General features: G+C 43.1%; 2 protein-coding genes across 4 annotated transcripts; one reads left to right on the forward strand and one right to left on the reverse strand.

Annotated features, from left to right (window-relative positions):
* Positions 1-9,553: 9,553 nt before the first annotated feature.
* Positions 9,554-29,545, reverse strand: Rbm18 (RNA binding motif protein 18). 2 transcript variants are annotated; one of them, XM_051185322.1, is made up of 6 exons: positions 29,428-29,545; positions 26,682-26,810; positions 19,161-19,287; positions 16,346-16,432; positions 14,523-14,608; positions 9,554-11,450 (listed from the first exon to the last, which is right to left on the reverse strand). In XM_051185322.1, the coding sequence occupies exons 2-6, from the start codon at positions 26,792-26,794 to the stop codon at positions 11,291-11,293; spliced, it is 573 nt and encodes a 190-aa protein (XP_051041279.1). In that variant the 5' UTR covers positions 26,795-26,810; positions 29,428-29,545; the 3' UTR covers positions 9,554-11,290. The 2 variants fall into 2 exon arrangements, with proteins under 2 accessions (XP_051041279.1, XP_051041280.1); XM_051185323.1 differs by having other exon boundaries at positions 26,682-26,800; positions 29,428-29,535.
* Positions 29,546-29,552: 7 nt separating this feature from the next.
* Positions 29,553-87,641, forward strand: Mrrf (mitochondrial ribosome recycling factor). 2 transcript variants are annotated; one of them, XM_051185319.1, is made up of 7 exons: positions 29,556-29,648; positions 37,175-37,383; positions 44,218-44,373; positions 50,133-50,251; positions 56,053-56,144; positions 77,658-77,817; positions 87,236-87,641. In XM_051185319.1, the coding sequence occupies exons 2-7, from the start codon at positions 37,203-37,205 to the stop codon at positions 87,311-87,313; spliced, it is 786 nt and encodes a 261-aa protein (XP_051041276.1). In that variant the 5' UTR covers positions 29,556-29,648; positions 37,175-37,202; the 3' UTR covers positions 87,314-87,641. The 2 variants fall into 2 exon arrangements, with proteins under 2 accessions (XP_051041277.1, XP_051041276.1); XM_051185320.1 differs by lacking the exon at positions 44,218-44,373 and having other exon boundaries at positions 29,553-29,648.
* Positions 87,642-127,928: the final 40,287 nt, after the last annotated feature.

Here is a 127,928-nt window from a genome sequence, read left to right on the forward strand (position 1 = left end):
TGCCCTCATTTACAGACGTAAACAGCACCCCCAGAATCACTTACACTTGTACACACAGCCATATTCAGGAGAGTCCAGGCTTCCACAGAGCTCCAAACCTTGTGTAACCCCTTGCCTGTTATCTGACATCTCCTACTATGCACTGCATTCCTACAGGTGGTGAAACAAGGCACCAGGCTATGGGAAAGCAACATACACCTTTACAAAGAACAGCATTACCAGCTGTCAGTCTCCATCTGCACAAATAGGCATAGCCAGAAACACACATTGACACCATCACAGCACTAAAAACCCACCTCCAAACCCATAGAAACACACATATCTGCACCTGAAGGCAGAAATAGCCCCAGCTAATGGCATCAGCCCTTGCATTCCAGTAATTTATTGCTCTCAGGCCTACAGGCATTTAGAGAGAAGAAGGGTTCTGAACCAATCTTTTATAGTAAAGAGAACAGATTACACTTTGGAAGTAGGTAAGGGTGTGTACATGCACACATATGTACACATACACACTATTATTCTTGGATGCTTTCATCTGGGCTACACATTAAAGTGCTAAGCATCTTACAATCATGATTTCATTACCTGTGTGAGGCAGCATCCCCTATGGTACCCATTTTAAACTGAGGTTTAAAGGACTCATACCCATCGTAGTGCCTCATGTTTAATAACTACCTGAGCCAAGAACTCAAAACCAGATTCATCGATAGAGTTTATCACCTTGATTTCTAGGCTATACCCATGACTGTGATATGTGAACACACACACACACACACACACACACACACTTTCCATATTTTGTCAAAAATATGGATATGACTTCTGGCTCATTAACAAAGATAGAAAAACAATAGCACTGTCTTTGTGTCTCTCTTCTCCTCCCTTCTTGTTCCCTCCCCTCCTTTCCTGTCCTCTCCTCTCCTATCTTCTGGAGAGTCCAGAGGGCAATACACAGTACATGGTGTGCATAGGAACCCAAAAAGACAAGACCTGAAGGTTGTGCTACTCCTTCAAATCTTCTTAGAGAAGAAAACATCAGTTGAAATGAAATGGCAGTTGAGATTGTCATAGTTTGGGAGACAGAAGACAGTGGTCCAGATAGAGAGTGATGGCAAAGGTCCAGTGTCAGCAGACAGGTGGTGCCACTGCTATGAGGAGGAGTGGGAAGTCTGTACTCCCAGATGATGGCAATGACTATGACAATGGTGTAGTCACCATTTGTGTAACATTGTTCTGCTCTGTGTGCGTGTGCACCATGCTCTCCAATCTGCCTAGCAACTCTATAACAATGTACAGTGGCCTTGTTTATTAGAATCTAGACTCAGTGTTGGCACTTCCAACAAATGTATCTCCATGCAGTTCCACTCCTAGATTCTGATTAGATCCTCAGGAAAATCAAAAGTAGAATAAGAGGCATTGAACTCAGGCAATACCTAAGTCCAAAAACTGAGGGCAGCATGCCTCTGGACTCACCTAACACTTATTATTTGGGTTAGCAAGTACTTCATTCACCCCTTTAGCCTCAGTTCCCTCACCTTCCAGGTGGGGATGATAAAGAGCCCACCTCCTTAGCAACAGCCCCACCCAACTGTGAAAGGGATGCCAATGACTCAGAATGGCTGTTACACACAGAATGGCATGGACCCATCTGATTTTGTAGTGTGTTTGTTCTACTGAATACTACTTCAATTTCATTCTGGGATAGGCAGGGCATAATACAAACACTCAAAAACTCCCCTGAATAACTCACCCAAGGAAGCAATAGACCATTTCTGTATCCAACTTCAAAGACAAAAATGAAATCACATTCAGCCCAGACTACTGTAGCAGAATGAGGCCAGTTTGTGAAACTGAGAGCAACTCGTTTAGTCTGTTCATCAGTCAGGACACTAATTTTCCTCCTGTAGGAGACTGTGGGTAGGTCACTTTACCTCTCAGGGCTCTAGTCCCAACTTGCAAGTGGGGATAACAATCCTCACCCCTCAGGGTTGGAGTGACAACTAACCGCACATTAAGCACCTAATACTTTCACAAATCTTGAATCCATTCTAGAGTTGTGTTTAGTACCAGGCATCTATAATGTCATCATTTCTGCTCCCACTGGTCACTAACAGGATATGGTCATCTGGTCCTCTGAAGTGGATTTTGCCATCCTCCCCCAACCTGAGACTCTGTTGTCCTAGAAGGTTTGGGCTTGAAAAGGGGTTTCATTAGTAACCGGATAATTCTGTGGGAGGCCCCCAGCAATGGTTCCACCCCGCCGGGAGTAATTCTAGGAAGGTAATGTGAGCTGGAAAGACTGGAGACCCAGCTTCACATTTATTTACTCTGACAGCTAAATTGGTGAGCAAGGGGGAAATCAGATGAAAGCCATTTCAGAGTAAATACTAAATACAAAATTTAAACATTCAGGTTATGACACACAAGGAGAGAGTAAATGGAAAGATACGGCGGCAGCACACTCCTGTCCTGTCCAGGGCCCTCTTCTCACCTTGCTGGACATTTACTGTTGAGCAAAGGAGCATAGACTGGGGAACAAACAGAATGACCCTCAGCCAGCAACTTCTCTCTCCTATTTACGATGTCTTGGTAAAATGTGCAAGTTGAATCAAATCTGGGAGAAAACTTTGGACTCAGAGAGACATGAGGTTGAGTCCTAGCCTGGCCATTTCCTGACTAGGTGAACTTGAGAAAACCAAGCATTAGTTTCCTTAGCTGTGGGAACATTATCAGCATCAGAAGACTACACGAAATCATCAGTGTAAGTTCTTTAGAATTCAAAGTATATTGCAAATGTCTATAGGTATAGCCACTCAAAATCTCCCAGTTTGAACATCCACTCAGTACATCCAAGTTTACAGATATTTATGAAGATTTTACTCCATCCCAGGTTCCAGCTAGGACCAGAAAACACAGAGGAAGCTGCCCTATCTTTGCCACAAAGAGCCCACAATCTTATTGAGAGAGCAAGGTTAGAATGGAGTGTGATCTGATAAGTGTAACAAGGGTTGCCTTGAGAGCAAAGAGCAGAGATGCTTAGCATGGCCCCCAGTGGAGCACTGTGAGAGATGGCCTTTCGGGGGGGGGTGCTGAGGATAACTTGGTGAATCAGACAAGGGCTGGGGTAAGGTTGGATCAGGATGAAGACTGGGGACCCAGACGATGTGTAGTGGGGTTGTGTTTAGGAGAGGTAGATGGGAGCTAGAGGGTGGAGTTTGGGTCTATGAATAGGCAGTCTCCACTGGCTCTTCAGATCTGTATAGGATGTAGTCAAGGGTTCTGATAGTTTGAGATGATGCCTAATTCTGTTACACACTAGTTGTGGGACTCTACAGCAGTGACAAATTCCAGGAACCTGAGTTTCCCATCATAAAACATGACAAACAGAAAACCCACTTAGAAGTATCAGAGTATTCCAGGAATCCAAGACACATCTCTGTGATTTTAAGGCCAGCTTGGTCTATAGAGCAAGTTCCAGGACAGACAGCTACACAGAGAAACACTGTCTTAAAAAACCAAGCAAACAAGCAAACAAACAAAAACCCAAACAAACAATAACAACCAACCAACCAACCAACCAAACAAACCAAAAACCAAAAAACAAAAACAAAAACAAAAACAAAAACAAAAAAAAAAAAAAAACAAACCAAAAAAAAAAAAAAAACTGAGTTCAGTTCTTGAGATCTACATGGTGGAAGGGAGAGAACTGAAACCCTCATGCTGTCCTCTGATAGCCACACATATGCCATATCCCACATATAAACACACACAGTGGGCAAATGTAATAATAACACTAATAATAAACTTGGACTGGTCCAGAGTCTGGTAAGTACTTCCTCACCCAAAGGCATTATCATCACTCAGGACAAAGACACTAGATTAGTAGAGTCCTCTGGGACTATCAGTCACCTAAAGAGTTCTGCTCCTACCACACTCCACCCAGTCAGCCTGCTGTACTCCATCATCCCAAACGTAAACATCACTTGACTGGGAATGAGAATTGTGTAACATGCTAAGGAATATCAGCTTCAAAATATAAACTGTGAGGAGCCACCAAAGACCTTTCAGCATGTAGATGATGTAGTCAAATTGGAGGTTTGTAGAGATGGCAGGCAGTTGATGTGAGGACAGACTTGAGGGTGGGGAGTGAGTTCTGAGCTGCAAGGGAGAGGTAATGAGGCAGCTGTAGGAACAAAGAATGGGAAGGAGTATAATGAAGAGATACCTGGTTTATTTCTGTGTCTAATTACATACTATATACTTATAACTACACATAAGACATCCATTCCTAAACTGACTTTACAAATTAAAGTTCTGTATAGTATTAGATGATAGTATCATATAAATTGTATACTTGTGTGGAATCATATGTTGCATACTTGTATATTATATATGATCTTTTGCATGCATATATTAAATATTTGTACATGTATTTTTATGTTGCATGAGTCTAGTGACATCATATACGACTTTACTATGTAGTGGAAAATGACAAAGCTAACTCTGGAGTTTCTAATTTCTAATTATTTTTTTTCTATAGGCTGGATAACTAGGGACAGGTAAGTAGGTTTAATAAGCTCAGTTATGTCTGGATATGGGGGCAGGAGGTGTGTTCAAGAGTAGGTTCAGAAGGCTAGAGTTGAGAGGGTACTTCAGAGATGTCAGTATGGAGACAGACATGGAAGTCCCGGGAGCTGCTGAGATATAGGAACAGGGGCTTTCTGGGAGGTACATCTTCCCAGGTAAACCTTCCCTTGTCTGCACACAAGGTTTGTCTTCCTTTCAGTGGTGATCATTTTTAAATGACAAAGCAGATTGTATAATGATAAATGCTGAAACAGGACTTGTGTTTCAAAAGCAGAAAGGTAGTAATTGCTTTGGTCAACCTTTAAGGATTTATAGAAAGATGTGTTGGACAGGAAGTGGGGTGGGGGAACATCACTTTCTCAGTAGACAGAGTGTCTTACAGTGATGCAGGCAGGGTGGCAGCAGAGGCAGGTGGATCTGGGAGATTCTGTAGTTTGGAATAGAGTCTATTGTGGCTAGGGGGATAGCACATTGGGGCAGCCTGCAAAAGTGGGTAAATTTGGTTTATTCTACACATGAAGTTACTTGGACAGAACTTACTTCCATAGCAATTAAGTTCCAAGTGCTCTCACTCTCACACTAGTCATTTGTCCTCTCTGTCCCACCTCCTACCACTCAATGGTGCCTCTCAAGTCCTTGGCTCAGCACAGGTGTATTCTGGGAAATCATTATTCCCTTGCCTCTGTTCCTGTGTTAGGGCTCCTCTCTGCTCTTGCCTTTGTCATATAGTACATGACCATACTTTATTATCCTTACACTCTTACAATGGCTGTGGAGTAAGATTTCTTGGCTGGGGGAAAGAGTAGGAATAGCATCTCAAATAGTGGAGGTTTTTAATGGAGAAAAAGACTACTACCACTTTAATGAAATTTCTACACTAGGAATGTCACAGGACACATTAAAAAATGTTATTCTGTATAGTCAATAGTCCTAGTTGTATGAATGTGGAGAAAAGGTAAAAACCCAGTGTCCTGTGGCCTGGGATAGATTCTCATACAGATCTATTTTTTTTTTTTAAACTCAAGATTCAAATCTCTCTTCTCTCCAGAGACCACTAGGGAGAGCTTGCCCAAGAATGGATCCAACCAAAATGAAACAATCCAGAGACAGAGACAGACTTCTGAACATTATGATTTGAACACCTGGACTTTTCAGTTATATGAGCCAATAAAACACATACCAGAAGGTGGTTGGAACATCAATTTTTGTCATATGAGCTGAAAGAGTTCTCACTGGGACTGGAAAACTAACTCAGGCATGTCTGATGCCAGTCTCACATGGCTTGGTTTCCTCACATGCAGTACAGGGATACCAGGATGGGCACAAACAATTTCCTATTCCAGAGGCAAATAAGAAACTAGCAATAGGAAGCTGGAGAGATGGCTGCTCTCATAAGGCCACTTACAACTGAACTGTCTCTAACTCGTTCCAGGGGACTTGACACCCTCTTCTGGTCTCTGAGGGCACTGCATGCACTTACTTGGTGTATATACATGCAGCCAAATCACCCACACACGTAATAAAGGCAGGTGGGGGAAGAAAACAGTGATACCCATTGCACGTTATTATGTCATCTGCTCCCTGTATTCTCTGTAGACACTATGGCTGTGGAGTGGCTATGTTTCCTTAGTAGAAAGACATTCCCAGTAACAGGACAGTTTAGAGCATATATGAATTTCAGGCTTTGAGGGCCCATAGTTTTTTGTTGTAACTACTTCAATATTGCTATAGTGGAAAATGTCCTGAGATATTACGTGGATTTATGAGGACATCTTTGTTCTAACTAAAACTTCCTTGAACCCTGAAATTTGATTTTCATGTGCCACAAGACAAGAATCTTTTAACTTTTTTCCTCAAGCACTCACATTCACGGCTGTACAAAAAGAGGTAGCATGTGTCACTCTGCAGGAGCTGTGTCTACTTGGGTAGATGTCTGTAGGCCTGGCCTGGCATTTGTAGATCCCACCTAAGGCTCTTCTATTGTGCTGTTTGTCTTACGAGGTAAGCTACTTTATAGCTAAAGAGGCTAATTTCAGCTTAGAGTTCTGAAGGACAATCAGAGGTCAAGGGATCGCCTTCTTACTAACAGGGTCCTGAGGTTTACATGTGAGATAGACAAGATGAGTCACAGGGAGTTAAGTGTTGTGAGCGGTCCTTGCAGGGCTGCAATGGGAGCCAGCTGAGCAGCCCCAAGTCTGAACCTGAGTGGGGGAGGGAAAGGCTAGCTATAGATAATAAAGAAAGTCAGAGAGACAGAATAAAGGTTGGGAGGGCAGATCAGTCAATACTGAAATGCCACGAGTTTATTTTTCACCACTCATTTACCTTAACCAAAAAGGGGAACACAGTATCATGTGTATGGAACAAACAGACTTTTCTTCCTCACTCATTCCAAGGGTTCAATAAACACGCGTTAGCTCCAAACTTCTTGTTCCCTAGCCATACCTCAGATTCAACTTCTCCTTCCTTAGCTTTGAGATCAGGAGTGCCACAACTCAGATTCAGGTCTGTTGTTATTTAGACTAAGATGGACGAAACATCCTTCTGTAGCCACACCTTTGACCTTTAGGTCCTGTGACTTGCTGACAGCTTTGAACTTTCTGCCCTTGTGACAAGATGGAGTGCAACCATCTTTATGGGTACCCACAAGTAAGCATGTGTGCATGCATCTACTTCCTCCTCTTCTTAGACAGGGTCTCACTATGTAGCTCTTGCTGGCCTGGAACTCATTATGTAGACCAGGCTAGCCTTGAAGTCATAGAGATCCACCTGTCTACCGCCTAGTACTGGGGTCAAAGGTGTGTGCCACCACACCTAGCTCTACTGTCCAGTCTCTAAATTCACAGCAGGAGTCCAGCTTCATCACATGAGCTCTCGAAGGACAAACTGAAAACATAGCATCTATTAACTGTGTGATCTTGCCTAAGCCTCATCATCTATCTCTCCGCTTTTTCCTACTTTCCACAAAGGTCTTACAAATCTCTTGAACTCTCAAACAAAACAAAACAAAACAAAACCAAAAAAACCCAAACAAACAAACAAACAAACAAAAAAACCCTAGGACCCTAATATCTCCTTTGGCAAACTGTATGTTACATGACACACACTGTCTTAAAAGTGACACAGCAGTGACAGTTCTTGCAGTCAACATTGTATTTAAACAAAGAGACAGATATCAAATTATACAGAATGTTGGGTAGTGTTAAGTTCTATTTAGAAAATAAAAAAGCAGGAACTGAAAAGTTACAGGGATATAATTTTAATGGGAGTACATGTGAGCAGAGAAACTACCAGACGGTGTGGGCCCAAGGGCATCTCAGGTAACAGCAGCCGCTAAGGGACTGCTCAGGGAGCTCCTTTCTTGCACCCATAGGAACAGGGAGGTCACATGGCTGAACAGTGATCAGGGATAAAGAGGCCTCAGGGTAGATGGTAGATAAGCACAAGTCATTGGAACCATATGGATCTTTGGATTTTATTCTAGATGTGATGGAAAGCCATTGAAAGTAACTATTTTTTAAACCTTTAAAAGTCTTGTTATGGGACACAAGTTATCAATGGCTTTCTGGTCTTAAATGGTTCTACTTCTGCCTCTCAAGTAGTCGAGAGTACAGATAGATACATGCTACTGTATATAACTTGAGACATTTCAAAAAAAATTCTTAAAAAGGCTTCTTGGGTCGGGTGACAAGATCTGCTTGAGGCTTAATACACAAGTTAAAGGCCTGCCTGGGTACAGAGTGAGACCCTTTCTCAAAATAAAAAGAAACACTAAAAAGGATGGGTATGTAGCTCAAAGACAGAGGGCTTTGTCTAGCGCATGCAATTTCCTGGGTTCAGTACGGTTAGTACACATACTCTCTATGGGGGCAACTTCAGAGGCAAGGAATGATTAGCAAGGCATTGCAATAGCTGTGACTTGAGCAAAACAGGAGTGCTGGGTGAGTATTAGTCAGATTCAAGATATTTGGGAGGTGGTCCAGATAGGAGCAAGAAGGAAAAAAAATGACAAATTTGCTGTGTTTGAATATTTAGGAACACAGTGATTACACACAGGAAATAAAATTTAACACTTAACTCATAGCACAAGAATATCTTTTTCTTTTATATACTAGCATACAAGTCAGAGGTGAATGTACGGGATTTGGAAATTAGCTGCTCATCTTCATAAACAGGAGACAGGTTGTAGAATGCCTGGCTTTACCTATTTACAAGGTGCTTTGTGAAGCCTCTCCTTATATGATCCATTCCCTAAGTACAAAAAGCCAATAAAGGCCAGTCAGTGTGGTGCTATATGCATCTGATAGGATGGGCTGAGACATGCATGCTTCACACCTGCACCTCACTATTTCTAAACTAGTCAAAAGGACAAGTGAGATGATTTTGACAAAATAGCAAACCAGAGAATAATTTCAAAGTACAGACAACCTACCCCCTGGCCTCTCCCCCGGACAGGGTTTCTCTGTGTAACAGCTCTGGCTGCCCTGAAACTCACTCTGTAGACCAGGCTGGCCTTGAACTCACAGAGATCCACCTGCCTTGGCCTCCTGTGTGCTGGAATTAAAGGCGTGTGCCACCACTGCCAGGCTCAGATAATCTCTTAGAAGCTGTCAGGGTTAGAAGGTTCTAAAAGCTTCTCATTAGACCCTTTTCAGCATATTTATAATGTACAGATTCATTCTTTTAAAACTTCAACTTAGACAGAAGGACATCCTATGATACATGCAGCAATTTCAACTTTTCATTTCCTTCCAAACAATCACCTGTGCCCTGAGACCCTCTAGCCCCCTTCAATTCTAATGGCAAAGTCAGGCAGGCGAAGAGTGAAGCGACTGGGTCTGTGGAGCCTTGAGAAGAGAAGGCCCTTGAAGGTAGTGCATCACCTGGACTTGCTGGCCAATCTGAGTGGAACCAGCCTGTCAGAGAGCTGTGACCCAGTACAAGGATGAAGGACGATACAACCACATAGATACCGTCTTGCGTTTATTCACATAGAGAGGTGAGAATTGGTACAAATCATAGACATTGCTTAAATACAAATAAATAGTTCTAGTTTCTAAAGAAACAACTCTAGATAATCCTAAGTATTTTCTAGGTTCCTATTAAAAATAGAAGGCTATTGGCTTCAAGTTCTACTCCACCACAATCCTTTGAAAACCTAAGGATGAAACAGTAAATACTATACTCTAAGACATCACCAGACAAATGGGAGCCATTGTTCCCACTTTCCTGAATGGGTGGAAGGAGAGTTTCTTGCATCATAGATGCAAACAACTAATAAATTCAGAAATTATTCGATAAAGGTAGCTAAAAAGACCAGCCTTGGGACAATTGGTAAGAATTCCTCTGAAGCAGATCTGTGGACTCTGAAACCTCAGAGGTCAAATCAAGAGTCTTAACCTCAGGGCGACTTGCATTTCTACAATCCAAGTCATCATGAGTGGCACCTGAGGTGAGTGACAGTGACTTGCCCAGTGAAGAATGGTGCTGCTAATGAAACAGTCTGTCAGGTATGGCACCAAAACGATCCACTGAGCTGAAGAAACACATACCCGAGGCTGTCTATGTCTCTATACTATCATATTCAGTATGTCCAAAGAGACAAAGATATCTGGGGGAAGCATGCTGTCAGAATAAGGCTCACTTTTAAGCCGTGCAAGTTTTCCAAAATGACAGAACACATGTGGTTGTTATGGTCTTAGTGCACAAGCACTGGCTGCTGCCTCCTAGTGCTCACTGCACTGCCCTCCTTAGCTGCATTAGGTCACTCAGCCACTTCTCATAACCCCACAGAACTGTCAGAAAGTAATGCTGGAAAGTGACCAATATAGTAAACTTTAGGTTTTCCAAGAAATTTTGCTTTTCTAGTTAGACTGCTCATGATTCGATTCTAACTGGAACAATCTCATGCTATAAAAATGGCCTCATATAGTAAGTGTATTAAAATCCAGGTTAGTAATAACGTTTGGTATTACAGAAGGCAAGGTTACTCAGATTTAAAACCATGATTGCCAAAGAGTAAAAGCTGATTTCCAAATAGAATATCTGCTATGGTGTAAAATGCTAGATTTGATTCTACACTTTGTTGACATAAACAATTTTAAAACATACACCACATTTTCCTAATTGAGATTTGGAAATAAAAAGCATAATTCTTAAACAGATTGCTACAACATTCACTCAAGGGATTAGTTGCTTTTTGCCAAGAATTCTTTTTAGTCCAAATGAAGGATTTCTACAGTTTATTCTCAAATAGTTCTAAAAATGACTGAAGATGTCTCTCACTTCCCACCCTCGCCCTTATTTTTTGTTTATGTTGAAAAGATGTGTATACATAAAAAATGTTAAAAAGTTTTTTGGTGGATGTTAATAAATTTAGTTTCCTGATTTAAAGAACAACTTTGTATGCTTTTCTCTCTGGCACACTGTGTTTCTGGTGTTACAGATCCAAACAAAGTACCCAACTAGAGCAGCTCAGTGTTCAAATCACAGTTTGGACACATTCCTATTTATTCTGGATGATTCTCAGCTTCACACACAGTTCAAGGAAGACACATCCATATAAATACCAAACGCGTTATGTTAGCAGCCCTAACATGTAACTGTACTGTTGTCAGGACCATTCACATCTACAGAGTACAAAGGAGAATGACTTCAAACATGGAGACCATTTGCTTTTGCGGCTCTGGTAATTAATTCACCATCATCTTCGAGACTTCCAAGCTGTTCTAGAGTAAGGAGTAGTCCTTTTCTTATCTGGTGGTTTAAAGTAGGAATAAACAGGTGCTGCTGGGTATTCTGCATCAGGGTTTTCTGCCATCATTTTCAGCTTCGCTTCAATGGCTTTTATCTTTGCAGTGACACTGGAAAAAGGACAGCAGAAGATCAGAATGGGCCTGGGTACATTCAGAAAACCCTTGCATCTTTCCCCTTTCTTACGCTGATGTGTATTGGGGAAGCCACATGACATTAAATTATAAACACGAACCAAGAAAAATAAAGTCTGAAAATCAGTCATGTTTTTATATTATAAGTCCAGGCACAGTTTTGCATACTTCATATGGCCTTATATAGTCAGTCTTCAGACACAGACACCAGGCGGCATCTCAATGCTTGTCAGAAAGCAAAGATAGGATTGACAATGACTTTAGAAGGTAGGTTATAGGTTTTATTTTGTAATTGTTAAATGGCTAGTTAGAGTTGAGATTTAGATACAAATTGGCTCAAAACCCCATGTTACTAACTAGTACACTAACTACCATACCTTTTCAATCACCAATTATCAGAAAAAAATTCTAGAAATCTTATCGAGTCTTTGTTTCCTCTTTTATGTGTATAGATGTTTTGCCTGCAGATATATTTGTGCCTGGTGCCCCTGGAGTCTAGAAGATCCCCTAGAACTAGCTTACAGATGGGCTGTGAACCGCCATGTTGGTGCTGTGAATCGAACCCATGTTCCCTGGAAGAACAGCCAGTGCCATTAACTGCTGAGCCATGTCTACAGCCCCAGGTTTCCTTTTATTAACAACTATCAGAGGCAGTAGGAACACAAGACAAACCTGGTACATGAGGTAGCTTGTTGGAGTCCATTCCGTAGGGTAGAATGCCATGCTCAGTCTTAATGCATGGGAGAGGGGCCAGACCCTGCCCCAACCTAGTATACCAGACTACGTTTTATTCCTCATGGGAGCCTTTAACCATGAGGAGTGGACTGGGGGTAGGCTGGGAAGGAAGGGGATGAAGGAAGTTGGGAGGAGTTGGGGGGGTGGGGGTGGGAAGAGAGGTGGGAAGGAGAACTGTGGTTGGAATGTAAAATGAAATAAAAAAATAAAAAATTGGAAAAAACAACAAACAAATAAACAAACAAAAAACCCAAATGTTACAGTAAGCCAGATACCCACCATCCTCAGGACTTTACTGCTTCTACTTCTTCTAATAACCCAAGAGAGTTAACCCTCAGGATTTTATGTGATAAATGTAGCCTCTTGGGCATAAACATGCCCAAAGTGCACAAGGCTAACAAACCACAGGGCTAGGGTTCTGTTTCTTTGCTGTTTTCTCTCCATCAGAGAGGGAGCTGCATAGCTTTGCAGACACAGAAGGGAGGAACTGAGGAGGTGCTGCATGAGCCATGAGGTGGTTAATTCTGACTGTGGTCACTGCAAATGCTGGACTAAACTACAAAGCACTCAGGCAGTAACGTGTTGTCTCACATAGTCCCCATCTTTCATTCTTGATGCTGCCAATGATCTATAGCTAGTGAGAGAAATTTGTAGGGAGTGTCCATATGGTCTTCTAGAGGTCCTCAAAGGGCATACAAGGGTTGAACATTAATACATTTTCATGGGAAACAATCTAAAAACCTAAGTCAACAAGTGAACAATTGTGAGGAGACAGACACTTTCCCCACATGCAGTTGTTCAAACATCACACAGATCCCACAAATATATGCAGTTTTTTTTTGCATCAGCAGTAGAAGAAGCCCTACATTGTAATAAAATCCTGATGTATCACTAAAATGTATTTTATTTGGCACTTCTTCTCCCAATGAGACAGCCAGAGCTTGATCTGTATGAGTTACAGGGAAACAACCTCCTCTACTTAGGCACAGTGGTAAATAGAAAGATGATAGCTGAGATTCTTTGGATTGAATAGGGGATGGAAAACATCAGGCTATCTAATAAACAAGCTGTAAGTACAGAGGCTAAGAAGTTAAAGCTTCTTCACTGTAACATGGACACCATCAAGCATAAATTCAGAAATCATTACAGCAGAGCTATAAAAATCTCCATGGAGATCTTATTTTATGGTGACGATGGCATATGGATATGAGTTCTCAATGACAATAAGGAAATCATGTTTATTTTTTATGTAGATAATTTCAAGACCATCTCCTCCTCTTGCAATTTAGTGAGATGCTTTTAAGTCTGTGTGGCTCAGGGCACATCAATATATAAGGAGGACATGTTTCCTTCCTGTCTGGTGTTTCATCCAAACAGGTATCACAGACTTTATAATCTTACAATAGACTGAGTATAACTGTTGATTTCTGAACCATGGGTGTTGCTTCGAATACTTTCTTCCTTTAATACACATCTTTACAGTTTTAACCTGGTGACATTTTGAAGTAGTGGGTAAAAAGATGGTCCGTTAGGCCTGTTATTTACTACCAGCATGGTTCTAGCCATGATACTTCACTTTTCTAAGCTTCAGTTTTCCCATATGTAAAGTGCTTTTTATGGTATTAAAGGGTATATGCTAATAAAAGATAAAATAAAGTACTTATGAGTTCTTGATTATATAAAGTTCAACAGATCTTGGGTACTATTACTGTTATTGTTAAAAATTTCCCCTAAGCGACAGTGCAAAAAAAAGAAAAAACAAAAACAACAAAACCCCAAAACACCACACACATACACACACACACACACTGCTTCTGCTCAACCACCCACTTAACTTCCCTTTTTCTACTCAAGTCTTATGTCCCTGTTTTGAATTAACTCCAAAGAAGCAACTGACAATTCATACAAACTGGAACAAAACTATTATAGTTGCTGCAAGGGTACATAGAATTAAATTTCTGCAAACATAAGAGAAGATATAGTCAGGGAGGAATCAGTATATGATGGAAACACCAGAGACTGAGGTCTTAAGAATGCGTGTTTTCAGGGTAAGCCCTGTGACTGATGTTGCTTCTCCCCAGCATGGTATGTGACAATTAAACCTGTTCTTTTCTGAATGAATGAATTCTATAAATGGTGGTACATGATCATGGTGGCAGGGTTAGTGGGGGGGAGGACATATATACTGAACACTTTTCCTAATACAACAAACCAGCTGTTGGTTGTATTCTACAGTCACTAAGCTACATATGAAGACATGGAGAAAGAAAATGACTGGCCTGTTGAATGACACTCCTACAGATGGCACCTTACCTGAGGTTAGACTGAGTAGGTTCTGTGCTTGAGGATGGCTCAAGGCTTATGGGGAGGATCTTATCATTCTTGTTATGATCATATCTCTGAAAGTCAAAAGAAGGGTAAATCATTTCACCTGGGCAGAAAGCATCCCCGACTGTAGTGCATGGTTAAAACATGCTGACCCCACCCAGTTTATTACAGGGTATTTCTAGACAATGTTTTATACTGAATATTAACGCAAAAATCCTCATAGTTTTGGCCCGAAAGTAGTCAGTTTAGAAAAAGAAGTCTGGAAAAAAGCTTGTCTAGTCAATTAGTCCTTTTTACTGGGAGAGGAAGAATTTCACAGATGGTATAAATGCATAGCAGGGCTACCCTCTTACATTCTTAAACTGCTATATATTGCCTCTACAATATTTGAATATAGTGTTATTCAAAACACTTTAAAATTCTGGTAGATTTTGCAAAGTATCAAGCATAATATTCAACTATTAATAGATGTGAGTGGAGAAGAGTAGTAGTAACACGTTCAGTGGTGGATACAAGGAACATCACATAGTAAAGGAGCTTAGTTTTATGTCAGATAATGATGTACTTGTTGTGAAAAGTAAGTGTGGTATTAAGGAACAATCAGGAGCCTCTGGTCAAAAAGGAACCATGAGGTAGAGATTTCATATGGGAGACAGGATCAAGGATGATTTCTGCTATTTGCCTTTTCAATGAGATGCAGGATGAGCAAACACCAGCCAGTGTAGCAAATGACACTTGATTTTATTCTGAGTAAAAACATTTGGTAATTCTGTTTTAGATACCAAGTATGCTCACCCCATCACAACCTAAGACGCTCACAGGCCTCACAGTTTTATGATCTGCTTTTCAGCAGAGAATCTCCATTTGAATGTTGGTTTACTCTGAGTCCTTATGGGAAGAGTGCTGGGAAGTGATCTGTTTCTTGGGACTGTTCCAGTCTACATATTTCACCATCACCTCTATGCCAGCTGGACCAGCAAGAACAGAATACCATTTTTTAAAAAAATATTTTTAAAATGTATTTACTTATTTTTATTACATATAGTGTTCTGTCTGCCTATTTGCCTGCACACCAGAAGAGGGCACCAGATCTCATGTTAGATGGTTGTGAGTCACCATGTGGTTGCTGGGAATTGAACTCAGGAAGATCAGGCAGTGCTCTTAACCTTAGCTATCTCTCCAGCCCCCAGAATAACTTTCTTACTTTAAAAAAAAAAAAAAAAATGGCCACAGCTTTTCTAGTACTTTCCCCCAAGAGATGAACTGTAAGATGGGCAGGGCATTGTGCCATTTCTCAGGGCCTGGAGACATATAAACCCACAAACCTACACTACAGTAACTCTCCAGACCTCTGGAGGAAGGAGACTGCCATGCTTTAAGTACAGAGAAACTACTCATTTTTCAAACATTTAGAACAATAAATACATCCAAACTTTCCTTAGAGATATGAGGCTGGGAAGAGTCTATTAATGTCCACAGCAACTAATTTAAAAAAGTAAGTAACTATTTTCCTTCCAAAGAACAACTACCATTAAAAAAAAGAAAAAGACAAAGGTTTGAGTGTACATATCAGCCACATGCAACAATCAAACAAAAAACAGGATCTGTGTGGCCATGTGCCACAATTAAGGATCTTGCTCTCTTCCTGAGATGCTTTTCAAAAGAAAAAATGGACAAGATACAGCAGCAGGTGAGAAAAGCATGCTGTTCCAGATGAAGAGGCTGGGATACAAATGGAGGGGTGGGAGCTCTTCTTCAGAGACTTGGTTAGGATGAGGCAGGATGCTGTCTGTCTCTCCTAGACTTACCTTGACTTGAGCATGGGCCCATCGTACCACCAACTTCTTAGACAGTGCCAGCTTGCCATTGAGACACTGAATGGCTTGTTCTGCTTCCTGTTTAAGAGAGGGACAATAGTTATTCAGAAATTCAAATTCAAATTGTTATCTGTATTCTCAGAGGGCCTTAGTAAGTTGCAGTGGATACATTTCTAAACAAATTGCTTTTGGTAACTTGGCTAATGGCTTATAATTTAGAATGGCAAAACAACAGCATCTGAATTTTTTAAAATTGAAATGACATTTCAAATCCTGTCATTTTTTGGCATTTGTCAGCTGTAATATGGTCACTACTTGTCCCTAGGGCTGGTGTGAGTACTTAGAAGGTATGGCATACAGAGCAGGTGGCTTCTGAGTGTTAGCTGCCAGCACTGCCCTATCAGGTCTCTTTCTACACACATGCTTTAGCTGGCATAGCACAGACTACATCAAGGAACTGTGCTCCCTTCAGGAACTCTGAAGCCGTATCCTGGACTATAGCCTCACACACAGATAAGGCTCTGGGAGAAATCAGTCTTGAAAGAGCAGGAGCCAGTCCCTGTGTGAGACAATCTATACACCCAGTTCCAGAGCACAAACTCCCCTTACCCTTCCCTGATCAGACATAGTACAAAGTTACTCTAAGCAAACCTGACCATGCTTCTCCATCCTGATAAACCCTCTTTGCCCCTTGGGTATCTATGAGGCATTCAACCAAGGCATTCAACCCACCTCTAGCAGGGGAGAAGAGGCCCTTAAGGAAGACCTTAATGGCAGGGTGCATCTGAGGCTGTGGAGTAACACACACAAGCATGCCAAGCTGACAACACCAGTGAGTCTTCAGCACTCAGCAGCATAATATTCATATAATCCACTATCCATGTGTATGAGGCATTGGCTGGCTATTTACAGGCAATGCTCCACTACAACACACATAGTGCTAGACAAGAGACACGTTCTTGTTTCACTTGGTGGCTTAGAATATCCACAGTGCTCTATTAGTTCTGCAGTATCAGCAGCAGTAGAGGCCAATGGGATAAGTATTGTAAAAGAACAATTTCCACAATTTCCATCTCTGTACTTGGTTTCAAAGTTCACAAATTTAATACTGAATGCCAACTGTACTATATCATACATATACTTATATATATATCTTCATAGCCTCCCAGCTTTGTAAAAAGACAACCTCTTTATTTATCCCATATATATATATATATATACATATATATATGTATATGTATATGTGCATGCATGCATGCATACATACATAATGAAAACTGAGGCCAAAAGAGACTTGCTCAAAGGTAATAATAAAAGATACAGGAATATAAAGTATGCATTGTAACCACTAGAACAGGGCTTTAAAATGAACATGTGTTCCTAATGTGATCTCTGATTTTAGTTGTTTGTAAGAATCTTCACCACGAAAAACATTTAAAAATGGTTATCAAATGAACATTCTTTAATTGCTTCCAAAAAAGGAGTGGATAATTAAAATAACATGTCATTTGTTGCCTGTTATATCTTTAAAATTAGAGGAAATAAAAAATACTCGCACTAGTAAAGGTAGATTATGTCCTTGTATAGTCTTAGCATTCCCACACATCACTCTGGTAGGCATTCTGGTAACTGTATTTTTTTTCTTACTATGTAACCCAGGCTACCCTCCAACTCTTAATCTTCTCTCTTTAGTGTCCTAAGAGCTAGATTACAGGCATGTACAACCATTCCTAGCTGTGCCAACTATATTAAGAAAAATTATGCCTTTCTTTTTTTAAAGACAGAATTTTTCCATGTAGCCTTAGTTGTCCTGGAACTCATTCTGTAGACCAGGTATGCCTCAAAATTAGAGATCCATATGCCTCTGTCTGCTCCTGAGTGCTAGGATTAAAGGTGTAAACCATTACACCTGGCTAAAATTATGCCTTTTGATGACTGCATTCATTACATTTCCCTAAATGCAGTGAATGTACATTTATAAAAATACCCACTCCCTAATATCCTAATATATTAGTCAGTCACTGGTGGTGACTCATATAACTAACCATTGGGGGTCATGTAACACCAGAAATTATAGTTTTTTTGTTTTGAGACAGTTTGTTTTGAGGGTGTCTCAAAAACAAACAAACAAACAGATAGACTGGCCCTGGGTTTAATCCCAACATCACAAAAATAAAAGAAATTTGCATGCATTTAATGTTGAGACATCGAGAAAGATATATATGTATTTTGTATGTGTGTGTTCACACACACATAAAATGTATGCATATGTGTAATCCAAGTGCTATGTGCAGGCCCATGCATGTGGTGCAGGTTAATGTGGTACATTCTCCCACTGCTTATTACCTTGTTTTTGTGGCCTCACCTAACCTGTAACTCATGACTGGTTAGACTGGCTGGCCACTGAGCTCAGATTTTTTGCTTGTTCCACCCTCTGCCCCCCACCCCGAAGCATTGGGATTATAGATGTGTGTCACTATGCCTGGCCTTTATGTGGGTGATGGGGTTAGAACTCAGCATCAAACAAAACAAGATAGGAAGAGTGGCTGTCACATGCTCAACAATGGCATCCCAAATCATGCAGTCAGTAGGAACCAGTCACCTTACAGCTTGAGCTCAGGGAGAGGAACCTTGTGCAAGCTGCACTACTTGAATTCACTGGTGGAAGGAACATACCCATTAGTGCTCAGTGTGAGGCACAAAGAGAATAACCAGACACGACTCCTGCCCGTGAAGTCTGGTGGTCAAGAGATATAAAAATGAGTGACAAAGTGCAGACTAGGAGAGAGAGAGGGAGCTGAATTACCTGCTTAGTTTCAAAGTTAACAAAACAGTATCCTCGGGGCTGGCCCTCCAAAGCACCTGACTTGTGGAAGAGGAAGTCAAATTGCTTCACCTTGCCAAACTTCTGGAGGAGCTTGAGGAGGTGGTATCTGTGGAGACAGAAGAGCCCATGAGTCCACTCCAGGAATGTTGGTTGTTCAGTCTCAAATGTGAGATAAAAGAGGAAGATAATGCACCTCAGGCAAAAAAAAAAAAAAAAAAAAAAAAAAAAAAAAAAATTCTCAAACTGGTGTATTATTTTATTTGGGAAACAGGATTGTTCACTTCCACTAGGAATGGGAACTAGAAATGTCATGCCTGTGTGCCTGTCCAACACAAAATACCAAACAAAAAAAACACACCTAACAAACAGCTGTCTGCCCACAAGTACTGTTTGTTTTTCTTTTCAAGAAAAGCTCAAAAATAGTGTCGATTTATTTTTTAAATTTCTTGGCAATGAAATAAATAGCATTTGTGAATATAACTTCATAAGAAACACACACACACACACACTCCCTAAATCCACCCTATATTAAAAATAAACAAAATTGTAAAACCATCCATAGTCACACAAACAAAAACTAGCCCTAAAACTCCTCTCTATTGGACTTTGTAGTGACTCTGCTAGGACTCAAACATAGCTAGTGGCACTTCCACTGGCCTCTAGGAGCAATGGAAACTAGAACAATGTGGAAGCCAAATGTGACTGAGGCTGGGCTCACTATGTAGGGGACACTCACTAGCCAGCTCTGTGAATCAGCCAACCTCAGTTTCTGTAACACGGTACATACTGTGGGGTATGGTCAAATAAAAAAGAGTCAAGGAAGGAGTTTATTGAAGCAGAGGTTCACCAAACTATCACTTGCCATCCTGTTTACCCTTTTCTTGTACTCCCTACTCTTACAACTCATTTGGTTTCTACAAGATTTTTAAGTTATTCAAACAGATGTAGCCTTAGCAGGTTGCTGTGGCCGACCTACATTCTGACTTCCTGTCATCCAATGTAAGGGTGAGACAAACCAACAGCTCTCCCATTTCCTTTTCCTCTGGCCTTCCTCCTGGCACCCTCTAAGCTATTCAAATGGAGTCAAGGCTTTCTCTAAACAATGCTGTCCCCTTGATACTAAAAAGGTATCAGCCCACATGCTAAATCTGTTACTACTCGGAATTCTACCCCACAGGGAGTCAGTAAAGTCTTTGTGGGCACATTTATATTCATGCTGTCTGCTAGAAGAAACTCACCAAGATTTTATTCTTGAGCAAGATCTTCTTTGGGAAGCAGAGATAGGAAATACTTCAGACACTGCACTAAATCTGACACTAATGTGCATCAATAAGCAAGTCCATTACAGTTAGTCAGGAGTCTGATACCAAGATACAACACAGGGGTCTAGTATTGGGCCAGCTAGAAAGGCTACCAAGAGCCATTGAGGAGTTATCTGGTCCTTGGGCTGGTTTTGAAAAGGAAAGCAATCACAAAAAACGGTACTTAATTACCATCTCCCATTAGGAGGCCTCAATCACCCAGTGAGAAGGCAGAACTCCTGGAAGGAACTGAGAGACATCTCTAGCACTCTAGCATAAACCTCCATTTTTGATTATCTGGACAGGCTACAGCAAGGCTGAGTCTCCCCCCCACAGGCTTTAATTCATAGCCACACCTGCTCTTACTACACCCATTCAAACCTTCACATCATGTCAATGCCATAGAATGGTGGGTCAAACCCATTTAAAACAAAACAAAACTTAAGGCTACTATGGCATAGCTATCTTTTCATTAGCTCCGTTCTGCTAAATAGCAGGAAGGTAATGCAACTGGCATTTCCTAGGAAATGAATTTTAATTTACTCAGGAAAAAAATGCCAACAGATTATTCATTGTAAAACTAACAAACACATGCTGCCTGAGAAGTGTGACCTTAAGATTCCAGGAACATCTGCTTAGGTCTATGTCTTTCAACTTCTCTAGGATTTCTTTTCTTGTTTGATAATTTCTTGAAATTATCGGAACACTGAAACAAAAGGAATGAAATGTTTACTACGTTGCTTCCTGGAGATGGGAACTGCAGGCTCTGATAGTGGAAAAAAAAGCTCGAAGCCTCTTGCTTTCACATCTGCAAGTACTTTTATCTGCTGCTGGGCTATGGGAGTTCAGCCCTCATCAGTGGCTGGCTTCCCTTAATGAAACGTGCACCCTGCTGTCTTCAGGAGAATTAGTATATCCACCTGTCCCACACACATTTCTGTAACCCAATCAGTGCTTTCTTCTAGTGAGTCATTAAAACAGCCTTCCTGCCTGGTGGCACAGAAGCAATCACCTGTATACATGTTAAAACAAATACCTACTGTGTGCTGAGGACTAATTAGGCATCAGGACCTGTAGGTGAATAAAGTGTCTTCCAGGCCTTCAATGCTGGTTAGGAGGCAGCAATGTGTACATAACTGTGAGCAGTTGTACATTTCATATAGAGCACGGATGTGCATGTACACACACACACACAATAGGAAAGCTTGAGAAAGGGGGATATTTGAATGCAGCATCAGTGGGAGTGAACACCATGCAAAGAGAAAGGTGAATGAAGCTTGACTTATTGGAAGAGAGTAGATGAGAGTAGTCAGGGAATTTTGATTTGACGTTACAGGAAGCAGAAAGCCAATGAAATGACCTTTAGGATTTTCTTTTTAGTATATCCATCCATCCATCCATCCATCCATCCATCCATCCATCCATCCATCCATCCATCTGTATATACACACACAAAAATATTTTAGTATGTAAAGTTTTTAGAGAAAATTTTCTTCATAAGTCTATAGAAATTACTCTGAGAGTCCTTTTGTCCTGTGCCACACACCTTACTAAATGCTTTATTATCTCAGATTTAAGTAAGCGAACAATAAACACTGTTTCATTCAAGCCACAGTCCATGAAGGAAGAGTATGAAGCAGGCTGAGAGAGACATGGTAGAACTCTGCTGTCAACAGGCTCAGGCATCTATTCTCATTGAGTTCTGGTTTATCCAGTCAGCAGAAGTCAGCACCTGAAGGACACTTGCATTTGGCTGGCTCTCTACCTCTTGGCCTTTAAGTTTACTCAATGTGTGGCAAACTGACTTCTTCATCACAAACTACCCCATGGTCAGTGGTGACTTGAGTTGTTTACACTACTCAGTCAAGACCTCTGGGACACAGGCCATGGGTTTGAGCCCCATGCTCAAAACAAAACTAGTACACCCTTCAGAATCATCTTTACTCTCCACTTTTCTTCAATTCCTGTTTTTCACATCTCAGACTCACCCAGCAATCGCCAAGCTCACTGTCCCCATCCGCATGGCAGCAGTAACAGTATCTCCTAGAACCTGCATCCTCAGTCTTGCTCCTTCCAATTTGCCTTGCACATGTGCAGCGCCCCAAAAATCCCTGTCTTGGTATCAGGTTCTTGTTAACACTTGTTAACATCCAGTGACTTTTTTTTTTTTTTTAATAGGAAATTCAAATCGTCTAAATACAATGTAAAGAATCCATCTTTAATCCATCTTTACCCGTTAGTGTTCTACCTATCCAACTGCTTCTTCATTACCAATTAGTACTTATCCTTGCCTTAAGCCAAAGGTCCTTTTGGATCTGCTCATATCCAACTTTCTTACCCAGACTTACACACTTTTATTCATGATTTTCTCTCCGCTTAGAATGCACTATTGAAATTTCCACTGATGTTCTCTCTCACAATTTCATACAATGCAAATGTTATACTTATTTTACAGAGCACATTTAATATCTGAATAAGAAAGTCAGTACTCAGGTACAGCACAGCAAATTAACATGTGTGGATACTAACTCTTTGGCTGAAAATAGTGATGATATTTAGAGATAATGTTCTAATCTTATAGTCTGGGTCTCCAGGATGCTTTAGGTCAGGATTGTTCAGTTACTCCAACTATCAGAATATCTGATCAAAGTTGTGCTGAATTTTAGGGAGGAGGAAACTAGAGCTATCATAAACTCCTTTGTCATTGAGCCAACCCTTGTAATGTTCCTTTTCCTATAAAGGGTAAATCTTTCCCCCTCACCTAAGATGTTATGAGGTGAAACAAGAGAGCTTCACACAGTATTAGTTGAAATTTTTCTGTTATTTAGTTGAACATTCTCACTTTACAAAAACATGAGGTACAATGAAGCTGAGGAATTAGAACAGTGTTTAGGCTTGACCACTCCTTCAAGTCTCCAAGATCTACTTAGTCACATGGATGCTTCTGGCATGCAGCACAGTTCTAAAGCAGTTTCGACAAGACAACCATTCTACATTCCTAAAAGCTCTACCATAAAATACAGCAATATTTGGGAGTGATTGTATTTTAATTATTCATATAGTCTCACCATATCTACACCAAGAAGAGCAGGATCCAAGAGTTTATGATCTGAACCACATGTAAGGAATCACCATGAGCACAAAGACCCTAATGTTTGAGCATCAGACTGTCAATATTCTTGAAAGGAAACTGATGGATAGCCTAGTAAGAAGCTTCAGAAGAATTCATGTTAATAACCAAGAAACACAGAAATTACACAGGGCAACTAGAACTAATCACAAAATAAATGTGGGCAAAATTAATGACAAAATGTATTGTTTAAATGTTGTTTAAAATACTACCATTGGGGCTGGAGAGACGACCCTGTGGATAAAATATGGGATGCTTTTCCAGAGGACCTGGATTCCATTCCTAGTATCCACATGGTGGCTCACAAAAATTTGTAACTCCAGTTCCTCAAGAGGATGTCGTGTTCTCTTCTGGTCTATGCAGGCGTTAGTCATACACATGGTGCACCGGACAGAAATGCAATCAAACACTCCTATGTATAAAATACTAACAAAAAACCCACCCCCTATCACTGTAACCATTCAGACAGTAAATACATGCTTTGTTTCCTAAAAGAAGAGAACATTTCTCAAGGAAAGACATTCAAACCAACTTTTGGAAGAGGTTAGGAAAGAAGTGTTAGGGAGTGGGTTACAGGCTCAGGAAAGAGAATGAAGGGTCGGGTGAAGAAGAAATATTAGGAAGTGGCAGCAGTTTTTGGTTGGGTGAGCTTAATTAGGAAAACTGGAAGGCATTTTGTAAACTGTTCTTGTGAGTCATTAGAAGGTTAGAGATTTGGATTCAACTGACAACACAAGAACCATGTGTTCGTTCATATTCCTTTAATGCTGGGGAGCAACTGTATGTTAATTATTTAACTAGGTTCACTATTTTCTACCCTTTTTGAGAAGCAGGATCTAAAAGTTCATGCATTTGAGCAACTTGAAGAAAATAATGTTTCTGTAAGCCTCACAAAATTTAGTAAACTGACACAAAGCTTTCATGTGAACCAAAAGCTCTGATCGACAACTGACAACTGTTTTTGAAAATAAATTATGTGCCGGGTGGTGGTGGTACACACCTTTAGTTCCAGCACTCGGGAGGCAGAGGCAGGTGAATCTCTGTGAGTTCAAGACCAGCCTGGTATGCAAGAGCTAGTTCCAGGACAGCCTCCAAAACCACAGAGAAAAACCCTGTCTCAAAAAACCAAAGGAAAATAAAAAAAGAAAAAAGAAAAGAAATTACAATCAGTTTGTTTAAGACAAATCATTTCAAGGTAAGGAAGTCATTGAAGGAAAACAGAGAAAGTGGTTTTGGCAATACTGAAGTAGAATACTACACATGGAACATAGTACTTCTAGCCAGCAAGGCCCTGACCTACACTTGGCATTTAATGTTCACTTTTGACTGAAATTATCAATGGGAAAGTCTTAATTGAATGTTCCTGTTAAAGATGTAACTTAGGAGTACATTCATATACTTAATATGCCATAAACCCACGGGCAGTTGCCCTTGTGAACCCTCTGATGGGCAGCAGGACACAATCAGCACAAGAGTCTCATTACCTGGAACTACAGTTAACACAACTAACATTGTTTCCATGCTTTAGATTTCCACTCAGACAAGGAGAGGTGGGAATGGAAACCACTCTGGTGAGCCTGAGTTGTTTGTTTGTTTTTGGAGATAGGGTTTCTCTGTATTGTTTTGGAACCTGTCTGGCACTCACTCTGTGGACCAGGCTGGCCTGCCTCTGCCTCCTGAGAGCTGGGATTAAAGGCGTGCGCCACCAACGCCCGGCTAAGCCTGGGTTTTAAATGATGGAAAAACTTAGATGAACAGATAATAATTAGGAGCTTATGTTGATTCACACATCTATCTTCAAAGTCATAAGAGAAGAAATTAAATTCAATCTACATCCCAGTGTTCCCATGACCACAGTAACATGGCATGAAGACACATATCTTTAATAGCTCTTTAACTTATATGGACACCCAATGATATCTGCACATATCTGATTTGAGCTTTTGCAGGTTTAGGAGCTAAACTTGGTGTTGTGATGTAAAATCACATCTCTTTTCCTCTTTCCTAATCTCATTCTTAAACATACCTCATCCCAGACCCAAATAAGCAGGTTACCTCTCTTATTCTCTGTTTAGCCCACTTAGGACTGCTGATTTGTCCCATACTCTCTTTAAGTACTGATTCCACGCAGGTCAGTCAGTCTCCTTACCCTTTGCTATTCTGCTACCAACCAACACCTTCCTTCCTCAAAACAAGTGTGGAAAGAAAAACTTATTAATTCTCTGCCAAGATATTCCTTTTCACTATAATGGCTCTGATGGAAAGAGTGGGAGTCAGGACTATTATATTCAATTAGTAATGTGATCTTGGGCAAGGTAATTCTGCCTCTTAGACCCTCTGTTCCTTCGTTATAAGGAAAGAGAGTTGGATGGTATCAGAGGTCCCCAAGTGATCTCAATCCATGGAGCTTACTTAAGGATTGCCAGAAGAATGGCAGCTGACAAAAGGCTTCAGCACCTCTTTTCCCTCATTGGCCCAGAAGTCTGGTTTTACAAGTGGCTTCTTTCAGATTTACTTTATCACAAGGCTTCTCTTGCTTAAGCTGCTCAGCATGGTGCTAGGGACACAGCAGGCACTCTGAATTTAATGAATGAGTGAATGCCAAAGGGACTAGGGTGATCTCTAAGATTCCTTCCCACTCTCACTTTCTATGGTTATGTGGCTGCTTAGAGCAGTTGGTCAAATGGGGCCCAAATGTCAATTTGCAAAGAACCCAAGACTGTTTCTTGTTCCTCCATTCTGAGAGCGACAAAATGTGCCTCAAGTGGCTCTGGAAAAATTCCTCGTAACCACTGGGTATAGAGTCAAACAGCTGGCAAAGAGTTCTACTCTTTGCTGAATAAGAAGGATGAAGCTTTGCTTGAAGGAAATCCAACGTTGTGTCCTTATAGTTGTGGAGTGCAAATGTTTGAAAAATAGGAATAGGCTAAAAACAGCATCATGTCTCCATCAAAGGAAAATTCAAACCAAATGAAGGGATCAGGGTGCTCAGTGCTGCTCTCAAGTCCCCGAGCATCTGCAGCAGACACCACACCTCTGCACATAATTAACTAAGTAATCAGGACTTACTCTGTGATTTTGGGGTCCAGGTTGCCAATCCATAATCGGTGTCCTTCCTGTAGAGAGCCCTCTGAAAGGATGGATGCGTTCTCCAGGGGAAGAGTTTTGGTTTCTGTTTCCATCAATCTCTAAGGAATACTAAAGGCAGTGTGAGCATTCAGGCAGGGGCGTGGAACAATTGTGTGAACATGAGATTTCACATGCAGTTTATCCAAGGAAGGCATGCTCTCTGGGTAGTCCTTCAGAGGCCTGTTGTTTCCAACCGGGACCTCACACCTGTTTCCTTGAGACAACCCTTCTAGCAGCCAGAACTGCCATTTAGGATAAGAGGTAAGAGTCTTGAGTCTTCCTGAGGCAGGAGGCCAAAGCCACTATCACCACATGATACTCTGGGGTGGGGGGCAAACAGGAAAGCACCGAGAAGACAGTCTTGACAGTGTTGAAGGGAATGGGGAGGGAATAACAGCTTTTTATACTTCTTGGAGCAATTCAGCACAGGAAGGAGGTGGCACAAGAAATGTGAGGACAGATGCCACACTTACAGCTGGATTTGAAAGCAGGTTGTGTGACTTAGTTAATTGTCTGAATTTTAAAGGCCTCAATTTCCTCAAATGTAAAATTAGAGGCAGTAGTTCTTATTTTATAGGGTTGTTGTGAATATTACATATATTTAAAAAACTCACCAGACACTGTATTTAACAACAGTAAGTAGTCAATATACATTGGCTATTGATCATGAAGTTTATTGTTTTGGTAAAAACAAAAGACAGATGTCCTTAGTTATTAACAGTTCACTATCTGCTTTCACAGTGTAACTTTCAGCATGTCACTTAACTACTTTTCACCTTAGTCCCTTGTGAGGACAGTATCTTATAAAGGTCCAGGTTATACTCCTAAGGCTTTTAGAATCACAATTTCTACAAGTATTCAAGACCAATAATTATTACTAGTCTTAATTCTGAAGTACCTCATCTCACAGAGAAGGCAAATGATGGCTGTGGCAGAGGCAGTGGTGGAAAAAGCGGAGAGCCTGGAGCCTGTCTTAAAACTGTTCCATTTCCACTGCAGCTATTTTTCTAGGTGCCTCGGTTTCCTTGTTCTTATTTATTTACTTTATTTTCATGGTGGTGGGGGCTTGTGCATATCATTTAGTACAGATGAGATTAGAAGATAACTTTCAAGAGTTGGTTCTCTCCTTCCACTTTTCCTTGGGTCCTAGGGATTGAACTCAGATTGTCAGGCTTGTATGGGAAGCACATTTACCAGCTAAGCCATCTTGTCAGCCTAGTTTCTTCATGTTTTAATATAAAATTTGAGGGGCTGGAGAAATAGCTCAGCAGTTAAGTGCACATTTTGATCTTGCAGAAGACTGAGGGATTTGGTTCCCAGGACCCACCTGGTGGCTCACAGCCATCTCTAATTTTAGTTCCAGGAGATGAGATGCCCTCTTGTGACTTTTGCAGTGACTGCATACATGTGGTACACATACATAGACGCAGGCAAAAGACTTGTGCAAACAGAATAAATAAATCTAAAAAAATTCATAAAAAGAAACCCTGTTTTGCTTACTAGTTAAGGTTGCTGCGAAGAAATAAGTTGATATTTGAAAAATAAATTTTAATAAATCTATACAATGACAAAGGAAAAATAAAGGGACAGGGAAAGTAGCAGGCCATGCCAGACTTTAGACCTCCCTGCTAGATACACAAAACAAAAAACATGTGTTTCTATATATAGAAGTGCCTCAGAGCTTAGCCCTGTAGGAAATAGTCCCTATCCAAAGAATGCTTATATTTAAAAGGAGAGCAGAACTAAATTTAAAAAAAAGCAAAAGATTCAATTAATTAATGATAGATATTGTAAACAACAATGAGAAAGGTCAAGTGATGGGGTTGCACTACTTTGGACTGAGTGCTAGAACTTCTGATGTTCTCAGGTCTAAAAGCAACAGTAACACTGAAAGATGCCAAAGTAACACTTAAAAAATGCCAAAGATGCCATGTTTCAATTGGAAGAATACAAGACAGGGGACTAGAGATCTGTATTCAAAATTGACTTTTCCAATTATTGTGCCTTTAGTAACAGTATCTCCCTCAAATATCTTTCTCACATTCCCTGTCTCTGCCACTTTTCCCCCTTCCCATATAATGTGAATAATGTATTGTTTACTTTTTGCCTATGTTTCTAAAATAATAAAAGCGCCTACAGCGCAGGGCCTTACCTGCCTTGTCCATAGTTCTACGCCCAGCATGGAGTGCACTGCATGGCTCAGAGTTGGTACTATTTTCTTATAGAATGAATGAAACCAAGTCAATTGTCTTCTTTCCAAAGATGGGGACAATTATTCCTATATCTCGTGGCTATTTTAAATAAGAGTATATATGTGACAGCTCAGCACATGGATTTTTAAAAGTCTATTAAGGTAGTATGCAATTACAAAATCTTTTGCGGTTTGCAATGGAGACAACTCCTTAAGAGTTAAGTTCATAAAATGCCTGTCCAGCTATCCCTCCCAGCTGAGCTGTGTCATCTGTAGAACCCAGGAGGGGGCTGGGGTCGCTTATTCCTAAACGCTACAACAGGGTCAGGCCAGGAACCAGGATTTCCCGATTCCTGGCTGCTAAGGTCACTTATGGAATTGTTATTTCCGGGCCAGGAAAAGGACAATCCGGGGCGGGGCCTAGAAGCCTGCTGGTGAGGGCAGGGTCCGCCAAGGTCCCCACGGCCAGGTTGGCGCTGAGCTTCGGCTACTCACCTGCTAGCCTGGGAGCTGTGCCCTCAGCTCATTCCCGAAAGCAGGTTCCGACGCCGGGGTCCGAGCGAGGGACGTAAGGGTACCTCAGCTGAAACACTTCTCGCCGCCGGGCCGCCCGTGACGCGCTACGTCTGCGCCGCCGCGCCGCGCCATGACGTCATGACGCCCGCACCGCCTTCTCTGCTGTCGCTCGTGTTTCTCTTCAATCCAGGCTATCACTTGTGAGTGACATGGAGGGGGTCTCAAGGCGCGGGTGGGGCCCAGGTGCCAGTGACACTTTTTCAAGGACCTCGGAGGGACTGGTTCAACGGTTCAACCTTAAGTCCACGGTCGGGACTTCTGGTCCCTCTACCGGCTCAAGGGTGGGGGCGGGGCTCGTGTCTTTCCGAGAAACTTGGTAAATAATTCCTGATATTTAGGACGTCACCTGACAGGAATATTGCCTCTTCCGAACAGCCCTACGCGCGGAGGTGATGAAGAAACGAAAACTCAGCGTTATCTTTATTAGGTTTCGCGGCTCCCGAGTGATGGAGTTTAAATGCCACCCAAGCCTGAGTCGAACGCCTGGGCTTTTAAAATCGTCACTCGAGGTCCTGTGGGCAAACAGTTGTCATTTCAATGGTGCTTCAACATTTCCACTACTCTGGCAAATTTTACAAATGAGATTGAGATCACATACTTAGGAAGTCTAGAAGCAGGACTCTTGCCTAAGCCGTCTTTCCCGCGGGGGTTTCCCCCACCCCGTTCCTGTCTTTTTATTAATTCATACACAACTACTTGTCTTCTAGTTGGATGAGGCAGTAGGTCAGAAACTTGACACAGTAATGTTTGTCAAAGTGGGTAGCCATGAAAACCTCAGCACCACGTTCATCAGAAGGACACTCAACAAAGTTGACTAATTTTGCCTTTTTTATACCTTATAAGCACAGTCAGCTTGACTTTCTTTATGCTTATTCTTCCTGGGAGTGGTGTAAAAAGACTTCTTCCATTTCTTAGCCCCACCATGAAAACGTAAGACAAAGAGTGGGCTTTTGAATGTTGTAGTAAGACAAAGTATGTCCGTTTTCCAGCTGTTTACCAGCAAGATCAACCTCTGCTCATCAGGAGGCATTCCTTCCTTATCCTGAATTTTGGCCTTTGTATCTTCTATAGCTTGTGAGGGTTCCCTGTAAGGGAAGGAAATGAATGTTCCATTGCATTTCCCAGAAGTTTGGAGAACTCATAGTTGGAAAGGTTGGAAACCTTATCTGATTCCTTCAGTGAATGGCTGAGGAAAACCAAGCTAGGAGACGATTTGCTACAGTGTCTGTCCTTGGCAGAGCTGTGATACATGCGTTTTGAACATGAGTAGTTGTGAATCCAAAAGATATATGTGATGGGAATTGATGAGGTGGGGATATTGTTAAATTTTTATCATTCCTCTTTGGCTTGTGCCAAGGACATTTGCATGCTGTGTTGGGTTAGATATTACAAATACCTTTCTTTACATGATAATGAATTTGAAAAAGAGCACACCCTGTTCTAAACAAAGAACTGAAAAGTTGGGGCGTAACAGATGCAGTGTTGAGAAGTCAATCCTAGGACCTGCCATTGGAAGTATAGATTTTGGCATTTTGATGTTGGGCAAGGATTTAATCTTTCTGGAATTCTATTAGCGTACTTATGACATTTATATGATCTCTGTGTTCTTGTGTTATACTAAGTTCAGGGTATAGTAGTGAACAAGTAGATTAGTAGATAGATTAGTCTACTAGACTAGTCCATGGAGTGCCAACAGCCATATGGAGATACTTAGACAAGGATCAAATAATTACACAAATATTTACTTTTTTGTTAAAAACTAAGTGCTGTGATGAAGTATTGGATGTGAAAACTGGGTTTCAGGAAATATGGACTAATTGGAAGAGGGGGCCACAGACCCTTTGCTCTGACAGACTGATGGTTAAGATGAAACCAACCAACCAACCAACCAAACAATGATGGTAAAGGGATAAGGGGAGACCATTCCAAGCATATTTATTTAAAAATGTATTATTGAGCATGGTGGGGGTATGGGGGTGGAGGGTGGTAGAGGAATGGTCCACATCTTTAATTCCAGCATTTGGGAAGCAGGGGTGGTGGATTTCTGTGAGTTCAAGGCTAACCTGGTCTACAGAGCAAGTTCCAGGACAGCTAGAGCTGTTACACAAAGAAATCATGTCTTGAACCCCCTGTTACGATAAAGTTTGAGGGGATTCCATGGCAGACAAGAGTGACTGATGTGGGGGATAAACATGCCAGGCAGACAGAGCTTAGTGAGAAGTTTATTAGAAAGGGAAAACGGAGGAAGGAAAGAGAAAAGAGTTACAGAGACAGAGAAGAGGGAGACAGGAAAAGCCCTGTCTGCCCCAGGGCAACAGCAGGAAAGAGATCATAAGTGGGCAGGGTCTTTCTTTTATTTATTTCTTTATTTTGTTTTTTTTCCAGACAGGGTTTCTCTGTATTGCTTTGGAGGTTGTCCTGGAACTTGCTCTGTAGACCAGGTTGGCCTCAAACTCACAGAGATCTGCCTGCCTCTGCCTCTGCCTCCTGAGTACTGGGATTAAAGGCCTGTGCCACCAACATATGGCCCGTCTTTCTTTTAAAGAGGTCCTGTGCACTTGAGTTCAAACTAGTAATCATGGAACCCTGGGCTGACTAGGGTACTGCCTGAGTGTATTCTACCAAGTGACAGGGGCAGGCCAGCAGCATAATGCCTGAATCCTTACACACACACACACCCACACACAAAATATCTTTGGGTGTTTTGCTTGTGTGTGTGTGTGTGTGTGTGTGTGTGCACGCACACGCGCATGCCTGGTGCCTGTGAAGGCCAGAAGAGGGTGTTCCATCCCCTAGGATGGGAGTTATGTAAATGGTTATGAGCCACCATGTGCGTACTGAGTATCAAACCCAGATCCTATGTTAGAACAACCATTGTTTTAACCTCCAAGTCCTCTCTTCAGCCTCCTTAATGGCATATTTGAAAACTTAGGAACAGGAGAATCTCATTACGAAATAAAAGATTAGTTTATTTTGTAAAATGTATATGGTAATTAAATAATGGGAAAATATTTTATATATAAGGTTTTATGTATTCAAACATGTTAGGAATGCATGTTGTATATTAGTACACATCTGGTTAGAAGGGGTTGCTGGGACAGTGGATAAGCCAGGATGTAGGTTCATAAGTGTATAAAACTCTTAAAGAGTAAACAAAAATATTTTTAAAATATTAGTTACTTGGGGGCAAAAGAGATGGCTCAGTGGTTAAGAGCACTGTCTGCTCTTCCAGAAGACCTGGGTTCAATTCCCAGCACCCACGGCAGCTCACAACAGTCTGTAACTCCAGTTCCAGGGCATCTGGAATCCTTAGACATACATACATGCAGGCAAAATATCTGCATGCACATAAAATAAAAATAAAATAATAATTATTTAAAATGTTAGTTATTTAAAGTGAAAAAAGATGTGGAAGTTGTTGCTGAGAAAGACTAACCTACTCAAGGTCACATATGTAGTAAGTGGGGAACAGATTCTTTATGAGTGGGTTAATATTATTAGAACATAATTAAATTCTCATAAGGAGTTTCTTTTTCAGTTTTAGTCTTTCATATACTGATTTGAGTGTTCATATTCTTAAGGTTAGAGACCCAAAGGATTGCTTTATTAAACTTCCACTGTGTCTGGGTGGCGCATACTTTTAATTCTAGCATGCCTTTAATCAGGGAAGCAGAGGCAGGTGGGTCCCTGTGAGTTCAAGGCCAGCATGGTCTACAGGTTGAGTTCCAGGACAGCCAGGGCTCTTTCAAGACAGAAACCTGTCTGGAAAACCAAAAACCAAACCAAACCAAACCCAAAACAAAAAAACAAAACAAAAAAAAAAAAAAAAAAAAAAAAAACCAAAAAACACAACCAAACAAAAAACTTCCACTGTGAAATTTCCTGGCTTCAGTGCAATTGAAATGTATGTCTCAAGCATTCCAGCAATGTGGTTTATTTATAGAATTGTCTTCCGGTTCACATGTATTGGACCTGCTTTTTGGTGCTGAATTGTCTGTCAAAAGTTGTTTATCTCTAACCCATTTTAGTTTCCTGTTGCTTTGTGGATTGGCATTATGACCCAGGACAGGAACTCCAGGAAGTACACACTGCAGCCAGGTTGAGACCCTGTCAATTAAAAAACCCAAACTAGACATTATTATACAGCCATATTTGGATATAAATGTGAGTTGAGCATTGGCTATATTAGGTAGAAACTTAGATTTAGAAATATCACCCAGACCCAAACTTTTGTGAACAGTTTTTAAGTAGTATTAGACTGTTAGTTCCATATCTTGGGCAGTGACTTAATTTCTCTGAGCCACAGTTACAACATCAGCAAAATGGGGGATATAATGCTTTATTTGCAGTGTTATTGACAGGAGTAAATGAGTTAATATGGAAAGGCAAGCAGGCCAGTTCTGTGTTTGTTGTGACTCCACATGCTGATTGCTGATATTCAGCATAACTTGTTAAAAAAAATTCCATCAGGAGAAATTGTTTGCCTTTGCTTCCCTTCCCCTCCCTCCCCTCCCCTCCCCTCCCCTCTCTCTCTCTCTCTCTCTCTCTCTCTCTCTCTCTCTCTCTGTGTGTGTGTGTGTGTGTGTGTGTGTATGTATGTGTTTGTGTGTGTTTAAAGACAGGATCTTATCTAGCTTTAGCTAGCCTCTAGTGTGCTGTGTAACTGAGGATGACCTTGAACTCATACTCCTTTCGTTTACACCTCCTAACTGCTAGGATTGCAGACATGCCTCACCACAAGTGGCATTGTGTGTTGCTCACTTTCTTTTCATTAAAAAGAATTAGTGATGGTAACAACCGTCAGTAATTGGTGTGGGGTACCCTTCTGTATGCTGTGAATTACCATTGGTTAATAAATAAGCAAAACCCAAAAAATGGATTATGGATGTTTGTCTTTGTTTATGGGATTTGGTTACAATTTGTTATTGGTCATAGACTCTTCTAAAGAAGAAAGGGAGTATAATATAGAAGTGATTGGGAGAAGGGATGATGATGATTATGATTATTATTGTTTTGGTTTTTTGAGGCAGATTTTTTTTTTTCTGTGTAGCTTTGGAGCCTATTCCAGAACTTTCTTTATAGACCAGGCTGGCCTTGAACTCACATAGATCCACCTGTCTCTGCCTCCCAAGTACTGAGATTAAAAGTGTGTGTCACCACTGCCTGGCCAGGGTAGATTATTCTGATGGGAAAAAGGGTTGATTATGAAATCTACTTTAACCTCCCCAAAAAAACCTGCTAATTTTACATATTTTACATTGTATTGAATTTAGTTTATAGATACAAATTTAAAGTTAATTTTGTTATACTGTATTCATATTTCTACTCTTGTTTAAGGCATTGTGTTTATACACCTCAATTAAAAATGTAATGTATAATTAGAATACAGGTGAATAGTCATCTAATAGCCAGAATTATAGTCATATAGGTTTTCTAGGTATACAAAAATATATTTCAGATAGGCAATTTTCAAACACTTCAAAGACCTACAGAATATAGCATTTAAATGTTTTAAAAACAGACTTTTCTCAGCAGTCTTTTCTCATGTCTGCTCCTGGCAGACTACTTCAGAGAAGATGATGGGCATTGAAGAAACTCCATATGGAGTTTACTTTCTTTGTGGCAAAAGTGCCTTCACCTCAGCTGCCGACAGTGTATGCTGTCCAAGTGGGACAAGCAGGGCACCAAAGAAAGGACAGCTGAACTTTGCCAAGTCAGCCTTTCAGAGAATCCTTATTCACAGAAAAGTCTGTCAGATGTGTGTAGGCTGAAGATGGTGCCCCAATGTTACAGGGGAACATTGGGAAACTGCCTAGGCAATCTCATGTCCCTGTCATTAGGTAATATTTCACTCTTCTGGGGTCTTTGATATAGTTGAAAGACTAGGGAGTTATAGTTTCCTTTAGTTATGATAAAAGATAAATTAGATATAAAACTTTAGACTTACAAAGATAAGTTAGATGATGGAGTATCTAATTTTGTCAAATACAGATAGACTAAATATCTTAACTATAATTCTTGCTTGATACCTGTCTTGTTATATGTAATTTTACAGTGTTAAAGTTAAAACCTTCCTTTTTAATTAGACAGAAAAGGGGAGATGATATGGGATGCCCTTCTGTAAGATGTTTTGGCCAATGGCCAGGCAAAATAGAGCCAGGCAAGAAATCCAAACAGAGATATGGAGAGAAGAAAGGAGGGGTCGGGGAGATGCCATGTAGCCTCTGTAGAAGTAATATGCCAGAACATTACCGGTAAGCCACAGCTATGTGGTGATAGACAAATTAATAAAAATTAATTAATTTAATTGTGAGAACTAGTCATTAATATGCCTGAGCCATTGGCTGAACAATCTTAGTTAATATTAAGCCTCTGAGTATTTGGGAACTGGAGGCCAGGAGAGAAACCTCCATTTACAAATAAAAATCACAGCTCTTGAACAGTTTATGTGTATCAGGCACCATGCTGGATGTTTTATATATATATTTCATCTTTAAACGAGGCTTATCTTTCTCCTTGATAGGGAAAAGATGGATTACCCCAGGCAAAAATTCGCACCCACATCTGACTCAATCTAGGCCACTTTAAATATCAGTCTTGACTTATGTGCAAGTGTCTTTGTCAGATCTGACCCTAGCATGGAAGTCCTTGAAATGAAACTGATAGCAATCAATAAATATTATTTTTGTGTGTGTGTCCCTGTTATCTGTATAGTAGTCACCACGCCAAGTGTTTTACCTGCTTGATGAAATAAGTACCAGTTCCATTTTACAGAAGAGGATGGAGATACAGCAATTCTTATTTAGTCAGTGGTGGAGCTGGGACTGGATTTTATGCCCTCATGCTGCAGAATGCTTGCTCTTGTTGTTTTTCTGTTATGCTCCATTAACATTTTAGCAGGTTTTTAAAAAATGAGATACGATTTTCAAAGATAGTTTTCCCACACACTTGATACTAATTGTTCTTTATTTTTAGATAATTAAAAACCAATTTCTTGGCAGAAACTCTTAGTGTTATATTTTTTGGCTAGGACTGTGTTCTGTCTCAGAGGAAGCAATAGCATCCGTGTATGGTTGAACATCTCAGAAGTGTGTATAACTTGTGTTAACTCAATGGATGTTGGCATTTACTAGTTCTCGACCGTGGAAGACCTCAAACCTCAATCATGCTTCAGACTCAAATTAAAGTGCATTCTAATTGGTAATCAGTGCATAAGGAACCAAAGAAAATTTTAATTAAATGCTGCCGTGTACATTTTCTAGTCATTTTATGCCTATTAAAGTGTTTTTCTTATTTAAAGCCCCCTGTAGTACTATGCCCTTCCTCTTTAAACTTTATCAAGATTTTGTGCTTTTTTTTCATATAAGGGCTTAATTAGCACCATCACAGATTTAGACTGCTGCACATTTGCTTAATGGGCATTTAGATGCACTGAAAGAACTCCACAGACTGGGTGTTCCTTAAGTCTCTGAGCCTCAGTTTCTTTACCCTGTGAAATGAGGATAAAGTTCTTCCTGAGGCTGTTGTGAGGTGGCTTAGAGATAATGTATGTAAAGTGCCAAGTTCATGGCTCAGTTAGAGGAATTGCTTGGTAGTTGGTATGAATTAGTTTTGGAAGTTGCTGTGGTTTTTCTTTTACTGAGATCTTTTGTCTTATTCTTTTTAGTGGCCATTTCTGAGGCTTCTCATACACCATGGCCTTGGGAGTAAGGTGCTTCCGCCTGCTGCACCCCACCTTTTGCAGTTACCTTGCTACTTTGACCAGACCTGTTTCAGAAATTTCCATGAAGCCTGTTCGTAAACGACAACATGACAGGCAATACTTAGCCTACCCAGTTGTGCCAGTTCGCCAGTTTGCAACCAAGAAAGCCAAAGGTAGGTGACCTCCCTCCCCTCTCAGTCCTTTCTTACATTTGCAGATCTCAGAGATGTATGGGATCCTTCCTGACGTCTCAGATATTCACACACCAACTGTGTTGGAATCCAGGGCTTGGTTTTTTTTTTTTTTTTTTTTTTTTTTTTAATCATTATACCTCATTTGTTTTCTTGGTGGCTAAGAAAATGCCTAATTTATTTGATTTATATGCAGAACTAGAGGTAAAAGTATCAAGCCTATTGGAGTACTTGTGGCAGGAATTGTTCTTTAGGAAGATTCAGATTGGGGGTATAATTAAAGCCAGAAGGGTTTTGGGTGACAGGGCATTAAGGCCATAGGCTTAGATGGATGATCTTAATGACTTATGTCATCCAAGAATGAGATTTTGATGTACCGCAGTTCTTAGCTTAAATGCCACTTCCTCTGGGATGCCTTCTTTGGCCTGAGACTAGGTCAGGTTCCCTGTTATATGCACTCATGTACACTCTTATTTTACTTTTGACACATTTAGAACCGCAGTAATTAATTAATCAGTTGAAAATTGATTAGTGTTTGTTAGCTGCCTGCCATATTGGATTTGATGAAGCTCAGTTTCTTTCTTTGTTGTTTAGCACTCTCCAGGGATGTATGTATACTGTGTATTTTCACTGACTTTGTTGGATGAATGGATGACAGAGAGTGATCTGGCAGACCTGCTGTTTGCAGTGGGGCCAGGTGATCTGCTGTCAAGGATTGTGCTAGAATGGATCTTCCTTTTCTGCTTTTTCACAGATCTGCTTTTGTTGAAAGAAGGAATAACATGCTGCTAAAAGAAAATTAATGTTTAGAAGATTTATCTTGTGAAGTTAATGTTTGATTTGTATGATATTTTTAAAATTTCCTAATCTAATTCTCACCATTATCCATTAAAAATAATTATAATTTTCCAGTAAAGAAACACTTGCAATTATCTAATGAATACAGATTTTAACATGTTGTAAATACAGAAGCCAGAGTATATAGTGTAGAAAAAAATTGCCCATGATCTCCTGCAGGTAGAGGAAGAACAGGAAAACTGGGGCCTCTGATGATGTGGTGTCACAGTCTTCTAGATGCTTAGTATGGCCTGTAAGCAGTATCTTCATCTTTTTTGACTGCTCCTCAAAGAGTTGGCTGTTTTCATTCTCTTAGAGTCCTTGGAGTCTTCCTGAAATAGGGATACTATGCTGTATTATTTTGCTATAGAGGGGTTATGTCTTTAAATGTGGTCATTTTCAGTTTTTTTCTTTGTGCTTTGTATCTTTTCTATCCCAAGGTAATTTATTTCTGAATGTTGTGTGAATTAATAATTTTAACTGTGGTACTTGAGAGGCTGAGACAGGAGAATTACTGACAGTTGGAGGTCATCCTGGGCTACATAGTGAATTGCAAGGCACCCTGGTCTGCAAGGTGAGACTTTACCTCAAAAAACAAGCTAAAGCTCAGTTTAGGTTTCTTTTTCATATGGACTGTAAGCTGTGTTGTCATCCAGTTGGTGTTAACCCCTGGGTTGTGTGTCACACCTCCTTATCTAACCGGTGTGTTGTGTGTCACACCTCCTTGTCTAACCTGTGTGTTGTGTGTCACACCTCCTTATCTAACCAGTGTGTTGTGTGTCACACCTCCTTATCTAACTCCTCTGTTGTATGCCACACTTCCTTACATAGTTTTGTGAACTGCTGTGTTTCTGAACTAAGTTGCCCTTGCTTCCAGAATCATAAAGTCTTGTGTTCACTGCCTCAGAATTTTACCTGTCACACATATTTTTTTCTTGCCTTTTCCCTCTTCTATGTGAAATTTATAGTCACAAGCCGACGTTTTCTAGAAAATGATATCAATATTATATATTTTTATGATATATTCATAATTTTTAAAGGTATAATAGATACAGAAAAGTATATACCTACATTGTTAAGTGGTTGGCTCAGTAGAGTTTTAGAAAGTGCACACAACCATGTGTCCATCTCCCAAATTAAGAAATAAGATGTATGGGGCTGGAGAGATGGCTTAGCTGTTAAGAGCACTGGTTGCTTTTCCAGACATCTGGGGTTTGATCCCCAGCAACCACATGGTGACTCACAACTGTCTACAACTACAATTCCAGAGGACTCAAGATCCTTTTCTGGATTCCCCGGGCACTAGGCCCACATGTGGTGCACAGAGATACATGCAGGTAGACATTTATACACATAAAAATAAAATTAAAAGACATAAAATGTAGCATGCCATGGTGTCATTTGGGAGTCAGAGGCAGGAGGTTCACTGCCATGGGCAATGTAACAAATTCTATGACAACCACACTTTACATATTGATACACTGTTTCAAAATAGCAACCACACAATAACAAGCAAATAAAAACAGAAACAAAAGTTATACAAAAAGAAAATTAAAGAAGAAAACATCAAAAAAAATGGAGGAGGAAGAAGAAGAAAATGAAGACCACATGACAACGACAACATCACTTATATTCACGACGATATCACTTATATTCTAGAAGCTTCCCAGGAGATTAGCCTTAACACCATAGATTAGTTTATTCCTTTTTGAACTCTATGTCTGGCTTTGTGGAGTAACAGATTTCCTGTGAGATATTTACAGGTTATACCTGTTTTAGGAATCAGCAGCCTGCTGACCCTGCCCCCAATGATGGGCGGGACGCTCATGGCCATGTCATCACTATGTCAGGCTTTACCTGGCTACCAGAGCCCCCCTTTTTAAAGCAAGTGGGCCAAGCAGAACTCTCTCTTGCTCTTTCTCTCTGCTCTCTCTTTCTTTCTCCCCTGCTTTCTGTTGGCCACCAGCTACCCCCCTTTCTCTCCCTTCCCTCAATAAACTCCACGTGGTTGCTGAGTCTTGTGTTTGTGTTTCATAGGCAATAGTTGTATCAAAAGAACAACACCTACCTGTAACAGTTGCTGTGTGCTTTCATCTTTTAAATAGTCTCCGAAATGTGCTGCTGCAGTGTATGCATCCATCCTATGTAGCATCTGGGTCACTTGCAATTTGGAATTAAACTAACAGTAGCGTTATAATATAAACATTCTTGTACATTTATTTTGGTGTGCATGTGTGCACATATGTTCCCATGCTTCCTTTACTCCCTTCCATGACACTGCCTAGGAACCCTAGTCTAATTTGAGTAAGTCTGCTTGTTGAAAATGAGCACTCCACTTCTTATATACTTTTGTAAAGAATGTTCACTTTTTTTTTTCATAATCTCTTTTAAGTAAATATATCTAATCCTTGAGCTTTTTTTAAAAAGGTACTAACTTCTAATCAAATGATACACTGTGTTTACTTAGGTGATTCTACCTCTTCCCCTTTAATTTTTGCATTTCAGGGGATTGAACTCAGGGCATGGCATGTACTAAGCATGACCCATACTCTATGCCAAATCTTCAGTACTCCCTTGCCTTTAGTCTATTAGAAGAATAATGCAAATCAATAGCTTTTTTGGTGTTAATCAGTTTTGCATTTTTGAAAAGAGCCCTGCCTGTTTTTGTTAATTTATATGTGTCTTGCTTGATATATAATCTGTATATTCATTGCTGGATTTATGAAGCTTGTATATAGGATTAAGTATTAGGCTCTTTAGTCTGTGTTTGTCTGATGGGAGTCAGGGGAGGGAACAGGAAAGGAAACAGTGGTCAGTATGTAAAATAAATGAAAAAGTGTTAATTAAATAAAAAAATGATTAGGCTGAATGTAATTCCACATACTGAAGGGCTTAACTCTTTTGCTGCCCTTATTAGGTCTTGCTGTTGTTTACATAAACCTCATGGTGTGAGATGAGTACATATCTCTTGTAATAGTATGTAATAGTTAAAGGGCTACACAAAACAAAAGATTAAGATTTTTACTGTTTTGATAACTCTTACATGTTCTCTTTTTCTTAGCATCTTTTATATCATCATCATTTTTTGAGAAGCTTATCAGTATTACAAGCTTTAAAAGTTCTTTTTCTTTTTTGTTTGTTTGTTTCTCTGTGTAGCCATGGCTCATGCCGTAGACCAGGCTGAGTTTGAACTCACAGAGATCTGCCTGCCTCTTCCTCCTTAGTGCTGAGATTAAAGGCCTGTGCCATCTTTGCCTGCTAAAAAAAAATCTTTTAGTGTTATGAGTTTCTTATTTTGTTGATAATAATATTTATTGTATTTTCTACTTATTCTTTCTTGAGACAAGGTCTCAACATGTAACTCTGGCTAGCCTGGAACTAACTGTGTAGGTCAAGCTATCCTTGATTCACAGATGTCATAGTTTCCTGAGTGAAGGGATTAAAAGCAGAATATACTTAGGGTCACATTTTCCATTTACTTAACTTTGTATTTGCTTTGCTTATCAGTTACCAAGCAAGATGTGTTAAAAATCTCCTGGTGTGATTGTAGATTGAACAGTTTTCCTTTTTTAGTTTTGAGGTTACCTTATTGTTACGAGTACTTTCCTGCTAGCCTTGTCCCAGGTATTATTTAAGCCCTGAATTGTGTGTGTGTGTGTGTGTGTGTGTGTGTGTGTGTGTGTGTGATTTTTTTTTTTTTTAAATTTAAATTTAAATTTGAAATAAGCTTGTTTTACATGTCAATCCCAGTTCCTGCACCCAAGGCCACAATTGTTATATATTTTCTGATATTATTTTGAAGTAGCCCTGTTTTCTAATAATGCATTGTCTTAAGATGTTTTACTTGCTATTAAAATAACAAAACTGACTTTATTTTCATTAATATTTTTCAGGTTTATAAAATTTTCCCTACCCTGTGGTTTCATATATTTATAAATTTTCTTGTATAATCTATATGGTTAAGTTAAAGTCTTACTGAGAACCTTGAACTTTTAGCTAGTCATTTTGGTTAATTTCTGTTTATCGTATTTGTTGAGTATTTACATTTTAATTTTGTTCTGTACTTTTTTGTGGCTTTTTTGGTTTTTCCTCCTTTCTATTAAGTTAATCAGTTTTCTTTATTCTGTTTGCATCTCTGCTGATTTGCAAGCTATGTGTGTATACCATCTGTCTCTACTTGGATAGTTAGTTACCCTTAACATTTTTTAACATTTCATAGAAATAAACTACAACTTGCTAATTTTTACAAACTGAAATCACCAGTGTAATTAAGACTTCCCTTACCCCTCACTCAAAAACTAGTGTGTATTGGTGGGGGGACATGCCTGTAATCTTAGCCCTGAGGAGACTGAAGCAGACATACATACATAGCTGAGGATTTAGCTCAGTGGTGCAACACTCAGGTCCTGCCTGGGGTTGAATATTCTCAGCACATCAGAAGTCCCTTTTCACCCACATCTAGTGCGTGCCACCCTCTCCCTGTACCCCTGGCAGGTAATTATTATTCAGATGTCTGATGGTATGGATTAGTTTTGTCTATTATACTGTTCTAATATGTGGCTTTTTAAAAACTGTAGTATGCATTTTTGTGTTTTGCCTTTTTGTTCAACAATAATTTTGATACCTTATGAATAAATCTCTCTTTTCTTTCCAGCTTTTAAAATGTTCTGTATGTTTTTGGTTTTCTTTATTTACATTCTGCCCAGACCTGGATTTGCTTCTATTGTCCTGCTTGTATTGAGTTTTTTTCTGAATTGACATCTTTTATCAGTTTGAAAAATTCTGAGCCCTTAGCTTGTTTGCTCAAAAGCAGTGGGGGCTTCAAGCAGGATGGTGACTTGAATAAACCTTTAGGAAAAGTTACTTTGCTTCTTGTTTGTTGGTTACTTTGGGCAAAATATTTAAATGGCCTGTACCTTAAGTTCTTATTTTCCTGCCTCAGAACTATCTTGAATATCAAATGGAACAGCATATTTGAAATTGCATTGCAAATGAGGATGTGAAACCCAGATAGCATAGAGTCAACCTAACTATAGATAAAAATTGCTGAGTGGATTTTAATAATGTTCTGTTAAACGTTTAGTGAATAAGCATCATAGTCTTCATTACTCAAATACTATTTATTTTCATCTTTCTTCTCCTTTCCCACCCCATGTAGAAATACAAGAGTGTTTGTGTCATGAGCACATTTAAGGATGTATGTGAAAAACCCCTGATGGTTTAGATATGAAATCAGTTTCCATCTATCATCCAGCACTGTTGATTTTCTAAAATACAAGCTCTGGTGGATAGAATTTAATATCTCCACAGTTCATTTTGTCTAGGTCAGCCATACAATGCTGAGCATAACCTCCTCTTAGTATGCATTTGAAGCTGAATTAATATATTTCATTTCTCTCCGTTAGATTTGTGGAGATTGTCTTATGGAAAGTTCATGGGCTTAAAATTAGACAGATGTGGGACCAAATCTTGACTTGACCATTTCCTGACCTGTGACATTAGGCAAGTCACTTTACCTTTCTTGTCTTCTATTTTTCTGAAAAATAAGGTATTAATTTACTTCTGAATTCCCTGGTATATGTAGAGTACTGTTTTGGGCATGTAAGTGACTTCATTTGTATTCCTGTAGCAGCCTTATAACACAGATTTTATTAGTCCTCTTTTACAAGTAGAGGACCTAATACTCAAAGATAGAGTAACTTGCCCAAGGTCATAAAGTCAGTGTGCACTACAGCAGGTGTAACCCAGAGTGTCTAGTACAAAGCCTAGGCCTTTTCTAATGGCTAAGGCTTTAGCACAGACCTGGGAGCTAGCTGACACTCAGTAGATGTGAGCACTTGTGGAGGGCATAGATGCTTTTATAAATTTCTAGCACTTAACAGTTTTCCCTGTACACAGTAGGGATTTTTTTTAAAAGCCAATGCTTATTATTTCTGAGTATGCTTCTATTCTTCTGTTTATTGAATGTTCACTTTTTAGCTAAAGGGAAAGGACAGCCCCAGGCCAGAGTGAATATTAACACAGCCTTGGTTAAGGATATAATCAGCTTGGAAGAAGTGGGTGAAGAAATGAGATCTGTGATGGAGGCCCTCAAGGATAATTTCAATAAGACTCTCAACATAAGGACTGCACCAGGTTAGTGGCTAAACCGATGTTTCAGGAAGTGTTACAGTGGGAAAGAACATGGGCCTGTCACCATGTCAGTCCCGGCTTTGGCATAAAACTGGTGTTTATGAGCAGTTACTTTTCTGTAACTGAGGAGTTTCCTTGTCCAATTCCTCCTGTATTGCTAAGGGGCTGTAGAATGTAAATGAGTTAACTGTATAATGGTTCTGGAACAGTGCTGCATGTGTCCATTCCGTAACTGTCTCCTGTGGAGTAGTAGTATGCTAGGCCCACTAGCATAGCAGTGAGCAAGGCCTAGCATGATCAGTGCCTTTGGAATTACTCTCAAAAAGCAGTATTCTTGTGGGTACTATAAACATATGTGGGTATCCGGGCTCATAGTTTTGTGTCCTTAGTCTGCTTTTTCTAGTTTGTCTTATTTGGTAGTTCTTATCCTGCACTGAAGGCCAAATTCTGCAGACTTGCCCACCTGAGGCCTTTCTGTGCCCATGAGCTTGACCAGGAAGATTCTGTTTAGGTTAATAGCTTCCTGAAAGTGACTTTTCTAAGTGGGAAATGTCAGAACTGTCTAGGAGAACTGTTTGCAGATGTGATGGAGAAGTGGTTTGTCGACTAATGGTACAAGTGGACAGGAAAAATACAATTGCTGTTAAATTAGCCTTTTGCAAATTGTCATCTTCCTATAGTTAAGTCTGGGACCCCCTCTGAAGGTATATGCAGGAGCTTCAGCCTCTCCCACTCATGTTTTGATTGGGGAGGTTTGTAAGGAAAATAGAAGATATTTCGTGAAGCTTGTGAAAAGTACTCACTTCATTATAAAAATGATCAGAACCCTTGAGTTCAGAGATGCGATCTGGTGTGAGACTTGAAGGCAGTTCCTGGCATTTGTTAACCTTTGTGCTGGAGTGTTTCTGCCTTTGCTGACAGTAAAGCGTGCCATTCAATCGTTCCCAACTGTTTACTTTAAGCTTGCTTATTATTTTAGGTATGAAACTGATAAAGTGCTCTGTCTCCCCTGTGCTTTCTGCCTGTTAACATTCTGCAGCCGAAACCAGAGAGCAGCTTGAGAAAAGCCCAGGGAGAAATGTGATACTTCATATGAGCCAGCCAGTTCCACTCTTGTTGAACTTAAGAAGACGATGGGCTTGGAAAGAGGGTGGAAGTGTAATTTGTTAACGGTTAACCTCTGAGAAAATGAGGGGCAGGAGTGAGCTTGAGGATATTTCCACTGGGGACAGATTGAGGGGAAGGGTTTGATGCATTATGTTGATAAGGATTGAGGGATAGCAACCACAACTGTGCACTAAGATGCCAGTGTGGGGACTTCTATGGCAAAGCTTCTTCTAGCTAGTCATGGGGGCTGAATTAAGATCCATCTTCAGCAGACATCCCCTTGGAACCTCCTCTTTCCTTCTTTGGGTTAAGTTTGTGTAATGGTCTGTGTAGAATTTGAGGCTGTGAAGGAATTGGGTAAAACAAGCTAAATTAACCCTTGCTGTCTGCTAGACAGGCTCTGCCACATCATCCCTCACTGCTACCTGGTCCAGTAACACAGTCCAGCAACACATTTCCTCTTCTCTTCCTTCGTCCTGTGTCTGTCTCAGAGATAGCTGACTTCTGTCAACACTTGTCTGAGATAAAGGCTTATTCTTTACTTCCTGCTTCCCCTTCGTCCTCCATCCATTCATTTGTTCACCATAGTGGTACTGAGCACATTGTGCCACTTACTTTAATGCATATGGATATGGAGAAGGAAGATCTGGTTCCTAATATCCAGGAACTTAGACCCTTGTAATAAAGGGCAGACAAGTAAACCAATGTGTATAAAACCAGTAACAGCGGAACAGTGAAGACACAACTTTGGAAATGGTCATGCCTGTACTTGGATTTAAGACCTATTATTAAGAGCTGTTATGATGTTAGGCAAATCATTCTGTTTACCTCAGTTTCCTCATCTGTAAAAATGGTAACAGTAGTAATGATCTTATAAGATAACGAAAACAACTAATATTTAAAAGCACTAGTGCTGGAGCTTTTGGACATATTCAGTAACTTAAGGCTGCCATCATTATTGTTGAAACATACTTAGGATGCTTGAGGACTCGTAAGAAGGGTTTGTAATACAGCTGAGAAGTCAGACAAGCTTCCTGACATTAGATGCTACTACATCGAGACTTTAAAGATGGAACAAGAATTATCCCAGTAAAGAAGTATATTCTTATTATTTGGTTTCCTACATAGTGAGATTCAGGCCTGTCAAAGCTACACAGTGAGACTTTTTTTTTTTTTTTTTAATGCATTGAGAAGAAAAAGTTATATACTAGAATTTTATAGCAATTGTCCTACCTCAATACTTGGATTATGAGAGTGAGTCAATAGCCCCAGCTCCAGATATGATTTATTTAAGAAATGATGAGAAATATTATAAATGAATCTAAAACACTATGAATTGACTCAGTGTTATTAAGATATCAGTTCTCTTCAACTTGATCTATTGATATATGAAAATCTAAAACTAAAATTTTAAGTGTTTAGAGTTAATTTTTTGTTGTTGCTATTGTCTGTCTGTTTTTTGTTTTTCAAGACAGGGTTTCTCTGTGTAGCCCACACTGTCCTGGAACTCAGAGATCGCCTTCTTTTGTCTCCCTGAGTGCTGGCATTACACCACTGCCATGTGATTAGGTGATTATAGTTAATTTTAAAAGATGAGAAAACTTTAGAAAATTTATAAAGTGATTCAATCAACTAATTTATGTCAATCAGTGCTGAGTCTGTAGATGACTTGGGTGATGTGGTCATTTAAAAATCATTAGCCCATCAGTGAACATGGTAGATATTTCTAATCTTGTGTGTCTTTCAAGTCCTTTGACCATTGCTCTGTAATTCTTTTCTTTTTCTTTAGTACAGGGCTTCTCCTTGTAGCTCTGACTGTCCTAGAACTTGCGCTGTAGACCAGGCTGGCCTTGAACTCACAGAGATCCACCTGCCTCTGCCTCCCAAATGCTGGATTTAAAGGCGTGCGCCACCACAGCCCCTCTGCTTTCTAATTCTTAAAGAAGACATCTTTACTTTCTTAGTTAAATTTATTCTTGTTTTTAAGCTATGGTGAATTAAATAACTTTTATAATTTAAAAAAGAGAAGTATATTCCTAGTGGGAGGAAATTACATGCAAGGATATTGGTTTGATTAAAATACAAAAATTCTAAAAAGTAATAGCAGCACTACTGGGTTGTGGTTATAACTGTTTTTCAATATACTTTTGAGTCTAATCCTTATGAAAGCCCTTTAAGTACAGTTTTTGTCTTGTTTAAAGGTCAGGAAGTAGAAACCCAGAAGGCACTTAGAATCTGGAAGCATTGAGTTGGTATTTAAATTCAGATATTTCGATTTTAGAATCACGGTGACTTTTTTACTCATTATACTCCTATACTTTTTGTAGGTTAAAGCCAGTAGTGTCAACAGCTGTCTGTCACGATGACACTGAATCTGGTTGAGTACTTCAAATCAGATCTTTGGGCCATAGTGTGGTACTGCATTAATCCTACAGCCAGAATAGCTTCAGTTTATTTGAAAGCTACCTCCACAACCTTATTTCTCTTTGTGTCTCAGAATGAGTCATCTATGAGTGGTTCCTATTGTGAGTGGTAAGGATTTTCTGCTAGTTTTACTTGCATAGGAAATGAGGGACTTTGAAAAATTTCCTATCTAGAGCTGTGGGTTTATTTATCTTCTTTGACTTCTGAAAAAATTGCCTAGGATTTTACAGAATTCAGGTGTGGAAAAAGATCAGATCCAGAATGACAGTGATATTGTAAAACCCGTGGAGGGCGTGGACCCTCACGCCCCGACTCAGGAAAGGCGCCCCCCCCCCCCAAATCACTCACTAGAAGTGGTCTTGATGCAAAAGCATGAGGTCTTTTATATTCCAGTGCACTGGGGTCCACAGCCATACTCCACGTGGGGTAGAGGACTGGGAACCCTGGGTACAGGGTTCAGACAGCTTTTATAGGGTTACAACAAAGCCCGCGCATCACAAACCAATCATCTCATAGCATCCAGTGTGGACCAATCAATTTGAACTATCCAAGCCCGCGCTTAGCCCAGGAAGTCTGCTTTCACTAGGGCTTCTGGGTAGTGTGACAATGCTCATTTCCTGTTCATTCACTCACAGGTGCTGTTGTAAACCGCCCTGTTGTAAACAGTCAAGAATGTGACCTTTTGCCTACTCATTGCTAGGGGGTTAGGGTCTAGGGAGAATTATGCTAAATTTTTCCATTCTTGCAATATATATTAACAGTGTGTGTGCATATGCATGTGTGTGTGTGTGCGCGCGCGTGCGTGTGCGAACATGCTTATTTCTGAAGGGGGTCTCAGGACCAAAGGCAAGGATGACATAAAAAATTGTTCTAAATTGGCTGCATGCTAAAATTGTGTAGTGATTTAGAAACTTTACAACAGACTCAGGATTTCTGGGGGGGGGGGGGTGAAGGAGTACAGGCTTAAGCCCTGATGGTTCTGTGCTCAGATCTGTGTAGAGAAGGGAAGAACTTTGCCTGAAATCAGACTTGAGTTTGACTCTTGGCTCTTGATTGTTTTTCCACTTCCTAACTCTGATCTTGGTCCATTTGTCTTTCTCAAGTCTCCTTTTCTCATCTGTAAAATGATGGTAATAATAGTTACTGGGTGGGATGGTGGTAAGAACTAAGAGGGACCAGAGGAGGTAACTTTCCAATGCTGGTTCTTTGGTATATTATGTTCTTTGGTATGTTCTGTTTCGCTGTAGTTGTCACTGTAATTCTGTAAACAGCTACTTTTTTAAAGCTGAGTTGGAAACCAAGGCACACACAGAGAGGACAAGGGATCTCTATTCTTAGCGGTTTTCTCTCTCGTAAGTGCCAGTCATCGAAAGGAGGAGCAGTACTTTTCAGTGTCAGCTCTGTGTAGATAGTTTATTATGTCAACTTCACACAGTTAGTCAGTTGAGAGGAGGGAGCCTCAATTTAAAAAGTGCCTCTGTAAGATCAGGATGTACATAAGCCTGTGGGCATTTTCTTATTTAGTGATTGATGGGGGAGGACCCAGCTCACTAGGGGCAATCTATTCCTGGGCTGGTAGTTCTGGGTTCTATAAGAAAGCAAGCCAGCCAGGTGGTGGTAGCATACACCTTTATTCCCAGCACTCAGAAGGCAGAGGCAAGTGGATCTTTGTAACAAGGCCAGCCTGGTTTACAAACCTAGTTTCAGGACAGATAGGGGTACATAAAGAAACCCTATCTCAAAAAACAAAACAAAACAAAAAATAAGTAAAGGAAGGAAAGAAAGAAGTCCAGTAAGCAGCAAGAAAGGATGAAAGAGAAAAGGGAGAAAGGAAGGAAGGAAGGAAGGAAGAAAGAAAGAAAGAAAGAAAGAAAGAAAGAAAGAAAAATAAAGAAGTCCAGTGAGCAGCACCCCTCCATGGCCTATGCATCAGCTCTTGCCTCCAGGCTACTGCCCTGCTTGAGTTCTTGTTCTAGCTTCCTTCAATGGTGATCTGTTCTGTGTCACAGGAAAAGTTTTAAGTTCAGGCAAACCATATTGGTTATTTTCCATAGTTCTAGTAAGAAATTCCATCGTGGTTTATTGCATACTCTATCCACTCTGAAATTGCTCCAGTGAACAGCCTTGTCACATTAGTAAGGGACTCCTGTATGTTTGAATCTGAATTAGATAAAGAGATATGGGCTTCTGCGGTCTTTTGGAATTCTAAAACCTTATTGCTTTTTCTTTAGGATCCCTTGATCATATTACTGTGGTAACTGCTGATGGGAAGCTTGCTCTAAATCACATTGGCCAGATCTCCATGAAGTCACCACAGTTGATTTTGGTGAATATGTCCAGTTTCCCAGAGGTAAGGTACCTTATTGAAAAGGTCTGTCTTCAGAATTTCTTTTGGATAATGGAGGTTTGATCAGGTTAGAAGGAAATGTTCCCTTTAGTTTGAGAAGAAATTTATTAAAGAAAATAGGGACAAGAAAAGTCTCTTATCTTTAAATTTTTTCAAATGATTTATTTTTGTTTCATGTACATTGGTGTTTTGCCTGCATGTATGTCTGTATGATGGCATCAAATCTTCTGGAACTAGAGTTACTGACAGTGTGAGCTGCCATGTGAATGCTGGGAATTGAACCCAGGTCCCTTGGAAGAACAGCCAGTGTTCTCAACCACTGAGCCATCTCTCCAGATCCATCTCTTAATTTTTTACCTGTTAAATTCAGCTGTTATAGTGACCAGGTAAGAAATTTAAAAAATGATAATGGAGAGGTAGTGATTGGTTCTTGAGCCGGTATAAGGCTTTGGTAACCTGTTGTCTTAGTTACTTTTCTATTGCTGTGACAAAATACCATTACCAGGGCATTTATAAAAGCAAGCATTAAATTTGAGGCTCACAGATCTGGAGAGTTAGTCTTTGACCATGACGGAGGGGGAACATGGCAGCAGGTAGGCATGGAGGTGGAATAGAGGTCTCCGCTCCCATGTGATGCACCTCCTAATCCTTCCCAAACAGTTCCATCAAATGAAGACCAAGCATTGAAATATGTGAGCCTTAGGGATCATTCTCACTCAAACCACCACACCTGGAAATCATGTGGCCTGTTAGTATTCACAGATGTTCCAGTTTTTATTTTCAAAAGAAACCAGTAACCCCAAATTTTGTACAAAGTAATTTTGTTGTCCAAATGTTTAGAACTAATTCACTTTTCTCTTTTTAGAATGTGGACATTAAGGAGGGCTGTCATGAGTCTGTTACCTCAGGTCTTAGAGGTGGAGGCAGGAGAATCAAGGCTAATTTAGGCTATACAAGACTGCCTCAAAACAAACAAAAATCCTTGAGACAATTAAAACATTTTAATGGGCTAGATATGGCCTGAGGGCCACCATTTTGTGACTTCTATATTATAATTCAGAGAAGACCCTCCAGGAATTCACCTTCAGACTAGATGGAACAATACAAGCAATGCCTGGAAGATGAGTTGCATTTAACCTTGAGGCTGTATAGTTTTTACTGTAATTGAGAAACCTAGAGAACTGAAATCCAGTCCTCTCTCTGCCTCCAACTGGCATTGTCCTTTGGCAAGTTGCTTCCTCTCTGACCTGCATTTCCTCACCTTCCTGTTCTGGTCTCTGTCTCAGTCATTTTGTTAATAACTGACTGTGTGTTTGTTATATTTGACAAACAAGCTTAACAATAGCAGAAGAACTAACCATCTTCAGCCAGAAGACTACCATGGCTGGTATGCCAGGTACACTTCTAGACTTACTGATGTTCAGCTACTTCCCCTCTTCATTCTCCATCCTTTAGCTACAGTGAACTTTAGTGTTTCAAAGTATATATTGAATTGTGTCATTCTCATAAATCATCTTTAATAAGTGAAAGTCCAAAATCTTTACTGTGGACAAGAAGGCTTTGGCTGATCTGGCCTCAGGCTGCTTCTAGTCTCTGCAGTCCAGTGGCACCACCTTTCTGGTACTCTGCTCTATTCAGACTGTTTGTGAAATGTGTCATGACTTTTGCACCCTCTGGGCCTTTGTCCTCCTGTGGCTTGGAACTTTTCTTGGTGGCTATTTGCTACTCCCGTTTTGAATTACAATGTAATGTCACTTTTTCACTAAATTGTAAGCTTGCAATAGAAGAGTCATGTATGACTTATTTATTGTATCCACATCGAACAGTGCTAGGCACATGGAAATTACTCCATACATTGTCCTTAAATTGGTGGATATGTGTTATTAGGTGAATGGAAGAGAAGCACTCATTTATGATGTGAGGAATATAGAAATGATACAAAGGAACTGTCCCCCTTCCGAACCCCTGAGGCCTCTCTGCCCTCTTCATCTAATCCCCCAGGCAATTGAGAGACTGGCCTTCTAACTACACAGACCTCATTAGGCAGACTGCTTTCAGGACCATCCACTTCTGTTAGTGAACAGAATGGCATTCACAGAGGCAGCAACTGATTGGCCAACAGAGCATCTCCTACGAGACAAGAGGACATATCAGTTGCTTAATTTTTTCTTATGAAGTTGGGATATATTTTCATCTTTCAACTAAAATATCTTTGCTGTTTCTCTAATGTGAAGTTCCTTCAGTTTTGGGGAAAGCTTAGCCAGCGACTCAGTAGAGAGGCTCACGCATAGGCACAGTGAGGAAGTGTGAGTTACACTGTCTTTTGAATTTCTTTATCTCATCTGGTGTATGCATTAAACAAACAGCTCTGACTAAACATTTCCTCCCTCCAGCTTTAGAAGCTGCCCATAGAGTACTGAGGTTTGTAGCTTCAAAATGCTGAGCTAATCCTCCTGTGTTTATAGAATTCTTTTCTGTTTCACACGCAGTTGGCTTTCTTTCTAAACCTGAACATTTTTGTGTCATGCTGTTGTGACACAATGCAGATTTACATGTATAGTCTTTCAAGTGCATTGAAGGCAAAAACTGTGTTGCATTTTTTTTTAGCATATATTCTCTTTGATAAATAGTACACATAGTTGCTCTCTTCCATTAACTACATTAAATGATGGGAAAGAAGAGAAGTGAATAAAAACCATAGCATCATTTGAACAAAGCAAGTAACAATGATGACAACAACAACATCACATCAGCAGACTCTGTTATTTGTCTGTAGATGGAAGGGAACTGATGTGTACCAAATCTCTGCTGTGTTGGCAGTCACTCACTGTCTTATAGCTTCTTTCACACCATCAGTAGTATTGCAGCAGTCAAAACCAGTTGGTTAGTATTGAGAGCAAACAACCAGTCTGCTTTGTGATACCAGTGGGTGTCTCCCTCCAGTGATGGAATAAAGCTTAAGGGATGGAAATTGTATATGCATATATGCCTTTTTTGTTTGACCCATGGATAGTTTAAACATACTGTTAGGGAAATGACTATAATTTCCTGAAGTCTGAGTCCTACCATGTCAAACCAAAATATACACACCTAGATAAATTAGAAGACTTACTTTCAATAAGTTTTTTTTTTAATGAGACTCTCAGTTAACAATTTTCCCTGAATATGAAGACATATAAAAACTGAAATATAAAATAAGGTTTTGAAGTAAAGTCAGAAGATTCTAATGGGGTTACTAGTAGTATTCATTCAGCAAGCTTTTGCTGCATTCTTGCCTAGTTCTTCGCTGGTGCTGTACCTTCCACTGCGAAGGTGGAAATAGTGAGACACAGTTCCTGCCTAGCTTGGTGTCTATAGTGAATACTCTAACCCTACAGGGGAAGGTGGCATGGAACTATTCGGGCCAGATGGAAAAGGAACTTGATGGTAGTAGGGTGTGGTGGTTTGAATAGGCATGGCCTCCATAGACTAATGTGTTTGAATGCTTGGTCCATAGAGAGTGGCATTGTTAGGTGTGGCCTTGTTGGAGAAAAAGTGTCACTGTGGAGGTGGGCTTTGAGGTCTAATATGCTCAGGCTAGGCCTAGTGTGACAGTCTCCTGCAGCATGTGGATAAAGATGTAAAACTCTCAGCTCCTTCTCCAGCATCATGTTTGCCTGCACACCACCCTGCTTTTCACCATGATGATAATGGAGTGAACCTCTGAAACTGTAAGCCATCCCCATGTAATTGTTTTCCTTTACAAGAGTTGCTGTGTCGGGCAGCAGAAGCAGGCAGATCTCTGTGATTTCGAGGCCAGGCTGATCTACAGAGCAAGTTCCAGGACAGGCTCCAAAACAATACAGAGAAACCCTGTCTCCAAAAAAAAAAAAAAAAAAAAAAAAAAAAAGAGTTGCTGTGGTCATGGTGTGTCTTCACAGCAAATAAGCACATGAAACCCTAAGACAGCTGGTGTTACAGCAGTTTTTTCTTGGCTATGTGCTGAGAAGCTATAGAAGGTTGGGAGATGGGAGATAAAGCTTCCTCCACTTACTCTTAACTCTATTTACTTTATTTCTTTGCCCACTTCTTTACTTTTGTTTTATGTGTATGATGAGTGTTTTGTCTGCTTCTGTGTGCACCAGCTGTATTCAGTACTCACAGGGGCCAGAAGATGGTGTTGGGTCTCCTGGAATTGGAGTTACAGGTGGTTGTGAGCTGCTGAGAACCAAATGTGGTTGCCCTAAAAGCAGCAAGTGCTCTTAATTGCTGAGCCATATGTCCAGCTCCACTTTTATATGTATTGTTCCTAATCATTTCCTTACGTAATAATTACTGAATACATTGAGCTTGAGGATCTGTAAAAAGAATATAGACAAAGTAACAACATTAAACCAAATGCAGCTAAGCCTCTCCTTATCCCTGAGAGTAACTGAAGTTTGATAGGTTGTCTATTTATTGCATCTTCTTTGGACTGTCAAGGAGTACTGTCTATTCTAAAGGAAGTGAATTTGCCCTGTGGACCCCTTGTTCATAATAAACAGGGGGTGCTTGATTATGTCAGAGATTCCTTCTTAACACTGACAGACTATGATCTGAGGTACCATTTTAAAAATTTACTGTAAATACTTAACAATAATATTCATACACTCAGGTTCTACACATCTGTGTGCAGATGTTCTGGTTTGTCATATGTTTTGACTTCATATAGGTGTAGAATTTAGGTGATTTAAAGATGGAATAGGTAAGTTTTTAGATACCTCTAAAACAGTAGCAGTGAAATGCTTGGGAAAGTAAAGTAGGTGTGTCTTCGTGACTTAAAGCTGGAGGAACTCAAGAACAGTGTTTGGCTTTTGAGTTCAAGTGGCATGGATCAGCCCTGGAACATGTAGGAGCCTTGTACTTTTGACTTCATCATCTTCCACTCACTTCCTGTTGCCTTTAGGATTGATACAAGGTGCAGTCAGTATATTGTCCAGAGTGAGGCTGGACATTAGGAAATCTGTGTACTAGTGAGTAAACCTGCAAGAGAAGTTCCTGAAGGGTGTTAGGGACTTTACACATTTTCAATACATGGATATGATTTGTTCATTCAATAACTGCTTTTGGCTGGATGTTAACTGTGTAGCAGGCACAGAGTTAGGTGCACTGCTTACATTATCTCATTCCTTTAGTGATGTTTAAGTATCCTATCAACTCAGATTATGGATGTTAAATTTATTGCTCAGGGTATGATCCCAAAGCTGAATTTAAACTGAAGTTTTTCTGACTCCAAGACCCATGCTTTTTTCCTACCACCCTGCCTTTCCTGTGGTGCATACCAGTGGAGGTTTACTGCTCATTCCAAAGCATGAGAGAGTTTGCTGTGTGTGTAGATGTGAATGAGTTAAATTTATTTACTCATTCCAAACCGGCACTGGTATATTTTGAGTGTAAAATGTCAACTGGAATTTTTAACGTATGAAATCTTTCATCTGTCTTTACACCAATCTTTGCACAGACCAGCCCTCCTCCCTTGAGGATTTATTGTGGTTTTGATCTGTGTTGCCTCAAACCATTGAAATCTTTTCAAAGAAGCAGAGCTGTTTTCTTTTTCTTTTTTCTTTTCTTTTTTTCCTTCCGCAATACACTGGTACCAGGAGTGGACATGGCTTGCTATTCAGCTTGATCAAAGCACTCTACACCAGTGTAACTTCCTGATCTTACTGGTAACAGAACTAAATGTTTCCATGTTCTGCCAAGATGGGTTGCCAGTTATCGACAGAGGGCTTGCATCTGGTAATAATTATTTACTAATTCTGTTTACCTTTTGATCTGGTTTTCAGTGTACAGCTGCAGCTATCAAGGCTATAAGAGAAAGTGGAATGAATCTGAACCCAGAAGTGGAAGGGACACTAATTCGGGTACCTATTCCTAAGTAAGTCTGGCTGAAGTCCATGTTTTTCAGTGACATGGGGATGGAAACTAGTACCTTTAGACACTCCTGGGCCACTAGTGTGGCTTACTTACCTGCATCTTTCATCCTGGCTATGCTGTGAGATCAGTTTATTGATGCTTATTTGCTTACTGGATGTCTGTGTGTGCTAGAAACTGGTCTATAGCAGTAAGCTTGAAAAACAACTTTTCCTCACACATTCTGGCTGGGAAGTTAGGATAAGTTAGCACACAAAGTCATTACAGATTAAATCAAATAAATTCTAGGAGGAAAGAAAAGCCACCAGCACCAAGAGGGAGTAATTGATGGGTGGTCATTTAAGGAGTTAACATTTCTGCTGAGAGCAGAGATGCAGTGGGTGCAACAGCTTGGAGGGAGCACTCCAAAAAGGGTGAGTAGCAAGCACAAGACCTCATTCAGAAAACAAGGCAATACCCATCAGCTCTCACTGTGCTCCCTGTTGGAATCGATAAATTAAAGGTGGAAATCCAGAGTAGTGGGTTTTTGTTTTGTTTTTACTTTTTAATGGATTTTTAAGTTAACAAGAATAGATCTTTGTTCCTGGATTTAAAAAGAGAAGACAGCTGATGAGATGGCTCAGTGGGTAACATCCTGGCCCTAGATGCCTGACAGGAATTTGATTCTTAAACAGGCAGAGGGAGAGAACTGAATCTACAGAGTTGTCCTCTGGCCTCCACACGTGGGCTGTGGCAACAAATCCCTATAGTAAATAAATTTTTTAAAAAGAAAAGATAATACTTGGGAAGTGGGGTCAGGAGGATCACAAGTTCAGAACTAGCCTGCTCTACACAGCGAAACCCTTCCTCAAAAGAAATAACAGACAAGATGGTGGCATGTTTGAATAAAGGAAAAGCTGGCATGTCTGAAGCTCAAGGAGAGGGTAGTAAGAGCAGGGGCAGGGCTTTACAGGCCGTGGGAAGAACTGGGATTTCTTCTAATGGTAATGAGAAACCATTGGATAGGTTGAAGCAAAGGATTGATCTGACAGGGACTTTGTGAGTGTTTCTCTCATTGCTGATTAACATGGTTTAGGAGACAAAGTGGACATAAAAAGAACAGTAACGTATGGCAATCCAGGTGAGACATGAGCCATGGTTACACAGCAGAAGAATTAAGCCCCTATTCCTAGACAATGCCTCACACTGATCAGTTTGTTTGGCCAGTCGACAAATATTTATTAAATACTAACTGTAGACCAGGTCCTTTCCTAATTATTGGGTTATAGCAGTAAGCAAAACAACAAAAACTCCTTGCTCTTCTGGAGCTCACCTTAGAGTTGAGCAGATACAATAAACTCTCAGTATAATGTCTGGTGGTGGTAAGACCTATGAAGAGTCAGCAGGGCAAAGAGATGGAGGAGGGCTGGTGAGAGGGCTCAGCAGTAAGAGCATTTACTGCTCTTGCAGAGGATCAGGCTTCATTTTCTGGCATCTACATTAGGCAGCTTACAACTGTATCTCCAGTTCCAAGAGATCTGACATGCCCTTTGGCATTGTCTTAGTTACTATTGCTGTGACCATGACCAAGGCACCCTGTACTTGGAAGAGTTTATTTGGGACTGATAGTTCAAGAAAGATAGGAATCTATCATCATTGTAGCAGGGAGCGTTGTGGCAGACAAACAGGCATGATGCTAGAACAGCAGCAACACCTCACAAACAGAAAATAGAGTGTATAATGGGGATGGCAAGAGTGTTTTTGAAACCTCCAAGTTAACTCCACACCTCCTCTAACAAGGCCACACCTCTAAATCCTTCCCAGCCCCACCAACCAGGGACCAAGTACTATGTACTGAATGAGGCTCATTCTCATTCAAACCATTGCAGGCTCTGTGAGCACTTGCATATGTATGATGCATATGAACTCATACAGTCATGCACACACACACATTTTTTTTTAAGTCTTTTAAAAAGGAAATTTGGGGGCTCTGTAGAAGCAAGATTCAGGAAGGAAGGGATATCTAAATGAATGGCACCTTCCAGATAACTAGAAGGGAAACAGAATGACTAGGGTTCCTTCTGTGTTACCTGTCACCCTGTATTTCTTTGTAGAAATTGCTTCATTAGTTACATGATCCTTTTAAAGTAATTTTTCCAATTAGGACAGTTTAGGTTCTAAGTGATAAACTAGTGCTGCCCAGGCTTCCTTAGTTACAAAGTGTTATGATAGCATCAAATTTTTTTTTTTTTTCATGATGAAGTCTTGCTAGGTATTTGAGATCTTCCTGCCTCAGCTTTCAGAGTGCTGTGAGTACAGATTGTATCATCACGCTCAGCTGCGAGAACCAGCCACAGCACTGAGGAAACTAAAAACTTTCTTGACTGAAGTTTTTCCTGTCATATGGCCAGAAAATAACTGTATTCTTGATACTATATAAAACTGAATTAACATGCTGCGCTGAAATCTTGTGAACTGAGAAGTGTAACCTTGTGTTTAACAGCTTATACACACTTGGGTTCAAGTTCAGTATATTTGCTTGGGAAGTGTGTATACAGGCTCTGCTGGTGACACAGAGACCTTCATTTGTTAGGGTCCTTGTTTGTATCACCTCCAGCTTACTTGAAAAAGCTACTGTGACCCACAGTTTATAGACAAAAAGCCATGAAGCTCTGAGAAATAGATTGCCCATGATCACATGACTAGTGTTGGCAGGCAGGGTTTGAGAATCCTGAGTTTTTAATTCTGGAAAGTGCTGAATATCATTATGAATATCAGAAGCAAGATTTGTAAGTGGAGGGGCTAAAAGATGGCTCAGAAGTTAGGAGTGCTTACTGTTCTTCCAGAGGAGCCATGTTCAGTTCCTAGCACCTTTTCAGGCATCTTGCAACTGCCAGATACCCTCTTCTCCCCTCATTTGGCATATGGCCTCAGAGACAGACACACATACATGTAAATAAAAATAAAAGAAACCTTTAAAAATTATTTTTAAATATTACAAGAGGAATAGGTTGTAGGCATCATCTTCATTCTCTGATCCCTACTCAACTGTCTGTAGTCTTTCAGGCCACTTCACTTTTCTGAGCTTGGTATTCCTCATGGACCAGATGGAAGGGCCGTCCTCAGGTCTGCAGGCACCTCCACAGTCCCCAGATTCTGCTTACTTCGAACTTGTGTTGCTGATATATACTGTTGACTTGGGTTCTTTTCAGAGCAGCCCAAATGCTTGTTACATTTTTATTTGAAAGCTCAGATTGACATAACACATATTTCTGCAACCCCTCTGTAGTTAACAGTTGCCCTTGTTGTGTCGAATGTAAGTTTGAAGGATCGGTGTGTTTAATTTATATTTTTAAAGATGTGGGATTCTATCTTGACTAATGGATGTAATCCAAGAGAAAGTTGACAGACCAAAACCCTCTGCTCCTGCAAACCTCATTTTTTATATACTTTCTTTTCCTTGACAAGGTGGTAGGGTCATGAGGCCCCTTACTGAATTATGCGTTTGGTAGTTTTCCAGATAAAAAATGAATGGTCTGTTCTTTATTATGGAAGCTGTGTCGTGTGAGGAGATAAAAGTTATTTTAAAGTAAAAGGCCAAAGTTTTCATTAGGTTTTGGCAGTGACTTCCTATGTAGTTCTAGCAGCTTGCTGTGTTTAAGTTTATTATTTGTAAAGTAGGTGAAGGAGTACACAGTGATAAGCAGAGATTCCTTGAGATTAAGAGAGACAATAAATACTGTGTTCTCTTTAAAGAAACTACATACATTGTTACTTCTGTGAAGAGGGAGGAAGGAGTAACACATTGGGTACCATTCTGCCAGGAGCTTTCAAGTGCCTGATGCACAGGAGAGGCAGAAGAGCACAGCGGTTGGGTTTACACCCCACCACATATGCACTGAACTGGGACGCAGCTCTTGGAAAGTTCATCTGTGAAAATAAGTTCATGGGGATTTTTTATGTGGTTATTGGGAGATAATGTGATAATGTACTTGGAGCCCACTTGATGGTATCAAATGCTGCTGTTTCCATCATTCCCTTTCACAAACAGGTAAGGGCTTAATTCCCCTTTAGGGGTAAGGACACAGATTTAAAGAGCTAGAGCTCTGGCTCTGGGTCTCACAGCTAGTAGTTGGCAAAGCTTGTAAGGACATATACACACATATGTGCACACACACCCCAAGTCAAAGTTGGGAAGTACAAGAGACACTGCCAGGTGGTGGTAGTGCATGCCATTAGTTCCAGCACTCCAGAGGCAGAGGCAGGTAGATCTCTGTGAGTTTGAGGTTAACCTGGTCTACAGAGTGAGTTCCAGAACAGGCTCCAAAGCGATACAGAGAAACCCTGTCTCAAAGAAACTAAAGAAGAGGAGGAAGAGAAATCTCTAATTTCTGTTTATAAAATTTCAAGCTTAGCTCTAGGAATATTTGTCTTTTCTGGCTATTTGTGACTTTTGTGCCTCAGGATCATCTGTAAGTTTGCTTTCTGCCCCATCACTAGTTGCCAAACTGTAATTCTTTCAACTGCTGAGCTTCATCTCACTCTGTCACACTTCTGTGAGTCTTTGTTCTTTGAAAATAAGTTTACTGAGTTCATGGCTCTCTTACCTATGAGGTGTTAGGTGGAAGGTAAGTTAAGTCCCTTGGGTAGGAGGTCAGGCCAGGAAGCAGAGCAATACTTTGCTCTTTCTGTTGCCAATCAGGGATCAATTCTGTCAGTTCTGTGGCCAGGGTTGTTTTGTTTGTTTTGAAACAGGGTCTCAGTGTGTAGTGTTGGCTGGCCTAGAGCTAGCTCCCTATCCTATGTAGACCAGGCTGCCCTTGAACTCAGACATCTGCCTGACTCTGCCTCTTGAGTGCTGGGATTAAAAGCATGTACCACCCCACTTGGTGACTGTGGGAATGTATCATGTTGTTTTTTTCTGGTAAAGTACCCCATCCTGTTCTTCAGGAAATAGCTTTGATACTGTTTCCTATGATAATTCCTTATTCTTTTCAAGACAAGGTCTCATGTTACCTAGGCTAATCTCAAGCTTGATAGATAAAAATGCTGAATGTTTGATCCTTTGTTCACCACCCTACCTGGTTTATTCCCTAATCTTTTGTTTTGTTTTTGAGACTGGGTTTCTCTGTGTAGCCTTGGTTGTCTTAGAACTCACTTTGTAGACCAGGCTGGCCTTGAACTCAGAAATCTACCTGTCTCTGTCTCCCAAGTGTGCCACCACTGACCTGCTTCCTTATTCTTAAAGGTTGTTCAGTGTTTGTAATTTACACTTAGCATTAAGTAGTTCCCAAATTCCAGATATCTTGTTTTAAATTGTTTTTCTTTTGGTAGCTTTTAAAAACAGATTTATTTAGTTTAGTCTAATCGCAGCAAGAGGGACCAGTGCTTTTAACTGCTGGGATGTTTCTCCAGCCTCTTAACTGTGTTTTAGTTCTTATAAATTTTAAAGCTTTACTCCAGGTCTTGCTGAAAGCAGGAGAGGTAGTGAAGTTGGGAATTGGGAAAGAAATGAAGGTGGAGTATGGGGCCCTGAGTGTTGCTCTTGCTGCTTAATTCTGTGTTTGCAGCATCACTGTGCAGTGCCAAGTTGCTGAGAAAAGTGGGTATTTCAGGGTCCCACTGCCATCTGCTGCTCCACTGGATGACCCTCTATTGTTCCACAGACCCAAACCTGTTGAAATCCTCATAGAAATCTCTGTTGTATTTGATGCCTCCTCTAGCTCACTGCACAGAAGGGCTAATAGAAAACAAGGGACAATGCGTGCTTTTTGTTTGCATCATTTCATTCTGCTCTTCCCTGTTTTTTGTACATAATCATTGTAAACCTTTGAGATTTTGTTCAGGTTTATTAGCTAGTACAAGAAGAATTAAAAAGGATCCAGATTTGGGGCTATTTCACATCAGATTTATATTCTTGCTTCTGTAGACTTGTAAGAGTGCTTTCTGTTTTACCTTTGCTTGTTTTAAAGTAAAGGGTCCAGTGCTTGATATTTAAAATTTTAATTATATAATTGTCTTAGTTACTGTTTTATTGCTGTGAAGAAATAGCATGAGCAAGGCAACTTAAAAAGAAAGCATTTAATTGGGGCTTGCTTATAGTTTCAGAAGTTTGATTATCATGGTGGGGATCATGGCAGCAGGCAGGTATCGCGGTAAATAAGGATCAGGATAAACAAATAGGCCGAATAGATGTTTATTCAGGGAGAAATAACTTACAGCCTAGACAGATGAACACCAGGAAATTCAACCCGATCCTCTCCTGTCCGAGTCAGGCCAGAAAGAGAGCGCCTTTCCTGGCCCCCTCGGACCTCCTTCCACTGGTCACTCCGCCCATGGCTCCACCCCCCAATGGGCGTGGTCAGTGCCACAGAACTATCTCACTACAATTACTCTTTTAGTCTAAAGAAAAGATTTAGGCTTAATACAAAACTATATACAAAACAGTGAATAACAAGTGTGCTCTAAGAAAAGGAAAATTGAGAACAAAATGACCTACATATCTAGTCCTAGGGTGAGGGCATAATGGAGTTTACAATAGAGTTGTCCTAAGCTGGAAAACGTAAGTCTAGTACCTAATATATCTAACTAGGAAGAGAGAATAATAGTTGTGATAGTTTAATCTTCAACCTCATCCAGACCTGAGAAGGAAATTAACAATACTAGAGTAGACAGGAAATGCGGATGGACAACTTCCAAAAGGTGCAGCAAGGACAGAAACAGCAAGCCACCTGAACAGTCACCCTAGGTCTCACAGCCGCGTTGGTACACCCAGATTTGGCTAAGGCCAAGATAACTTGACAGACCACAACAACAGTAGGGAGGTAGAATAGCTGTCTTACCCTGACTTGGCAAGTCTTCTATATTTGTCTCCTGTAAGCACATAGGACTGCATGTCCAAATCAGTGGTCAAGGTGGGGGCAATTCTTTGCCCAACAGGCCATTAGCTGAGGTGAGATTGAACTCCAGCAGGAGCAACAACAGTGTCCAACATATTTTCGGGAAAGTGCACGGTGCTGTCAGGAGCAACAGTGTCTCATGTCAATGGAGTACTAATATTAAAACATTTAAATGCCATGTTCTGCATGTCTATGAAGTGATTGAAGATTAAGCATCTATATCTGACTAATCTCATAGGTACAGGAAATGTGAGTGAAGATAATCTGTAATACTCGGGAACTTGGCTAAAAAGACTGATTAAAACTTCCCTGAGTAAAGCAGGAACAAATACTTAAACAATATAACTATTTACATATACATACATGTAAATCCCTAAAATAGAGGTAGAGTATAAGTGTCAAGACAAGAGGTAGAACTATAAAGGGCAGCAAGATAAATATCCCAAATTGTATCAATATACAAAATGTCTTGAATACAAGAAAAGTATACATATATAGAATATGGTAAAAAAATAATGTGCATAAAACATTGTAAGTGGAAAGATTTAACACAATATAACAAAATATAAACTTAATTTTACATAGCTTACCACATAAGAAAACATAACAATGTAAGCTGTAAAATACTATCTCATTCTTACTCAAATTCTCAAGAAAATAGGCTAATCTACCTATATCCCATCCAAACCATACCTTTCCCAACCATTCCCTATTCCTGTCTAACAGATAAACCTGAGTGTAAGCATCACCCAATCCCAAATAACTAAAACCAACCCAAAGACGATGACTATTATCCCAAAATTCCAAGGGTAGGGAAAGGGGGCATCGTTATTTTAAGATTACTTCCTGCTGAAATGGGACGATAATTGCTCCAATGGATCCTGTAGGAAGAAAATTTTTAGCAACCAAATTTCTCAACAGAACTGGCTGTGACACATGTAGCTAGTCACTGTGTGGCAGAAAATTCTTGACTGTAGTTCTATTTGAAACTCTGGCCAGGGTGTAATAACACCCAGCTAGCTAGTCATGAGTTGTCTTGAGCAAAACAGTCTCAAACCGGTTTTAGGGTGATGTTTGTAGTTCCGATGCATCAGGTTGAGTCAAGTGGAAACGATGATGTGGGGCCCCATCTTCTTTCCGGAGAGTTCAACGACTGCTGTTAGGAATCGTTATTCTTCCTTGTGGAAAAGTTACACATCAATATTAAAGTAAAATTTTCAAGTTTTAAGGTATACATTAGGGAGAGACAACAATAAGCATTAAAAGTATGTGAGAAAATTAAGATTTCAGAGAGAAAATTGCATAAGATATGAGTCCCCAGATTTTGCTTTCTTCTGCCTTACACCAATTGGCTTCTTGATTTAAGGCAGAAACCGTGAATTTAATCTTAACAACATGCTTGAATTTAGAGAAGGAAAGCCAAATCCAACTCCAAAGCCAGCATTGGTTTACATGAATTGGGACTAGAGGAATACTAGATAGTAAAGAGAAATAGATTTCTACATATAAATAGTTTACTACAATTAAATATTTTTTTACCATATATCAGATTTTGCTTCCTTAAGTGATTGTTTCTGAAGAGCTTCTGTCTTCTCTTCTGTAGGCACCTACATGTTCAGTGTCTTTTGGCTGTTTGATGATAGGTTTTCTCTGTTTTCCTGTAAGAACAAGAACAGAACACTTCTCCTACCTTTGAGAGGCCTCCGCACACCTCATGGGATCTAATTTGTTGGATGACTTGTCATTTCTCTTCATTAAGATGTTTCTCTTGTTCAACTCGAATCTTGATTAACTTAGATGGTATCCATCTCCTGTAGATGTATCTCCTGTAGATACAAATGCAAAACCCCTACCCCAACGTAACACATATCCTGCTTTCCATTCTGAGGTCAGTACATCCTTGAAGTACACTGGCTGATTTAGTTCAGAAGTTTTTTCTATTGTCCAGTGTCTTTCTGCAGCTGTTTTTCCTTTTTCATCAGCATTAAGAAAGTTTAATGTTAATAAAGCATTATGTAATCTGTGTTTGGGTGTTTTGGTTCCTCCTGCCTGTTTATGGAGCATTTCTTTTAAAGTACGATTGGATCTCTCAACCACTGCTTGTCCTGTAGGATTGTGTGGTATACCAGTTATGTGCTTTATCTTGTAATACTCAAAAAACTGTTTCAATTTGCTGGAGACATATGCTGGAGCGTTGTCAGCTTTTATTTGTGCAGGTATGCCCATAATGGCCATTACCTCTAATAGGTGTGTTATAACAGAATCAGCCTTTTCAGAGCTCAGAGCAGTAGCCCATTGAAACCCTGAAATGTATCTATAGTGTGATGTACATATTTTAATTTTCCAAATTCTGCAAAATGAAACACATCCATTTGCCATATTTCATTCCTATTTATACCTTTAGGGTTACTGCCTGGTGGTAAAGGAGTTTGGTTATAGAATGAGCAAGTAGGACATTTCCTTACTATTTCCTTGGCTTGTTCCCAAGTGATAGAAAAATCCTTTTTTAAACCTTTGTTGTTCACGTGGTGTTTCTTATGAAACTCTGAGGCTTCTAGCACACTTCCTATCAATAAACGATCAATTTCACCATTGCCTTGTGCTAGAGGACCTGGCAGACCTCTTTCTGATAGTATCTTGTAACTGTATAAACAGTGAAGTTAATTCTGTATTGTCAGGAATAAATTCTGCAGTCTCAATGTGTAAAACTACTCTCTCTGTGTATTGAGAGTCAGTAACTATATTGAGGGGTTCTTTAAAATCCATAAGTACCATGAGAATGGCATACAATTCTGCCTTTTGTACAGAATTGTAAGGGCTTTGAACCACTTTGCTAATTTTTCCTGATTTATATCCTGCCTTGCCTGATTTGTTTGCATCAGTGTGAGATAGTTCTGTGGCACTGACCACGCCCATTGGGGAAGGTGGGGGAGGGGGGACGGCTTCTGCCGCCTGGGGGCGAAACCCAGGTAAATCCCACTTGTGACACCCACCAGATATCGCGGTAAATAAGGATCAGGATAAACAAATAGGCCGAATAGATGTTTATTCAGGGAGAAATAACTTACAGCCTAGACAGATGAACACCAGGAAATTCAACCCGATCCTCTCCTGTCCGAGTCAGGCCAGAAAGAGAGTGCCTTTCCTGGCCCCCTCGGACCTCCTTCCACTGGTCACTCCGCCCATGGCTCCACCCCCCAATGGGCGTGGTCAGTGCCACAGAACTATCTCACTACAGGCAGGCATGATTGTTGGAGCAGTGGCTGAGAGCTATATCCTGATCTGCAGCCAGAGAGAGACTGGGCTTGGTGTGGACTTTTGAAACCTCAAATCCCACCCCCAGTGACACGGCTACTCCACCATGGCAATACCTCCTAATCCTTCCTAAATAGTCCACTAACTAGAGTCAAAGCATTCAAGCATATGAGCCTGTGGGGGCCATTCTCATTCAAACCACCACAATAGTAATCCAAACTATATGTCCAGGGCTTGGAGAGATGGTCCAGTGGTTAAAAGCACTTTCCGTTCTTGCAGAAGACCCAGATTGAGCTCCCAACACCCATATGGTTGCTAACAGCTGTTAAGTCCAGTTTTAAGGGATCCAGTGTCATTTTATGGCCTCCGTGGGCACCAGTCATGGGTATACATGCAGGAAAAACACTTACACACATAAAATAAAAGTAAATCAATCTTAAAAAAAAAAATGAAGTAAACCAAGATTTTCAAAGCTCAAATCAGGAAACACAGTCTGACAGTGGGTTTGTATGTGATGTTTTAGTTGGGCAGTCTGGAGTATAGTACTTCAAAAACTATTTAACTCTAGACGTATAATATAAGTTTAGTAAGGTGAATTTTTTAACTATAGAGGCCGGGGTGGTGGCCCATACATTTAATCACAGCATTCAAGAGGCATAGACAGGTAGATCTCTGTGAATTCAAGGATAGCCTGGTCTACTGAGTGAGCTTCAGACTAACCAGAAATACTTAGTGTGACCCTGTTTCAAAAATAAGTAAATAAATAAAAATCAGGTATACACAATGGTGAGTTTATTTAAAAAATCAACTGTACATGATAGTGAGCTTGGACAAATGTAGATGCTTCTGTAACTACCATTCCATTGAAGATATAAAATAGGTTTTACTTCCCATCTTCCTTTAGGTAGGTCACCTTCCACACACCCCTGCCTCCTTCTTTCTGATACCAGACAACCACCATCTACCTTTATAAGAGTGTAGAAGGGTTTGGGCTCCCTCCCCTACCCCACCTTAAATAGAAACTGTTCTGGACATTCATTAACTTCCTCAAAAGATATTTGCTTAGTATGTTCTATATGCAAGCATAGTTGTAGACATTGAGGATGTAGTAGACAACAGGCTAAACAAAGCCATACACCGTATGTATGAAGAGACAGTTACTGATACAGGAGAGAAAAGGGGAGCTGTGAAGGAGAATGGCTTTGTTGTTTCTCTCACATAAAGTGAGGTGGTGAAAGCACAGGATGCCTTGGATGGAACTGATGAGGTTGGTGTTCAGTGTTGAGGACATTCGTGGCTGTCTTCAGAGAACTGAAGCATATGGGAGAGCCAAGTGTCCCTGTGTGTGACCCTGAAGCAGAGGAGACCAAGTGTGAAGGCCTGACGGGCTCCTGTCGTGGGTGTTCTAGAAACAGCCTGAAGAGAGCTAGGGGATGATGTTGGAGTGCAATGATGAGGGCGCTGAGGTCTGTAAGATTATACAAGCTGCCATGGGGAGTTTGGCTTCCACTTAGAATGAAAAGAAACCATTAAGGATTTTGAACAGGGGAGTAATGTGCCTTAGATTTTCTTTGGCTCGCTCTAACTGCTGTTCTGACTTAGGGATAGCCTTGGATTGGTATTGGTGATGATGGAGCTGCTGAGAGGTGCTTAGATTCTGGGTGAGTTTTAATGTTAGAGCCAGGGAGGTGTCTTAGCGGGCAAGCCTGATAACATGAGTGTCGTTATCTGGGTCCTTATAGTAGAAGGAGAAAACCAGCACCTGAAAGTTGTCTCAGCACCTGAAAGTTGTCTCTAATGTCTATACATGGGTTATGGCGTGTATATACCAGCCCCCAACACACAGATAAGTCAATAAAAATATAATAGGACATTTTAATAGTAGGACTTGGCTCATTAAGCTCAAGATGGAGCACTTGCCTAACATTCATGAGTGCTTAGGTTTGACCCTTGACCCTCAGCCAGCGCTGCTTTTTCCCAGGAATGGGGTCTGAACAGTTAGGCAAATGTTGTACCTGTGAACTCTATCCCCAGTTGCTCAGCCATGAGAATATATTAGCTCATATTCTCCAATCAGCTTGGATTCTCTGAGAAACAGACACCAAGACAGGATTAGCTGTGTAAGAGATGTGCAGGGACACCTGTGAAAGACAGGAGAGAAGAAAGCAGCCCACATCTGACAGCAGGTCTGAAAACAAAGGAGAGAATGAAGGTCCCTACATACATCTAAGAGGAAATCCCAGCCAGGCTACCATGGTGGTCCTGGGCAGAGCCCATACCTGAGGAGGCCTGTGTTAGTCAGTCCTGTGCCAGGAATGGTTCATTGTTGCCTGGGAATAGCTAGGGAGTCTTTTTGGGAATGATAGCCAAATGTCATGGAGAGCTGACAGTTTAGGGGCTGTGGTCATCTTCCTCCCTCAAAGCCAGTCCTGGGGAGGGCAGGGCAGACACAGCCATGTATGTACCTTGCACAGTAGAGACCCTCTTAAGTGCTTAACTTTTTAAATTTAGCCTCATCTGTAAAATGAGATTAAGTGTTAATCGTTTTTTTTTATTTAAAGAATTTATTTTTCATTTTACATACCAACCTCCGTTCCCCCTCCCTCCCACCTCCCACTGTCCCATTCCCCCAACATGCTACTCAGAGGTGGGGTAAGGCCTTTCTTGGGGAGTCAACAAAATTTGGCATGCCAGGTTGAGGCAGGACCAAGCCTTTCCCTGCTGTATCAAGACTGAACAAAGTGTCCCACCATAGGAGTGGGCTCCAAAAAAGCTAGTTCATGTCCCAACAAATCAAGTCACATAGCTGTCACCCACATTTAGAGGGGCTAGTTCAGTCCCATGCAGGTTCCTCAGCTGTCAATCCACAGTCCATGGGCTCCCTCTAGCTCAGGCCAGCTGTCACTGTGTTTTCCCCATTGTGGTCTTTACCCCCCCTTGTTCTTAAGATCTCCCCCCACTTTCAACCTAATGGTTAATGATTTTGAGGAGCTATTATATGTATGATTTTTTTTTCCTTGAGGTCTGTTACAGGTACTTAATACATTTTAATTCCTTGTCTTGTGGTGTTTGAATTAATTCTCCTGGTTAAGCGATTCTTTAAACATCATGGCTACTTTTCTTTTTGTTCATGAATTCTCTCCTAGTCCTTAGTTAGCACTTTCTTTCTCTTCCAGCCACATGTTCATGGCCTTTTTTTTTTTTTTTTTTTTTTTTTTTTTTTTTTTACTTTTAGGGATGGGAGGAGTTGAGTCATTATGTTGTAATTACCTTGGAATTTAAGTTGTTCAGGAGCACTGTAGTTTGATTGTTAATAAGCACTTGGTTTGTTCTTTGAATATGAATTACAGTGAACAAGACCCCTTGGAAGGTATATCCATATAAGAAAGTCTGGTGTAGATTAGCTTTATGTTTCTGGTAAAGGCAGAGATCCTGGCTATCCTGACACTCCCCAGCCAGTGGCCTGTCCCTCCCAAGGCTCATCATTGGATATTTGCCATTATCGGCTCCCTCTCTTCTCTGCACATGTTGGGCTGTAGACTTGATGTTTTGCTGGCTTCTTCCCTCAGACCAAATTTCTGAGGGTGATCGGACCAGAGAGTTCCCAAGATAACAAGAAGACTCAGCTACCATTCCCCCAGGCTAACTTCCACATTTCCCCATGTACAAATACACAATCTTTCCAGGAACATTTCCCAGGACAACAGGTTGGGTAAAGTGGATAGGGTGGCCCCCAGCTTGAGTTGGATGGGGAGGGAAATTGCAACCAGTGAAAGCCATGGCAGAGCTGGAGGACAACCCTAAGAAAACCAATAAAAATGGGCCATGCCCTTGGTCAAGATGTTCCAACTCTCTGAGCTCCACTTTCTTTGTGTGTATAATGGAATAATCATAGCATTTGCTCTTGTGAAGGAGGACTGGGACAGTCCTGTGACGGGTAAAGGATAGAGTGGGGCAGGAGTCAATCGAGCTGCTCAATTGCAGTGCAGGTCTGACAGCAGTGGGAAAGGGAAAAGAATGTAATAAATGAGAAGTGTGTGTGAGAAAGAGAGAGACAGAGAGACAGAGTGAGAGAGATTAGTAGAAGTGATAGTGGGGGAGAGAGTATATGTGTGTTTAGTGGAAGTGATGCTTTGAATCTTGAATTTTTTTCTCTGTGGACTAGTAATGCATAGTGTGGTAGCTTTACAGTGATCCTCCAGGGATAGCGAGTCATGGCTTCCATCCAGCCACATGATCACAGGGCCAGAGTCCTGTACTGCAAAGCTGCATGGCCTGGAAGGCTAGGTGTGTGAAGTAGTGCATTTTCATTTAGGTTATTTTTAGTTTATAATAAGCTCATCAGGACATATCCCCATCATAAATTGAGGAACATTTGTACTTAGTTTGTATAAATGGGATTAAATGTCTGCAGTACCACAGGTTGCTTTATTATTTTGCACATATCTTTTCATAGTTGTCTTTTTTGTTTCCAACTGCCTAAAAAATACTCTTTTGAATGACTATAGTATAAATGAGGAAACTGAGATTGGAAAGTTTAACTTGCCCAAGGTCACAGATTAGTAAGTGGAAGTGCCATTTTTCAGACTTGAACCCATCAGCTTCTGGAGCCCATTTCTAACTCTGTTATCTGTTGATCTGTTCAGTCCTGGCCCCACTTTATAGGTCTTGTTACAGGGGTAGTGTGCATGATTGACACATTACAGGAAGTGTTGGTAAACCATTTCATTACATAGCCCACATGCATATAGACTGCTGGTAATCTTGAAAGGGGCTTAGTGACTTAACACTGTACTTTAGCAATGGCTGGTACTCTTCCTGCCCTGTGCCACTGTCCTCTGTCTACCATTCCTTGCGGGACCATTCATTCTTCAGGCAAGTTCAGCAAACTGTCTCTTCCTATTACATATGTAAGTAGATCTTAGTGTACCGTGCACTTGTAAGCATAGCTGCTAGATTTGACTAGCCAGCAATGAGGCTGTAGCAAGGGTTCTGTCCACTTAGTGCAGGGATTGGGTGCTGGTCCTTCTAGCTGAGCAAGGAGAAGATGAGTGACGTAATGGAGACCATGCCACTGGCAATTGGAATTGGAACCCCAGCCTCATCCTTTTTCTTTTTGTCATGCTTACCTGGACTTCAGTCAATGTACAATCCTTTGAAAGCATCTGGCCAGTTGTGTCCCTAGGTAGAATTAAAATTAGCATAGGTAGTAGGAAGCCTTCCCAATTGTATGATTCTCTTTAGTCTGATTATACATGTTAATGTATGTAAGATGGGTTAATGGGAGGGGTGGAGGAAGATACTTAGAAGCATAGGAAATCTGGCTGGGCTGCACAAACAAAAACATTTCCTTCAGGGATCACAGCCCCAAAGCATTGGGCAGCTCCTGCCAACAAACAATGAGGCTGCTGACTGTGGGTCCATGCCTCTGCTGAGGGGAAGTCTCCTATCTGCCCAGTGAGGGGGTGGCAAGCTTTCTCCCTGGAATTGTCAGAGATGTGTTTTGATATGCTGTTCCCTGGAATTCAGCTGCCTTCATAGCTTGCTACCCCCTGCTCTTGGAGCAGAAATGATGATCTCTACGGTCCATTGCCTACTGCTGTCCTCTCTTCTTGTTCTTTTCCTTTCTTGGTTGTACTTGAGTATTGAACCCAGGACCTCCCACATGCTAGGCCAGCATCCCACCATTGAGTTATAGCCCAGTCCTCTTTCTACTTTTTGTTTTGAGACAAGGTCTCACAAAGTTGCCCAGACAAGCCTTGAACTCACTCTGTATAGTCCAGGAAGGTCTTGAATGTGGCAGCCCTCTTGGGTTAGCCTCCCAAGAAACAAAGATTAAGACTGTGCCATCAGGCTTGGCCTTCTGTCTTTCTGCTTATCCTTTGCTGCTCTCCTTGAATAAAAGCTTTAAGGAACCAAACCCCTTTTAAGTGTTTTCCCCCCTCACCACTCACATCCTATTGTCCCTAAGTCTTGGAATTCTGTGGTTAGAATAATTAGTGTAACCACCCTGCGTAGAGCTCCTGCAGTGCATATGTGCTGGCAGTGTGCCAAACCCTTGCCACCCATCATTTCATTTAATCCTGCATCCTCCTCTTAGTAATAGTCATACTTATTCTAAACACAAGGAAACTGAGTTTGGAGAGGTTGAGTATAGTATTCAAGGTTCTGAAGCCAAAGCTCATCTTTCTGTGTTTAGTGCCACCTTTTAAGTGACCAAAGACATCACAAGTGGGCTTTGCTGCAATGACTCAACTCATCAGGGATTTCCCTGCATGGTGTATAACCTTGTACATGTGTCCTGTTTGGTAGAAACAATGAGAAGTATCATTTCAGCCAGTGGGTTTCTCTGTGTGTTGGCTGCCAGCTGGGCATGCCCTCTGCTTATTGTTCATGGGAACGTGCTCAAGGAATTCTACAGGAAGGCCCCCATCCAGGATGTTACTGGCTTAGCAGAGTTTGTGCAAACAAAGTATGACCCTGCTAGCTCAGCCAAAACCCCTGCATCTTGCTGGGAAGGCTCTGTGATCCTAATGGAAAAGGCTGCTGTCTTCATCATCCAGCCAAGAAGCTGCTGCAGGGTGGGTCTCCAGCTTCCCTCGTTCTGCTTAGATACATTGTGCACATTGCTGTCTATACAAAATACAAGTCTAATCAGGTTTCTTTTACTTCCTGAGCCTCCTTTGTGGTATCTCACGTTGTTTGTAGAAGAATCTTCTACTACTCTGCCCTTAAAAACATTATGAGCCAGCCAGTGGTATTGTATGCCTTCAATCCCAGAGTAGCAGAGACAGGCGAATCTCTTGAGTTCAAGGCCAGCCTGGTCTACAGAGTGGGTTCCAGGACAGCCAGGGCTACACAGAGAAACCCTGTCTCAAGAAAGCAAAATAAAAAAATAAAAAGTTGTGATAAAATACCCATTAAAATTTTAAATTATTTGTCGGTTTAAATGTGAATAATGCTTTTCACTCTGTAAAGCTGAAATTGTCTGTGTATCAAAGAGTTGTATGCACACATAGTCCGTGGAACCATTCTGCTTTCTGCCTCTCTGACTACTCTAGGAATCTTATATAGATGGAGTCATGCAATATGTGTCCTCTCTGAATCTGACTATTCTGGAAGCCTTACATAGATGGAGTTATGCAATGTATATCCTTTTGTGTTGGGCTTGTTTCACTTGGGTTTATCCATGTGTACATGTGTCAGAATCACATTCTTCTTGAAGGCTGGAAAGCATACCATTGCATGCATGACTCAGTATGACATTGGAGTGCTTGTGTGATTTTGCACCTTTTAGCCCTGCCAACCTCCTCACTTTGGATGTCCTTACCTCCTGCTTTCTCCACTCTAGTCACACTGCCTTTTTTCAGTCTCTGAGAAAAGACCAGGCATGCGTCTTCTGTTGTGTGTGTCAGCCAGCACAGGATCTGCCACAGAGCATAAGGGGCTCATCCATTGTTTGAGCAGCAAACAGGCACAATTTAGAGTGGACACGCAGGCGCCTGGAACACAAACATGGGTACACTCCCAGATCCCCATGAATATGAGCCACAGATGACCAGATGTATTAATCACTGGGCTGGAAAGGGATTAGGACATTTCCATAATATAATGTGGTGTGTTTCTTTTTCTAAAACAGATGTGCTCTTGTTGCTTCATGAGGAAGCAATTAAATGTGTTTGATTAAGACATCCATAAACACCATCATGTATTTGAGGCTACTATATGCTGCTGTCTCTGTTGGTACTTTCTCTCTGTTGTATCTGCTTCTCTGAACCACTCCTTGATTAGGTAGCATTCTTGTGGGTGACTGTCTTGTGGGTGACGAAGTCGCACAAGGTGTCTGCTCTTCCATCAACTGTACAGTGCAAGCTCAGTATCTGCCAGTGCATCTGCCCTTCTTCCTGTTGGCCCTTCCATGCCCAGTATTGCCTGCTCTTTTCACCTCTTTCCTCATTCTTACGGCATTTCCCTCTCCTTCTCCCAATATGTTCTTTGACAATTGGCTGTCTATTTGAATCCTAAAACATGTTTTTTTTTTTTTTTTTGACAATGTTAGTAATAGTTATACACTGTTACACTTAGAAACTGATATTATTTGGTGGTAAGAACATTTATGTAAAATAATACATTGTATTAAGGCCAATTACGTGTAATGATTTCATTTTTTTATATAGCCTTTAATTCTTCAGGCTTTTTGAGACCCAGTTTGTGCTTTTTTTTTTTTTCTTTTTCCATTTGAAATGTAAACAAAGCAGTGAAGAGCTAGCTTTCTTTATTAAAGGTTTCTCAAGAGTGGGGTACCTATTGCAAATTATGTATGAAACACAAGATTGAAGTACTTCAAGAAGATCTTTTTGGAGAGGTTTAAGAGGTTTCTTCCAGCCTTAGCTTCATTTCTTTTCTGCCCCTCCTAGTATTTCAACAGGATTAGGTTTTTTGAATCAGAGGAAAAGTTTTAATTTTCCTGTTCCTTCCTTATACTGACATATGCTTTGGCAAAACAAAAAAGAGACCTAAACATGTCAGTATGATTTTTGTTCAGTGAATTAAAAACCATAAAAGTAATAAGATCAGATCCAAATCCCTAAACTCCTGACATGGTGGTTTTGTCCTTTTTAGTCCCAAGCTTCTTATTACGACTTTGAAAGCTTTCTGCCTGGAAGCAAAAGTTCATGATTTGTTTGAAATAGATTACAAGGATAAAGGCCAGAAAGATCCAGGTTTGAATCCCAGTCCTGTCACTCAAGCTCATGAGCCAGTCACTTAACATCTCTGAGACTCAGTTTCTTCTTTAGGAAAAATGGGACTCTTAATTTGAGGAAGGGTTTGGAGGGGATTAGTGAGATCACATTGACTCAACTTTCTGCTTTGTCTTCAGAGCTTTTCTTTACTTAAATTTTTTTTGTTGTTGTGGAAGAAAACAATATGGAGATGCCATGAAATATTTAACATATGCCCTTAATGATACACACTGAGCGAGCATGTACACAGAATTTGGGAGGGTTCTGCCACTGAATCACCATTGCTGTGCCTAGAACTTGGGACTGTGCTTAGTCAAGGTTATTGTTCTGAGGGGTCAGGAAGCATTGTCAGTGATAACCACTTCAGGGCAGAGGATTTTGTTATAAAAGTCATCAATGGCTTTTGAGACAGGCTATTCTGGGTTTGAGGCTGGGCCTGACAGTGCATGCTTATAATTGTAGCACTCAGGAGATTGTGGGTGACATAGTGAGATTCTGTCTCAAAACAAACAAACAAACAAACAAACAAAAACCCAAATAGCAACAAAGGCACCACATTTTGGCTGGACCTCATTTTCTTCATCTATAAAATGGGGTTTGTGGCTGACGAGTGTTATGAAGACTTGACACAAGCAGTCACCAGAGAGGAGGGAGCCTCAACTGAAAAAATATATCTCCATAAGATCAGGCTATAGGCAAGCTTGGGGCATTTTCTTAGTGATTGATAGGGGAGGGCCCCGCCCATTGTGGATGCCATCCCTGGACTTGTGGTCCTGGGTTCTGTAAGAAGGCAGGCTGCACAAGCCAGTAAAAAGCACCTCTCCATAGTGTCTTCATCAGCTCCTGCCTCCAGTTTCCTACCCTGTTTGAGTTCCTGTCCTGACTTCCTACAAGGAACAGTGATGATGAAGTATTTATTTAAACCCTTTCCTCCCAAGTTGCTTTTGGTTGTGGTGTTTCATCACAGAAATAGTAACCTGAATAGGACAGGGTTCATGATAGAATAAGACCACTCATGATATAGCTTTCAAACCATCAGCTCTTGTTACTCCATTTGTTGTTCTTACCTGCCTTTGTGGTTCCTCAAATGAAACATGGTTTCTGTGTACCTCAAAGCTTATACATGCTTTTTCTTGGAAATCCTTCTTGCCCTGCCAGCACTAGAAACTTGAACTATACCTTCAGATCTAATGAAGTATATTAGTTAGGATAGTGTGTATTATAGTGCAGTAACAAGCAGTTCCCAATCACCATTGTTTATAACACTTCACCATTGATTGTAACAACAGACATGTATTTCCAACTACATGTTAGGTGCCATTCTTTATATTCATCATGTGCTGATGAACACTCTTATCTCAACTTGTACTGTGATCCAGGTAAACAAACCTGGCCTCTGGAAGCTTCTATCCTAAACTGATAACCCACATTTTTACATACATTTCCTTAGATCTTGCAAGCTGTGTAGTCTAATTTCAGGGTAGGAACCTGTGCTCCTGCTTGTGCCTGTGAGCAAGAGACCCAGAGTAGCGGTGAGTGGACCCAGTGACCTGCCACACTTAGATGTCATTTCTCAAGGGCTTGTTGAACTGAGCTGCCCCGTTCCTATTTTCGTCACTACAGCACTTCTCCCACTCTGTCGAATGTCTTCTTGCCTCTCTAGCTAAATTCTGTAAGAGCAGGGGGAATGTCTTCATCCAAATCCATTACCTCAGCTCCTGGTACTCAGTGTTCACAAAATGGAGAAAGGAAGGCAGGGTATTTGTTTTGGCCTGCCTTTCTTAACTGTTTATGATCATTGTTATGAAGATGAAGATGCTGATAATAAGGACTGACATTTATCTGGGTGTTGCATGCCACAATCCCAGCACTCAGCGGGCAGAGTCCATCAGATCTCTTGAGTTCCAGGCCAGTCTGGTCTACCGAGTGAGTTCCAGGACAGTCAGGACACACATGCACAAATAAAACAAAAAACATACTGACAGCATTTATCAAGCCCTGATAAGATGCTGGATACTTTCAGAAGTGCTTTCTGGGTCAACTGGTGCCAGAGTTTTTATATGTTACTTGGGACTCATGTTATGTCTTGGTTATACTAATCAGGATGGTGAAGGTTGGGTGATGTAGAGCTTCAGCAATAGCAATAGCATTATTTCTGTAGCGTCCCTCATTTGCAGTGCTGTGGGATGGAAAGGAAAAACATTTTAAAGGAAGGGAAAGCTAATTGTGGCTAATTGGTTCCTGTTATTGAGCATTTAAAATGTGTCAGGGTCAGTGGTAAATGAGTTACATGCTCATCTTAGTCCCTCCTGTCATTGGATTTTCGGGAGACAGCTGGGGGTTTTGAGAAGACATATCTGCATCTTGAAATTTGACTCTGGGTCCACCTAGTCTGCCTGGTTCTGTAATGTCTCTTACTTTTTTTTTTTTTTTTTTTTTTTTTTTAACCAGATAACTCTCCAGGAACTAAGCATGTACATTGGCATCTGTCACTCATGTGAAAGTCATCAGCTAACAGGTCAAGCCTGTAGACTGTTGAGCTAGTGAATGAAGTGGTGATAAATTCTTAGTTGGAGGTCAGCATATTACTAGAAAAAATAGTTTTGTTCAACTTTTGTGTGTGTGTGTGTCTTTTTTCAGAGTAACCAGGGAACACAGAGAAATGCTGGTAAAACTAGCCAAACAGAATACCAACAAGGCCAAAGAAAATTTACGGAAGGTTCGCACTAATGCAATGAATAAGCTGAAGAAATCAAAGGACAAAACCTCAGAGGATACCATCAGGCTCATAGAGAAACAGGTACTGTTGCCAATAGATGTAGAATTTATATATCTGACCCAAGGAGTCTGTGTCATGTCAGAAGCAAGGACAGCAGAACAGAATGCTTCTGGTCATTTCATTTGCACGAGCAACACTAAGTCTCTGTTCTTAGCCTAGCCTGTACTAGGCCTCAGAGCTGCTGCATTCACAATGAAAGCATCATCTTAGGAAAGCTGGGGGCGAGGCAGATGGGGTAGGATGAGGCATGAAAGAAGAAGCAAGCAGAGCAGGAGAGCTGGAGGAGGCATGGAGTGAATTGCTGCCTTCATCTTGGTACAGCAGTTAACATTCTGATTATAGGTCAGTCAGCAATCACCTAGGGGAATTTTGGTTCCTGGGCATCGTTCCTGTGTTTTCTGATTAAGTATATTGTCTAGAGATGGTATTCTTAAAAGACTTTTACATTGTGTGTACATGTGTGTTTATATGGGAGATACACAAGTGAGTGCAAGCTCCTGCAAAGTCCAGAGGAAGCTGTCAGATCTCTTGGAGCTAGAGTTGATGTGGGTGTTGGGAACTGAACTTGGGTCCTTTGGAAGAGCAGTAAGTGCTCTTAACTGCTGAGCCATCTCTCCAGCTTTGAAACATGCATATTAAACTGTTTCTCTGGTAATTCTGCAAATGTATACAGTGAAAAAACCAGAAGCTTGCAGTGCAAAAGGAAAGCCATTCTGCAGCTGATATTCTGTGATCTTGGAAAAATTGCTTGACCCTTGGGTTCTCTTTTCCTGTAAAAAAAGGATTGGTAATTTGTCCCTTTGAAGGGTTCATGGAATGCTAGAGGTTGCCATTAGGATGCCTAACATTTAAATCTCAGATCTTCCCTCTTGCTGTCTTTCTTCCCTCCTGTGTTTGCTCAGAGGGACAGTCCTAGGTCAGGCTGTCCTCAGAGCACTGATTAGGGCTCAAAGCCTGCTCCTAGGGATTCCTAGGAATCCTAGGGATTCCATCTCTGCAGTGGACACTTGGCCCTTGTGTTGCTTCCTGATAGTAGGCTGTGGACTTGCCTAGCTGTCGGACTCCTCCCTCAGCAAGTTGGAGTCTGCCTTAGAGTGTAGAGCACATGCTCCTTAAAGAGGAAGAATGTCCAGATACTGAGTGCTCTTGTTCAAACCCACTTGACAAAGACCTTGACAGGAGTCTTCCTCATGACCACTGGATTCCCACCCTTTTCAGATTATACTTTCTTCCCAGTGCTTCCTACTCTTCATTATTCTTTCTAGGTGAAAATGCTTTGTATTTTGATACTAAACTGATACCTTGTTAGTGTGAGACAGAATGAAGACAGTCATTGATTTGATAGAGTAGAGGGGACCAACATCTATCTCAGTTAGCTCTGCAGGCAGTGCACTGTATCATGGTCTCTCTGGTGTAAAAGTTTGGATGAAGAGATGTCATTTCTGTGTTACTCTTACCTCCTTGTTAACATCACTTACAGGTGTGTATGTGGTTATATTTTGCATAGGGAGTAATGGAGCATCCCCTGTGCACCCTGCAGAGGTCCTCTATTTGGATGGCACCAAAGGAGTTTCTGCTTTGCTTTGTGTTATATAATAAAGCTGTTGGCTGATTGTTGCCTCAGCAGTTTAAATTTTTCTTTGTTCCTAATTATCAAAATATTATCTGCTCATTATGAAGAATGTAAAATGTGAAGACTGTTTCACAGTTTGGAAGAGAATCATCCCATAAACTCAGAAGTGTCACTCAGCATTTTGAAATAGTCCTTTTATTTTTTCAACACATAGTTTTAAACAATATTGAGTATGTACAATATATATATAAACTTTGAGTCCAGGTTTACCTTTTCATTTGTTAATAAAGGCATTAACTGTTTATGTTTGAAAAAAATTTTGCAAATGACCATTTCTCATGATTGCTGAATAGTTCATCTTGTGTCCATATACAAAATTATCTTTTAGAAGATCTGCTTATAGATGTTTTACTTAAAATAACTTATTTTAAAATTTAAAAAATATTAGTGAGGTTACAGTGAATATGTTCTTTATAAATCTTTATGTTTTCTTGGGGTGGAACATACAAAATATAGATCACTAAATAGAGAAAAGTATTGGTTTGCTTCTGTGTTCTCAGTGCTGGGGCTTGAACTCTGCATACACTCTGTGAGTGGTCTACCACTTAGCTCTACCTCCAGCTCAGAGATGCATTGTTTTTAATATATCTTTTTAGAACCACTTCAAGTTTAGAGTATGTGTGTGGGTTTTTTTTTTTTTTTTTTTTTTTTTTTTAAATCTCTCCTCTTAAACACACATGCATGTTTTTCTTTCTGTATCTGAGGTGGGACTCAAACTCATGACCCTCCTACCCCACCTTCTGAGTGCTGGGATTATAGGTATACACCACCACCCAACCAGTTTAGTTTGCCTTTTACTAGATTCTAACATTTAGACTTGGGTTTTTGATTTTATGAGACAGTACCCTGCTATGTAGCCCTTGTTGACCTGGTAACTCCTTATGTAGCCCAGGCTGGCCTCCAATTCATCAAAGCCCTTCTGTCTTAGTTTCCCTATTACAAGGATTACAGACATGTATCACCATAACTGGCTGAACTAAAAAAAAAAAAAAATTTAATGTGATCTTACACAATTTTGTTTGTCTTCAGATCATCCTTTATACGCTAAAATGTATTTTAAAATAAACTTTATTATAAACAAAAAAGTCAGACTGAAATTAACCAGACTAAAAGTCTATGCATCCCACTGAAGTACTATGCAGTTATAATAACCATTCTAGGGGCTGGAGAGGTGGCTCAGCACTTAAGCACACTGGCTGCTCTTCCAGAGGCTCTTACCAGCAGCCACAAGGTGACTCTCAACCATCTGTAACTCCAGCCCTAAGGGATCTGTCATCCTCTTCTGGCCTCCCTGGGTACCAAGTACCCATGTGGTACACAGACCGACAGATAAAGCACCTATGTAGTTGCTCTTTGTTTTTGTTTTTGAGACCCTCTGTCCCTGTGGCGCTTCATGTTGAATTTTTCATTTTTACTATTGAACTTATTTTTAGTGCACTTACTGATGACCACAACAGATTAAAACTAGAAAAACCATTACCTTTGTATCCTCTTTCATAATTTGTTTGTTCTTGTTGAATCTTTATACCTTTCTAGAGGATAGTATGACAAATGCTGCAGCCATTTATTCCTGACTTACAGCTTAGGAATATATCTAAGAGGAAATGTCAACCTTAATCTACAGGGCTGCATGTATCAAACTGAAAACTAGGAACCAAGTTCTTGAAAGTCATGGTGTCCACTAGAATTCCATTCATTGGAATCTGTATTGAAGTTAGAAAAAAATTCCATTGACATGAAAATTTTTTAGAATTGCTTTTTTTTTTTTTTTTTTTTTTTTTTCTTCAAAATGGGTTCTCTGTGTAGCCCTGGCTGTCCTAGAACTCACTGTGTAGACCAGGCTGGCCTCAAACTCAGATCTGCCTGTCTCTGCCTCCCATCTGCTGGGATTAAAGGTGTGTGCCACCACACTGATGAATTTATTATTTTTAAAGTAGTGGACTATAAGTAACATTACAGTTATGTTTTACAAAGAAAAGCTGTAGCTGGAGAGATGGCTCAGTGGTCAAGACACTGGTTGCTTTACAGAGGACCCAGGTTAATTTCCCAGCCCTCATATGGTGGCTGCCAACCATCTGTAACTCCAGTTCCAGGGGTTCTGACTTCTGTGGGCACCAAGCACATATGTGGTGTACATACATATGTGCACATAAAGCACACACATATAAAATAAAATGAGTAAGTCTAATAAGGAAGTTTTAAAGATACAAGCATATAAAGATTGGTAGTTTGTAATGATCAAAATTTCAGAAGTCACTTCAGTGATGGGATTATGAACAGCCTTTTATTGTATAAGAGTGACCTTTTCTTATAAAAATCATTTTCAGAATTCTTTGGCAGTCTAGTTGTTTAGAAGTATCTTTATAACAATATTTCTTTCATCTTTGGTGTGTAAGATTGAAATGATTGAGCTGTAGGTTGTGTCTCAAGTCATTGTATCTGACCCCTGACTCCCTTCAGTCCCTAGCCTAAGCCAGTGCTGCTGCAGGACCAGGAATGTCCCCACTCATGACTCCTGACATCTGCCAGCCTGCTGTGGTACCTTCGCTTTAGTTTGCCATAAATGGGCCTGGTGAACATTAAAGCATTTGGCAAAAACTGCCAGTGACTCTGGCCAAGATCCTTTCACTGCTCTGAGAAGCAGCACTCTCTGGATTGAGTGAAGCCTGGTGCTGGCAGGGCTGAAGGAAGAGGGCCCTGCATGCAGGCAGCAGGCTGGGTGCTAGATGGGGTAAGGTGGTCCTGGTGTTGTTGGTGATAATGTTATAATTTTATATGCCGAGGCATGAGAGTGTAAATGCTTCTTGCTTTGGAGTCGGGCATTCAAACCCTAGCTCTTTTACTTCCCAGCTGTGAAAGTGAGCAAATGGCTTCACTCACCTGTGAGTCTCTTTGCTCATCTCTAAAGTAAGATGGTCTGTGTCCGTCCCATAAGAACAATAAGAGGACCAGAAGACACTCGTGCTTAGATGAGACTAGTATGTTGATGGTCCTTGATAACTTTCACTAAGTTCTTTCATCCACTCTTGTTCCTGACCTTGTGATTTAAAAGGAAGTGGAACTAACCCTTTCAGTGACCCTAGAACAACATGGCTGGGATGAGGAAGGAGCAGGCCAGATGCTGTGGAGTGGGATTGTCAATCAGGAGTGAGTGAATTTGTGACCACATCACATTACAAAAGAAGTTAGTAGGTAGATCAGAGTGAGCAGAGAAATCTTGCCCAACACTGCCTTGTTTTATTCCCTATAGAATAGGGATAATAATTGTTCTTTCTGCTTTATAGGTGTTATGTGGGATGGCTGGATTTCAGTAAATGAGTTAACAGAAACAAACATTTTGTATAGAGGAAACTGTTATGCAATTGTTAAGTGAAAACATGCTAAAGGAGACAGCAGCATATCATATGTCCATGTGGATTGTTAGCCAGTGTCTGGCATGTAGTAAGTATTCAGCAGTAGGAGCTGCTGCTGCTGGCTGTGTCAAATCATCAGTGTTTAAAGGTGAAAATGGTGAACCTGCAGGTGGATTGTCCCCAAGGGCCTTTTGTACCTATCAACTGCTAATAAGCTAGTAAGTACTTTTGAAGTCAGAAAGTGGTGGTAAAAGTCACAGTAACACATCCAGCATCTGTATAAGATAACCAGTTTATGGCATTGTTGTATAATCCTGTTTTTACTTAACTGCTGGCTGAGGGAGATTAGCACCCTCATTTGATGGGTGAGGAAACAGATTCAGAGTGGAAATGTCACTTGTTATCAGATTGTTAGCCTAGGTATTCCCCTGCATTTCTCAAACTTATTGTGGCCTTCACCCTTGGCTGGCCCAGGCTGGAATTTTCTGGACACTGTTCCTGGCCTAGGAGAGGCAGCTCCAGGCACCAGAAGTGTCTCAGACATTTATGACTGACTGTGGAGGAGGGAGCAGCTGCTGCTCTGAGTCCAGCCATTCTTCTTGTGTACCCAGCAGTCCCAGGAGCTGCATTTTTCCTACTATGGGGAGAGCTTTTCTGCCTGGGACCAATTGTAGCAAGCTCTTTAGTTTTTATCCTTTCAAACCATGTATTTAGTTCCTAACTCCTGGCCAAGGCCTGTGGTCAGCAAATAGATATCAAGCAGCTGCTGTGCTGTTGAGCACACAGATCTGCACACTACACTAGCCCTTGGAGCTTCCTGCCACGCTGCCTTCATTTCAACTCCACTTAGACTCAGAAGGGAGCCTGCAACACCTGCTAAATCATGTTTTCATTCTTAGGAAGGTGTGCATACTTACTATAGGAAAGCACAGAGAACTTTGACAATTTTTCTCTTAATAAATACTTCCTGAGAACTTTATATGTTCTGTGTTTTAGGTAGGATATGAACAATACAGACCTAAATAACACGTTATTTGTCTTCGCAGCACTAAAAGATAGAATGTTCAGATTTTGGCATGTTATAAAAGAAATTTAAATGGAATCACCATATAATAGAGACAGTGTACCAACTAGACATCTTATGCCACCAAGTAAAACCTCCACTGCCAGGAATATTTTTGCATCTTGTTGAGTCATTGGCCAAAAAAATTTCATAGACCAGCCCTTTAAAAAAAAAAAAAAAAAATCCACAGGCTATTGCTAAGACTATTGATTGCTCTCTGTACCCTGATGGTAGGGTTCCATTGCTGAAGCCACACTGTAGAGGATGCCCCATGTCCAGGGGTGATTGGTCAGCACTACACACTAGTTTGTTTTTTTTGTTTGTTTGTTTTTTGTTTTTTGGTTTTTTTCTTATCTTACTGGTTTTCTTTTTTCTTCTGGTTTTTTTGTTTGTTTGTTTGTTTTTTTTTTTTTGTTATTTTTCTTTATTTTAAAACAATCTTTTCTCATTTTACATACCAAACCAATCTCAGTTCCCACTCCCTCCCCTCCTCCTGCCCACCTTACCCCATCCCCCATCCACTCCTCTTAGAGGATAAGGCTTCCCATGAGGAGTCAACAAAGTCTGCCACATCTCTTTGAGGTAGGACTTAGGCCCCTTCCAATGTATCTAGGCTGAGCAAGGTGTCCCTCCATAGGGAATGGGCTCCAAAAAGCCAGTTCAGGCAGTAGGGATAAATTCTGGTCCTACTGCCAGTGGCCCCATAGACTGCCCAAGCCACACAACTGTCACCCACATTCAGAAGGTCTAGTTTGGTTCCATGCAGGTTCCCCAGCTGTCAGTCTGGAGTCAGTGAGCTCCCACTAGCTCAGGTCACCTGTCTCTTTGGGTATCCCCAAACTGGTCTTGACTTCTTTGCTCATATTATCTCTCTTCCCTGTCTTCAACTGGACTCTGGGAGCTCAGCCCGGTGTTTATCTGTGGATCTCTACATCTGCTTCTATCAGTTGTTGGATGAAGATTCTATGATGATAATCCAGGTAGTCATCGATCTGATTACAGGGGAAGGGCAGTTCAGGCCCCTCTCCACTATTGCTTAGGGTCTTAGTTGGGGTCATCCTTATGGATTCCTGGAAATTTCCCTAGTGCCAGGTTTCTCAATAGCTCCCCCAATCAAAATATCTCTTTCCTTGCTCTCTGTCCTTCCCCATTTTGACCAGCCTGTTTCCTCATGATCTCCTCCCCCCAACTTTTCTCCCCTTCACTCCCCTCCCCCCTTCTTTCTCCCCCCCAAACTCCCAAGTTTCTCAGGAGATCTTGTCCATTTCCCCTTCTCAGGGGGGTGTGGGGGAGGTTCTCCTTTTTTCTAGCTTCTCTGGGGTTGTGGACTATAGGCTGGTTATCCTTTGCTCTGTGTCTAATATCCACTTATGCTCTAAAAATTAAAAGGTTTTGGTATGTGCCTTAGTTTCTTGTTGTTTTTTGTTTGTTTGTTTTTTGAGACAGGGTTTCTCTGTATAACTCTGGAACTAGCTCTGTAGACCAGGCTGGCCTCTTAACTCACAGAGATCCTCTTGCCTCTGCCTCCTGATTGCTGGGATCAAAGGTGTGCACCACCACCACCAGTTTAGTTTTTTAAAGTGTGTAATTTTTGTTTAGGTATTTTACAGATTAGTTTTTCAACAGATATTCAAGCAGAAGTTTCTATATTGGATTATTTTTCTAATTGAAGGAAAGCATGAACATGTCTCCAAGATGTTAAAAATATCTTGAAGCATTATTCGAACACTTTTTTTATTATTATAAATGTAACCCATACCATGGTCTTAGTTAAATATATTTTCTCTCCCTAGAATTTGACACAGCCATTTTAATGTCTGTATGTGTTCATCTGCTTCCCTATCCTATAACTTTAAATTTTCTGATTTTTTTTCACTACTCAAAATTAAGTTGGGGATAGGGGGCTGGAGTTTACTGCTCTTACAGAGGACCCAGGTTCAGTCCAATCACCCACATCAGGCAGCTCATCACCCCATAACTCTAATTCCTAACAATCTGACTGGTTCTTATAACCTGAGCATCTACACTTAATGTAGTGTACATAAACTCACACACACACACACACACACACACACACACACACACACACTAAAGAAATTAAGCCCATGTAAACATCTCTACACCTAGAACTTAAGAATTTTGAGGCTAGGTGCTTGGTAGTTGGCCATTGATGAAGAGCATCCATTGTTCTTCCCAGGTTCAGTCCTACATGGTGGTTTATGACCATGGTGGTCCATAACTCTAGTTTCAGAGAATCCAACATCCAGGTATTAGGTACACAGAAGGTGCATACACGTTTAGACAAACACTCATAAATAAAGTAAAAAAGACTTTTTAAAAACTTGGGACTGGAGAAATGGCTCAGTGGTTAAGAGTACTGTTTTTCCAGAGGATCCAGGTTTGATTCCTAGCACCCACATGATCCATGACTCCAGTTCAAGGGGTCTCACATGTTTTCTGCCCTTCTTAGGCACCAGTTACACACCATTACACACCAGTGCACAAACATATACACAGCCAAAGAACCCATACATAAATGATTATAATAAAAGAATGTGATTGCTTAATAATCTCCCAGTTGAGATATTTGGGGATTAAGTAGTATGAGTATCTGTATCAGTGTGAATTCCACCTGCAATATGGGAGCTTATCCATTCATTGTAGCTTGCAGGTAATTAGAAACTATAGCATCAAGTTTTGTTAACAATGATAGCTGAAAATTTGCATTTTTGTGTCTATTGGTTTTCTTGTTGATTTTCTAACTCTAGAGTCTATATCAGTGCATCTAAAGGTTTTTGAAATAGAGTAGCTGAAGTGTAAGCCATTCTAGAGCAGTGGTTCTTAGTCTGTGGGCTTTGATTCCTTTGGGATTTTAAGTACCCTTTCACAGGAGTCACGTAGCATATATATCCTGCACATCAGATATTTACATTAGGACTTATAACAATAGCAAAATTACAGTTATGAAGTAGCAATGAAATAACTATATGGTTGGGGTCACCACACCATGAGGAGCTGTAACACCATGAGGAGCATTGGAAGGTTGAGAACCAGTGCTCTAGAGGATTGCTAGAAGGCAGCTAGGCTGGCCTTTCTGTACTATGTTGGCTTGTAAAATCAGGCTATTGTGTATTTTTTGATATTATGACTTTTTGTGTTCCCTGAATAAATGGTCTGTTTTGTTTTTCTATCTGAAAGGGGAATAACCTCATCCACCTCACCTGACTGTTGTTAAGAATCAGTAACAGTGTCTATACAGATTTCTTAGAGCCTGGGTGGCACTCAGTTATATGAACTCTGTCACTATCATTACTTCCCAGTAACCTTTGTATATTTTGGGAACATTTGTCCCCCATCCCAGCCATCAAACTTTCACTTTTGTTCTTGCAGATCAGCCAAATGGCCGACGACACAGTTGCAGAGCTGGACAGGCATTTGACAGCAAAGACCAAAGAACTCCTTGGATGAAAGTCAGCAGTCACATTTTCTGGTCATCCCTTAGATGACAAGCTGGTGCCTTCCACCCCCATGTCCATCCATCACTGCTGCTCCACAGGAGGCTCAGGCTCACTGAATCTATTCCTGCTTCCTTGCATAGCCCTGTTTGGCTCAGAATCTTCTGGTGTGATGGCCTCAGAGGATATCAATTGTGCAGTGACTTTGACTCTGTCATCACCACAAGACTGCCTCCTTTCCGACAGTGAATCAGACCCTGCCCTTGTTTCTAACTCATTTGGACTAATGTGGGCCTTCATGTGACTGCTCATGATCAAACCTAAATAAATTGGAAAATTAACCACAAGAAAAACAGAGTGGTTTGGGTGGGAAAGCCCCCAGAACCTCTTTATAAAGCAACCAAGAGCAGTCTCTGCCTCCTGATCTAGGCCCCATTTTGGGCTCGTGGGCTCCTATATTGAAACCTCTGTTTTTCTTTTCTGTTAGTCTGTATCTTGACAAAATAACTAGAGAATGATGGTTGAAGCTATCTGTGTATTTATGTTGTGAGTAAGTTGGCAGCTGCTCACCAAATGCTTTTCTTTCTGTCATTCCACTCTCATCTCTGTCAACATATTTTTGGTAATGATCTCTGTTTGGCTAGGGCCTGTCTTCCTGATGGACAGGTGCTTTGTTGTGGCCCATCCTTTTTCTTTCTTTTTTTTTTTTTTTTTTTTTTTTTTTTTTTGGCATTTCTGTGTATATACACATGCACACATGAAGGCACATGCCGTAGCATGTAGAGATCAGACAACTCCCAGAAGTCAGAAGTCAGTTCTTCCACCATGTGGGACCTGGGGCTAGAACTCAAGACTCTAACAGTTAGCACCATGTGCCTTTATCTGCTGAGCTAACTCACCTGTTGTGGCATGACTTTGAGGGCCAGGTTAAGTTAGTTTGTCTTTTTTTTTCTCCTGCAATCTTTTTTTTTTTTTCCATTCAATTATAATAGAACCATCAGAAGCTAAGCTATTTTGTAGGCATTATTTGTAATTTTCACAGGAAACTAGACATATATGTACCACCTACACTTAAAAGCATGGGAACAAACATGCCTCTATTAAGGAAATGAATCCTCCCAGACAGTAAAGTAGGGAAGTAGTCCGCTACAGTTGACTAAGGAGCATTTTCATTGTTATCAGCCTCGTTTCACAAGATGTAAAGTTTCTCCAGCAGTGTCACACAGCTAGCAAGCAGCAAAGCAGGGCTAAAAAGTTTTTAATCTCTAATGCCAAAGTCTGTCCCTCCCACTGATGTCAGGTAAAACCTTACCTTTTTCCCACTGTCCTCTCCTGCTTGTCATGAACACTCCTGTAATAAATGTGTGCAGCTTTCCCACATACCAGGTTCTCGAGAGGACACCAGCCAGGTGTCCTGTACTGTTTTGAGATATGTCTACCTGTAGACAGTTGGGTTCTGCACTTATCCCTGAAAAAAAGAGCCCTATTCCTGTTGACAGTAGCAAGTCTGGACCACATAAACCTAGCTTCCAGGCCCTTCTGTGGTCCAGGTAATGAGCCAGCATGCTGCTCAGGACTTGGGAGGTAGGTTTACTGGCTTCCTAGAAAGCATGCTATGAAGGGTGTGAATGAGTAGGATGGCACAAGATGCTGGGGAGGCGGGGCTCCGTTCCAAAGCACACTCCCAGCACTGCCAGGTTGTCTAACCAGAAGCCATTGCCACCTGCTGTCTTACAGGATCTAGTGATCACCAGCAGTTTGTTGCGTGCTGCCGAGTTGTGACCTCTGGCACTGAGTACTACTATCTGAGATGAGTTCCCTCATAATGTCTCAAGCAGAAAGGTCTATTCTGTTCTAGGTGGTGTGGCCTGCCTAGGTAATGAGCCTCTGCTGCTGCCTCTGCCCACCTTGGTGGGACCTGCTGTGAAATAGTGAGAATTTAAGGTTAGGATTGGGCCAAGGCTGGCCTACTCAAAGCCAGAGACCAGTGGGAAGTTAGCCAGGGGAAAGGCCACACAGGTTTGCAGAGCCCCAGTTCTGTGAATGGTGGAATTCTCACTGCAAGTGTGCTGCTCAGAGACGCAGGACTTTTTAATAAACAGAGGAAATGATAAATTATGTTGTAACTCCACTCCAAAGGCATTTGGTTCTTAACAGCCAAATCCTCTGTAGTCTTTAAATAAACAAAACTTATTTGGTGAACAGACGGGGTTTGGGGGGGGATGAAAGATTTTCAGTACTTGGGTTCCACATGTCAACAATTTCTCTCCTGTGTGTATGTTGGCCAAAGCCATATATCATGATAAATGAATAAAGGAAAGCCCCAGGCCCAGGGCGGTGGGACGGCTCAGCAAATGGTTTTCAGCTGATTGCTCTATTTCAGTTGACATTTATCAAAGAAGCTTTGCTGCCCTGTGTGTTAGGGATATATTGATGGCAGGGTCCAGAAGGCAACTACTTGATTGGGTATACTGAGATACATGGTACAGGAGCTGGTAACTTACCCCTGTCTCCCGTGGCAGACAGTCTCACACTGGAAGTTCTTACATTAGCAGAAGTAAATACCTCCCATGTTCAGTTTGGTGACTCTCAAAGTCCCATGAAAAACTTGGTTTTAGCCTGCTTTAAAATCTTCCTTTTGGTGTATATATGTGTGCACAAGTGTGCAGATCTCACAAAAGAAACATAAATTTTAACAATGAAATTTCTCAGGATTGGGGAGGTGGTTTGGGTGGTCAGAGTGCTTGCTGCGTGCATAGAACCTGAATTTGACACCTCAACATCCACAGAAAAAGCCGGACACTGTATGTGCCCTGGGTGGACAGACAGGTGACTTCCAGAGCTCCATTACCCTGACTCCATGAGAGCTAAAATAGTGGGCTTCCAGTTCAGTGAGAGAGCCTGTCCCAAGAGAATAGTTGAGAGGTGGGTTGACTCCTGACACTCTGCTCTGCCTTCTGCATGTGTGCACCTGTCCACTTACATATGCCTGCCCTACCCTTAGACAAATTTTAAAATAATTTCTCACACACAAAAAAAAGAAATTTCTTAGGCATTGGTGGCACACGCCTTTAGTCCCAACACTTGGGAAGCAGAGGCAGGCAGGTCTCTGTGAGTTTGAGGCCAACCTGGTCTACAGAGCTAGTTCCAAAGCAATACAGAGAAACCCTGTCTTGAAAAACAAAACAAAATCTCACAACTCTCTGGTCATAGCCCCATTTAAAGTGATGTATAAAAAGAGGAGAACTGTTGTGCTTTTTGTTTTGTTTTTTCTGGTTTACTTTTTTTAAGCTGCCATGGCCATCTGTCCATGTGTATATGCAGACAATCCCTTCCCCTGCTGCACTGTTAACTTGTTTGACTACTAACCCCATAGTATTTTTTTAAATAGCCCAGTGCATTGGAGGATGTTTTTTCTTAGGTTTTTTTTTTCTTTTTTCTTTTTGATGATTAAAGGATCACTATTCACCAGATTTGAAGGCTTATGACTGTAACCTGATACTTGAGAGGCTGAGTTTGAGGCCAGCCTGGGCTACAGTCCCATCTTTTAGAGAGAGTGAATGCAGTGACTCAGCAAGTAAAAGCACTGAGTTCAATCCTGGGGACCTATATGGTGGAAGGAGAAAGCCGACTCCCTCAGTTGTCCCTGACCCCCATATGTATGCCTTGAAACACATACTCACACAGTAAATAAATAATTGTTAAATTTTTATTTTAAAAAAGGACCCCCTATTCTTAGATGATCTGGTAAATTTTTCTTTTAATCCTATAGCTACAGACATGATTATTGAATGTCTACTGTGAACTAAGCAACACACTAGACCTTAACATGTGTCACTCCACGTAAGCTTAGTTGGTGTAGGTGCTGCTATGTGTGTTTGTGTAACTTGCCTGTACTCATACAGTCTGGTGAGCACTGGAGTGAGGTTTCAAACTCAGTATAACTTCCAAGCAGGTTTTGCTCTGTGTATCTCACATTCCACATGTGTGTGGCACTCCCATTGGCAGGGCAGCAATGGACATTTGCTGGGTACAGCGGCCAGCCATCTCTGATGAAAGACGAAGGCGCTCGCCTTGAGTCCCATTACTTAGAAGGCAAAGGTGGGCAGGCCTATGAGTTTGAGGACAGCCGGGTTTATAGAATGGGCTACACAGAGAAACTGTATTGGAAAAAAAGGAGAGGAGAATGGAAAGAAGAAATGGTGTCTAATTTTCTAGAGTCTGAAATTTTGGCCTTTTAGTGAGTCTGTCAGCCTTGTGAATAGCATTTCTTCATCTCCATTCAACTGCTGATCTGTCTGCCACTGAAGCCAAGCTGGAGTCCAGGACAACATCACTTCGTGTTGAGTTGCCATGTACTGTGTGTGAGTGTGTGTGAGAGTGTAGTGTGAGAGTGTGTAGTTTGTGTATGTGTGTGGGGGAGAATGGTATTGTGAGTGTGTATGGTGTGAGTGTGGTGTGTGTGGTGTGAGTATGTGCATGGGACAGTGGTATGTGAATGTGCAGTGTGTGTGGTGGCTGTGTGTGTGTGGTGTGAGTGTGTATGTGTGGGAGAGTGCTGTATGTGTGAGGTGTGTGAGTGTGTGTGGTGGCTGTGTGTGAGTGTGTGTGTGTGTGGTGTGAGTGTGTATGTGTGGGAGAGTGGTGTGAGTGTGTGTGGGACAGTGGTGTGTGAGTGTGTGTGTGTGGTGTGTGTAGAGTGTGTGTGAGTGTGGTGTGTGTTGGTTTGCTTGTTTTTCTGTACTTTGTGGTGTTTTCATTCTCTATTTCTTTGCTTTTAAAAAGCCCTTCAGAGCCCCAAGTTGCAGTGTGCTCTGGGCTTTATTACTCCAAGCCATCCTAAAACTTGCATCTTCCCTTTTCTTTTGAATGTCTTAGGCATCTTAGCCATTTTTAAGTGCTCAGAGCTATTGAGCATATTTATATTATTGTCTAATCAGTCTCTGGGACTCCTCACCACAAAAAAACTGAAACCCTAGACCCATCAAACAAACACTAGCTCTGTCCCCACTTCCCATCCCCTGGGGCCACTATTGTCCCTTCTCTGAATTGGACCTCTCTAGGATGTTGCAGAGACTTACACAGAACGTATCTGTGACTGGTTTATGTCACTGGGTTAGGGTCCTCAGTATCCATGTTATATCATGTGTCAGAATTTTTTGATTTCAAGGATAAAGAATATTCTTTATTCTTTCTGTATTTACAGAACTCCTTACAATTATTTTGCATTGATTGGTAACACTGATGTGTTTAGAAAATCCATTTGCTCTATAATATTAACACTGAGCTGTAAGACATGGCTGCTTCTGCTCTGAGGAAGGTAGGTGCTGACTGAGCAAACAGTTATGGTTGTTGTCTCCCATTCCATTCTGACCCACTTCAATTCTCCTATGCTGTCAAGTAAGATCAAACTGAGGAAAAGGCCCCAATTAACCCAGAACCCTTTTAATGCCCCACCTCACAAAGCCCATCAAATTATACAAACTCCTGCCTTGTGTCTGTTGACTTCTGGCTGTGTGTCTGTTCAGGGTGTGACTCTTTCAACCACTGCTTACTTGGCTTTGCCAGCTTCCTCAGGTGGCAGGAAGCTCACCCCTCCCACCCCATCCTTCAGCAGTTTGCTTTGCCTAGTATGTGCTACCTGGACTTCATGACCCTCTTTGTCCCTATTCCTCCATTCATTCAGCTTGTTCCTTCTGCTTTCTAGACTTGGATTTGCTTCTTTAGCATCTCACACTCTCACACTCAGCAGACCCCACCCTTCTATGTGTCCTTTCCTAAATGACAGGCATCACCTCCCACCCAGGTGCCAAACCATACATTTTGAGCCATTTTTACCACCATTCTATATACAGTAAGTCACCTCCTGTCACTTCTCTCTTCAAAGTGACTCTCCATTCAAGGCACATCCTTGAGAGGTTCTTACCGGGATCAGGTGTGGCAGATGTCCCTAGCAGGTAGGCCGCCCTCCACAGGGCTCTGCACTTGGCTCCAACTGTGAGGCAATTGTGCTTAACCCTGGAGGGGCCTCATGCTAGTATCTTATAAGAAATCTCTTTCTTTTAGGATCTGCATCTCTGCCTGGTACCATGTTTGGTGCAGAGCAGACCTTGAGGAAACATCTTCTTCCAAGGGTCTGTCTGCTAGGCCTTGGAGACAATGAAGCCCCATCCCCTCCACTCACCCAGTCTCTAATAACCCTTTGAACTCAGGTCCTTTGGTCTCATGGGCTCAGCCTGCCACTAGGGTTCTGGGCTACTCTGGAAGGCACTGTGTGGTGTCCCCAATGCTCCTCCCTGTGCAGTTTGGTTGGCCACTGTAGACTGCAATGCCTGTTAGCAGGCTTCACTTTGCTCCTCATGGGAGTGCCCTCATGCCCGACAAGAGTGCTAATCCCTGGACTTGGGATGCAGCTTGCTAGAGATGTCTGTGCCTTAACCCCATGCCTACCCCTTGACCTCTGCATTCCACAGAATCCTGGGTGGGATTCCAAGCCCCTGTCTAAGTTTTCCAGTACACTATCACATCCCCAAACAGACTGATTCTCTGTTGTGGGCCTCCCTGATTGTCCACAGGCAGTGCTGGTCTCAGATGTCTTCATTCTGGTCTCAATGACAGTAGCTCCCCCATCCCCACCCATTTTCCAGTCTGCCAACCTGGAAGCTAGGTGTTATTATGTGGATGAGGATAAAAGCACAGGGATCAATTTACATGGCCAAGGACACAGGGGACCCTAGACCACAGCAGTCTGGGTGCCTGCCTCTTTGCTAGACACCCCCACAATTCAGAGGCCAGTGGGTCTGGAAGGGGTCCTATGAAGTGCTAAGTAGCCAGTGAGAACTATCTAGGGCCTGGTCCAGTTTATTGTTTCTACTATTAATAAAGATCACTGATTTTCTATGAGTGCCAGGGGAGAGGACCCAGTCAGAGAACCAGACAGCTTCATCTGATGAAGGCAAAGTAAGTAAAATAAAGGCAATATTTCAAATAATCCCATAAAATCACATTCATGGACTTTGACTAAATATAATTTAAAATTTCAATTGCCAGGTGTTGGTGATGCACACCTTTAATCCCAGCACTTGGGGGGCAGAGACAGGCGGATCTCTGTGAATTCAAGGCCAGCCTAGTCTACAGAACAAATTCCAGGATAGCCTCCAAAGTAATACAGAGAAACCTTGATTGTATATTTCTGATTCTTTCTTCTGCTTTTGGTGTTGTGCATTCTATTGTGCAAATGATAAGTTGATGATGCTTTCTTTAAAAAAAAAAAAAAAAAAAAGTGAGGTAACCCAGTCACAGAAAGACAAACATGGTTTGTACTCACTCATATATAGATATTAGACATAGAGCAAAGGACAAACAGACTGCAATCCACAACCCCAAAAAAGCTAGGAAACAAGGAGGACCCTACGAGAGGCATACACAGACCCCCACTCCCAAGAAGGGGAAATGAGCAAGATCTCCTGAGTAAATGGGAAGCTTGGGGAGAGGGGAGGGAGGAGAAGAGATGAGGAGAAGGGGAGGGGGAAGGAGAACATGAGGGATCAGGAAGGTGGAGTTGGGGGAAGGACAGAGAAGGAGAATGAGGAAAGAGATACCTTGATAGAGCCATTATGGGGTTAAGAGAAATCTGGCACTAGGGAAAGTCCTAGGAATCCACAAGGATGACCCCAACTAAGAATCTAAGCAATAGTGGAGAGGCTACCTTAAATGCCCTTCCCCAATAATGAGATTGATGACTACCTTAAATGTCATCTTAGAGCCTTCACCTAGTAGCTGATGGAGGCAGAAGCAGACACCCACAGCCAAACACTGAGCTGAACTCCTGGAATCCAGTTGCAGAGAGGGAAGAGTGATGAGCAAAGGGGTCAAGACCAGGCTACAGAAACCCACAGAGACAGCTGACCTGAGCAAGGGGGAGCTCACTGACTCCAGACTGACAGCTGGGGAACCAGCATAGGACTGAACCCTCCTGAATGTGCTGTCAGTTGGGGGGCTTGGCAGTCTATGTGGCCTCTGCCAGTGGAACCAGTATTTATCCCTAGTGCATGGACTTTGGGAGCACATTGCCTATGGAGTGATACTCTCTCAGCCTAGATACATGATACATGGGGGAGGGCCTAGGTCCTGCTCCAAATGATGTGACAGACTTTGATGACTCCCCCACAGGTGGCCTCACCTTCCCTGAGGAGTGGAGGGAGGGGTTGGATGGGGAGGTGGTAAAGAGAATGGGAGGACAAGAGGGAGAGGGAACTGGGATTGATATGTAAAATAAGATTTAAAAAGCCTTTGTTTAAAAAATGAAGACTTGCTCACTCACTGGTTTCCATTTATTTATTATTTTTTAATCACATTGTTTTGTGTGTACATGCGTTCATGAGCACATATGTAAAGGAAGGAGGGCAACTTTCTGAAGTCAGCTCTCCCCTACCATGTGGGATCTGGGGACTGAACTCATGTCATCAGGCTTGGCCATGGGTGCCTTTGCCCGCTGAGCCACCTCTCTGGCCTTTATTTATTTTTAACTTCTGCTGGTTCCCATTTGTTTGTCTGTCTATTTTTAATTCTGCAGATGCCTGAGCCTCAGAGTCTGGGAGCTATAGGGCCTCACACCCACTCCTAGTGGTGATGTCTCTGAGGCTGATGTCCAAGGGAAGCTGGAGCTATAACCAGGGAGAGAAGGCACAAATGGAGGCGGTTTGACCCGTGTGGTATATCAGGGGCCCCGTGGGTGAGTGTGCAGCAGCCGTGAGGCCAGGGTTGGAAACAGGATAATAGTCAATCAGAAGGGTTTAGAATGGGGCAAGGGAGGGAAGGGAGGAGGGAGAGTGGAGGAGGTGACTCAGAGAGGGGGATATGCAGGCGCAGGACTGCACGCATGCAAGCCCAGATATTTCCAGGTGCAGTATGACAGTGAGACAGAGGCTTTGTGCACTACCGTGGGAGGCCCTTGCATCATCATAGGTTAAGACACACAGACACACAGAGAGGTGACAGAAGTCTGAAGACAGAGTGGGAGAGTAAGTTTGAGGGTGGGTGGAGGCCTTTGGGTCTTGTGCAGCAGTCCAGGTCCAGGAGGGATGTGGGTGGAGGAAGCTGCATCAGCTGGGGTTGGCAGGCTGTGGGACTAGATAAGGCTGCTTGCCAAAGGAAGGCAGGGAAGGAAAGCCTGGGAGGCCTCCCCAGCCCAGAGAACAATGGGTACTTGACTTCAGCAGGTCATTAAAGAGACAATGAACACAAAGCAGCAGAGGCTTCCCCAGGGAGAGTACAGAAGTGGGATTATTGAGGGCCTGTCCCCACACTCCCACATGCCAGCGTACCACACACCATTCCTGGCCCAGGGTTCAACCCCCCCAGTCTTTCTATGCCCCACCCTCTACGTGGAAGGGGGGCTAGTGATTACCCTTTGTGGGGATGAGTAAATACTCTCTGTAGGTTTAAAGCTAGAATGGAATTTCTAAGCACAAGAGGCAATAGAAAAAGCAAGCCTTGCCACATATACAGTACCGCTCATATAAACCAGACTGTCACACATAGTAACTCTTCCTAAAATGATTGCACATTTTTTTTTTGGCAATAGAAAATTTAAAAGGAGAGTGGGTTGTAAAGGATATACTAAATTGTAATGGTGATTGCCACTGAGGTAGTGGTACCCCGACATCATCACATATGGTGTGCAGATAGGTACGGAACATGCTGTGAAAATAGCAATGGTTGTTACTATATATTCTGACCATCATTTTCTTGTTTTAGTTTATTAATTTTTAAGTGGGTGTTTTGACTGCATATATGCTTGTGTACCACATGTGAGTAGTGCCCATGGAGGACAGGAAAGGGCATCAGATCCCCTAGGACTGGTTTTATAGAGGGCTGTGAGCCTCCATGTAGTTATGGGGAACTGAGCCTTCTAGCTCCTCAGCTGTTGTTTTGCTTTTTGTTGTCTTAGTTTTGAGTCAGGGTCTCACTTATTTTTCAAGACAGGACTTGACTTCCCTGTGTAGCCATGGCTACTCTGAGACTCACTATGTAGATCATGTTGGCCATGAACTCATAGAGATCTGCCTACCTGTGCCACCATGCCCAGACCAAGGAATTTCCTTTGAGATAGGGTCCCCCAGGCTGGGCTGAGCTCAAATACCATCATCATTCTGCAGTTTTACTTTTCCATCTTTTTTATGTTTGTTTATTTAATCATTTGTTTATTGTGAACATGCCATGTGCATATGTGGAAGTTAGAGGACAATCTCTGGAAGTTGAGTCTTTCCTTCCATCTGTGGGTCTCAGGGATTGAACTCAGGTTGTCAGGCATGGTGGCAAGCACTAAGGGTGCTGAGCCTCACCCTTTCCATAGTCTAGACTTTCATTTATTTTTCAGAAAAATGTGTCTCCTCATTGTAAAAGGCCCCAGAACTCGGTCCCTCAGCTCAACTCAGGTCCCAGCCTGATACCTCAGTGCCCATGGACAGCTGTTTTACTGCTCCCTCCATCACAATGACTGATCTGGTTGTGTGTAGTCTTTGATCCTCCTTCTGTCCCAACTGTGAACGCTGGGAGGGCAGGAACCTTTTTAACCCTCACAGCCTGCCCTGGGCCAGGAACCAAGCCTCATACACGGTAATTCGGAAAAGGACCTGCTGGATGGACAAACGGATTTAAGTGCATCTGGCTACTGCATGGGGTGGGTTTATCCATTCACCAGCTGTGTGTGTTGGTGGTCTTGTCCATGCTTGGTGAGTGTCCTCAGGGGCGGCTTACAGGTTACAGAGGTGAAGCAGTTACTACATGATGCTGACCTCCGACTGATGGAAGAGACCAACAATTCACCAAGTAGTCAAAAGACAATGCCAAGTGCAGGAAGGCAAAGCCTGGAGCTAGAGAAGAGAGGGATTTTGTCAGGGAACACTTCTCTGAGACGTAGTCTAAGAGGGATGAGTCTGTAGAGACACTACTGTCCCCTGCGTGGGCTTGGTTAGACCAAGCAGCAGCCAGGTGTGGCAGACCCAGATTCTCCAGCCCCTCCCATTGGAGCAAAGACTCGGGAGGAGCCTTCTGTGCGGTAGGTGCAAGGCGTTGAGGCAGCCTCAAGCTGCTCTTCGCACCAGCTGTGATTGGGTTCTTTCTGCGTGGCGGGAGGCGGCGGTTGCTTTGTGCACCCAGGCCTCGGCTGATTGTGGCCAGGCGCTTGGCACCCACAGACCACGACCGCCAGGGTTTACCACGCACCCCCAGCGCCCGGGCGGGCCGTGCGCAGCGCGCCAGCCCAATCTTGCCTCCTATATTCAGAGTTGATTAGACGCTATTTCTGCCTGGATTTTTCAGAAGGCTCAAGAGCTTTTTTAATCACTACAGTGGCTCATTAGGCTTTTGCAGTGACACTCATGTCCTTCAGTTCTCTTCTCAGATTAGATTCTATAGTCAGATGAATATTGGATGATTTCATTACATACAAATGCAATCAACAGTTTTGCATAAATTTCTTCTCTTTTCTTGAGTTTCAATTGACCCCAGCACCCATGGTGGCAGGCGCGATCCACATGCAAATGAGCTGGTTTTGCAGCGAAGGGGAGGGGCTGAGAGGAGGCGGGCACTAGCTCTAGCCCGAGGCAGCAGCCTTGATTACCCAGGCTTTGGGAGAGGGGCTTTAAGGAGCAGGAGGGTGGAGCCGGGTTTATGGTTAGCCTTAAGCTGACACAGGACTCCCAGTCTGCACGAAATTCTCCAGGTGACCCGAGGAACAGGAATGCTCAGAGTGGAGGCTCTCTGCCTGGGCCCAGAAGGAACAGGGGAGTGCCTGATCTCTGCACTTGGGCTCAAGGCCGGATACTAGAGGTGACTGGGTGGAGCATCTTTAACAACACGTGTTTTACTGTCTTACAACTACTTAGAGGGTTGCGCCATGCTTTCCTGCTAGGTGATGGCTCTGACCAGATGAGAGGCCACAGTGCTGTTGTTATTACAGCATCATTATTCCTGTGGGTGGCTTATGTTGTGGTTTTGAGAGCAATCAGCAAATGGGAAAAGGCAGCCTTAGCAGCAGAATTTGGAAGCTATCTCATAGTTGTTCTCAGAGTCTCTTTCTGAATTTCTCCAGCCCTTTTGTGATGGAGGAAGAGAATAGTCTAAGAGTTGGGCTTCAGGAGACTTCTAACCTAGGCTGCTTCTCCCTATGGCTGAACAGCTCCCTCACTGCAGAATTCTGGCTCATAGGGCTCTTTGTGAGAAGGGGTTTTCTGCGCCTCCTGAAGCACTTGTCTGCACCTTACGCTGGGCTCTGATTGCTTAGCCCATGGTAGCTCTGAGGTCAGCGGGTAGCAAGCAGGCAGTAGGAGCCAGAGTCACTGCCCCTAGAGCTGAACAGGGTCTCCAAGGTTGACTTCAGCCTCTTGCCACTGGTTGCCTTCTGCTCCTAGTGTCTGTCATAGGTCCTAGTACTGGCTGAAATCAACAGTAGGGTGGAAGCTGCAGGGGAGGAGTTGAGAGAGGACCCAGATGCGCATCTTACACTGCCCCACAGACAGCATCAAAGCTTAGGGTGGTGGGACACAGGTCTGCATGTCCCACCATACGTCTTTCCACTGACTTCTTCAGAAAAACTCCTACTGTGGATGCAGACGTGGCACTGAGGACAGCGTATCTGGGGCCCAGAGATAGATGTTGCCTGACCTATTGTCTTCCTCCTGGACAATGGAACTCTGAAGTAGTCAGCCATGGAGTGTAGATGGGTCCTATCTGTGCTGCACACCCTGACTCGGGCCCTTTCTATCCCTTCTCTAGATTGGGCATGTGGATACCTAGTGTGAGGGTTCAGGCCTTATGCTGGCCTGCTGCTGTCACCTGGCAGAATGCACTCAGGCAGTACCCTGGTCAGCCCAGGCTTCCATGAGTACTAGTCTGCATGCAGGTGCAAAGGACAGAGCCCTGCCCACTTATGGTCTCTTTCCTGCTGTTACCCTGAGGCAGACAGGACTTTTCCTATCTCCCTCTTCTCTTCTGTCCTCTCTGTCTCTGTGTCTCTACCTCTTTTCTCTCCCCCCTTACCCAATAAAAATCACTAGGCTCTGTCTGCCAGTCATATTTGTTCCTTGTTCCCCACGCATTATCATAACCCCTAGGACTCTGTATTTAAAGTCAATGGAACCACTAAGGCCCAGAGAAGGCAAGAGCTGGAAAAAAGTTACATGGCATCGAAGCCAGAATCTTCTGGTATGCTCTGGAGAGTCCCTGTTTTGGCTGCCCCTGGGGACCATTCCCATCTCTGGTTCCATCTCTGACTGCCCATGCAGTCTGCCTTCAGCTTTTTCAGGGCCTCTTGGCCTCCAGCACTCACCTGTGTACATTTCTCCGGCTGACTTTCCCGAGCTCTACCTCTTTGCTCTCTTTGCTCTCAGTGGTGTCTGTGGGTCTTGCTAAAGTTAGTGTCCAAATGGAATGGGCTGATCCAGGGTTGCCCCAGACAGAGCTCTGACTCCTGGAGACAGAGCAAGGCAGGCTGTTTCCCATGTCTCCATAACCCCCTCCCTACAGTGGCCTTCCCTGGCCATCCATCTTCACCTGCCAGGCAAGGACATCAAGGAAGCGACCACCTCTCATCCAGCAGCAATATGACACAGATAGTCAAGAATCTGAGATCCAGAAAGAGACACGCTGACACTCGCGTGTGTTCATCAGAGATGTGATCAGGTCAGCCATTATCCTGGCATGAGGGAACCAGTTGGCGCACATAAAGGGGACAGAGCCATGGCTGACTGCTCTCCTGTCTGAAGGAGAAGGCTGGGAGAGCTTAAGGCCCTCACTACTCAGTGCTCGGACTAGGGTGATCATATCTGTCCACCTTCATTCAGGCCTGGGCAGTTTCACCAGCCTCCTCTCCTCATACACAGATGGCTCCCCCACTGCCCTGTGTCCCCTTTCTGACCTTGAATTGTTGTGCATATAGATACCTTCACAGCTAACCCTATGAAGGCCTAGCAAGGAAGGATGCTGTTTGCATTGTGCAGCTAATGGGCTGCCACAGGCCAACTTCTCTGAGCCAGTTTTTTCCTCTGGAGGATGCTGGCAGCAGCTCTCCCTTGCCAGGCTGTCATCGGGTTAGCTGTGAAGGTACCTGGTCCTGATCTGAGCACAGAGTAGGCATTCAACAAAACACTTGCTAGGAAGAGTCAGTAGTGATTTGCAGAATTTAAGCATGTGGACATGGGCATGGAGAAGGAGGGGTTGGTGTCAGGAGTGAGTGGAGAGAGAGAGAGAGAGAGAGAGAGAGAGAGAGAGAGAGAGAGAGAGAGAGAGAGAGAGAGAGAGCAGCTGCAGGCAGCTGCAGCCAGGGATCCCAAGGAAGTCAGATAGGAGACAGGGCTCCACTGTGCAGGCTGGAGAGCAGGCTGGAGGGCTGGGCTTGAATGTTTTAAGTTGGGCACTCTGTGTCAGGGATAGGAATGACAGAGGACCTTACTGGGGCCTGGTGCTCCAGGTAGTGCCAACAGCAGCAGCAGCAGACACCCCAGGGAGAGGCCTTGTCTGTCACTCACACAGGCACATTGCTCTGCCTTCTGAAGGGGACTGGGGCTAGAGGAATGGGTGACCTGCCATGGGCCACACAGCTAGGAAGTGTCTTATCTGGGATTCAAACCCTAGTTTAGCTGGCTTTAGAACTGGATGCTCAGTCCTCTCCTGGCACTGTGTTCCAAAGATAGGACCTTGCATCTCCAGGGAGGAGAAGCCGTATGCAGAGTGGAGGTCCCACCAGAAGCTCCGGATCTGTAACCCTGGAGCCTGGCAAAAAAGGAATCATGGAGGGCTTCTCAGAGGGGCTGGTAGGGAGAGAGGTGGAGTGGGCTGTCACTAGGGCCTGAAGATAGTGGCACTGTGACTTTTGCCCCTGCCCTGTGTTTAAAGAAGCCCATCCTTTTCTCTCCATTTGGTACAGTTAATGCCTCCATCTTGCTGGTCCCCCCAGAGAAGTCCCAGTGATATCACACTGTTCCTGCCTCAGCTCTCTTCTTGCTGTAGGACTTTGGCCATGTAGACTGTACCACCTACTGACCCCTGTGCGCTTCAGCTGTGAGGTGAGCTGCCAGTGCCCACATGCATGGGGCTGGGTGCAGAGCACGTGCTGACCAGGCCCAGACCCCATTTTAGAATCTCAAAAGCCAAAAACTGTTGTTGTCTCTGCTCCCATTTGTTCCTGGAGGAGGCATTGAATCTAGCCCATGACACTCCTCAGCTGTTGACTACGGTCAGAGAAGCCAGGTAGCTTTGAGCCCTTTAGCTTAGAGTCTAGTAGAGGACTGGGATGTGGTTTACTCAGAAGAGGGCTTGCATAGCATATATGAGGCCCTGGGTTCGATTCCCAGCACTAATAAAACTGGGCACAGTGTCGCACATCTGTAATTCCCAGCACTTGGAAGGTAGAGGGAGAAGACCAGGGGTCCAAGGTCATTCTTGGCTACACAGTGTACACAGATATTTCTGTCATACCTGGTCCTGCAGCCCTGTTTAGTCCCAAATAAATACATAGAGGCTTATATTAATTATAACCTGCTTGGTTGGCTGATGGCTCAGGCTTCTTATTGGTTAGCTCTCCCTTAATTATTAACCGATTTCTATTAAACTATGTATTGCCATGAGGCTGTGGCTTACCCGTAATGTTCTGGCATGTTGTTACTCCTTTAGTGGCTACTTGGCATCTCCCCCTGGTGACTGCTTTCCTGCCTTTCCTCTTCCCAGCCTTCTCCTAGTCTGGTAGCCCTGCCTATACTTCCTGCCTGGCTACATCCTGCCTGTCCATTGCCCGAAACAGCTTTATTCATCAACCAATAAGAGAAACATATATTCACAGTATACAGAAGGACATCCCCATCACAGCAAGTTCAAGGCTAGTCTGTAGATGAGATCCTGTTTTTCAATCAGCCTGTGAGTTGAAGAGAGACTGTATACAGGGCATTTGGACCCAGTCCCTTCCTTGTTCAGGAATCTGCTATGGCTCTGGTGTCCTCAGGATAAAGCACTGTCAGGGCCCGGGCTCCTGTCTCATGTGTCATTGTGCCCTCCAACCCCAAGCTCTCTCTTCTATCACTTATTATTCTTCCTCTTTCCAGTTCCTTCCACACACCAGGACTTATTTCTGCAGACTGCCACACTGTGTGTTTTCCATCTAGAGTGGGCTTCCCCATCCCATTCTCCCTAACTCTACATGACCCTGTAGGCTGAATGGCTCTACCTGTGTTCACACACAGCAAGGTCTCCCCTCCAGATGGATCTCCCAGAGGGCAGTGCCCTGTGTGTCGTCCCTCCTGACACAGCTGGTGTGCAACGGATGGATTCCAGGAAGATGTTTCAACACAAGAACTGAGTGTGTGTGTCTTGAATGAATAAACGAAACAGCTTTGGAAGGAAGAACCCCTTAGAGCCACTCTATGCACCCTGAGAAGATTCCTAAGAAGCTTTCTATTCCCTCCCCAAAGTCTTTAAGTACATTTATAAAGAGACCATGTCTGCTCAGAGCCTCCAGGATCGGTGCTGTGGTGTTAGTATGTCAGGCAGAATCCACTAGTCCAGGTTTGGTTGAGGCCTCTGGGGCCTGGGGGTCTGGTGTGGGGCAAAGGAGGCCTCAGGGCTCTGGAGCAATTGCTATAAAGTAAACTCCATAATCAGGTAAATGCATGCATGCAAAGGATGGTTCCTGCGCAGCTGTGGGCATCCTCCGGCCAGCCGGAGGAGACCTGCCTAATCTCAGTGTAATGAAAACTTGGGTCTAATTATGACAGCAGGCCAGAGCTTGGCTGAGCCTGGAGGGGGGAGTCTGTCCTGGCAGCGGAATTAGAACATTTAAACTGTCAGGCTGAATCTTGGAGAGGCCTGATTACCTGGACTGCAAAGACCCTGCTTTGGTTTTATGTCGACTATAATTTCCTGGTCATCAGACGTGAAGGCAGAGGCCACCTTCTTTCTCCGGCATTGGGGGTCCAGGTCCCCATTTACTGACCCACATTTACATGCCAGACCTACCCAGAAGAACTGGCTTGAGATCAATAAGGGCAGGAAAACTGGCACACAAATCACTCCTGCTGGCTATGTGTTACCTGTCCTTGGGTTACAGATGTGGTAGGATATGGACGACACAGTACACATGTGTATGGCATTTGTGGTATGCACGCTGCATGTGGGGTGCTTGGGGTGCAGGTGTGAAGATGGGTGTAAGTGACACAGAAGTTCTCTGTGTGGACTGTGTGTAACTGACTTGGCACATGTGGGGGATCATATACTTTACAGTAAATTCATGCCATCTGAATATCAGATTATGGTACATGCATGAGCCATGTGTACACAGGTTATATGAGGTATGTGTTCACAGTGGTATGTTCTGGGCTTTAAATGCCTTGAAGGCATGAGTCAAATCCCTTAGCTCCAGTGGGGTGCTGGGAGGTATAAGGTACATAACTGGTGAACGGATTTATATGAAAGGCACCTGAGAACTGTGTGATACATGTTCCAAATCTATGAGCATAGACTGACTAGAGTGTGGGTGTGTGTGTGGGGGGGGTAAGAGGGAGAGAGAGAGAATGTGTGCATGTATGAATGTGTATATGACTGCATATGTGTGACTGTGGGTGTGTATGCAGTGTGTGTGAGAGAAAGAGTGTGTATGTGAGTGTGTGCATATGGGGGTGTGCTCTCCTACTGTGTCATCGGGATCATGAATTATGCATGAGACCTGGAGTACTTCAGAAGCTTGGCCTATGGTGATGCAGATTTGGCATCAAAGCATGCCGATGCTACTGACTGGTTGTAGGGCATGGGTGTATTTTTTACTTTCACTGTTTCTGACTAAAACACTTGACTTGGTAGAAGTAGCTTAGCAGAAGAAGGGTTGGGGCCAATGAGGTGGCTCAGTGCTGCCAAGACCTGGGTGTGATTCCTGGAAACAGCATGGTGGGTAGATAGAACTGACCCCATGGGCTGGCCTCTGATCTTCACACACATGTAGCATGTGCCCCCCATACACTCACACACATAGATAAATAAATGTTAAAATACCCCTTTACTCTTACTTTGCTTGTTGTTGTGTTATATTATTTTATAACAATTGCAGGAGCAGTCAGCTGTGGCTGGGAGGCACGGCAGCAGGCGAGCCCAGTTGCCCACATGGTGCCCACAGTCAGGAAGCAGAGAGCAACACCGCTGCTCCCTTCTGCCTCTGTTTTTACAGTCTCTCCCCAGCCACGGGATGGTGCTGCCCACATTTAACCCAACTCAGCTAACCCAGCTCCCCCACAGACAAGACCAGAGATTGGTCTCCATGGTGACCGTCACATCGGCCTCCACGTAGGTGTGCCATTCAAACTCCTCAACTTGAGTCTCCCTGCCATTCCTTACCGAACACATCGATGTCTGGTGCTGTACTGTGGGCGCATTACAGTTGACAAATGGGGAGATAGAGCCCTGTGCTGGCTGTGCAAAGGTGGGGTCTGATGCAGCGCAGTGTCTCACACTGGCAGGACTCATTGAGCTGGCCTTCCACCACACAGCTGGCCAGTAAATGTCATCGGCACATGATATGTGCATGTGTGGTGTGTCACACAGCTTTGAGGATGTGTGAAAAACAGGCAGAAAGCTCATCTATGCTCAACACAGAAGTGAGTGTGTGTTGATTACATTATCAAAGGGCTTATGATCATATAAGCACATACACTTCACATGAAGATCACAAGATGTGCAAATCCATGTAGAAAGATGTCTGATATGGACAAACAATTACTTGACACCTATGACATAGATGAGCCTACAAAGAAAGGGTAATGATAGTCACCTAAGGAGCAGGCATGGTCCTGGTTGGTACACAGTCAGAGTAGACACACATATTATACATGTATATTTCTTAGATGTACGTGGCTGTGTGCACATACACAATGGTGCAATGTCTGGACTTACTGATATGTCGTATTAGTGATTCATGCTCTGTGCATCGTTGTTACATGTCACCTTGAAGCTAAATTGTTAATAAACACTATTTAAGACATCCCTGTCCCCATGCTAACCCTATTTTTAGTGTGTTCTACAAAATATAATGTAACTTTAATGTGAGACACCATTCATTTTGAGTGCAGTGGTGAGTGCCCATGCAATCATGTGGAGGCCAGAGGGGAACACTTTCGGTGAAGTTCTAAGATCTATGCCTGTTTCTGCTCTGCAATACAGGTTGCAGAAGCCCAGGGCACCTAGATGACGCTGTGTAGATGCTGGGGATTTGAACTAAAGACCTCCCGCTTGCACAATGACTGACAAAGGCTTGCTTTCATCATTACTAGTTCAGTAGAGCAGGAGCCTCGGTTCCCAGTGTCTTGCTTACTGCAGAGGTGGGAGCTGCATTTGCTGAAGCAGCCAGGCTGGTGTTCCGGTGCTGCATAGACAGACCTCTTCCCGTACCAGGCACGTGGCGGGTGTTGTGCAAGCTCACATGATGGGTGCATCACGACAGCTGGGTTCCTGGGGTCACTCCTGCGTGCTGCCTGGCGGGCGGCGGAGCCTCCTCCCTTCTGCCTCCCGGGGCACGACCTCGTGTACCCACGCGGGTGTCCCGAGTCTTGCGCGTTTCCCGTCGGCTGCAGGGCGGGCGGGAAGCGGTGCATTGTTCCCTGGCTGAGGCCAGAGGGGAGTTCCCGGCCGGCTGCACACAGAAGGGGTGAAAGTTGCTCCTGGTGCGACCTGTGCTCTGCTGACCCCAACAAATGCTCTGCCCCGAAGCCTGGGGTTCTAGGTTCGGATCCGTGTCTGCTGTCTCCCTTAATTTCCCCTGAGATGCCTTTAGCTCCAACGGCTGATTGCAGGCTCCCTCCAGCCCACTGGCTCCTCAGCCATCCTCGAAGTGGAGTTTTAACAGCTGGAGAGAAACTTGTAGTAACACAGCTCCAGTGAGGGCTCTTGGTGCAAAAGAGGCTTCCCACATTGGAGCCCAAAAGACACTGTCTGGGCAGGAGTTTGCCTGTGAGCACTGTGACGGATGGGGAGACTGAGGCCTGGGAGAAGACAATACCGGCTTCGGGTCTCCAATCACAAAGTCTTGCTAGCTCAGAAGCTCGACAGTCCCAGGGGCCTTCTCTATGTGTGTCTGGGACAGCCACCTTTGTGGTTTTAGGTTGGTAGTGGATTGCATTAACACTAGACCCATGATAGTGAACTAACTGCATGCTGCGACTCACAGAACCCCCATAGACAGGGAGAATCAGTCTCAAAGAGGTCAAGTGAGTGAGTGATCCAAAGGCTACACAGTAAAATAGTTGCAAAGTAAGGCCCTGATCTTTGCCCGTTGTTGGACCTGGACTTCTTTTCTGGATACATCCTTCCTCCTGCCTATTGGAATGTTGGGGACCTGTCCTGAAGTGCCTTGGCTGGCTGGGCCTAGAGATTCTGATTATGGAGGAACTGCCTCTTCTCCACCCCTGCCCCCCACCCGGGAACCCTACACCAGGGGTAATTGAGATCAGATGCGGCTGTGACCCAGGGAATGCTCCCGGGAACCTGGAAACATTTATTGTCTGCAAGGGAATCCAGGTCTCTCCATTCAGCTCTGTTTCTTCCTCTCTCCCTTCCCTCCCCCTTCTCTCTCTCTTCCTCCCCTCCCTCCTCTCTCTCCCCCCCATCCCTCCCCTCCCCTCCCTCCCCTCTCTCTCTTCCTCTCTGCCCCCCTCCCCAGGCGGACCCTTGGGTACTGTCTGGGGTTAGAGCTGGGCCTTGATGAATAGGACTGCTGAAAGCGCTGTCCAGGCTTCCTGCTTCCTGGGGATATGGTTACAGAGGGCCAGACTTCCTGCCCCTCTGGCAGCCTCTCTTTCCAGAGTGGATCTGCAGGCTCTAGGGGTAGAAGCTGAGCAGCAGGTCCAGGTTCCCAGAAGGGCTCAAATGTCACCTCCTCAGGGAGGCCCTCCAGCCCACCTACGGGCAGTCCTTCCTTCAGCTCTGAGGGCTGGCTGTGTTTACCTTGAGGGTAGGCATGGGGTTTGCTTTGTTCACAATCATGGATCCCTAGTACTAGTCCCATACAAGGTAAGTGCTCAGTAAACACCAACTAAGGATGGAATCACAGCAGGAGACTTGACCTCTGACACTGGAACATGACCTTGAATCTCCACCTCTGACCTCCAAATGCTAGGTCAGCACCACTTCACCGTTTTTTTGTTTTTTGTTTTTATTTTGAACCTAAACTCTTCTCATTCCATAGGAGCTTCAGGCTTGCCTCTGATTGTCACCTGCCTTCTTTTTCTTCTGCCGTGTGACTCTGGGAAGCCACTTGTTTTTCCTAAGGCAGAGGAATTCTTCAAACTAGAGCCAGTGCAAGAATCCTAGGATATGTGACTGGCAAAAGGCAGAAGGTGGGACAGTGCCTGGCCTTTCCTCTCCCCTCCTGGTGCCCCCAGGGCACCCTTGAAGATCCCTAGCTTTGAAGCATATAGTTTGAAAACACACTTCCTTGATTTATTTTAGCTCCCCCTGCCCCGTGTGCGTGTGTGTGTGTGTGTGTGTGTGTGTGTGTGTGTGTGTGTGTGAGAGAGAGAGAGAGAGAGAGAGAGAGAGAGAGAGAGAGAGAGAGAGAGAGAGGAGAGGGAAGGGAGGGAAGGAGGGAGGAGAGGACTTGCAGGAGTAGCTTTTCTCCTTGCACTATGTGGGTCTGGAGGCTTGAGCTCAGGTTGTCAGGCTTCGTAGCAAGCACCTTTACCTGCTGAGCTCCAGGCTCCAGTATCTCTCACTGTTGTTTTGGGCCTTGTTGATGCAAGGCCTTTTCTGAGTGTCTGACTGCAGCATTCCATCCATCACTTCCTCCCTGCACCAACATGAATGGGCTCCAGTGTGAGCAGGCCATGGTGCTGGTCCCTCTCCTCTAGCTTCTCCTTTCTATCTGTTAGCAGCCTGGCACAGTTGCAGCAGGGGCACAGAGAGCCTACTGGCACAGCACCTTGTGGGACTGTGGGGGAGTCCCACTGTGAGACCACAGAGCTCTGCTGGGCTGCAGGCTCATGAGCAAAAAGGGCCCTTGAGTGAAGAAGGGAAACCTTGTCCTGGGATGCATGTTGCCTGGATTCACCCCCCCCCCCCCCCCCCCCCACTGCTGATCATAGCGCCTGGAATTGTGCCCTGTAGATAGTAAATGCACCAGGGAGGCCTGCATGGGACCTGTGATGAGTTCAGCAGTCCTCTGCTACCATCTCAGCATGCAGCGATCCCTGCACATTCCATTTGCTCTGTCTGTGGGTGAGGCTGGGCGCAGGCAGAGGCTCCGTTGTCATTGTAGTTCCTCTGTGGTCGGGACAGACCGACCTGCCAGCATGGCCCCTAGGAAGCCTTTCTCCAGCTTGCCTTGTTGGAGCAGACCTGAAAAAGGTGGCCTATGCTGCCACCTCGTGGTCAGTCGGAGCAATGTCCTGTGCAGGGGTTTTTATGCAGTCCTGCCCCGAGCCTGTGCTTTCTGTATTTCCTAAGCATGGGGATCCAGCACCCTGGCTGTCTACACAGCAGCTTGCAGTTCATGCTTGGTTCCTTCCTCTCCCTGGATCTCAAATCCAGTCTGACCCTGTGGAAAATGTAAAAGAATCTTAGTATCTTTTCTATCCAAGGATTAAACAACACAAATTTTATTTTAAAACATTGTAAAGAAGCTGCTTGGCAGAAACTCAGATTCCTCCAAGGCCAGCACATCTTTTCTCAATTTGAATTTTTTTTGTTATTGTGTGTGTGTGTGTGTGTGTGTGTGTGTTTGTGTGCATGAGAGCGTGTGTGCCAGTGAGTGTGTGTATGTGTGGTTTGCTAGTAGTGCAGTGCTCCCTTGCCTAGAGAGGCCAAAAGAGGGCACTGGATCCCTTAGGACTGCAGTTTCTGGTGATTGGGACTCACTGTGTGGGTTCTGGAAGTCAAATCGGGTCCACTCAAAGTGTTCTTAACTACGAAGTCATCTGGTCCTCAATTCTGACAGTCATGTCAGAGTGTGAGACTGAGCACCAAGGCACAGGACCTACAGAGCACGTGGTCTGCCCGGTTAGCTGTGCCTGCAACCCTCTTCAGAGGCCCATCTTGCTGCCTTGCTCAAATACTTTGGATTGGGTGACTATTTTCTTGGGGTCCCAAGCAGCTATGTAATGTGTCCCCTACTGTCCACCTTTAAGACCACCTCCGCTCCATCCCCAACCTCTCCCTGCTCCCTGCAACCAGCCCTGGCTAGGCAGTACACCACAGTGGCTCAGTCTGCGTTCCTGTTTTAGAGCTGACTTTAGTCATCAGAGGCTCCATGACCTCAGTTAGGTTGCTTAACTCAGTGTCCCAACCTAGAAAGAAGAGTTAAGGGTAATAGTGCCTCATTCAGGAGGTTATTTTTAGGGTAGAAAGACATACCATATAAGAAGTTGTGCTGAGTTGAGGCGTCTACAAGGTTAGAGACACTGTATCAGAAAAGGCTACCCTCACATGACACTCCAGCCATAAGCTGGGAGGGGCCTTGAGCCATTCTCAGGTTTGAGAATTTTCTAGAAAGACTTCCCCAGGAGCTAGCATACTCAGGTTATAGTTAGCTCCAGGGAGGATGCCAAAGGAAAAGACAGCCCTAGGGGAAGGAAGCTGTGTGCCTGGATGTGATGTTCCTGAGCTTGGATTTGGCGTTATACATAGAGTGTGGCCAGGAGGTTAAGTTTAGTATGGCATCACTGATGGGCCAGTTAGTGCCCCCACATTCAATCTATCTGCTATCGGTTATAGCCTGGTCCAAAGCCCTACACCTAATATATATGCTTGGTTCCATGGTCAGCCTCTATCCTAAGACAGTGAGTATGGCTGGCCCACCCTAAGTCACACCTGTGAATGTATCCAGTCTTCCCAAAGGAGATGCAGCACTCAGAAGGACCCGAGAACTTTCCAGAAGCTCAGGGTGATGTCAAGTCCATAACTACACAGCTGTATCTCTTTCACAGAGTCTTAGCCATTGTTACAGTTACTCTCTGCTTCTCACATGCCCCCCTTCCTCTGGGTCCATGCACATGCCGTTCTCTCTGGAAAGAGCATTAGGGTTGAGCTAGGTGTCCTTGGTGTACATTTTTGCCTCTTATACCATCACTGTGGCTTTGTCAGTTGTCCGTGCCCAATTCCCCTGGAGCAAGAGGGTGTCTGTCCTGTCCTTTCTGATCCCAGGTGCTCTGCACAGACTAAGCATTAGGCAGCCAGTTATTAAGTTAAGTTTTAATTCTCCACCATGTTAAAAAACCAGCTTAGACCCGGAGAAAGGATTTGGATGCAGGAGTCTAGTGACCTACATAAGCACAGACACTCATTAGTAGCTGAGAGCAGGGTCCAGGGTCAAGGCTGCCTGTGCCTGTGTCTCTGTTCTCATTATATGCGTGTGTGGCCAATTGCCTCCATGTCATAGAAGCACGCCATGACTTTCCCAAGACAGGAAGAACCAGGCAGGCTCCCGCTCCCTCCTGTCCTGTTTATTTGTCTCCTCCCCCAGATACGGACTCTCTGCGTAGCCCTGGCTGTCTTGGAACTCTTTGTAGACCAGGTTGGCCTTGAACTCAAGAGATCCTCCTGCCTCCTGAGGGCTGGAGTTAAAGGCCGGCACCACCACATCTGACTTCATGGTCTTTTGAAAGGAGTTTGGTGTCAGCTGGCTTGTCTTCAAAGGGCTGTGGGGCAGAGGAACTGATGTTCTGTGGGTTCTGGAGATTAGAAAATTAGACTCTAGTTTCATGTGCCCCAGGACTTTCCTAGGATGGAGGCTATGTGCTTGGGGAGGAGGAGCCAGCCACAGGGTAATCTCACCTATATATCTCAGGGTAGTGACCTAGGGTGTTTTGAGGTCCAGACATTACAGTTAGGGAGGCTGGGGTTGGGACTCAGGGTGGGGACAGAGGGCCTGGAAAAGGGGAAGAAGATTGCCCTGGGCAGAGGTCAGCCTGAGAGCAGAGGGAGGAGGAAGAGGGCCTCTGGGAAGGAGCCAGGATTCAGGGTTTCCAGGTACAAGCTGAACTCTGGCTCTGAGAGAAAAAAGGCTTGAGGGTTGAAAGTGGGCCACCTGAATTTGACCCCCCCCCCGAAAGATGGAGCAGAAATCAAGGTCTCAAACAGACTCCATTCTGAGAGCTTGCTGAGAAAGCTCTGGGGACTAAGAGCTCTGGGGCTCAGCTCTGCAATGAGTCCTTGGCTAACTCCTTCTCTCTCTCTGTCTCTCTCTCTCTGTCTCTCTATCTCATGTGTGTGTGTGTGTGTGTGTGTGTGTGTGTGTGTGTGTGTACACGCACACTAATCTGTTAAATAAAGATATAGGTGGGTAACTGGAGGCATTTCTGCAGAGACTCAAGGGGTGCAGAGCAGGTGGGGAGGAGCCTGGAGGTCAGGTTGGACGGGTCCTTGTGGCCACTCTCCACAGGCTCGGGTTCCCCTACCCCCACCCAGCTCTCCTCTGCCCACCCCACAGACCACAGCTTTGTCTTCTCCTTTTCTATTTTCAGATATCCTAGAGTTCCGAGGAAGGCCCGGGGCTGTCCAGCGGAACCCAGGAACTCAGTTGCCGAGGAGGCATTTCCAGAGCAGTGGTGTTGGTGGTATGGGCTCAGGAAGACAGAAGTGGGATCTCAGTTTTGGGACACAGGGAGGCTAGGCCTAAATGCCTCTGGAGGGGGAGCACAAAGGGTCCTTTCTCTGCCCTGGCCCTGCTCTTGTCTTTCTCCTGGGGAACACAGGTTCTTCTTGGAACCCAGATGACACAGGAGGCTGGTGGTGGGTGGGGCAGAAGGAATGCAGGCCTGGCTCTCAGCCAGAGGCATGCTCTGCCTGGAACAGCCTTGTACCTGGCTGGCCAGGGAGCTGTGACCAACGGCTCTGTGGCTGGAGTCTGAATTCAGTGTAGTAAACTGCCCTAGCCTGGGAGGAAGCCCTCAGCTTGGCTGTCCTCTGCCTTGGGCCAGGGCTGTTCGTTCCTTCTTGAGTATGTATGTCCTCACCTCCCACCATCCAGAGAGTGCATTAGAGAGAGCAGGGAGGCATTGCTCTGAAAGCCACAGCAGGACTCACAGTCTCTGCCATTTCTGCCATGGAGTTTGGAGTGGGCACTCTGCCCCTTCTCAGCTTCCTGCCCCAAAGTCTCCCTCGTCTGAGTTCCGAGTCTGGGGTCTTCAGTGCTGTGCTTCCTTCTCATTCCACCGACTCCAGATGGCACTGGGCGGCCCCTCCCAGTCTCTCTCAGGGATGTATGTGCTGGTCACCTGGCCAGGAGGGAAGCTTTAGTTCCAGGGCTCAGTACAGTTCAGGCATCGTGCAGAAGCCCCTAAGAGCTTCTCAGACTTTTTCCCTGGCAGGGGATGCCAGGGGTGGGGTAGCAGGGGTGGAGGAGGTGGGAAGGAGGAGGCATCTTTGATCAGAGTACTCCCCAGGGAAGTGTGGAACATGAAGCAGCTCCTGTCATAAACAGACAGACGCAGGCAGGAGGGGGAGAATTAGAATGTGAGAGGACACAGCAGTAACACAGTTCAAGGCAGAGATGCAGAGTGAGCGACAGAGAGCACAGAGCAGAGAGGGAACAGCCAGGAAGGAGGGGAAGGACAGTGGCTGACAAGGCAAGGGCAGAGCACGTGACTGTGATTCCCTAGTTGGAAGCAGACTTTGCCCCTCAGCTCTCAGCAAGCCTCCTTGGGCAGGAATTCTCCTCTCCTCCATTTCCCTCTGACTTTTGCTGTCTCTCTCCCTTCATTCCCCTGTAAAGCCCAACTCTCCCTAGCCAGTGACTTGCCCCAATAGAATTCCTTGTGGAGAATTCCAGATGTGAATTCTCAGAGGGAGTATGCCATAGAATGGGAAGAACTAAGAAATCACCTGCCAGTACTTGTTCAGATCACACATACACATCTGCTCAATATACACAAAAGGTTGTAATCACATACCCATGCATGTGTGCACATGGGTGGACACATGTTTACACGAATATACACACAGAATAACACGTGCACACAGGTAAAGTCACATGAACACACATATATACACATAAATACATAAAAACATAATGAGCACATAAACACATAAGCACATAGGTAAACTCATGTGTGCATATGTATGCAAATGCACAAACACACATATAGGGTCACGTGCATGAGCCCATGTACATACACACTTTTAGTTGTGTGTAAACAGGCGTGTGCATACACTCACAAATACATACTCACACACATATACATGGGGATACACTAAATGTAAATATGAAATCACATACAGAGACACACTCTTCCAACACATATACACACAGAGGCACACACACATACAAATACACACATTTAAACAGATATGTACAAAAACATGTATGATCTGTACATGTGTGGATGCACTTATACATGTCCACACATAAGCACAAATATACATTCAACACCTTGTACGTGTACAGACATAAGCATAACATGCACACACAGTTCACATACACAAATATGGACACACATGTACATACTCATCTACACATATGAACCCAAAGTAAATGCATGCACACATACTTGGACGCATATCACAAATAAATTCAAGTGGGAACATGCATATAGGCAAACATACACATATACATTTGCAGACATGTGCACAAATACACAGATACACACATGTATACATAATCACACATACACATATTCACACAAAACCTCACATACTCACACACATACACACTAGGAAATGCTGAAGCACATGTGGCCGCATCTGCCTATCCACACTTATACCCTCAAAAGCTTGTGCACATACTTGTATACACATAAAAGTTCACACTCACATATATATGTGTATACAGAAACACCCACATATGCAAACAAACTGGCATATACAGATGCATACATCCCTTCATATCCACTTATTGACATATACACATGGATAAAAACAAGCAGACCCAAACACACACCTATATCTACACAAACACACATCTATACTCACAACATATATATGTACACATACATATGTATAATACATGTACTGTGTACTTACAGGCACACATACAACAAACATGTATATTCACAGAGATGCACACACACACTCAGACACACACCTATTCACACAAAGATATGTGTATACATGCTTATGCATGTACACACATGCATATACTTATAAGAACACAAACTTTCACACCCTCACACATGTAACATGTACATACTTATGCCCATGTGTACACACACACACTTACAAACAAATGTATACACTCTTGCATGCACACATGAACGTACACTCACATACATATATACCACACATATTCTCACATTTATGCATACTTACACATAGACACATGTAGTCACATAAAGCACTTCATAGAAACACATATATACATATAAGCAAATACGCCTGAACACATGTATGAATACTCACACATACACACATGCATACTTACATGCATGAACCATGAGATTCAGGCTCCCTGCTTTCCATGCTAAGACACAGATTCCATTGTGAGCTTCAGCCATGGATACTTCAAAGGAACGATTCCTAATCTTTCTTTAGTTCTATGTCTCTAAGTGGGAATGGGGAAGCTGGTAGCAGGGGTAGAGCAGGAGCAAAGCTGAAGTAGTGTGGTGTGGAAATGAATGTTATGGTTTGAATGGAAATGGCTCCCTTCGGCTCAGCTGTTTGAAAAGGATTAGAGGTGTGGCCTTGTTGAAAAAGAAAGGCCACTGGGGTAGGCTTTGAAGTTTCAAGAGACTCCTGTTATCCCAGTCTGTCTGTCTGTCTGACTGACTGACTCCTGCTTGTGTCTGTTCCTGCTGCCATGCCTTTGTTTTGCTATCATAGGCTCCAACCCTCTGGAACTGTAAACTCAACTAAATCTTTGTTTTATAAGCTGCCTTGGTCATGCTGAGTTGGGTGGTAGGGGTCAAGTGTAGCTGGTTTGGGTGGAACAGAGCTGTGCTGTGTTTTGACGGGGTGAATTGGATTAAGTTTAGTTTGGTTGATAGGTGAATTTTTTTTTTTTTTTTTTTTTTTTTTTTTTGAGACAGGGTTTCTCTGTATTGCTTTGGGGCCTGTCCTGGAACTCACTCTGTAGACCAGGCTGGCCTGGAACTTACAGACATCCACCTGCCTCTGCCTCTCAAGTGCTGGGATTAAAGGTATGCACCACCAACGCCCAGTGATAGGTGAATTTTTTATGATGTTGATAAAATACTTGAACAAAACAACTCTATAAAATTTCCTTTATGAGAGAAATGGCTTAGCAGCTAAGAGCATTGGCTGCCCTTGCAGAGGAGCGGGGTTTGATTCCTAGTCCTGCAGGAGGCTCACAGTGGTCTGTAACTCCAGTCCAGGAGATCTGATACCCTCTTCTGGCCTCTAAAGGCACCAAGCATTCACTGCACAGACACACATTCTGGAAAATCATTCATACACATTAAAAAAAAAAAGGTTAAAAGAAAGATTTATTTCTGAAAGGTTCTGGTTTCAGAGGTTCTAGTCCATCTTGGTGGTATCTAGGGGACACAGCAGGGCGTGGCTGTGAATGGTGTTGTCTACCTTTCACATTCATGGCAGGTCTTCCCCTTGATTAAATTTCTCTGGGAACAAGCTCACAGATACACACAGAGGTGTGTTTTACTATTCTCTTCAGGATATCTCAATACAGCTAGGTTCACAATCAAGATTAATCATTACAAGTTCACCCTTGTTGACTCTCTATCCAGCATAGTAGAGATAAGCTGAGCTTGTGACTTTAATCTATGGGTTGAGTGAAGTTAAATTTGCTTGAATTAGTTGAGTTTGAGTTTGGGTGGTTTGTTGAGCAAGCTGTGTAAAGATGTGTCACTGATTTATTTTGCCTCCCTAAGGTACCTGATTGGTTTAAAAATGAGCTGAATTGATGGGGGATGTAATTCTGTAAATATGTTTCTCTTATTGGTTAATGAATAAAATATTGTTGGCAAATAGGAAGGCAAGATAGGCGGGACTAGGAGACAAGGAGGATTCTGGGAGATGTAGTAAGGAATCAAGATGTAGAGACTTTAGAGGAAGAGGTCCGGGTCCTCTCTCCAGTAAGATAAGGCCACTTGGAAACACTTAGATGAATAGAAATGGGTTAATATTTAAGACAGAGCTAGCCAATAAGAAACGCTAGTAATTTGCCAACAGCTTTATATTTAATACAGTGCCTCTGTGTGTTATTTGGGGCTGACACAGCAGTGGGACCAGGCTGGGGGGAAAACTGCATATAACACTGAATGGCCAATAGCTGGGAAGGAGAGGTTAGGTGAACTTCTGGGCAGAGAGGTCTCTGATAAGCAGGGGTATCCATAGCTGAGTCTGAAGTCAAGCTGTGAATCTGGATGCTTTGGCTTATACATGATCCATCTTAGTGTTTTCCCAGTTTTTAATAACTCAATACTTCTACAGGCAATGGGGCTCACAGCTGTCACTGAAGTCAGTGTAGGAAGTGGGGAGTAGAAATCATGTTAATAAATGCATGCACTGTATGTATGAGTGTGTACATACAGAGGTAATTTCTAAAAGTTGAAGAGGGCATCAGAGCCCCAGGAGCTGGGTTACAGGTGGTTGTGAGCCACCTGATCTGGGTTTCAAAACCAAGGGCTAGCCCTTTGGAAAAACAGGGAGTGCTCCTAGGAATTGAACAATCTCTGGCTCCCTAGGGGTATTTCTTAAGCACCTCTCACCTAAGATTCACTGCATCTGATTGGTAAGCTCTACTAGACTCTCCGTCCCTGTGGGAATTCTGTTTGGGAGAATTACCATTTGTTCATTTGTGTTTGTTTGTTTATTTATTTATTTTTGCAGTAGTGTATAATCCTGGTTGGCCTGTTTCTGCCTACCAAGTTCAGGGGCTCCAGGTGCCAGCTGGGCTGTAGAATTTTTTTTTTAAACTGGAGGGGGGATAGCAAAGGTCAGAAGGCCTCCTCTCAGCCTCTTAGCCCTTGGGGAAAGCACAGTACTAATAAGTATCTACTGTATGCTTAGTATTGTCACACCCACTGCAACAGTAAATCCTTCCCAGACACTTCCACTGTCTTTCAGAGAAATTATGGTCCACGGAATTTAAACAATAATGCCAAGGCCACACTGTGTGGCAGAAGCCCAAGTAGGCATGGTCTTCTGTGGCAAGAGAGTGAAAGAGGGACATACAGGCTTGGATGGGCAGAGCTGAGAAGGGAGTAAGAACCAGTGGGGAAAGGGTGGGTTTGGATAGAGATGGAAGGTGAGAGGAGATTGGATATGAAACCAGGTAGATTTAAGAGCAGCAGGAGAGAGAAGGTGAAGGGTAGGCACCCCAGAGATGCCGTTGTCATTGAGATCTCACCAGGCAGTCTGGAGCCCTGGCTGATTTATGACCTTCAGCACAGGGATCTGTGAGCCTCCTAGGATCTAGCTGCACAGTTCTTGCAAGCCAATCTTCAAGCTCCTCCCTCATCCTGTGTCTCTTGCTCTGGATGCACACCCCATTGTCTGCCAGATCCCAAGAGGACTGGTGTTGGTCTCAAAGGCTTGCCTAGTAGCTGGCGTGGTTGCTAACTGAGTATTTCTAGGATGGGTGGAATAGAGAGAGCTGTGAGGTCACTCCTGTGCACTATCTAGAAGGTGGCAGGGGGAGGCTTCCAAGTTCTGGGGTCCTGAGATACTCATATATCTGGTCTGTCTTTCTCAGAGTGAGTGGTGTGGGTATGTGGGTATGTGGTTGACCAGTGTTCAGTGTTCATTTACCACCTAGTTCTTTCTTGTGGCACTGTGGTCTTGGCTGGAAGACTGTGCTTCCTTCTCCAGTACCTCAGTGACTCACCCTTACACACACACACACACACACACACACTCATTCACTCTTGCTAACTTAGCAAATAAACTGATGTAGTACTTATTAGGCACCAGGCAGAATCCTGAGTGTTTTATGAAAACTCACTTAGACATTATAACAGCATTGCTTCCATTTTACAGATGTGGAAACCAAGGCCCAGAGAGGCCAAGTAACTTGCTCAGTGACTTCCAGCTAGTGAATGGTCCTGTTGAGATTTGTATCCCCTGGAGTAGTTCATCCATTCATTTAACATGTGCTTACTTAGAGCTTTCTGTGTGGCAGACATTGGACCCTTGGAAAGGAGCAGGACTTGCACAGGGTGGTGGGAGAGGGAGTTGCGGCTGAAGCTGGGCCTGCAGGGGTGTGAGATCACTATTAGATTACTGCCCTGTGCAGGCCATTTCCTCACAAAATGTCCGCACCTGTGAATAAACTACTCAGGGGGGCGTATGGACCTGAGAGTCATTCCAGACAGGTTGAGCCCTAGACTTGCCATTCTATGACTGTATGACTTGCACAAGGCTCAGCTCCCACCTCTAAAAGACATGCTTTGAGACTCTGCTGGCTAGTTCTATGACAATTAACACAGGCTGGAGTCATCTGAGAGGAGGGAACTTCAATTGGGAAAATGCTTCCATAAGTTTGGGCTGTTTCTTAATTAGTGATAAATGTGGGAGGGCCCAGCCCACTGTAGGCGAGGCCCCCCCCCGGGTCTGTGGTCCTGAGTGCTGTAAGAAAGCAGGCTGAGCAAGCAATGGGGAACAAGCCAGTAAGCAGAGCTCTCCATGGCCTCTGCATCAGCTCCTGTCTATGGGATCCTGCTGTTTGCGTTCCAGACTAGCAGTGATACAAAAGTGTAAACCAAAACCCTTTCCTCCTTACTTCCTTGGCCATCTTTTTTTTTTTTAATCACAGCACCGATAACCCTAACTAGGATAGAGACTATCTTTGATCCTGTCCTGGCTTGAGGCAAGAAATGCTATTAGTATAGAGGGCTTTGTTCCCTGGTCTGGTTCCTGACAAGTTGAGGCTTCCTCTTCAGATGGAGGGACCTTGTAATATTGAAGCTTTGAATCCCATCTCCATTTTCCTGGTGATATCAGCATTATCATTCCTTAGGATTTAAATTACCATATATAGAGGTGGAGGTATCTGGGCTTTATTGAGTCCTGTTAAGGCAAAACTACTTCCTCTTTGTCAAAATAGAATCTAAGTTCTGCTTCAGGCCCTGGGAAGAGACCCAAAACACCCCATGGGATTGTCTGTTTCTTTTAACCAGCTGGATCTGTCAATCACTTGGCCAAGAGTCCCACCTCTCGGAGTCATCTGGAGGAGACATGCTAAGGAGAGGGTACAATTAATTATCTTAATGACATAATATACTTTCTCTTCCCAGAAGCCCCTCCCTTGTAGAGCTTTCACCAGGCACCATAGTGGATCCCTGCCACGGCCTGCCCACTTGTCTGCACCCTAACTCAACGTGTAACTTTTTCCTTATTTCTTAGGTACTGGCCAAAAGCTAAGCATACTTTTCCAGACAGGGCTTTCTCACTGGTTTTCTGAAGCTCCCCCTCTTCCTCTTTGCCTTGCCGCTGTTTACTGACATTCATTGTTAAAGGCATGACTTGCATGTGCTCCCCCTCTGCTCTCTCTTCTCCATCTCCCTTCTCTTGACATCTGCTAAGATTTGCAGCTTACCTGCCCTTACACTCTAACAAAACTCAACTCTCCTCTGAGTCCATTTTTCATCACTGAGACTAAGAAGCAGAGAGAGGGAACCTGATATACTGTCTCTGAGCAGTGTCTGGTTGTCACTGTGGGCCTTGGCTACTCTCCAGATGTGAGCACCCTCTCCTGCTCCAGCCAAAGCAGGTGGTAGAAGAAAGCCTGGCCCCTGCACCCCTCACCAACCCTTCTCTGTCTCCCGAGGGCAGAAAACAAAGGCCCTGGGTGCTGCTGCAGTTGGCTACCTCTCCACATGGCCTGCCTCTAGCCAGGCCCAAGGCTCAACAAGGGCTATTCACCTTCCTTCACCTCCAGCTCTGCATTGCAGGCACAGCCACCTTGCCTCTCAGAGCACCCCTTCCTCATTACCTAGAGGGTCAGATGGATCTCAGTTGTTCCTGCCCGCCTCTTTTCCTTCCTCTTTTATTGCAACTTAATTACAAAATTGTGTGTGTACATGTTTGCGTGTGTGTATGTGTGTGCATATGTGTGAAAAGCCTGAGTTTAACACTGGGTATCATCCTCAACTGCTTTCTACTTTTTTTTCTGTTTTTTTTTTTTTTTTTTTTTTTTTTTTTTTTTTGGAGACAGGATTCCTCTGTGTAGCCCTGGCTGCCCTGGACCTCACTCTGTAGACCAGGCTGGCCTTGAACTCACAGAGATCCTCCTTCCCCTGCCTCTTTAGTGTGTACCATCACTGCCCAGATCTACCATATATATATATATATATATATATATGTGTGTGTGTGTGTGTGTGTGTGTGTGTGTGTGTGTATGTATATAATTATTTTTTCTTATTTTACATATCAATCCCAGTTCCTTCTCCTTCCCTCCCTCCCATGCCCCCTAAACCCCTCTCCCATCCCATCCCCCCCCCACTCCACAGGGAGGATGATGCCTTCCAGGAGGGATCATCAAACTCTGTTAAGTCATTTGGAGTAGGGACTAGGTCCTCCCTCCTGTCTCTAGGTTAAGGGAGTATCCCTACATGGGGAATGTGCTCCCAAAGTCCTTTCGGGCACCAGGAATACATCCTGGTTGGTTCTACTGTCAGAGGTCCCTTAGAAGCCTTCTAACTGAGACCCACGTTCAGGGGGTCTGAGTCGGTTTCCCAGCTATCAGTCTAGGAATCCTTGAGCTCCCCATTGTTCAGGTCAGATGTCTCTGTGTGTTTCTGTAGCCTGGTCTTGACCATTTTTCTTATCACTCCTCCCTCTCTGCAACTTGATTCCAGGAGTTCGGCTGAGTGTTTAGCTGTGGGTATCTGCTTCTGCTTCCATTAGCTACTGGATGTGGGTTCTATGATGGCATATAAGTTAGTTATCAATCTCATTATCAGGGAAGGGCATTTTGAGATAGGTGTGTCACAGAATCTGGAGGTCTCAGATCAGGTTAGTCTGGCTGGCTCCAACACCAGGGATCTGTGTGTTGTGTGCTGGAAAGATAGGCATGTGCTTCAGCACCAGGCTTTTTATGTAGGTCCTGGGAGATCTGAACGAAGCTCTCATGTAGCAAAACCAATTCTTTACTGCTGGAGCTGTCGCCCCAGCAGATCTGGTCTTATTCTTGCTAGATGCACACAGGCTTCTTGTGGAAGCATTCTGCCCCCATTCTGTCATGTGGGTGCATAGTCTAAGATGGGTCAGCCAGAATAATCAAGACATTCCATCTCCCCGGAGATAGCAACTGGTTCAAAAGTGGCTATGGGAGCTAAGGCAGAGCAATCAAGAGTCTCAGGACAATCTCTTGGGGCTGTTAGGAGAAAGATGTTCTTTCATCATGGATAGTGTGAACCTGGAGATACTCAAGTCCTGGGAGAGAGAGGCGATGAATGTGATTCTGGCTGTAGCCACATCTGTCCTCTGATTTTCAGCTTCTTTGCCAAAGTGACCTTGGATGTCTAACTCTTACACTGGAAACAATCCCAGTTTCTTCAGGGGCTCCCTATTCATAGGTGAAACCCCTACATCGAAGGGTTGTTGCCAAGATCCGATGAGAAGCTGACGACGTAAGCGAGAATATTTCCAGGCTGTATATGGTGAAGTGGCGCTGAGCGATTAACAAAGCATTAATGCGGGGACACATCCCCTGCATGGGGTGAGTCAGCCCGCTTCTGTCTGAAAGGCTCAAGACAGTGGACTTGTATACTCTGGCCTGAGAACAGATGGAACAGTTGTTTGAAGTATGAATTCCTGCCCTCTAAGTCTCTAAGCCATGGTGTTTGAGTTTGGCAAGGATGAGAAACCTTTGCATTGGTGCATGGCTGTTTCTTACATGATTGGTCCATTTTAGAAGAGGCCACAGGGACACAGAGGAGAGATCAAATTTTGCTACCTGTAGGCAACTGAATTGGATTGTTTCTGGGAGGCCCTGGCTGTGCCTCTCTGTGCTTTTGCTATTTCTGGACTTCTGGCTAGAAGAAGTCACTCACCTCAGAACTGTAGCATCTAATTGTGTCTGCATTCTCCAGCCCACTCGGGAAACACTCTTGGCTCTTGGTAGACACTGAAACTGGCCATTCCATTGCACACTACACTTCTTCCCTTTTCTTGCCTCTATAAAACTTTGTAAAGCTGGGGAACCAGCATTGGACCGAAATAAGCCCTCTGAATGTGGGTACCCATTAGGAGGCCTGGGCAATCTATGGGACGACTAACAGTGGAGCCAGTATTTATGCCTAATGCACAAATGGACTTTGGGAGCCCATTCCCTGTGAAGGGATACTATTTCAGCCCAGATACACGAGGAAGGCCTAGGCCCTCCCAAAAATGATGTGACAGACTTTGATGATCCTCCTTGGGAAGTGGGTGGGGGAGGGCTGAGGGATCAGTGGGGGGGTATGGGAGGGTGGGAGGGAGAGGGAATGGGGGCATCGATATGTAAAATAAGATTGTTTCTAAATAAAAAGGTTATAAAAAAATTTCCATTTCCTAAGCTCCTTTGCAGTCAAGGGAGGCCATGTACATAGTCTGGCAGAAGAGAAATACCTGTGGGCCTGTGGGAGTGTCTGCTCTCTTCTCAAACTTCCCACACTTGAGAAAGGGGCCTAGGGGGTGACACACAGATATAGCCAGCAGCAGGACTGACTGAAGCCCATTCCTCATGACTGGAATCTCCACCTCAGTATTTCCTGCCATTGGAAGAAGTCTCTCCCATTCTCTCTTTTGATGAAATTTCCCATGTGTGGTGTTTCTTGTTATATGCAACTAAATGTAATCCTGACGCAGGAAGCTAGCACATGCTTGACATCATTCTCTCTTCAGTTGATATCCATAATTAGGACCACAGCGACAGATTTCAATTCATTGACTAATTATTAATTATAAATATGACAGCAGTATTGGTCATTTTCAGATGTCTCCTGGGGGCTAAGTGATCCTGGGCCCCTCTCAGTGGTTATTATTGTTTTCATTGCCCATTGAGGAATTAGGCTCAGAGATGTCATATGAGCTACTCAGCATCGCCAGAGTCACACAGCTACACTGGAAGCTGGGCTCTGAACCCAAGTGGTTCACAGTAATCTATCCGTCTGTCCATCCATACATCCATCCATCCATCCATCCATCCATCCATCTATCTATCTATCTGTCACAGGCTACTGAACCTCCATGATCCCACGAGCTGATGTCTGATTATCTGTAGATTACTCAGAGGGTAGGAGCATGGTGGAGAGGACTCTGGTAAAAGGACCATTGGGCCATCCTGTGCTAATCTGGTGGTGAGATCTGTGTGACAGGGGACCCTGCAGTGGAAACTCCAGATGAGCAGGGAACCTACATACTAGCTGTCTGACTGCTTATCTTCTGGGCTAATCCTTGGCAGGATTTGGGTGTTTAGTTTAAAGACTCAGGGATGGAATCCAGGAGAAGCTGAAAGAATGTGGCAGGTGTTAAACCTGTAAGTTGAAGTCAAACAGCCCAGGCTCCAATATCAGCCCCATCATTTAGAGTATGCAGCTGTTATCAGGTCAGCCATTTTCCTGTTTATAGAACTCGGAAGAAGAAGAAAGTCCCCTCACGAGGGCTGTTGTGAGTGACAAGCCCCTAGCATCCTGCCTGTGGCTTACAAATGCTCTGGCAAGGGCTGTCATTCCCCCTCTCCCTCCTCACCTCACACAGACTGCAATCCTCGGGCCTCTGCTTCTCCTTCTGCATTATCTCCTTCCTCTTAGGGATGCTTTGAAGATTTAAGCAAGAAGGACACACAACAAGATTTTGTGGCTTTCAGTCCTTGACTTCTCAGGTGGGCTGGTTTGTGTAACTTAACTGGAGCCTAGCTACCCACCATCCTAAAGGGTTCTGTTTCCTTAGTGCAACCTTGAGCAAACCACTATAGTCCTGGGCCTCAACTTTCTTTCTCTGTAGATGGAGATGATGACAATATTGGCATCACAGGGCTACTGGGAGAACATATATATTCACACACACACACACACACACAAACACACACACACGCACACATATATATATACATAGTACATAATACAACATGTTATAACAATAATATGAGATACTATTGTTATTTTCATTATCTCCAGCACTTAATGGAAACCTGGCACTGAGCAGGTACAGGGGAGGGGGAAGAGAACTTTCCACGGAGCCAACCCTGCTTAGGTAGGGAAGGAAAAGAAGGGACAGTGGAGAATTAATGCTGAGCTCCTGGTAAAGGCTGGATTCCCACATGGACTGGCTCTTCTTGTCCCCAGAGTAGCTGTTTCCGAAATGGAATCAGTAAAACCATTTTTCATATGGGGAAACTGAGGCCCACAAAAGGCTGTTGAAGGTTTAAGGTGGTGAAAGTGGAGACTGGGGTTTGGGACTGAGGTTTCAAGAGATCCGAGGCAGACTGGAGGAGAACTTGCTCTTCTGTGAACCTGCCTGCGAGGTGGGGTGGGGCTGGGCTGGGCTCATGAATGATTCAGGTGAAAGTCAGCTTGGGATTTCCAAATGCTGGGTGGGGCCCAGCTAGGTGAGACCTCCCTAGTAACATGTAGATGTGGGCCCTAGGTAGGCAGGAGGGCATGTGACTGGTATGGGGCAGGGGGTGGGACACTCAGACAAAAACTTGTCACTGGGTAGGGAAGCGGGTTCTTGTTGCCTTGGCTTGGAAGAGTTCAGGCTCTGTGGTGGAGCTAAACCCATGGTACTGTCAGGAGTTGACCAGGGGCCTCAGTGGGAAACTGAGGCAGGCAATAACCCTTTTGGGGGTTGCCTGAGCAGATGGATGGGCAGACACTTGATGAACATGGCTCTGGTCCCCCTCAGGCACTTGAAATTTTTCTGTATGATTATTTTATTTTATGTTGCATGATCATTACACACACACACACACACACACACACACACACACACACACTCCACAGGTGTGACTGGTGTCCACAGAGGACAGAGGAATGTGTCAGTTCTTTCCTGCAGGAAAGAATGAAAGGTGGCATGTCACATGACCTGGAGCAGAAGAGATCAATGTCCTGAATGTTCACATTCAGGACATTGGCTCTGGAGCAGAGGGCAAGGAAAGGTGATCCTGGGTTGTGTCCCTTCTAGTAGAACAAGGATGAGGGTTAGCCTGGATGTCCTCCCAACCTGGGTGTTCATCTGCATATTCCTTTGAAGTGGACCAAACCCAAATTCTACTGGTTCCAGCTGACTGCCCATCCCTGAGGGTTATCTCTGACAGAATCTAAATGGTCTCCATACCTCTCTACCCCACACTCTGGTGTTAACTGGTAAGGGCTGGCACTCAGCCACCATTGCTCTTGTCTCCATCGTTTTTGCTTGGCTTGGAGGCCCCAGCTGGTCTCTTGGCCTATGGCTTCTCCTCTGCATCCATCCTTCATTGGTTCCTTACGCCCATTGTGTCGTTCCTTCACTGCATCCATCTTCAAACTGCATGATTGGTGGTAGAGCATCGTTACAGCAAGGGCTCATTTGCTGTTCACTGGTGAGGGACCTGTCCTCACTAACCCCCTGATCTGATTACTCTGGTGTTGAAATGGGAAGCAGGCCTTAGAGACCTGTCTATGGTCATAGCAAAGAAGGGAGACTTAATTTCTTGATTTCCAGGCTAAGTCTCTTCCCTCTGATGCCAAGGTTGAGCTAGTTAGTGTTTGTTGTTTTCACTATAGTAGATAGAGTTCTGAGAGTAAGCTACAGGTGTGGTAACTCCCTTGGTCCAGGCCCAGGGTGAGGGCGGGCCTGGGAATAGAGGACAGGGGTTCATAAGAACTCTTCTTTCATTTCTTGATCACCAAAAGGCTCCTTTTCCTCTGGGCAATGGAACCTCAACTTCCCTCCCAGGCCTTATTGTTTTTGCTGACAATCACTTGACTCACAGGCTCCTTGCTTCTGGGATACAGGGAAAGATGAAGCTGGTCTCAGTGTCCCAGGGCTCCAGTCCCTCCCCTGGTCTGCCCTGGCTTGCTCTGTCTCTCCCTAGAGCAGTTGGCTTTTGTCCCAGTAGAGCATGGGAACAGCTCTGGCTTGGAAACAGGAGGGGCATCCTGGCAGGTGTCACCTCTCCCACCTGGCATGGTTCCTTTCCTGTACCCAGATATGCCTCACAGCCAGCACAAGGATGGATGGGGCCCTTCCACCAGCCTTCCCACTGGGTGTGGGCAGAGGGTAGCTAGGTGTGCTGAGAAAATGGAGGGAGAGAGGGTGCAGGTAAGACCAGGAGATGCTGTGACTTTGTTCTTATTCTCTCCTTCTAGGCTCAGTTTCCTCAGCTGTGAAAAGAACCAAATGCTGAGATCCTACAGGGCTGGTTGATGGTCATCCAGCTGGGGATGGCACTCGATTAGCCCTGGAATCTCAGTTAGGATATCTTTGAAACAAACACCATCTGACTACAGAACAACTACTGTATGAGATCCGTGTATTGCCTAGGGTGGCTTTAGATGTCCACTTTATAGATGTACACCGAGGACTAGCAAGGATGAGTGTGTACCTTATCTAAGGTGACCCAGCTTGCTAGCTAGCTATGTAATCAGAATCTAAACTACAGCTCTCCATCTCTGGCAGGCAGAGCCCAGGCCCACATGGAAGCTGTCCTGTTGCCTTACCTAAGCGGTAGTATTTTCCATGCAGGACCCCATGTGCAGGCAGCGCTGGAGTGCTGGGCTTAC

Source organism: Phodopus roborovskii, unplaced genomic scaffold (assembly GCF_943737965.1).
Source record: "Phodopus roborovskii unplaced genomic scaffold, PHOROB, whole genome shotgun sequence".
Taxonomy (NCBI): domain Eukaryota; kingdom Metazoa; phylum Chordata; class Mammalia; order Rodentia; family Cricetidae; genus Phodopus; species Phodopus roborovskii.

Bases quoted from the DNA above. Each gene is read 5' to 3' on its own strand.
- Rbm18 (XM_051185322.1), bottom strand. From the start codon at position 26,794: ATGGAAACAGAAACCAAAACTCTTCCCCTGGAGAACGCATCCATCCTT. The intron at 16,433-19,160 runs GTAATTCAGCTC...TCTCTTAAACAG, and splicing joins TTAACTTTGAAACTAAGCAG to GAAGCAGAACAAGCCATTCA. The intron at 11,451-14,522 runs GTAAGGTGCCAT...TCCTTTTTCCAG, and splicing joins CCTACTCAGTCTAACCTCAG to TGTCACTGCAAAGATAAAAG.
- Mrrf (XM_051185319.1), top strand. From the start codon at position 37,203: ATGGCCTTGGGAGTAAGGTGCTTCCGCCTGCTGCACCCCACCTTTTGC. The intron at 56,145-77,657 runs GTAAGTCTGGCT...GTCTTTTTTCAG, and splicing joins ATTCGGGTACCTATTCCTAA to AGTAACCAGGGAACACAGAG. The intron at 77,818-87,235 runs GTACTGTTGCCA...TTGTTCTTGCAG, and splicing joins TCAGGCTCATAGAGAAACAG to ATCAGCCAAATGGCCGACGA.